This window comes from Chrysemys picta, chromosome 8 (genome assembly GCF_011386835.1).
Source record: "Chrysemys picta bellii isolate R12L10 chromosome 8, ASM1138683v2, whole genome shotgun sequence".
In the NCBI taxonomy this organism is placed as follows: domain Eukaryota; kingdom Metazoa; phylum Chordata; order Testudines; family Emydidae; genus Chrysemys; species Chrysemys picta.
This window is the reverse complement of record NC_088798.1, coordinates 104,887,753-105,005,664: the sequence shown is the minus strand read 5'-3', so window position 1 is coordinate 105,005,664 and position 117,912 is coordinate 104,887,753. Positions and strand designations below refer to the sequence as shown.

The following is a 117,912-nucleotide window of genomic DNA, read 5'->3' as shown; positions in this document are numbered from 1 at the left end:
AAAGGCTCTCAGCTGCTCAGATCCGTGCACATGTGGGCTCCTGTATGTCAGGCTTGGGATTAGCTGTGGGATTAGAGCTTTCATCCAGGTAGCTTGAGCTTGGTCCTGATGTGCTAGGCTGGGCTTTGAGGGAAAAAAGTGGCTGGATTTGTTGCAGGGAACTTACAGGGATCGGAGACGGGCTGACACCAGAACCAGAACCATTTTTTCACGGTGGAACCTGGATTCAAACCACACTCCGGTTTGGATTTGGCAAAATACTAATCTAACCGATGGGGACTTGCGTCTCCCTCTGGTTTTGGCTTATTTCCAATTTCTTGACATTCTCCTGACCTCATGGAAGAAAGCTGCCCATGCTTCCTCATGCCTCCATTCACCTTCCCTGCCATCCCCGGAGATGAGCAGCCATACTTACCATTGATAAGGGGCAAATTCGACTCTCTAAAATATCAGCCTTTCGGCATTCTTGGGAAATCATCCGTAACAAGAACCAGCACAGATGTCCTCAGCGGGGCGGAACTGAATGTAGGAGGGAGCGCTGTGTGATTGGGGGAGCACCAATAAATGACCTCATGACAGTACAGAAGCCAGAAAGCAGCATGTTTCCTTGTCCAAGCATGGAATTCACAGGGCTGCCAGGTACCATGACAGCTCCATATCCACTCCAGGGGACCACCCTGGTAGCTGTCCAGTTTAGGTATGTTTATGTCTCCCATTACCACAATATCTGAGCGCCTCATGATCTTTAATATACTTATCCTCACACATCCATGCCAAGCAGGGCAGTGCTATTATCCCCACGGTACAGACGGGGAAACCGAGGCACAGAGACACTACATGACTTGCCCACGGTAACACAGGACATCTGTAACAGAGCATAGGACTGAACCAGGTCTCCCAAATCCGATGCTGGTTCCCTAAACCCCTGACCAGCCTTCCTCAAATGCAATTCCTCTACAGGTCTGGCCCAGCAGCTCCCCCGCCTTTGCATTCTCGAGGTTTGATTTCTTGCTAGGTGGGTTCAGGAACTTTCTTTATTATTTTCATTTTTTTAAGTCCCTGCCACTGACATCCCCGTGCGTCTGCCAGGTTTGTGAAGCCGCTGCCTTCGCTACAAGGATGCAGCTCGAAAACATGGGCTTAGCACAAAAGCAACTGTTTTGCAGACCCCTGACCTGATTCAATACAGGCCTGAGACGCGAAGAAATCAAGGCTGGCATCGCTCTTTTCATACCTTGTATTCCTTTGCCAGCAGCTCGGGTGAGGTTCTCTGGCCTGTACCATGCAGAAGATCAGGCTGGATGAGCGCGACCATCCCTTCTGACCTTCGAAATCTACAAAGAAGCGTTGCTGCTTATTGCCCAGCCAACAGCACCACAAAGACGCAGGCTTGGCAGGTGCTAATTTCTCTTGTTAAATCTCCTAGTGGCTCCACTTCGGAGGGAGCCAGCCATGCAACCTCCAGCTCTTCGCATCAATACACACTCACGTCCCCCTTTTAAATCTTTGCCCTATAAAAAGCCAAACTCCATCCTGTGACCACACCAGGCTTTGCTGTCTCCTGGGCCTGGCCTACCAACCCCCCCGTTTCAGCACGGGATGATATTTAGGAACCGTCGAGGCAAGAGCTTGACGTGGCTTCTCAGCCTCCATCTCATTGCAGCCACGTCTTCCACAGGTGGGGTTAGTTTCTCAGCCATCTGCTTGCTGCTGCTTGGTCACCTGTCCTGCCCTGCCACGCCCCGAGCACACGTTAGCCAAAGGTTCCTGCTGGAGGGATGGCGTCAGAGCACGCTGGCAGGGTCCCATGCAGGCTAGAGAACATAGGTGTCTCCCGCATTTCCGCGTAGGCCCCTTTACTGCCAGGAGGAGCTTAGCCGGGGGGGGCTTTGTGGAGGCAATTCATTCCTCAAACTCGCTCCCAGATCTGTGATCAGGACTGGTGCCCTTGACAGCACCACAAAGCAGAACATTCTTGGCTGCGGCAGATAACGGTGGCTACGGGTACACTGGTTTTGGCTTGTTCTCATAGTTAGACAATGGGTCCATTCCCGCTCCTTCCTCCCATTTCCTTGTTTATCCTCCTGAACAGATTTCTTCCTCTATCCTCTGCTTCCTTGCCACCTTCTCTTCTTCATTCCACCCTTGCCCTTCCTTCTCCCTGTCCCTAGCTCTCCTGTCTAGACTCGGATCTGCTTTCTCCATCTTTATTCCTCCTCCCTTTGCTTTTTTACCCCCTTTTCCCCACACTCCAATTTTTTCCTCCATTCTGCTACCTCTTTCTGCTTCTCTTCTCTGCCCCCTTCACACAGCTTCCACCTCTGATCCCATTTCTCTCCCCTCCATCTTTGTTTCTTTGCAGCTGTGCAGAGGGTTAGACCTGCCTGTGTTTCTCCATCTGCAGAATGGGGTAATACCACCTACTTCAAAGGGGTGGGGCTTAATTCATTTCTAGTTATCAAGTGCTTTGACATCCTTGCACGTAAAGCACTTTATAAGTGGAAAGTAACATATTATTCTCTCTCCCTACCAGCCTTTCTTTAGCTGGGGGCCTAAGACAACCTGCATCTAGAGCTGTGTGGTATCATCTCTTTGTTCCTATACAGATTTGTTCACTCATTCTTGACACCCACATTAGCCACAAATTGCCAACTGCTTAAAGATTTTTCAGACTAGTGTAAAACCAAGACCAAGACCATCCAAACAGAGTTCTAATTATTACCCCAAAGACATTAAACATCCATCGAAAGCCTCAACAAACCAGAACGTGGGGTGTCTTTATGCACATATAGATAACTGCAAAAACCTACATTTATTCCCGCATGAGCATTATATGAAGCTAGCTTGACACATACCTATTATATATATGTACACACACACACACACACACACACACACACACACACACACACACACACACCCTTTCCTCCCCTCAAGGCTGCTCTAATGCTGCTTCCCATAATTCCCTGTGGGGTCTTGGGAAGAAGATAGTAGCCATATCTCAGTGCATTCTGGCCAGGCCCCTTATTTATCCCTTATACTGAGAACTGGGCCCTTACACCAAGTCTATATTGGCAACAGAGGCCCCTCTGTGCAGTGGATAATCTCAGGAGGCTATTTCCATTCACTTTAAGGCCCTTTGATGTTGCCACAGTGGTTTAAAGGGCCCTTAGCATAACTGAGATACAGGCCCCTAATGTCTAATTGCATTCCAAAATATATTCCACGTTCGTAGCTCCTCCTGTGCTGTGCTGGGATTTCTTTCCCAGTCAGGGGTGGCACCCAGCACCCAGTTCTCCCTAGGTTCAAGAAGCCATGAAGGTCAGTGTCTGAGTGATGCTTTGATTTAAAGCACACGGATCATTTGGAGAGAAACTTTTCAGGTTTTTATAGCTTCATAAGAAGTCTTCTTATTTGGTGCTACGGTTTATCCTGTACCTACATGTTGCTGTGTATAAGGCGCACGAGAAAAAAGTCTAACTCCTATTATATTTAGGCCTACCTGTCAGATGGCCTTTCTACAACAAAACTGCACTTGTTCCTAATCCCTTTATAATTTGTCCCATTGACATATAGCTTTGTTGTGGCCGAAGAAAATCCTTAGAACTGCTGACGGTCTGCAAAGTGATGCCTCATACTTTGCCTACTTTGGTCAAGGATACTGTACATTGTTAACATTGTGACTTTCTTTATTATTGTACACCATGGCACTGCTGGATGCGCATACAGGAGCTTCTAAAATAGATTCGATTACTTATTTCTCGAGTAATAAGATCAATATTAGCAATGTGTGTATAGGCCCGTTTAAGGACCAGTCATCACTTGACTCATACGGGAAGCCAGACGAAAATGCTATATTAAGTAGAAAATTCCAAACCCCAGGGGTGACTATTAAAGTTCTACATAAGAAGTTAAGGAAAGACAGGATACTGTAGGGCCTGGTACCCAGATCCAGCCGAGCTGTGCTCATTGCAGGATCCCAAAGTTGGGGAGTGAGGGGGGAAGTGGTTCTTAGACACATCTGAGTTCCCCCAAGCCTGGAGCCAGCAAGGGGACAAACTGGCCCTCAGCATATCATAGAGCAGCCTATGGGTGGCTCTAAATTATGCTGACAAGACTGATCCCCTAGGGACCATGTGACCAGCTGAAGATTGCACTAGTGCAGCATACCACACACATGCCCCCGCCTGCCTCATGTCCACCCCAAGGGCTCCCTATGTTGGAGTCCGGAGGAAGAGGGAGTAGGTGGTACAGAGGCAGCTACACCAGCTTTAGTCCACCCATTGCTGAATAAGAAGGCATATATATACCTCAATGTACAGGAATTGCCCTTTGCACCGTAGGCTCTGCCCTGGAATACCCAAAGGGCTAGCAAAATCCTTCCTCTTCAGAGTCAGAGGCCCCGGCTCCCTCCCCGGCTTCCTCCCCGGCCAGAGTTTTCCTGGCACATGCCTAGGAGCAAGCCCCAGGTGGAATGGGACCCCGGAATTGTTAAAACACAGAGAAGGGGAAACTGGGACCTCATGGTTGTACAGCATTCCTCAGACAAGTCTTTAGATGTCTGAGAAACAAGATGCTGCACTCTGGGTGGCAACAGCATGAGCGACCTCCTTTGGAGGAATTCCTAAGGAGGACTGTGTATATTAGCATCCAGGGACACGTCCCTAGGTCCCCCATGGTTCTTTTAACACCCCCTCCCTCAACTTGCACTGGTATGAAATTAAAAACAATCTTGCAAGTGATTCCTGTGTTCCTGATCCCCATTAGAGGGAGATGGGACAGGAGGGGAAAAGCCAGGTGCCAGCGACAGGCCCTGCCCACCCATGTCAGGTGGACCAGTCACTCGAGTCAGCCCTCACCTCACTCATGTTTCCTGCCCTTTCCCACTTCCCTGGACGAGTCCTGGTTTGTCCTGAGGTTTGCTCTGCCTGTCTCGTTTTTGCAAGTGTTAATTTTGTATGTGGTAAGGGCAGAACTGTAGTAACATGCCCGGGCTTCCCCCACCAGCAAGAAACATGAAGCCAGGCTGTGCAGCGGGGCAGCAGCAGCCACACTGAACGCTGGGACTTTCATTGCACTGAGCTTGTGTCTCCGGCATTTTAGGTCCGTTTAGTGAATCTGGAGCACGTGTGAAGAGGAGGGACGGAGAGCACTGACTCAGAGCAGACCACTGCTCTATTGGCTCCCCAAACTCAGCTCCAGTGATGCACCCCCACTCTAATGGGCAGCCCCTTGTTGGGGCTGTTACCCGAAATTGGGCCAGCTAGTAAGCTTAGGGAGGACTAATGACCCACCAGAGTTTGGCAGAAAGCAGCACGTTTATTATACTGATAGCTAAGCTCAAAAGAAGGCGGGGGAGTCACACTCGCATGCTCACGCTCCCAGGACAGGCATAGCACTGGAGATGTTAGGATCCTTCAAGGTAAGTGTCCCACAGCGCAGCGATGGATGGTGTGATGAAGGTAAGTCTTCCCGAGGCACGATGGAATGCAACGCAGCGAACCACTGGCCAGGTGGTCCAAGCGGGCGAAGGGCCTTCATGGGAGGTACAAGCTTGTGAGTGCACTGCCGAGCACATGGCCCCTTCCCCTTTTAAGGACCTGCTCCTCATGGCCTGCGACTAGAGATGACTTGGCCGGGTCTGGTTGGTAACACTCCATCGGGCAGTGTCCATGCACTGGGTGTGTGATCACTGCCTAATTAGAGTTCCAGACACCTTGTCTACCTGGGAGTTCTTCTGAACTTCCAGCTGCTCAACCAGCCCATTTATCCCACAAGCATTCCAGGAGGTGGGGGAAAGCCACTTCACAGGTATTCAGACAGGGAGAGGAGACAAAAAAAAAAGGGGGGGGGAAAGTATAACAGACCTTTTGAGCATACAGGTTATACAGAGCATACAGATCACTGCTGCTCCTACAACAGGGGCTACCTCCAACTTCGCTTTATACTGCAACATGGCATCTAAGGATGTCCCTGAAGACCGGCATGTTCACGTTGCTCATACCCGAGGCCACACAGTTTGAGCCCAGCGCTCCAGAAGCACAAGAGCATTGCATGAAACCACCCAATTTCTTCCTCTCACCCTCCAGCAAGACTTTTCTTTCCACAGCCTCATAATTAATGGGCAAGATCCCGCTCAAAATATAAGAAGCTATTAGATGTATTGTTTGTAAATCAACACTTTTCATGAAATTACCCTCTTAGATCTGTTGGTTTCTGTGCCACGGGGAGTTGAATTTCACATCAGCTGCATCTTTGTGGGGAATCCTGAATCTCTTGTGCCAAAAATACCCTCCCAAGATGAACTGCAAATCTCTGCCTTAACCCCAGAGGCAATGATCTTAGACCCAGTCCTGCATCACAACCTCTTGAGCTATCCCTTGAACACCAATGGGCCCAATTATCAACCAGCAGTGGGGGATAGCTCAGTGGTTTGAGCATTGGCCTGCTAACCCCAGGGTTGTGAGTTCAATCACTTAGGGATCTGAGGTAAAATCAATACTTGGTCCTGCTAGTGAAGGCAGGGGGCTGGACTCAATGACCTTTCAGGGTCCCTTCCAGCTCTATGAGATAGGTATATCTCCATCAAATGTAGATGACCACACAGCTTGGCCTCAGTGCTGATTTTGGTGTCCAGCTGGGAGACCTGGGGATAGTATTTAGGTGTTCACATTAGAGTCTCTGAGCCAATTTCAAACATGTTGTCAGTGGATGCAACTCAAAGTTTGGAACTGTCGGGTTTAGAGCAGTCACTACGGCAGACATTGTTGTAGCTGGGATGTAGATAAAAGCTTGTTACAAGGAGGAGGGAGAAGAATTGCTCTCCTTAACCCCTGAGGATAGGACAAGCAGCAATGGGCTTAAACTGCAGCAAGGGAGGTTCAGGTTGGACATTAGGAAAAACTTCCTGTCAGGGTGGTTAAGCACTGGAATAAATTGCCTAGGGAGGTTGTGGAGTCTCCGTCACTGGAGATTTTTAAGAGCAGGTTAGACAAACACCTGTCAGGGATGGTCTAGATCATACCTAGGCCTGCCATGAGTGCAGGGGACTGGACTAGATGACCTCTCGAGGTTCCTGCCAGTCCTATGATTCTATGCTAGTTTTTTGCGTTTCATAACGTCTGGATATGTGCACCTGGCCTCTCTCTGTTGATTGCTATTGCATTCCGACTTCCAGGGCTGCAATCCTACCCTGAGTCTCACCTGCACTGTTTACGTGAAGATCCCAATCCAAAATGAAAAGCAATACATGCAGTGCATATGGCAAGGAGTCACTGAGAACGCCTCACCTCCCATGACAGTGGGAAACAAAAGGTGCCAACAGCTTGTTCTTCACAGGAACTGCTAAGCCAAACTTTTATTAACACATTGCAGAAAAATGAAAAACTGCCAAATGTAGGTTCCATGTTGTTGTAGCCGTGTTGGTCCCAGGATATTAGAGAGACAAGGTGGGTGAGGTCATATCTTTTAGAAGTTGGTCCAATAAAAGATATTACCTCACCCACCTTGTCTCTCTAATGTAGGCTCCTGCAGCTGCCTTTCCCTGCCTCCAGCTCCAACCTAAATTATCCTCCAGATTTAATGGCACCCTATCAAGGTTGCTACACACACGCACTGGCCTCCTTGACATTTGCCCCGTAAGTAAGAATGCAGCAGCATTCTGTCTTACCTTAAAAGTTCCGACAGGGTCTTCTTCACTTTAGCAGAGATATACACGCCACCACATGATATTACGGAGGTTCAAAAAAAGAGGCACCTATCTCCATTTCAGGGCCTGTTTACAGCAAATTACAACCATCACATACTAGAGAACACAACTAATGAAAGCTGGCTTAGAATGGAACCTCCTACCCTGAGGATACATGCAAGGCCACCTCCCCATCTACTTTACGAGAAGCAGCCTGAGGAGGTAGATGAGACCAGGCTGCAAGGCCTGAGACCAACAAACTCCAGTTTTGCTGGACAGGCAAAGGAGATGAATTCTAAAGCTGAGCTCCTCCAAAAATGTCATGTCTCTAGCAGTGGAGTTCTGTGTTCCATACAGAGGTTGCTACCAGAAAAGGGGGCTGACGTGGCCAAGAGAGCTACAAGAGGTAGCCTCCTGGAGCTCTTTACTGCTTGTTTTAAATAAACCAGCAAATGCCTGGATGGCCGTGTATTCCATTGTAAAGTAAGCCAGTGCCTCAGCACCATGGGAAGGGCCTCTTCACCCACTCTCACACCCCCTGTCATTGTGGATGGGGCTTTCCACCCCAGCCTAGATTCTCATCCAGCGTCCAAATTCCTCTTCTTCTCACCGCCTGCACCCATCCCGCTTGCATCAGGCAGGAACAGTTGAGCCACTCCTGAGTGATTCATTCCCCACTGGGCAGAAATACTTCCTTGGATACATACAGTTGGGCATAGGAAAGCGTCGGAGGGCCTGTGATCTGGGATGACTCACTGAGCCCCAGGAGAGCTGCTGCGTGTAGGGACACCGCTCAGATAGAGGTCACAGCAAGGTTAACATTGCAACCAAAAGAGGTGTGCTTCATAACCATGAGATTTCACAGGCGGATTGGGAGCACTGCTCTTCGCAAAGACTGAGAACGGAACCGACCTGCAAGGACAGAAAGCAGAGACACAAGACAGGAAAGGAACAGAGATTGACTCAGTGTGAACAGGAAAGCAAACATCTCATGCCGATCAGCAAAGGCGTCTACATCACTCACGCCTACATTCTGAAACACTGCTGTTATTCCCCACCCTAGCCAATCAGTTCGGGCTCTTCTGATTCATTGCACTGGCTAGTGTGTATGTGCACTGCTGCCCACTACAGGATGGGATCAGTGCTGATTAGCTGTGTGTCAGATTTAACTGAGATTCTCCTTTAATTCAAACAGCAGACGCCTGTGTTTTGGGGAGCAGGAGAATTGTGGGCTCTATCCACATAGTGAAGTTCCAGGTGGCTGTGGAGTTGTTAACATATTTTGAGTACAATGAAAGGCTAGAGAGGGTGGTACAGGCTGTTTGCCAAACCCCCTTGCAGCCAGGGATAGATGAGGTGGCTCAGATGAAGGGCCAGATCCAGTGGCCAGTCTGTGTATGGAACTCCTGAGTGGAAGGATACCTCCGCTGGAGGGAGCCGCTCGGCCGGGGGGGCCGGACTGGGCCGCACCCCCCCCCTTGCCTGCTGCTTCAGGCTTCCCGCGAATCAAATGTTCGTGGCAAGTAGGGGAGGGGGAGGGATGGGGGGGCGAAGCGTCCAGGGGAGGGGGCGGAGTTGGGGCGGGGCTAGGAAGGGGCGGAGTTGGGACGGGGGCGGGCCCCGGGCCCGTGGAGTGTCCTCTTTTTGGACACTTAAAATATGATAACCCTACTATTGCCTTGTTGTTAAAGTACGATTCGGTTTTATCCCAGGTGGTGTCTGGACTCAGCTGGAGCTGGTAGAGGTGGCAATGGCACTTGGGTCCCTCTTTCTAGCCCGGTCTGGTCAGGACATCTCTCAGGATTAGGACAAAGAAGGTCCAGGATCCCAGGTGACGGTGGGGGTGAGGGTGGCAACCATGACCAAAGCTCACTCCAGTAACCAGTTTTTTTCCCCAAAGTCTCTTTGTTTAAGGACCCACAAAGGGAGTGATGGATAGAATAGCCCATCCCCTCATTATTTTGTCCACCAATTAAGCCTAATATCCAACACACTAATTTTGGTTCATGAATTCCGGGCCCCACATTCTCTTGTTTACCAAGCATGATCTCAACACAGTCTTTGACTTAAATCACTAGGCCTTTTTGTTCAAACTAATTCAGTCTGTCTCCCTCTCGTACCTTTTCCCATCAAGGTATTTGTTATCATAGGTTATTGTGGCATCATGAGAACCTTCACATACTTTTTACAGTGGAGCTCACAATTCAGGTAGATTTGTAGGCCCAATTATTATCCAATCTGTGAGCAGGGGCATCCCACGCCGGGAGACGTTCCTGCACTGCCTCCAGCGGGGTAGCATAGCACCATCCCATCCAAAAAGCTCTCTTGTACTGGGACACTTTAGCCCAATAACATTTTTCCCCAGATGAATAATGTGTAGAGAAAACCAAGATGATGGAGCCTACATCACAGGGCCAGATTCACGAGGGATCTATGGTAGATTATGCCAGTATCAATCTTGGCAAACTTCCCAGGTGTGAGATCATCTGCTGTGTGTGGGATCAGGCTGTGGCTGCACAAAGCAACTGCCTTCTTAGTTATCTGGAGAAGGCAAGCCCGAAGGGGCTGTTGCCGCACTATAAGTGGGCAGTGCTGGCCAGAAATGGGGTATGGTCGGCGTGGATGGAGAGCCCACTGGTTCTGCATCTCTGGCCATTCTCCTGCCAATGGAGCTTTTATGGATTATTATGGATTCTATGAATGATTATTTAGCGTTTCGACTATGGGATCCCCAGTCCTGGGTCTGGACCCCATTGTGCTGGCAGCTGTGCAAACACAGAACCAAAGTGGGCACCCATGAACTGAGTGGGAATAAAAAAAACCATGTTATTGCCATTTCGGATGCAAAGCAGCTCGCCCTAGAGAACGGCTGAGCAGAATTACTAAATAGATTAATGAGATGAACGGAGCCTGCAAGGTAGGAGGGCTCTCCACTCCCAGAGAAGCTAGTGGAGTCAGTGGGAATCGAGGCTGCTCAGGGCTTGCTAGGGAGCAGGAATGCTAAGGCTTAGAGTTTGTTTTTAATGTTAAATAAACCTTGGCAGGATCAGGCCCTTAAAGTGGAATTGCCGCATGCGGTGTGCCTCTCAGAGGGGCTGAGCACTCTACCTAGGCGCCCAAGACAATCTCCAGTCTCTCAATGCTGCTGGGAGGTGGGGGAGCGTTATTTTGTGACACACCAAGCCGCAGCCATGGAGAAGGCGGCAGCCAGAGAAGGGAAAAGCAGGACTGGAGGAATGATCTCTGGTTTGGAGATAGATGTGAATATGGGTGGGTGGGATTCGGGGGCAATTCCATCCCAGGGGCTGTGGCTCAAGGACTGAGGGCACAACCCCTGCATGGATAGAACAAGCAGCATCTGGAGGCCATGGTTGCTGTAAGCCTGGTGGGGTTGCTTTGATCTCCTCTTTGGCTCCATCCCACTGGCTTTAAAACCATCACCCCCCAGGGTCTGGCAGGAGCAGTTCTAAGTAAACTCCCCTCCCTGTTTTAATCACGGCAATCAGATGACTCTAGGAGACAGGCATCAAAGGAGCCAGCCCAGGCACTGCGAACAAAGAAAGAAAGAGCATTACAGACCCTTCCCCCTGCTGTCCTTTGGTTGGTTTGGGTGGGAAATTGCCGGTGCTCCTAATGAAAGCTAGATAGGCCCGCGGCTTACTGGGTGTGCGTATGAGCATGTGCGGAAGGATGACGGGAAGTGGGTGACTTTCTGCCGCCAACTATTTTTAATTTGTGAGCTAGTTTTTAAGAAGGGGACTCTTCCCAACACCTCTGATCTGTCTCCGGTGCATGCCCCGTTACAGTGGGTCTCCTTCAATCTGCCCATTCAGATATTGTCCAGAAAAAGGGGGTCAGGAGCGGAAAGGAATGTATCCCAGGAGGGAGGTCTCACCCTTAATTACCCCCCACCCCAAGCCATCCCCACCGTGCTTTGCTAATCTCTGGTCATTTCAGGCAGGGCCGGCTCCAAGCACCAGCAAACCAAGCAGGTGCTTGGGGCAGCACATTTTCAGGGGCGGCATTCCAGCCAGCCTCTTTTTTTTTTTTTTGCGTGCTTGGACAGCAAAAGCCAAAAGAGACGGCCTTGGCAGCAGCAGCACGTCCTGCACCGGGGGCGCCCTGGGGCCGCTGCGGTTCGCGTCGGGGAGCCGCGCCGCACCTTATGGCCAGGCGGGCTCCGAGCGCGGGAGACTCGGGCTGGGGGCCGCCCCTCGGGGCACATGGAGCTGCCTGCAGGTGCCGCAGGGCGGCCGCCCCCCAGCACCGCAGCCAGGGCAGGGCGAAGCGGCCAGAGCCGCCCAGGGACTGCGGGAGGGCGGCCAGGAGCAGCAGCAGGAGTGGGGCCATATAGGGCGGAGCGCTGCCATGCGGGGCCCGCGTCCCGCTCTCCAGGGCTCCGCTCCCTCTGGGGCTGCCCTGCCCCGGCTCCTTAGCCCCTTGCCGGGGTGGTCCTCCAACTCTGTCCTCCCTGGTCCCGGCCAGTCCTGGAGGCAGGAGCCCCGGCTTGAGGGACCCTGGGCTGAGGCGTGGCCCAGGAGCCCCGCTGCTTACCATGACCCTGCCAGAGTTAGGGTGGCAGGGGGTGCGGGTGGGGGGGAGAGCCCAGGGCTGGGGTGAGGGGCAGCCAACATTTTTTTTTGCTTGGGGCGGCAAAAAACCTAGAGCCGGCCCTGATTTCAGGGGATTGTGGAAAGTGCAGGGCAAAGATATAAAGCAGCCCTACCCCAAAAGCCGTTTTGTAGCATACCACCACACAGAATATTCTCCAGTGTAACCCTGGGACGCTGTTAGAGAGATCTCTGTTGTAATAGGAAATTCACAATTAGAGCACAAGTTATTACTGGAAAACAAAATGCTCTGGCATGCGGCAAACAAATCTGAATTCCTGAGGCTGGTGCACAAAACAAGAAAGTAACGAAACCCAGCATGTTCATTCCGAGACCCACCAGAAACAGAGGGAATAATTCAATATGAAGGTGGAGGGGGATAAGGGTGGTGAGATAAAGCAAGCCCAAGAGGGTATTTCAGACAATGACTTAAATTCAAGCAATGGAAGATTTTCTTGAAGGAAAAAAGCCATGAATTTTAGTGATGGACTGAGAATCCCTGAGACTGAAGCCTTGTACCGACCAGCCATAATATGAACAATGGTGTTGCAAACAGTTCCAGACTGCATCATCAGAGGACCCTTTCCATGCCCTAGGAGTGACAGGACTATTTGATCTCTACACCCATCCAGTCTACCTCCGCGCTGACACAGCCAGCTAGGGTAATCACTGTGATGGGTTTTGCTATGAGCTGGCAATGGGACTGAGCCAACTGGTTCATTTCACATACTGTCAACTGCTGGTTCTACGTTTTGGTCACTCTTTAAGCGGGCTAGATATGAACTAGCCATCTTAAAGGAAAAGGATCTATAATGAGCCATCAATCTGTGGTGCCCTCTACGTCACCCTCAGAGGACTCAGAGCTAAGAAGCCAAGTGTCATCCACTGCTCAGCGTGTATTAGACACCCCCCCCCCACACACACACACACACCCCGTGCCCAATCGACAGTGAATTTGAGTCGACTACAGAGCCTGGGGTTTTAGCTCAAGCTGTAGTGACTAATGATCTGAGCTTGGCACGTCAGTATTTCAGTCCCCCATGTCAGCCCAGGAGGATGGCCTTCACAAGAATGTGACCCACCCCTTTTTCTTCCTCTTACAGATACTGCTGGCTGTCTGTCAAAGTGAACATTTGTTGCACACCCAAGATTTCTTTTTAAAGAAAAGCAATGGCCTATCAGAGAAGAGGGTTTCACTCACGCGTCACTCACGTGGGGATTCTGAGCCTGACCTGTATCATTCCACAGCTAAGCCCTGATGGTGTCTCAATCTGGGACAATTTCCTCAGGGAGGAGAGAGACTTGACATAACTGGATTGCACAGAGCTGCTGCCAGGGGTCCTCAGTGAAAAGCGTCCTGACTATTCCTGCCAGGAATCCGAGTGGATTGTCTGAACAGAAACACCGCTTCAAGGATGATGTGCTATTTTCTGATTCTGGAACTTAACTGAGCCTTTCCCGGAGGTATCTGCTCCAACCCTCACTTCACAGTAAGTCAGAAAGAGGGACAGGAGAAAGGAGTTAACGAAATACAAAGGGGCCTAAGAAACCTGGGCTGGTTTTCAGAGATGCGGAGCACCTGTAGCTCCCACCTGACTTCAGCAGGAGTTGAGGATGCCCGGTACCTCTAAAAGTCAGTCATCAGATTCATGTGTGGATTCAAATGCTTACTATTCCACATCCAGGTTTGCGCATGTTGGCTGTAGGGCCCAGTCCTGCTATTGATGTCAGGGGAGTACTGTCATTGAGTTCAGTGGGAGGTACTGAACTCCTATTGGAAGCCCAGGGAAGGCCTGACTCCATCAGGGGTGTTTCATGTCCCCCGGAATACCATGAAAGGACTCTCTGCTTGTGAAACTAAACTGGCCCTTCATTAAGGGAACTTATTCACAGAGAAGCTGCAACTGCACATGGCTTTCAAGCCACCTGTGTACGAGTCCCTCACGCCTCCTCCAAACTCTTCCCTTCTGCAATCTGTGCTCCTCCTCGTCAGTTCCATGCAGGTTGCTACAAAGTACTTTGGGAAAATCCCTCCCTTAGCATTGCAGGGACCTGCTTACAACACATCCCCTCTGCCCCAGCGTGGTTTAGTCTTGTGGCAGACCTGCCCATGGGGAACAAACGATGTTGTAATTCTGACCCCACATTCTGCTACAGTCTTGCACTTTGCAGGACTGGAGTAGCTTGATTTGGGCACTTGGTCTATTCCTGACTGCAGTGCAAGTCCCAGCCATATTTTAACACTGTCGGAAGCCCATCGTTTTGTAAGTGGGTTCCACACCAAGGGCGGTTTTGCCTGGGAGGAAGAGTCAAGCCTTCACAAAGAGTTTCAGAGTGACCAGGGCCTATCAATACTTCTATAAACGTCAGGTGGCAAGATGCAATCAGGGCCATGTCCTTCATTGGAAAAGACCAAGTCAATTGTTTAATGGCGTAACAGAGCTATACAATTCAGCCCCCACCTCCAGCAGTCACATTAGCATATCTGCTGATCCCAGATAGAATCATAGAATATCAGGGTTGGAAGGGACCTCAGGAGGTCATCTAATCCAACCTCCTGCTCAAAACAGGACCAATCCCCAGACAGATTTTTGCCCCAGATCCCTAAATGGACCCCTCAAGGATTGAGCTTACAACTCTGGGTTTAGTAGGCCAATGCTCAAACCACTGAGCTATCCCTTCCCCAATACTTTCCTACTGTATGAATACAGCCTCCCTATCTGCCCATGTTCCCCAATTACTGTATTTATAAAAGGCATCCGCTTCAGGCCATTTATATACACACACACACTCACGCTCTCAGGCTCCAAGCTTGTATTTAAGCATAGAGGCTGGCTGACAGTTCTCAGGACAGATGGCTCCCTTGCCATGCAATTAGGTCCCCATTTCCTCTCATTTGGGGAAACGTTAGCACTTTAATCTATTACTGCAGGTAGCTGGCTTCTTCACTAAGATGGTCCCTGTAAGTAACTGCTAGCTCCTCCCCCCATTCCAAAGTTGCCTCTCCTATACCTGATTCATTAACACACAAAATACCTCCACCAAAAATATACAGGAACCCTCCTGCCTAAACCTTCATCCCTGGCTTGGTTCCATTCAAGGCGCCTTCCCTCAAGACTGAGCCATTCCAAACCCACCTCCTCACTCCATGGGAGAGGCAGTCTCACCTCCCTTATATCAGGTTGTTAATGACCCAGCTGCTCTAGTGATGACATCACTCTCCTTAACCTTTTCTTAGCCAGCTCTCATTCTCTGCTAACAGGGCAGGTATGGTAGGCAATATAGGTCCACACTGAAACTACTAATATGAAACTTACCCCCAAACTTTGGAAGTTCAGATGAAAATAGGATTGTGATCCAAACTATTCCCCCCCAAGGCTTGCTTTGACAAAATCCAAACCAATCAACTCAAAATCAACCAAGGCAGTTTTGCAGAATCAAAACCCCCCCTTTTATTTCATTTCTGTTATTTAAAACAATGTCCCCTGGTTTTGCAGAATATCTTAAACACGTGTCCATCTTTTAAAAAGGGAAGAAGGAGAATCTGGGGAACTACAGACCGGTCAGCCTCACCTCAGTCCCTGGAATAATCATGCAGCAGGTCCTCCAGGAATCCATTTTGAAGCACGTGGAGGAGAGGAAAGTGATCAGGAACAGTCAACATGGATACACTAAGGGCAAGTCATGCCTGACCAACCTGATTGCCTTCTATGATGAGATAACTGGCTCTGTGGATATGGGGAAAGCAGTGGATGTGATATACCTTGACTTTAGCAAAGCTTTTGATATGGTGTCCCACAGTATTCTTGCCAGCAAGTTAAAGAAGTATGGATTGGATGAATGGACTATAAGGTGGATACAAAGCTGGCTAAATTGTCAGGCTCAAAGGGTAGTAATCAATGGCTCCTTGGCTTGTTGGCAGCCGGTATCAAGCAGAGTGCCCCAGGGGTCGGTCCTGGGGCCGGTTTTGTTCAACATCTTCATTAATGATCTGGCTGATGGGATGGATTGCACCCTCAGCACTGGAATGGGTTACCTAGGGAGGTGGTGGAATCTCCATCCTTAGAGGTTTTTAAAGCCCGGCTTGACAAAGCCCTGGCTGGGATGATTTAGTTGGGGTTAGTCCTGCTTTGAGCAGGGGATTGGACTAGATGACCTCCTGAGGTCTCTTCCAACCCTAATCTTCTATGATTCTTTGACAATTAATCTGCTAGGAATATATGGCACCTCTTACGCATCAAAGAAAGACATGCATGGAAACCAAGGCAGGGGTTGCTGCAGGTTTGGACTAAGTGATCTTGGCAAAGCTGCATGTGGAGGGCTCAGCGCTAGGAGAGCAGCGGTGCCAGAGCTCAGAGTTGCATTTGCAAAGCAGCGCGAGCGATTCTGCATGGTACCAGCCTGTACCATACCTGTCTTTGGCCAGCGCTGTGAGTTGCCCAGTATCACAAGCACAGAATTCACACACTCCTATTGCATGACAGCATGCTCCAAAATACAGCGGGGCGGAAATCACGTCCATTTTCTGCCCCACGTCTTCATTGGGGGATTGGAGGAGGACTGTGTGGGCTGCTTGGTGCCAGAACCACCCACATTACTTAGTTTTTCCTTCAGCCTTAATGATAATCCTTTAATGAATTAAATGGAGCAATTAAGCAGGATTTTTTAGAAGTGAACTGGCATAAAAATGGAGGCTGATATTTTTGCTACTCAAGCACTTATTATGATCATTAACATGAAGCCCCTGAGCTTTAAGGATTCACCACACCTCTCCTATCCATCCCTTTATTTAGCTTCTTGGCTGTCTGTCCCTTATGCTTATTTTATGAGCACGGAGCCTTTGCTCTCTCATGAGAAATCGCAGTGTGCATCTAGATAGAGAAGAGATGTTTCAATGCTCCAGGATGACTCCCCACAGCCATCTAGCAGGGTGCCCCATACCACAGCCAACTAAGAGATCAGGAGGTTCTGGGGGGAACAGGACTAGACCCTGAATCCACAGGACAGCTGATGCTTCTGCACTACCACCCTGCAACCATGGTAGGGTTGTAACCATTACTACATAGACTCTTCAGAGATACATACCACAGGAAGTACTGCCTGCGAAGATTGGACTGACAGCTTCCCTCATGACTCCTGATTGGTCCAGGCCCCCTATTTAAGCCCCCGAGGAATGCCAGGAAATGTGGTGGAATGAAGTCGATGAGGAAAAATGTCCTGCCAGTGAAACATGCGGGATTGCAGGATAGTCCCCCAAGGGAGATGTCCGATGTGCCATTGCTCACAATTTTTAAAGCTAGACTGAAGAGAAGGCTACAAAGCGTTCTGTAGGAAACTCAACGTCTTGACTGCAATCATGGGATGGATGTGACTGTAGCTCGAGTAGACATACCCGGGCTAGCTTTAATCTCGGTAGCTTGGGTCCCAGACCCGGGAAGTACAGCAGCATGCACCAGGAGTAAATAACCAGATGGGCTTGCATAACTCATACTGAAGCCCATGCTACCACTGCTTCCCTGCTGCAGGGCCCAAGCTAGCTAGATTCAAGCTAACTTGAGCTGCAGTTCCATCCAGTGACTGCAGTCTAGACAGACCCGCAGTGCTCAGCGGGGAGGGGACTCCACACGAGTCAAGTCCTGCCTGGGAATCCCCTGAGCAGAGCAGGAGAGGGTGCACAGGAAGAGTGGCTGATCCCGTGCACCACTCATGCCTGATCCACCTCAGCTTGTGCATGCTTGCCCACAGAAGGGCATCCACGGAGCGCTGGGGAGGGGGAAATGATGCTGGGGAGGCAGCCCTCCTCCACAGCTTCCACCAAGGCTGGGGCAACCCCGGCCACACAGCGTTCCCGCTGAGCAGCGTCTGGGGCCAGCTACGGCACTGTCCTTCCGCTCTGGTGAACTCTGCTTTTTCCAGTAGAAGGAAGGAAGGAGGGCAGGAAATCCCTTCTCCTGAGCCACAGTGGCACATTAATAATCACCTTAGGAAAGGTGCTTAGTTCTGGCTCCACGGGAGAACTGTCTCTCTTGGGGGTGGCAGGGGAGGAGGGGAGGGAAGCTTTACCAGGGGGCAGTGGTGGCGGAAAGCAAGCTAGAATAACTCCTAACCCAGCTCGCAGAGGCTGTCAGACAGACCTATACGCTGATATGGGCAGATGATCGGTGGCAGGGGGCTACATCAGAGTTAGTGAAACAAATGTGCTGCTTTCTACCTCCTCTATTCCATCGCCTCCCTCTGAAGCGACATCTGATCTCATGCTTGTAAAAAGTGACTGGATCTGCCTCTCACCTGACTGAGCACAGAGCAGCAGGCTGGGCAGGAAGAGATTAGTAATGCGTAAGCACAGTTAGCATGTGCCAGATGAAGGAGGAGAGAAGGCCATTCCTATCTCCAAGGCATCAAGGTCTCCTTGAATCGCATCAAAAAGTGACATCTTTATACAGCCCCATGGCCAAGTCTGGGTCTGAGGCTGGTGAAGAACCAAGCCCTGACGAACATCAGATACATGGCCCTTGAAGACAAGTTTTCCACTACAGATCCATAGAGTCCCTCGTCAGATCCGTTTTGTGCTGCACGTAGAACTGGGTAAAAATTTTCATATCAATAGTTTTTTTGCTGAAAAAATACAGATTTGAGTCAATCAAAACTATTTGCAAATTCAGGTCCCATTCAGCAAATCGTTCTGGCAAAAAAAAAAAAAAATCAGAAATGTGTTAAACGTTTTGACTTTTTGTTTCGGAATCTACCGACATTTAATTTTTAAAAAACATTAACAATACTGTAAAACCTGAAAATGAAACAAAAAGCCAAAAAACCTCTTTCAGGTCGAGTGAAACGTTTTGTTTGATCTGAAACAGAAACAAAAACAAAAAGAGGATTTTCATTTCGTCAAGAAAAGCCCCAAAATTGTTTCAGTTTGATCCAAAACATTTTTATTTTTTTTGGTTCAACCACTTAGACAAAAACCTGGTTATTTGCCCATCCCTAATTGCAAGTCACTGTTCAAATGAGTGTAGCACTGCGCAGTAGGTCTGTTGCAGGCCTGTTGCAAGCTGGCAAACTTGATTGCCTATTCTTCTTCTGCTGCATGCTGGTGTCCTGTGCTAGACCAACTCAAGATGAAACCCTTATCCAGAGACAAAGTCTTCCAAACATGTGCGATCCAGAATCCCTGGGCCAGATCTTCCCAGGAGAGCAATCAAGGTTGAGTTTTATGCACATCTCTCCTGGGGTTTACATGTGCTTGCTCATAGGTTCTTCTTTCATTGCATGGGAATGTTCCCCTGCCAGGTGCAAGAGCTTTGTGTTGTGCCACAAACTAGTGATCAGACAACACAGTGGATCAGATGGATTCCCTTGTGCAAAGTCAGCTGATGGAGCTTTGTGGAGTAGACGGTTTTGCGAACCTCTCCAGCGCTTGCTACAGTTTGCTAAGCTAGTCTGAATGGCCAGGCTCTCTCCCTCTCCCCTTGTCAGTCAAATTCATTTTTTCCCATGGGCAATTCAGTCCCGCTCTTGGGAGGCTATAATCACACTAGTTCTCCGGCATAAATAGAGAAGTGAAGCGCTAATATTTCTAGTGTGAAAAACAAGCAGAAACCCCCACCTCCACCAGCCAGGTGGCTGGTATCTGTCCTAAAAAAGCAAAAAGAGGGATAAACACTCCCTTTGGTCCTCTTTCATGTAACTTGTGCCGAAGAGTGAACTATAGGAGCCTGGGGTGTTCCCAAATCAAATTCCTGCTGCGTGTCACATGCATTATCAACTTCCTTCCTGCGCCCTAGAGCGGGGACAGGCAAATCCCCACTTACTGAATTGCTTTGGCAATTTCTCCCTAACATGCATCTTCAGGCCTGGCCCTGAAAAAGGACTCAGTCCAGGTCATTAGGGTCACAGGACTGACAGGTTCTCCTGATCCTCAGAGATCTATTGGCTTTCCAAAGCGAGGGCTGCCGTCTGCCAACACCTAACAACCCAGGGCTTGGGGTTTCTTCATCAGCACAGGTGCAAACTCGCATTTCACACCATCCTTCAGCTCAGCTTGCCTCTGCCGTACGGGGAAATCGCCAATCGCCTCTCTAGTTTGGTTTGAACCTTTGCCTCTGCAATCCATTTTGTGTCCCTCTACACTTCTTAATATAAATGCCTCCCTCTTATTTGTATGAGATATTCATAATGGACCTGTTGTTTGAAGATGATGCAGCCTTGTGGCTCACGGTGTTGATGCCCTGCAATATCTTATTACCGAGCTTTCTGATTCATGCAAAATCTTTGGGCCAACAATAAGCTTGAAGAAGATAGTTACCCTGCACCAAGGCTCTTCAGAACCAGTTCCAGATATCACCGTAGATGGTATTCATCTCTATGTTGCCTTGGCTCCACTGTTACCAGCAATGTAGATCTGGATGCTGAGCTCACTAGCAGAATCGGCAAAGCAGCCAGGAACGTTGGTCTTTTGCAAGACAGAGCCTGGAACAATAACACATTGTCAACTAAAGTGAAAATCCATATGTATGAGACGTGTTTTATCCACTCTTCTCTATGGCTCAGAAACAGGGATGACTTACAGCAAACATACCAAACGACTAGACAATTTTCATATCAGATCATGCTTGGGTAAAATTCTTCGAATCAGATGGCAAGCCAGGGTGACAAATGTGGAAGTGTTAAATCGTGCTGGTATGTCATTCAGGGGAACGTTGATTAGTAAGAAAAGACTCAGGTGGCTAGGACATAGACTCATAGACTCCAAGGTCAGAAGGGACCATTATGATCATCTAGTCTGACCTCCCGCATGATGCGGGCCACAAAAGCTGACCCACCCACTCCTGGAAGAATTCTCTCCCTTGACTCAGCTATTGAAGTCCCCAAATCATGATTTAAAGACTTCAAATTGCTGAGAATCCTCCAGCAAGCGACCCCTGCCCCATGCTGCGAAGGAAGGCGAAAAACCTCCAGGGCCTCTGCCAATCTACCCTGGAGGAAAATTCCTTCCCGACCCCAAATATGGCCATCAGCTGAACCCCGAGCATGCGGACAAGATTCTCTAGCCAGACCCCCTGGAAAAAGTTCTCTGTAGTAACTTTTAATATCCCATCATTGACCATTGTTACTAATTACCAGCGATGGCACGTTATTGACCTATTGACTAAAATCACTTTTTCCCATCAAACCATCCCCTCCATAAATGTCAAGTGAATGCCGGATTACAGGATCCCGAAGAGTGTGCTGTGTGCTGAAGCTCGCAAAGGGTCTTCAGAATGCTTGCAAAGATGATTTAGTGTCCTTTGGCATCTCTGTGAATGCTTGGGAAAGGAGCGCAGAAAGCCGCTCTGGTTGGCGGACGATCAGCTTGTAGATGGAGTGAGCTGGACTGGACCAATCTTTGTGATGACGGCGTCAGAGGAGGAAAGAATCTGCTGCTCAGATTCAGAGCATTGCTAGTGCGTGGGCATGCCCGAGCTGTGGACGGGACTGTCATTTGCACATCGGACTCAGCAGCCATCAAAGAACTCATCGGCACATCCACCATGCTCAGTAAAGAGCGACAGTGTCAATTTATATATATATATATTTGTAAAGGTTTCCTCCCCCCTGCAGCCCTCACCCATTACATTTCTAATCCTTTCCTGTATTCAATTTATGTTTGTGGTTCAACCCTTTGCTTCCCCCTTTCCTAGTTTAATTAACCCTGACCTATTAACCCATCGTTTCTTCCAGCCTCCCCCCTCTACACTTTTCAATCGCAGTCCCCTTCCCACCGCTGTGCCCCAAACCTCTTTCTTCTGCATAATTGGCTCACTGAAGCCTGGTTCCTCTGACCTCAGTGGGATGCTACAAGACACCTGGGGTTATGAAGGTACAAAGATTTGTCTCTGCTGCTCCTGCCAGCTCCTCCCAGGGCAACCAGGCCACTCAACAGGCTGTCACCGTGTAGTTGGTGATGGGACTCCTGCCTTGTGGAGTGTCAGAGGGCAAGCAGTTTTGAGGTCTGCAGAGGGTGGCAGAGAGGATGGCTGGCTGGTCCTGCATGCGTCAGAACTCCAGTATATGGGTTTAGTCATGATACATGCATTAGAAGTAGCCTTTGTACAGTGCATGCCATAGATCATCTCACAAAAGTTTAAGCCCATTTAAGGTTGCTCTGTGAAGTGGCGGGTGTGAGCTAACGTCAAGTTTGGACTGACTACAATACCGGGTAAAGGACTTCAGGGCACTGACAACAAAAGGGAGTTAGGGATTCAAATGAGCACTGATGTGAACAGCACGGGCAGCGTGGGCACCAGCAGTACCCAGGGATGGGATCAGAAATCTAACGACAAGGATCCATGCTCACGAACTCACAGTTAAACTTATTGCAAAATTTGGAGTTAGCTGAGAAGCAGTTTCCCCCCGGATGAGCTGGAAGAGTCTCTGGAGTATTCAGGGGAGACCATCACTAGGACCAGGTGGGCATATTGCTCGTGACCATTTCCCTGAGACTCAGGGAGCTGGTGATCCCTTGTCCTTCCCACTCCTGTCTCCTGTGCACTGAGGGAGTGCCCGCCAGAAACCGCAGCAAGAGAACACTCTGTTTTCAGTGACAATGACTGGAGCCAAAGATGACATAAGCGTTCCGGCAATGGATGGAAACCGATTGGCTGAAAGTGAGGTAATAGTTTATAAAAGAAGACTGATGGTGGAGAAACACGCTGACTAGCCAACCCATCCCACAGTGATGTCCATGGTCAGGCTGTGTCCTACCTGGGAGAACGGTGCTCAGGGTCCATCATCCTGACACATCTCTGCTTTGAATGGAGGATGAAAATGAGACTGCAATGCGCCCAGATGCCCAGTGCCAGCAGGTCTGCTGTGTGTTTGATTGCATTCCCCACAGAGTCCCGCCTTCTCCTGGGCTCTATTGTGGCATCTCTCTTTCTCTCATCAGGGTCCCATCTGTTTGCAGGAGTGATGACATCCCCCTCAGCATGCTGACATCCCAACCTGCACTAAACCTTCTGTTTCTCCGAGTTCCTGAAGCCGTCATGGTGCCAGATGGCTTTGTCTGCAGATGACTTCATCTCCTTGAAAAGCACAGCATTCCCATCTGCAGTGCATTGTGGGCCCTATTAAGAATTTTGGGTTGGATTTAAACTCCTTGCTCATTACACCTTCTAAAAGTCTATGACCTGGCAAGGGAGAAGCTGAGCTAGGGAAACATGGTCTAGTGGTTAGGACATCGGACTAGGGTTAAGAAGAACTGGGGTTTATTCCCAGCTCTGCCAATGACCTGCCGTGTGATCTTAGACGGGTCCCTTCCCCTGCCTTGTCTATTTAGATTGTAAACTCTTTGGAGCAGGGTCTGTCTCTCGTTATGCATTTATAGCGCACCTAGCACAGTGGGTCCCGATCTCAGCTGGGCCCTCTTGATGCTTCTGCAATATAAATAATAAAAATAAGAGAAGGGAAGATCAACGCACTGCGTTTCGCTCCAGGGACCAAATTCATCTCAGTGGAACCAGGATTGGCCAGGGGGAAATTTGGGAGAGTTTGGTTTGCCTCCCATCTCTTTCCTCTTCCAAATCATTATTATTCACTTGTTTATACTTACCTTGCACCCAACACCTGAGCAGATGTCCCCCCAATTAACCAACTGCTTCCAGAAATCAATTAGCACTAATCAAACCCATCCCCAACCAGTAATGAGATAATTCCGGCTGGATCCCAGCCCACAGTTGGAATTAACAAAGGCGCCTAAATGATCAAAGGAGTCTTGCTCTGCATCCTAAGGCAGCCCCGAACCTGATGTGGGTTGAGGAGAAATTGAAGGGGATGAATCTCAGAGCATCCCCCCTCCCGCCCCGACTGGGCCCGATGAACAATTTAGAGGTCACCTTTATAGGGAAAAAATGTGTGCGTGCCCATTTGTGCTCTTCATAATGGATCAGGAGGCACCCCAAGTTATCATTTTCTGCTAGTCTTTTACATTAGGAATTTAAGTCTTATCTGCCCCACTTTTCCTGGAAGACCCTAGGGCGCACAGGGGGGCCGGTAGGTTTATGGTTTCAGAGACACCCATCCGAGTGAAACCGGATTGATTGAGAAAGGAACTAAGCGTCAGCGAGCCTCTGCTTTTTGTTTAGCTTCACACTCGGCACGTAGCCGGATCAGGCCCATGGACAGTTGAAACCTCTCTGCCTACAATATATGGGGAGAAGTTTCCATCAGAGCCTCCTCCCCAAAGCCCAGGGCCGGAGCTCCACAAGGAGTGATAGATCCAAAGTTCAGCCCAGGCCTACTCTAGCTGCACCTCAAGAGATAAGCAACCGTTTTAGCCTTGGGATGTGAGCAGGAAGTAGTGTTACCCTGACTTGAAGCTGTAGAAAAGGGAGGGTACATGAGCAACAGAAGCTCTGTTTTTTAAAAACATCCTCCCCCCCTTTCCCCTTCTTCTCCAGTCCCCCGCAAAGCTAATCTGTTCCTATTGTTTCACTCAGGCAATGCCTCCTGCCCTGCATGTTCCCGCAGGCTCACATACTGCCTTACGTACAGAGCTGTAAAGCACACCAGAGGCTGAGGCTGACAGGCCAATCCGGTAGAAATTATGTACAGCAACAAAGAAAACAAGTTGTCTGTCCCTGAGTGGTAAAGATCTCCCTGTCTGGTTGGTCTCTGTTCTCCCTAAATGCTTATCAGACAGCTGACTGCATCTCCACATGGTTGTACTACCACGTAAGACATATCTTGTGGGTTTCGGGCCTAGCTAACAGATCAGCCTTACTAAAGTAAGCCACCTTTGAAGAACAAAAGGACACAGTACCACTCCCAGGGCCGGCTCCAGGCACCAGCCTAGCAAGCAGGTGCCTGGGGCGGCCAATGAAGAGGGGGGCGGCACGTCCGGCCCTTTCGGCGGCAATTCGGCAGCGGGGCCGTCACTCCCTTTGGGAGCAAAGGACCTGCCGCCGAATTGCCACTGTAGAATGAAGCGGCAGTAGAGCTGCCGCCGCGCTCGCGGCTTTTTTTGTTTTTTTGCGCTGCTTGGGGCAGCAAAAATGCTAGAGCCGGCCCTGACCACTCCACAACTGATCCGTTACAGGCAGATCATGGGTTAAGAAACCAATTCTTACCTACAGAGACGGGCCAAGATTGTAAAAAAGTCTGGCTCCTAAGTTTTCATTTAAGCATCTAAATAAGTGGCCTGATTTTTAAACGTGCTGAGCCCCTCCATGAGGACATCAGAGTCTAGCTGTAGGCGTATCCAGTTTTGAAAAACTCAGCCACAGTGACTACAGTCATGAGATATTGGAGGTGCCCACAATTCGCTAGGTGCTTTCTGAACATCAATAAAAGTATCGTCTTGGCCATGACCTACAGATCCTTCCCAATCCTGGATTCTCATGGGTGTTCTACCAGGACTGAATGAGAAATGCACCCATCTGGAGGAGGATACGAATTGCAACCTGCAATGAAAGACGTATGGACAGCAGGGTCCCTATAGCAGTCAGTGCAGTGAGGGTACTGGTGATTTCCCAAACCCTGTTGGAACACTCTGTTTCTCTTTAAAAATGCTTTGCAGGAATCAAACTTGCAAGACTGTATCCTGGATGTATCAAATGGAAACCCTGGAGAGGAGCCAGGAAAGGAAATAGCTACCAGTAATTAAATCTTCTAATTGTCAGAGAAGTGACAAAACCTAGGACATTCTCCATGCGCTGGGAAAGGCTCCATTGGATCCAATGTTGGGTTTGTGTCATGGGATTTGGATGGGAGTGAGGGAAACGTCGGCACCAGCTAAAGATGCTCATTTTCGGTTTGTTTGTTTTATCAGCTTAAAAAAGTCAGAGGGGAAGTGTGGGTTGGACAGCCCCTGTCAGAACCAGACGGGATGGACGGGCTCTGTTCAGTCGTCCCACTCACAGCCTGGCTAATGCCCTTTGCTTGCAGTCACTGGTATCTTTGCAGCCTCTATGTTTCTGCAGAGACAGGACGAAAGAACTCTGGGTTAATTTATCTACCCAGAGCCAATGGGTCTCACTTTGATTCAGTACAGGTCTGTGCTTTGATATGAGGACGTACCCAGGGAGGGGAGAAGGCAGAGTCAGATAATTGCAATAGGAACCATACTCCCACCTGCCACAAAAGGTCAGCGTAATGACCAGACCTCACTAAAACCCTTGATTCTCTATGCAGAATTTCTCCTTCTCTCCTACAACTCCTGTCTCTGCCTTGAGGACTGGGATATCAACGCAGGGAGACACTAAGGCTTGGTCTACACTACCCCCCTAATTCGAACTAAGGTACGCAACTTCAGCTACATGAATAACGTAGCTGAAGTCGCAGTACCTTAGTTCGAACTTACCTTGGTCCACACTCGGCAGGCAGGCTCCCCCGTCGACTCCGCGGTACTCCTCTCGCCGAGCTGGAGTACCGCAGTCGACGGCGAGCACTTCCGGGTTCGACTTATCGCGTCCAGACTAGACGCGATAAGTCGAACCCAGAAGTTCGATTTCCAGCCGTCGAACTAGCGGGTAAGTGTAGCCAAGGCCTAAGGACTGGCGTTACCGCAAGGGAAGTCACCAGTCCAAACCATCCACATTTTTGAGTCTTGGTTGCCTTTTCATTAGGGATTTCCCTGAGCTGGTCCCCTCATCCTTGTCCAGTGGATACAAGTGTCCGATGGATATAAGTGCTACTGTCTCTGTCCCCTTTTCACTTGGAGAGAGGAGAGGAGTGGCTGACACTGGTGTTTGCACTGACATTCTTTGCCTGTGTTGGCTAAGTCAGACAAGGCCTCATCAGTTGCTGTGAAGCTTAGAGACTATCCTCTGATCCATAGCAGGGGAGATAAGGCATGCTGCTCTTTGAGACCTGAGACTAAAACCCACCAGCTGCCCAACTGGGACCACATGACACCAGCAACTTGCTCTGCGTGGGAGCCACTGTTTAAGAGTGAGTGGGGGATTTTTGCTCCCTGACCTAGTGGAAACTGGGAGAGTGTCTCAGTGATGTTTTTGCTTGCCGTCAAGGAAGTCTGTGTGTGTTTGTGTGAGTATGTGTTTGTATGTGAGAGCATGTGTTTGTGCAAGATGACTGGACATTAATATGCACTTGGGTTCGGCGCCAACCTGCGTTTGCCCATGGTGCAGCATGGGAACTTCATTCATGGGACTATTATGCCCAGCGCTTGCTGAAATGGTATTTTACCACAGAAATGTGGCAAAGAAAAAGGACTGAAATAGGGAGACTGACAATCTAGGGTAGCAAATATACTATGCAGGTGTTAGAGTTGAGGGAGGGGGTGTCTCACAGATGGCGCTGCATTGTCCAGAATGGTGTTTCCAGCCGTTCTGGCTGAGAGCATCTGATTCGCTATACCCGATCAGCTCTAGTATCCTGTCTCTGCAGTGGCCTATCTTGATGCTTCAAAGGCTGGTGAAATAAAACAATGCACCTGGCCAATTGTGCAAGGCTTTAAATGTGGGAAAATTACTTCCCAACTTTTGTGGCAATCAGCTGATGCCCCGAGGCCAGAGATTTGATCGCTCGTAACTTAGCACGTCGAAATACAATGTCAGTATTGTTCATCAAGTGAGCTAACCTCCTTGAAATCTAGGCATCAACCCCGGATTCTCTCACCTTATGTGGCTGTGAGGGTCACAGCTGTGTGAAGTAGCATGGCCTTCCATTTGTTTTCAATATACCTACCCTTATTGTTACTGAGAGAGCCCTTGTTTTCTTCTTATGAGACATCTCAAAAATGAGGGGCTGATTGTTATGTAAACCCTGTCATGTTTGTAACCCTTCTTGGGACTTATTCAGTCCAGGCCATTTCTTAAAGGGCACGATCAACTTGAAATCCAAGTCAGTTTCAAAAACTGAGCCAGGTATGTAAGTTGCAGGGCTCACACCATCCTCTGCCATTTTTTGTAGCTCTCCACTCACATTTTCCTGTTCCCATGTTGCTGTGAGAACTTCCCACACAAACAGCAAAGGTTAAGGTCCTGGTCTGGAACTCTTGAGTTCAATTCCCAGCTTTCATGCTCTCCTGTTGTGACCTTGGGCACATTACTTAATCTCGCCGTGCCTGAGGGTCCCATGGGGATAATAATACATCCTTCCCTGCCTTACCAGGGTGTTGTGAGGATAAATCCATAACTACTTGGGAGGTTCTCAGACATGGCAGTGCTGGGGGCTATATGAGCAGACAGAGAGAATTAAAGGTTGGGATCTCCATGGAGGGACCCTTATGGCTCTATGGAGTCTCATCAACTTCCTTGGGACTCTGTGTGCGGATAAGAGTCTCCGCTTCTAGGATAGGTCCTTATCCGGGGGAAACGGGGGAAACAGTGAAACTGGCTACACACAAATGTACCGCCAACCGCACGTGTTCAGAAATCGTGAGTCAAGCCCCCGAAATCATGAGACTGGCTTAAAAATCGTGGGATTAGAAAAAATAACATTGACGTTCTTTTTATTTGTCTCCTGGCATTGGCTCATTTTCAAGCTTTTCTCCACATCCATGAAGGCCAGAAGTTTCCTTTTTGTTTTAAATGAAAGCTCAGCTTCTGAGGTAATAACCAGATTCCAGCAGCTGGGGCTTTAAGAAAAACACCAAGTATCAGGGGATTCGGATGAAATCACAAGAGCTGGCAACAAGGATGGGGTTTTCAAAAGCCCTTCTTTAGCCCTGGCCAAGTTGTGCTCCCCTTGACGTCAGTGAGAGCTTTACGACAGACTTCAGGGAGAGCAGAAGACTCCAGTGCTGACTGAGGGCCTTGAAAGATCCCATCCAAAGTGCTGATAAAAGAGAGAACTATTTTTTCTCGAATCTCATTAGTTTGTAGTGTTGTTTGGGCAGGAAAAAAAAGGAAAAATATCTTCAGACTCCGCTGTTTGTGCTCAGCAATACACGTAGCTAAGCTGTGATCAGCATTGATTGAGCTGCATCTGCCTCCACTTTAGAGCTGGTCAGAAAGTGGTGATGATTTTTCACAAAATTTGGAAATTGTTAACATTCTGCAGACAAACCCATTCAGAATTTTTATCAACATTTGCTGGTTTTCATTTTGCAAATTTCAGGTTTTTTCCTACCGCTGGTCAGAAAATGGGTTTATTTTTCTGCCGAAAATTTAGATGTTTCATCCAAAAAAAAAAAAAAAGGTTTTGGCTTGATGAAAAGGAAATTTTCCGAGGAAAGCAGACACAGTGGGTGAAGATTTTGTTGAAAACTCAAGTTTCCACTGAAAAACAGCTACAACCAAAAATGTTCATTAAGCCCATGATTTTCCCCCTTTTCCACCCGTTTTTCCATTTTCCTAGTAAAAGTGATTGAAAAGGGGAAAGAAAGAGGGGGAGGAAGGGGGGGCAAATGGAATCCAAGCATCAACAAAAATTCAGTTGTGGTTTCGTAAAAATTATTGAAAATTTTGAAAAATAAATCCTTTTTTTTTACTGAAAAATCCCCATTTTTCAAACTGCCATTTTTCAACAACAAAAATTTCACTGAAAACTGCCAGCCAGCTCTCCCTGGCATGTCGCATAGTCAAAAGCGTGAGTCAGGCATGTGGCCCAAGGTGCAGCTACCCAAGGAAGACTGATAAGCGTTTTCCGGCACAGGTGCAGCTGCAATGGTGCGACCAATGGCAGAACCTGTAGCGTAGGCAGGGTGCAAGCAGTAAGATAATATAGTGGTAAAAACACCTATGTCCTGTCAACACTACAGCCTCCATGTCGATAGCACCGGAACAGCCACCCCAATGCTTACACATTTTCTTAGGCCGGCTGTGATTAAAAGGGGTATCTCCCCATTATGGCAGACCACGGCAGATTTCTCACCTACTGGCAATTTTAGGTTAACAAATTGGTTTAAAAAGAAAAAGGAATTGAAAAACTTGGGGCTAAGATCTGTCCTTAGCTGCACCTGTGCAACCCCGCTGAGATCTAGCGGCGTGTCTGGGGGGGAAACGAAAAGCCTTGGGAGCTAGAAAGATGTAACCAACTTTTTAGCCTCTGTACAGCTAAGACTCATCAGAAGTTCCCAAAGGCTGCCGTTTGTCTCACTGTTTCCTTGTGTAACCCACACACCTTCTGGGTGTGGCACTTGTAATGCCGACAGACCTTGGTTATCGGCGGGCGGGATCGAACCATGGACCTCTAGAGCTTTGTGCATGAACCTCTACTGCATGAGCTAAAAGCCAACTGCCTGTTAGCTAAGGTTGTACAGCAGACTCATTTATCTCTCTCTCTAAGCAGTCTCGGTGCCCCTAGATGGGACAGAACACCACACCCAGGAGGTGTGCGGGTTACATTTGTACTCCACTGTCCGCCTGTTGTACCCCCGTTGTCTCTTATCTTATGCTTAGATTGGAAGCTCCTTGGGACAGAGGCTGTCTTTTTGTTCTGTGTTTGTACAGCGCCTAGCACAATGGGGCTCTGGTTCATGCCTGGGCTCCTAGGGGCTACCACAACACAACCCTTCAATACCAGTAACGTCCCAGGTGCTTTTTCAGCCATCAGCTCCTCTGTGATCAGAACAGGATTCTCCCCCCTTTCCCCATCCCTCCCGCCAGCACCTACCTGGTTCCTAGTTAAAAACAACCACTGGTCTTTTAAGCTGCATTTCTGGGTTTCATGGCAATGCTGGCTAATCTAACAGTAAAAAGCTCTGCCATTATTTGGCTCTGAGACTTGGGAGTCTGCCCAGCTCTGACACACACACACACACACACACACACACACACACACACACACACACACACACACACACACACACACACACACACACACGTGCTCCTTTCTCCAGAGTGAGAGCAATGCCTCTCCTCCTCCCCTAGTCAGTCAGGGAGGGCTGGAACTTCAGGGAAAGAGTTACACCTACTGCAACATTCTCGCTAGCTGCTTTCAACCTGTGCTGCAGGGATTTCAGCCAGCAAAATCTCCTCTTGCCGGAACTTCTCTGAGCGTCTCCACTTCACAGCCACCATGGATCTCCTGCAGCTTGTGGGGTGCTGCACAGTGACCGAGGACTCGGCTGAGGGGGCAGCAAGACGATAAATTTCAGGAGAGGTCTTTCCTGCTGCAACAGGTAAGGGCACGCTGCTCGCTGCCTTTGCAAACTCAAAATGACTCAGGGAGCCCTGTGCAGCATGGTCTGGGGGGAAGCCCAGGGAGGATGGACAGATCTAGGATTGTCAGGGGCGACTTCATGAAACCGTGCTTGTATGTGAGTAAATAGATTTAACCACAAACAGCCCAAGCCTAAAGATATATACTTTTAGCAAAAAAAACCCAACCAACCAACAACTTTTTGTTATTCTTTCATTCTTTCCCTTGCTCTTGTCAGTCCTAGTATGAGGAATTGTGAACTGGGCTAGGGAAAGCTGGTGTACAATGTTGGCATGTGTTGCCCCAGGTTCGAGCAGGGCAGTAGCCTTTTCAGTTCATTCCTGTAAACTTTCCCAAGAGTTCGGGGCAGACCGTCACGTCCGGTGAATGGACTCCGTACAGCAGCTCAGATTGAATCCCCCAGGGAATGCAAGCGAAACGAACATGATTTATCGATGCATTGTGTGCAGGCTGTTTTTACACCAGGCTTTACCTTACTATTTCCTGTTACGCTACCACGAGGCCAGCTCAATTGTACAGAAGGAGCGCTTGTGTAGGCAAGGCACTCGGCATTTTTACTACCCGGACAGCTAACCGCACTCAGAGTGAATCTAGACAGCAAGGTGGTGAAGACGCCAGGGCCCCTCGCACCTTGCCTACCCTGGCGCTCCCACCTCTGTTGCTGATAGGGCTGCAAAGGTGGGAAATTAAGGGAAAAGCTCAGCGGAAGCAAGGCCTCGGTGTTTGCTTGGCATTCACGTGGGCGTGGGCACATATAATGTGTGTGTTTGTGTCAATGCATGTATGCTTCTTTGGGCATGTATGCAGCCCTGATAGCAATCGCCATCTACATCCCTTCGTAAACGCAGCTCAATGAACATGCAGCTGCTCTTTCCCCAGCACACATGTTGCACGGCAGAAAGGGGAAAGAAGAGAAAAAGGGGCACGCGGGCACTTGCAGCATGGAGATAATCTACGAAAGCCCTTAGCAGCAGCAATCAGGTAATTAACCTCCTGAGGGAATTAAAAGCAGACCAGGTGGAATGCAAGAATCCATAAGGACAAAGATCACCTCTGCAATGACATCTGTTGCTTGGGATAGTTAGAAAAAACCTGGAGCTTTCTTCTAAAAAAAAAAATGCTATCATGTTAACAAAAGTTTGAAAACTCTTTATTTTTCCGTGATTCTACCAATTCACAGGCTGATGGGCACTGGCACATACACCTGTGCAAGCCCCGGAGCTGCTGCCAGGACTGTAGGTTAGCTCATACTTATCTGGGCCGAAAATGGTTACAAGTGGCATTGGGTCTGAGGTGGGAAAGGGAAGGTGCCTGCACAGGTAGTACGGATGCTTCATGGTCCCAGCGGCATCATTTGCAGTTTGCCGTTTAGAAGCCTCACCTCTCCCAGCCACTCAGAGATCCAGGAACCTTCCATGCTGCAGAGGGGAAGATGTCCGGGTGACTGGGCTGTCCAGATTGCGAGCTAGCGAAGCAAGTCCCGCTGCGAGGTCGAGACTGAAAAGCAAACACTTTGTATCCCACCTTTGAGGAAAGTTGGGCAGTCTCAGCATTTAGTGATGCTGAAATCATTTGACTTCTTGTTGTGCTACCTTATCACCTCTTAATATCCAGCGCTATCTGGCTTATCTGAAGTAGTTCAGGGACATCAGACTTTGAGATAAATGAAGTTGGGGGTCATTGGGGGATTTATTGTGTAAGAGAACCAGTTTAGGATTTTATTCTGTAGTTACGTCTTGAGCTATATACTGCCCTTGTTTGCATCACCTACACACGCACACAACCGCCTCTTATAATCCGGAACATTTTTTTTAAAATGCACCCAAACTTCACTCTCTGCAGGGGCCATTCTTTTCTGAAGCACTTCCCACTTGCTAATATTTTTACTCTGAGTGAACTTTAAAGAGGAAGCTTTTGCAGAAGCTGCGGGTCTCCTGGCCCTTTAAAGAAATAAGCATCACTCTTATGGGGGGGAAAAGGGAGTAACTAACTCACACCTGGAATCAAACATCTATTAGAAACCAATTCATGTTGCATTATGCTCGTTGGACAACAGCTCTTGGCTCCAGTGCAAGTCACTCAGGATCATCGTGCCAGCCCGTTGCAACCAAAATGGTATTTTTGTTGTGAGCATGTGTTTATTTGTGTTCACCCCTGTGCATATGTGGTATGTGTGTGTGTCTGTGCATATATCAGTGGCTATTTGTAAGTCTCCACCAGTGCAAACGCATAATAGGATTAAGAAGCATCAGACCTTTTTGGAAAAGCCAGTGCCCCGTTGTCCTGTTAGAAGTCTGATTAGCTGAACAAGCAGTTTGTCCTCTCTGCTGCGGTTTTCCTTGGCAGGCGGGCAGGTTTGTTGCAAAGAAACTTTCCTTCCTGGTTCTTGGAAGAAAGAGCTGGGCGGTGTTTGAAGAGAGCAGAGCAGATTGTGGGGTATTTTTAGGAAGCAGAAAGGTTTGTAGCTAGGGACTGATCATGGTTTAGATAGAAACTGCAAATAAATTCTTTAGGTAGAGACACTGTCGATATAGTATGTATGTCATACTTACCAGGTAGGCAGAGCTATCGCTATATAAGATACTTATATCTATTATTAAGCAACAGGTCGATGTAGAGAGAATGTGAATAGATATCTACTACTCCATATCGATCTACTCTGGATAAATATTGTAGGTAGATGGCGACACTTTAAAAGCGTATCTTCAGTAGACGGTATATAGAGAGAAGTCCCGAGTTGATAAGATCTCATTGAGACAAAGTGTGACTGTGACAACAGCCCACTGTGACTACCTGCAAACATACCTGTCTCTACGGTTAGCTTGCTCTCCCCACCACATTTGTCACCGATCACACACTGTCACATACCCAGATGGTGAGCTCTCTGGGGCAGGGACTGTCTGGGTTATTTGCTTGTACAGCATCTAGAAATACACCTCTACCCCGATATAATGCGACCTGATAGAACATGAATTCGGATATAATGTGGTAAAGCGGTGCTCTGGTGGGGCGGGGCTGCGCACTCCGGCGGATCAAAGGTTTCACCTAAACGTGGTAAGATTTTTTGGCTCCCGAGGACAGCGTTCTATCGGGGTAGAGGTGTAACTCGTGAGAACGATAGTATTACAGCGCTGCTTAGGGAGACAATCTCCCTGCATTTACTAACGGCGTGCAGGACTGGTCTTTTTATAGGCTATCTGGGCAGCTCTTCCATTGGCTGAAACATCTGCCCTGTGGAATTTTACAGCGCACATTTCTGTAGAACAGCTCCCCAGAGATCTGCCCGTGAACCTTTTGCAGTGTGCAGCTGAATTTGTTGACTCATCCCCATCACCCTACTTTATACACACACTCTGAACGCAAGGAAGCGTCTGGAAGGACCAGTGCAGAGGACTCAACGCTGCTGTAGACCGAGCAGAAAATTGGCTTGATGGGGCACGTGTGCCCTGGGACCAGAACTAACAACCAGCAGGTGAATTGGGTTGCTGAGAAAGGAAGTCGGCAACGGAGATGGGTCATATAAATTATATCAATCAAATGATATCCCTGGGAGAGAATCGGAATTCTCCTGTGAGTCTGTTTGGGATAGAGAGGCTGGGAAGGGAGCGTAAGTGCTAGCAGGATGTCTACACGGCAATCGGGAGGTGCAAATACAGCACATACGACGCATACCTGAGCTAGCTGTGATCGGGCTAGCAGCGTAGCTGTGGCGGCATGGGCTAGCCCCCTTAGTGCATGCTGGGGGTCCTTGGAGGGACTGTACTCCAACCGCTCTCCATGCCACCCCCTACCCTTGCTGCCACGACTAACCTGCTACCCTGCTTGGTCAAAGCTAGCTCAGGTACACCTCTACCCCGATATAACACGAATTCGGATATAACGCGGTAAAGCAGTGCTCCGGGGGGGCGGAGCTGCACACGCCGGTGGATCAAACCAAGTTCGATATAATGCGATTTCACCTATAACCCGGTAAGATTTTTTGGTTCCCGAGGACAACGTTCTATCGAGGTAGAGGTGTATGTCCGCACACGCTGCTGTCACACCTCCCAACTGCAGCGCAGATAGACATACCCTGGGTTCCAGAGCCCTTTTCTGGGGCCAGTCCTGCAGGCAGACGGGAGCTCTGTGCATAGGCGGTTGGCAGGAGTGACTCCCAAAAGATTCTGGACAAGTGGCTTTTAAATAAAAATAAATATGAAATGACGTGTTAGCAGCCGGAGCAAAGAGAGACAATGACTGATCCAAAAGGAGTTCTCTCCCGGCATGAGACTTGCAGGGGCTCACCACCTCCTCCTACAGCTTTGTCTTGGCTTGGTTTGAATTTGTGGCTCTTTGTGGCTGAGGTGAAGGCAGTACATAGGAAATTGCCAGGGACAGGCAGGCGGAAGCCCGCCCACATCTAAAGGCCCCACCCCTTCCCCCAGCCCAAGGGAAGGAGCCACTGGACCCAGGCGTCAAAAGAGTTTGGGGACAACAAATGATAAAACAGGAATGGGAGTGAGCTCAGAGGGTCAAAAGCAAGGATCCCGAGTGGGACACCGAGCAGAGAACCCCGGACCGTGCTCACTGCTCCTCGAAGGCATCCAGGGAGCCAGTGGATGTGGCCCAAAGGAATCTGCCCAGAGACACGACCCAAGGGAAGATCGAAAGCAGGCCCCACAGTCGCAAAGCACCTCCCCATTCAGCTTCCTTCTCCTGGTGTGGTGGACAGCCGCCTTGGAGGAGGCAGATGAGAAGGTCTCGTGACTTTGTGGGACCACGGATGGAGTGTGCAAGGAGCAGGAGGTACAGGGAGAAGTGGCACCAAAACCTGAGGAGAAGGTTCTGTAGGAGCTGGAAAAGGGGCTGCAGCCTGGTGCACTTGAGATCGACGTGCGCCAGGGCCTCCCTCACGCCACAGAAGGGGCAAGTGTCGGGGAGGGGGTGAGAGGTACAGGCAGTATTAGTTGGAGCAGAGCGGATGTTGTGGGTGAGTTGGTGCTGCGCGTCAGAAATGGAGAATCCTGAAGATCAGACTTTCCAGCCCTTGCCAAAACTAGGAGTACTCTCAATGTCCCAGCGCAATGGGATTTCCATCCTGTCCTGTTACTGGCTGTTCCGCAGCCAAACCTCTCTCACTCCCCCAGAGTGTTCCCTAATATTCAGCCTGCACGTTGCCTTTCTGAATTTCTTCCTATGCCTCCTACTTATACCCATGTGCACTGTACTCAATCACTCCTCCCCACGCTTGGTATTTATATGCTGCATGTAGGAATAGATTCCCATGTCTAGGGGCGGTCATTATTTGTCCGCGCTATACCACAGTTAGTTCAGTGACTCCTTCCATATTCCAAAGCCGTTCACATTGCCCATCTCCAAAACCGCATTCCAGGGTCTCTATCTTTCGGGCAATGACGTGCCTGTGACTGACCCCAATACTCCAGGTGCGGTCCCACGGGAGCCATAAAGAGCCACCCTGCTCCCTGCCGGAATAAAATTATTACTCGCCTCCCTCTGCGAGCTTGCTTTCCAGGCAGGCTCTTTCTCAAGCTCCCGTGGTTGCTGTCCTCAGCATCACCCATTCGAGGTGGCACGTCGCAGGCACCCCCACTCCTCCCATGCTGCGCCGCGGTATCTAACTGCTGGGATAGGAAGGATCACTGCCTCTGGAACCCAGTAGAACACGGGATAGGTTGCAAAAGCTGCCGATTGCCGAATGGGATCAGTGAAGAAGAGGAGCTGGGAGATGAAGGAAATCTGGCCTCTAGGAGGGAGAGAGCGCAAGCAGGGAGGGGTTTAGACTAACACACCTGCCCACCGATGTATGTGGCACAGACTCGGGTGCCTTGTTGCGTTCACCTCCTACTCAAAACCAGGTGGAATCCCTGGGAGTAACACCACACAGCGCGGCTGCTGATGCTGGCCAGTGTTCAATAGCCCAACTGCTCCCGCCTTCCTTGCCCTGTGATCGATGTCAAGACTGGCCGGCTAGACCTAGGCTGGTTGCTCTGTGGGGTTTGAGTCACTCCCTCTTGCTGGCGGGGCTGGAAGAAGCTGGAAAGGCCGCAGAGGGGCCAGGTCACTTAATTGCTTGATGCCTCCATTTCCCTGTCTGTGAAATGGGGACAATGATGTTCACCCTCCTCCACGGGGGGTTGTGAGACATAGCGTTTATGAAGTGCTCTGAAGGCCTCATGAGAATGGAACCAGATCAGTGCCAAGCTGCATTACAAGTATTAACCTGGGCTGATGTTGCTGACGTTCACCGACCCTCCCAGCGATACTCCAAGCTCAAGCCGCCTGACCTTCTCCTGTGGTTAGCAGACCAGCTCACAGAGGGGTATAGAAACAGTGACATCTCTGCAGGCAATCATCTTCTATCTACTCTAGGCATGTATACAGCCCTCAAAGCCAGGGCCGGGGCAGTGCCCTGTTGCTGGTGATCTTCTCGGTCTCTTTCCTTAGCTGGTTTGATAGCTCAGTGGTTTAAGCATTGGCCTGTTAAACCCAGGGTAGTGAGTTCAATCCTTGAGGGGGCCATTTAGGGATCTGGGGCAAAAATCCATCTGGGGATTGGTCCTGCTTTGAGCAGCGGGTTGGACTAGATGATTTCCTAAGGTCCCTTCCAACCCTGATATTCTATGATTTAAAGGGATGCTGTCCAGTCAAGTCTGCCCCCAAACACACTTTCACATCACATACAGCATTACCAACCCCAAATGTTCAAAAATCATGAGTCAGCCCCCCCACAAAAAATCACAAGATTGGCTTAAAAATCATGAGATTTTAAAAATAATAAAACTGGGGCTCTTTTTATTTGTCTTCTGGCGGTGTAGTGCTTAGGGTTCGCCTTTTCAAGTTTTACTTCACAACTATGAGGGCTGGAAACATTCTTTTCTTTTAAAAATGAAAACAGAGATTCACATGAATCCAGGAGCTGGTGCTTTAAGAAAAGCCCCTAATATCAGGAGACGACATTCATGCTAAAATCATGTGAGTTGGCAACACTGACACTTAAGACTAATAGAAATGGTTCCATCACATTGTTTTTATTTTTTAAAGTCCAGTGGAACCCTGTATTAAACAGCAACAATCTGCCTCTTTAGCCCTGGTAATGCAAACATGGCAGGATTATGCTAATACATGAGCACACGGCAGTGAAACTGACTAGAAACTATCTAGCTACAAGATCAAATGGACCAGCCTTTTTAACATTGACCAAGCAGAGAAAATGGCAAATTGTAAACAAACGGCATGAATTGTGAAAAGCCAATAAGATTTTTTTTCAAGAGGGTTCAGTGTCAATCAAAAGTGTTATTAGTGACATGGATAAATGTCCTCTTTAAAAATATATACTTTTTAATCCTACATTTTCTATATTGAACAACAGTAATTATTTTCTGGTTGATTTCATTTTGCAATGTTTGGCCCTAACTGAATTTCTCATGCTGTGTTCCTCCTGGTCAGGTACATACTGAGCTAGGAGAAGGTGCATTCCTGGAGTCCTTCCCCCCTCGGGCTTGGCTCCCACCTTGCTAAATAATTTGCTCCCTTAGCTCTGTCCCGTCTTCCTTTGTGACCCTTGCACTTTAGAACCACAATAAAACTGACCCTGTCATTTGTAATTTGAGCAGCTACAGGGCTTTCCGCCCCCCCTTACAACCTTTGGCGAAGAGGTAGGCATGTGTCTACCTGTTTGTCCTGTGAGAAGTATTCTGGCTGGGCTTTGTGCAAAGTTTTAAACAGGTGAGTGGGAAATGAAGGGGAGGAGCAGGGCAGGGAATATATGACGCAGGGTGGGTAGATGTCCTGCAAGAAATAAAAAGGGGGGTGGTACCGAGAATGGGAATCCCAAATCCAGTCTTTCCTCCAGGTCTCATGGAAAAAGGGCATTTCTAGGAGCAGAGTTCAGGTTGTATGCAGAGTGCATTTCTAGGAGCAGAGTGCTTGTGTGTGATTTTACCCCCATAGACAACTTTTGCCACAGCCGGGTGTACAGCCCAGGTCACAGTATTCTTGTTTCAGAGTAGCAGCCGTGTTAGTCTGTATCCGCAAAAAGAAGAACAGGAGTACTTGTGGCACCTTAGAGACTAACAAATTTATTAGAGCATAAGCTTTCGTGGACTACAGCCCACTTCTTCTTGTGTCACTTCTTGAGTCACTGCTCCGAAAGACATGGAAGGGATTTGTTTTTCTTGCTTCCTATAGAAAATAACCTGCCGAAAAGCTTGTCCATTTTGAATATTAACATTTAATAGAGAATAATGTCACTCCTATAGAATCCTATAGGGTAATCGAATCACGGAAAGGATTTCATTCTCTATTAATCTATAGGCAAAACCCAGACCCTATACAGGATGCTACACCTAAATCATGATTCAGGAACCCTGAACTAGGCAGCAGAAACCTTAGAGTTATGTACTTCCCCTCACCTTAAAGCCTCTTCTCCCTTAATGCCCTACTCCCTCACCAGGCCAGTGTCATACACCCTGCACACGATTTCCTGTTTATTGTGATATTAAATTCAGTTTATTTTACACCCTTCACCTACACAGCCTAATCTGTAGGGTTTCAAAGTCATAGAAACCTACTAGAGTTCTGCAGAGCTTTACTGGTTCCATTGCTGTAAAATTCTATCGGCCTTTTCCTAAAGGGTTTTCCCCTCATCCCCTGAGTCCTAGGATAGGCCATAACGGACCAGTTTTGCTCCCATGGGCAATTCATTTTCCCCAGCTTTCTGCCTGAGCTTTGTCACTGCTTTCTTAAGTGTTCTGGTTCCATCTCTGACCCGTTTTTCTTGTGAGCTTAGTCCGTGTGAAAGGTATCAGGTAAACAGTTCCAGAGACAGAAGTCATGCCCGAGCAGCAGCAGTGTTGTGGAATCAATCCTTTTGCTGCCCCTCGCATGCGATCTGTAAAAACCTGACCTGTGGGAGTGAGAGGGTAATCCCAGCTGTGAGCACACTGACCTCTGCTGACATTAGGGTGCCAACAGCGGTGGTGGTTCTTCAAATGTGGACACTGACCTGTCCACTGGGACCTGGTGACTGGGGAGCCACCAGATTCATTGCACGTAAGAACCTACCAAACAGAGATCTGAGTGGAGGCATCTTGAAGATTTTAAAGCTAGATTCTGAGATAGTTAAGGTTTTTTTGCGTTCAGATTTGTTTAAAAATATCTGCTGCTTCCTATGCCTGAAGTTTAGCCCCAATGTACCAAACCCTAGAACACCCAGTCTCTTCACAACAGAACATTTCTTTTAAGAAGGAGGAAGTGAACTTTAACAGACGTGCAGCACATCATATCTTAAGGAGCACCAAACTCTATTCTATTCCATGCTCCTCTCTGCAGTAGCTGAGCACCATCCAGTGAACCAACATGACTACACATCTGTCACCTGTTGGCTTTCACATCCTCTTTTCCTATTCCCACCTACCAAAAAAAAAAAAAGATCTCCAGCTAGTGCCACTTCATACGCTCTGAGGATATCTTTACTGCCTGAATTATATGAAAGCTTTGTAAGAGAAACAGCGTCCTCCCAGGAGGTTTCTGGTTCCTTTCCCTTCCATCACATTACCTAAGTAAAGAATGACCTCACACTTGGAAGCTCCAGGTGCTGGCTTCCGGAAACCATCTGACTGAACCTACCAATGTGGCTAAAGTCTAAACCTAAAACCTACACAGCACTGAGGAACCCAAGGTACTGTGCCACACCTGAATGGAGAACAGAATAAATAGAAACTGCATTGAGTCATCTCCTTGCACTGGAAAGTAAGAGCTCTAGTGCAAGGGAAAGGATGGCCCCATATCACTTCACTGGAAGAGGCTGGGTTTTTTAATAACACTGACACCATCCACTCTTTAAACTCTATGTGTCTCCTTACTCCTGCCCACGGATAAACCAAAAGACAACCTGAGGGTGTGACTAGGTTAGGGAAATAAGAGCACAGCAGTGTTATTCACGCTATGATTTTCCTGCATGCTCAGCTTCAGAGCTTCCCCTTTTGGAGAAGTCTGATCAAATTTAATAAGGAAGACACCAATGGGTGCCATCGATATTTAGTAGGGGTTATAGAATCTGCAAACCTATTGAATTTGACACGGGATGTTCTCCTTTCTTTAGACTTTTAAAGTCACCCAGTAGAAGAGAGAGGATTCTCCATTCAATTCTATAGAATGGTTAAAAATAACCCCAGAAAGATTACTGTTTTCTATTAAATTCTATAGGGCTTTGTCCCAAATGAACCTTAGCTCAGTAGTTCTCCCAGTGTGGTCCTTGTAATCTGCAGACAGGAATTTTCAGGAGGAATAAGCAGTGGGAGCGTGGAGTGTTAGAAAGGCAGGTGGGTCCATGAGCAGCTCTCTTAGGAAGTGGTCAGCAGAACAAAAATGTTAGAGAACCTCTGACTTCAGTGACTGTGCTTCCCTTGGGCCCACACGTGGGAGAGTTTGAAAACAGGGATTATTGTCCACTCACAAAATGAAAAGGGGGAAAAATCTATAGGAATTTCATTGCTATTTCAGGAGAGCAGGAAGGGAAGGGAACATTCTAGTATTGGCTAAGTGCAAAATTCTGCTGTCCCATTTGCAAACACAGCTTCTATTGACTTGAGTGGGAATTGCACAAACACACGCTTGGGGTTAGAATTCGGCCATAGTTATGTATGTAAAAATAATATCAGTAGTTGCGCATGCTGAGATAAGGGTAATTAAACTGACTGCTTTAGGGCATAGGTTAATAACGGCGGGAGTCAGGAGGAATGTTTTAGCATATGCTAAAGCATTAAGCATTGGCCCTGCTAGAGAAAAGATACCAGACATGAAAGTTAATGGTCTGATGCCATTTGGAAAATCCTATCTTCTTAAGTGATGTCCGTCTCTTTCACATTTTTTTTTTTTAAATGCTGGCTCACTCTCCTCACGTGTATTGGAAGAGACAAAAAACTCTTCCTGCTTTGCAGTCCTATGGGACACACACACACTCAAACACACCCACATGTCTTCCTTCTAGGTTCCGCCATTAAAACGTTGTAGAGGAGCAGCTTCAGACAAGTCCCTACATGTTGCCAGACTCTTTTGCTCTCTTAAGTAGCAAGCAGATCTTTTAACACAGCTCTCAGACTTAGAAGAAACTGCACGTCTCTCTTGATAGATTCGCCTTGTCCTCCCGGGATTTTTTTAAGCACATGTGTGTTGCATCGTTTGCTCAGGACTCAGTGAGTGTCGAGTTTTTGGGAAACAAAATAATATAGTAGCAAAGATTTTGCCAGCTCTGTACCAAATCCACATGACATTGGCTTTTGCTTCTCATTCTGATATTTGCACTTCCCTGTGACCCATGCCACATATGCAATAGCTAAACTTCAGTTGTCTTGTTCCGGAAAGGAAGGAGTACCAGTCAATTAGACTGCTGGATGACAGACCTTTACTTATTCATGAAGGCTGGGTGTGAAGGATAGTGTCTAGTGTACAGCCCTTTATTGGCCATCTCAGCAAGAGACGCTGACATACATGCACACAAACTTGGGTTTGGATCATTTGTTCCTCATGTTTGGTTTAACTAGGAAATTGAACCAGTCCCGGCTTTTAAAGAGATGAATCTTGAAAAAGCACCTGGAAAAACAAGTCCTTCTTGTTTAAATTAGTAAGGTGCCAAACAACTGGCAGGTACTTGATATGCAATTTGAATATAAAAGAAGAAGGGACAGTCCCAGAGAGTGATCTCCTGGGATATCCAAGGGAAATAGAGGCACCTATAAATAGCTTGAATTATCAGTGAATATCCCCAGTTTCATCCCTTAATGCAAAGAGAAATGTATTCATCTAGCTTTATAAAAAATACCCTGGCCATTTAAAAACCATTGTCACCCTCGCTAATAACATTTCTCCATATTAATTACACATCTGCTGCCCTTCAGTGATGTCACAGTCATGTCTTTGTGACAGTCACATTCATGATGAGAACGTTGTTAATCCACAGACTGAGGTGTGATGCTAGTGAAGGAACCTGGCAGCAGGGGCAGTAGGATTGTACCTACCGCAGAAACACTCGTGTCTTGGTACTCAGCAAGAGGAAGGAACCTCAGAAAGCACACAACAGCTCAGCCAGGTTTCAGTAAAACATGGGACATCGCCTCAGCAGGATTCAAAGAAGGACTAAACATTTATAGGAATAAAATGGTCACCCTAAGTTGTAATAGCTATTGCTAAAAAAGGAGAGTTTTGGAAGGGACCGAAAACCTCATGCACCAGGGTTTAATGCCATCTCTAGCTAGTAGGGATTAGGATGAGATTAGGGCAGATTGTCCCACATCTCTCCACAATGGAGTTTCCCTGAGGCACTTTGTGCTGGCCACTGTCAGAGATAGGAGACTGGACTAGACAGACCATGGTTCTGATCAAGTCTGGTAATTCCTGTGTTCCTATTTTGTGACATTTGCTGGAGAGTGATACTGTTTCTTTAAATCAGGTCCTGCTGGATGTGAGCATAATGCGTAGTTCAATCACATCCTTACCTTGCGTTGCATCTTCTTTCATGCTGTAACATACGAGATTTAATATAACTACCCCCTATCCATGTTAGCTAACAGACTAATTGTCCGTTCTTTGCCTCCCTTCAGGGCCCAAGGAGACACCCTGCCTCACGCACCATGGAAGTTGCTACAAAGAAGAGTGTCCTGAGCTCTGCTTGTTTTCTGATGCATTGTCTGGTCTGCCTGGGGAGCTCTGAGAAAGGCAACTCCTCCCCCTTGCATTTTACCCACCCCTTTTATAACGCCACAATCTATGAGAATTCTGCCCCCAAGACCTACGTCGAGAGCTACGTCAAAATGGGCATTTACGTGAGGGACCCAGAGTGGGCCGTCAAATACAGAATAGCTTCCGGGGACAGCGACAGTCTCTTTAAAACCGAGGAGCACACGGTTGGGGATTTCTGCTTCTTGAGGATCAGAATGAGGAGCGGGAACACGGCGCTTTTAAACAGGGAGGTCAAAGACAATTACATGTTGATCATTCAAGCCACGGAGAAAGCCTTTGCCTATGAAGCGTGGGCCAAAGTGCTGATCCACGTTCTGGACAGGAATGACTTGAAGCCTCTCTTTTCACCCCCCTCGTACAAAGTTACCATCAGAGAAGACACACCTCCGAAAACTGCCATCAGTGTGCTCAGCGCCACAGATGCTGACCTGGGTCAGAATGCCGAGTTTTATTACGCCCTCCACACTCGCTCACACTTGTTCACGGTGCACCCCACCAGCGGAGTAGTGATGACGGCCGGGAGGCTGAATGGTACATACCGAGGGAAACATCAGCTGCAGGTCCTGGCTGTGGACCGAATGCGGAAAATCTCCGAGGGCAATGGATTCGGAAACCTAGCTAGTCTGGTGGTCCAAGTGGAGCCATCTGCCGGGAAGCCCCCAGCTATTACCTCAGTGATAGGGACACCAGCTGACTCTGCCGAGGACCTCCTCTATGCAACATTGCTTGTGGAAGCTAGTGGTTCAGAACCCGGGATCGAGTCCGTTGATATTGTGGCCGGAGATCCAGGAAGGCATTTCAAAGCCATGAAATCCTTTGTTGGGAGCAATGAGTTCATGATTGTGTCAACCAAAGAGATCAACTGGTTGGCTAACCCCTCTGGTTTCAATCTAAGTCTGCAGGCCAAGGACAAGAGCAAACCACCTCTGTGCTCGCAGATTAGAGTTATCCACATACCTCCTTCCAAGTACGTCTCTGCCAGATTTCAGCGGGAAGTGTACAGAGTCCAGCTCAGTGAATTTTCCCCACCTGGGAGCCAAGTTGCTATGGCTAAAATCACTCCAGTCTTTCCAAAACTGAAATATATTTTGAGACCCACCCCCGACAGCACAGGGTTTAAAATCAACCCTCAAACCGGGCTCATAACTACAGTCAGAACGATGGACTTCCAAGACCAGTCTCACTTTGAGCTTGAAGTTACAACAGCCAACAGTCAGGCCTACGCCACTGTTGCCATTGATATCATTGATTGCAACAACCATGCTCCAACTTTTACTCAGTCTTCCTACCATGGCACCTTTGATGAAAACGTCCCGCCTGGCACCAGTGTTTTAACAGTGCAGGCTACAGACCATGACCATGGGGAGAATGCCTTTGTCACCTACAGCATAGCCAACAAGAAAGCAGTTCCATTTGTCATTGACCGATACTCAGGCATCATCTCCACCTCCAAGCCAATGGACTATGAACTGATGCAGAGATGGTACCATCTGCGTGTGTGGGCATCAGACTGGGGATCCCCCTTCCGCCATGAGACCGAGGTTTACGTTTCCCTCATTCTGAACAACCTGAATGACAATGCCCCAGTGTTCGAGAAGGCAAACTGCAATGGAAGCATCCCACGGGACTTCTCTATTGGGCACCCCGTGGTCACAGTATCTGCCATTGATGTAGATGACCTGCAGCACGTAAGATACCAAATCACGTCTGGCAATGAGCTGCAGCATTTTGACCTGAATCCCATCTCTGGAGTCATTTCCCTTAGAACCTCTCTCAGAGATCTTCCTGCTGGGCAGTCACCCCTCTATTCTCTGAAAATAACTGCAACAGATGAAGAGAACTATGCTTCACCTACATTTGTTAACATCACTGTGGTCAGCGCAGGCTTCCCAGTCCGCATGCAGTGCGAGGAGACGGGGGTGCTGCAGCAGCTGACGGAGAATATAATCCACTCCATCGAGTCTCTGTCTCAGGACCAAGGCTTGGAGGAGGAAACATCTGTGAACCTGTATCATGTGAATCATCATGCACCTCAGTTTGATGACAACTTTCCAAGGTCTATCGATATCATGGAGACTGCCCCAGTCAACTCAACCATTGTTGACCTTGCAGCTGTTGACCCCGACACTGGCTTTAATGGCAAACTGGTCTATGTGATCACTGATGGAAATGAAGACAGTTGCTTTACAATTGACATAGAAATGGGTCTCCTCCAAGTTCTCTCCCCTTTAGACCATGAACGAACCAGCTTCTACATCCTTAACATTACTGTGTATGACCTTGGCACTCCTCAGAGGTCATCATGGAAACTCTTGGCTGTGAATGTGTTGGATGCCAACGACAATGCTCCTAAATTCCCACCAGGTGCGTATGGGGTGATGATACCAGAAGATGTAACAACAGGGACAACTGTAGCACAGGTGAAAGCAGAAGATGCTGATACAGATGACAATGGGAAGGTAAAATATTCCCTCCTAGCCCCCACTGATAAATTTGTCATTAACAGTATCACCGGGGAGGTGACAGTGACTGGCCCCTTGGACAGAGAATTGTGGCCTCGCTATGTGCTGAAAATAGAAGCCAGGGACCAGCCTAGAACGGGCCACCAGCTGTTTTCGGTCACTGATCTGGTTGTGACTTTGGAAGATGTAAATGACAACTCCCCACACTGCATCCCAGCCCTGAACCATGTGAAGGTCCCTGAGGACCTGCCCCTGGGGACCATTCTGCTCTTCCTGGAAGCCTTTGATCCTGATGCTGGCTCTGGGGGAGAGGTAAAATATAGTCTTATCAACAACGAGGAGAGGACGTTCCACATGGAGAGGTTGACGGGGGCTCTCCGGGTGGAGAAAGAGCTGGACTATGAGACGAGGAACTTTTACAATCTGACCATACAAGTCAGCGATGGCGGGAGGCCCATCTCTCGCTCTTCATTTTGCCACGTGGCAGTTGATGTCCTTGACGTCAACGAGAACCTACACCCTCCTCGCTTTGCCTCCTTTGTGTTCAGCGGCGGGGTGCAGGAGAACAGCCCCGAGGGCACGTCGGTGATGACGGTAACAGCTCAGGATGGCGATAAGGGGAAGGATGGAGAACTCCAATATTTCATCCGAGAGGGCACTGGCCTGGCCGTCTTCCGCATTGAAGAAGACACAGGTAATGACGGGCCAGTGTAAGGGTATGTCAGGGGGCTCTGTGAAGATTGGCTTAAATGACATCCCGTGGTTGGTCTGAATTTTGACCCAACAGAACCTTTCTGTATTCTGTTTGCAAAGTCCATGGGCTCAAATCACCCTTGCTTGTGCAGGGGAGTGGAATGTGCAACCCCATGAGCTAACAGGGGCAGCTGCTCCCAATGGGAATTCACCAATGTGTGGATCTCCTGCCTCCCTAAGGGGCTCTGCAAGGGGAAGATACCTTGCAAGACAGCCAAAGTCCCATAACAGCCCCACCACCTGAAGCTGCTCAGGGATACTTGGGACTGGTGTATGTCCCAGACATACTTTCCCTGTCCCCTTCCTGGTTTTCATTGCCCATCTCCAGGACTGCCTGGGCCAGCTGTAGGCCCCACGGCAGAGTGAGGTTTGCATGCACCTTGTTCAGCTGGACCGATAGGGTATTAAATCAAGAGTCACTTCAGGCATCAGGGTCTACTCCTGCAGCATTTCACACCTTTTTCTCCCCCTCCACCACCCAACAACCCCAAGGTGTGCAAGCTTCATCTCTGAGATAAGCCCTACCCCATGCACCAGATTCAACACTGAGACTCAGATCTCCTGGTAACACAGAACTGCTAATGGACCACACACAAATTCCAACCCAGAATTTTTAAGGGGATTGTCATGCATGTTTTTTGGAATTCTTGGAATCCATTGAAAGAGCTTTTGGTAACCCTCCTAGGTACAATTCAGACCATGGGACCACTGGACCGAGAATCTACATCTCACTATTGGCTGACAGTGTTAGCTGTTGACCGAGGTTCCGTTCCTCTGTCCTCTGTGACCGAAGTTTATATTGAAGTCACCGACCTCAATGACAACCCGCCCCAGATGTCGAGACCAGTCTTTTACGCCTCTGTCATGGAGAACTCCCCAGTGAATACCTCTGTCCTTCAGCTTGATTCCAGGGACCCAGACTGCAGCTCCGCAGGGAAGCTGACTTTCCACATCGTAAATGGAAACCCTCAAGGGTTCTTCACCATTGACCCTGTCACAGGTAAGGACTAACCAGACTCCGTGCCTCCATAGCATACTCAGTGCAAAAGAGAGCACAGCTGCTAAATCACAGCTGGCCTCTCATGAAGTGGGTCAGTTTAACGGTGACTCTTTCAAATATCCAAATCCCCATGTACAATGTCTGCTAAGAGCCCGATTGTCTGTCACTGGCACTCCCACAAGCGGTCACAGTCTTTATCTGCAGCTCTCAGAAGGAAACAAGATTGTTTTACCTCTGTGAGAGCCTCAAAGAAATTGTTTTACCTCTGTGAGAGCCTCAAATAAATTGTTTTTAATATTTACAATCAACTGCCCCACTGAGCAGTGGAAGCCAGCGGCAAGTGTATCAGCACCAGCAGGAGATGGCCTTTTGGAAGGCCCTCTTTGGTGGTGGAATAGAACGATCTCCATACGACAGGATCAATCAAAACAAATTCTGCTATCCCGGGGGACTCCTCTGGTTCGCCAGTGCTTTTAGTGCAGCATTGACTCAGCCTCTTTCTGCCATCGCTCCAGACGACATCTTTCAGAGCATTAATTGCCAGATCCGTTAGCGCCTTCCAAAGGCCACTGATGCTAGTGTAAACAGCTTCCCCAAACTAGGAGAGTCTGACACGGGGCCGGTCTGAAAATGAAAGTTCTGCCAGGCCTCTCACTATATCAGCTCTCGGGAACTGGGGAAAGGAGGGCAAAGACTCTGAGTATGGGATGGGGTTGAGTAAATGAATCTGGCATGTACAGCACCATGATAGTGCAACCGGTTAAAGTTTTGAACTATGCCTACTTCCTTGCTCTCAGTATGCAACAACAGTTGGACGTACTGAAGAGGCAAGTGAACTAACAGCTCTTGGCAATGGGTGTTGCTCATCAGTCTCTAGTAACCCCTCCCCTGGCTTGTTAAGAAGGGGGACAGGTGGGCTCCAGATGTTGAGATATTGTAGAGTTGACCATGTGGCGGGGAGGGCGGGTATAGTATAATATAGTAAATGGTGAGAACCTCTAGATTTCCATAGAGACTCTTTTTGTACTCCCTGTAAGATGGTACTGTATGTTGGCCACAGATGGCGACATGCTGGATAATATTACATGGTGGGCTCTGGAGTCCTCCCACCCGTCTGTCTTCTTCAGCAGCTGCGGCTCTACGTTCCTCTGCACCCCCGGTAACTATTCACTCTGCTAGAGAGTTGCAGCAGCCACGTAAAAACAATATTCTAATTTTATGGTAGAATAACCAGGCTAAAATCCAAACCAGCTGATTCACCTCTAAGGGAAATGTCTGTACACAAACAAAAAATGCGTCACTCACATATAAGCCATCTCCCATCCCTCTCTCTGTACTCTCCATCTCCGGGGTTGTGTGTATCTGATGAAAGGTGACCTTATCACTTGGTGGGAGGTCTCTTCTTTAAACTCAGAGCTTGGGAGCAGCGAGAGGACCTGCTTCCAAACTTGATCTAGCTTCCTTTCTCTTCCCCTTTGCTTGCATGTCATCCACGACCAAAACAATTGCCTGGAAACACTGGCATGCACCCCTAGGTTTACATGCAAGTATATACAGAAATGAAAAAGAAGGCATTGATTGCTGTTGCCAGATAAAGTCACAGCTTGTCCACATTTCTGGCCTGTCGGCAGTTTATTGTTAACATAATGCTGATTTCACAATGAGGAAGGGAACGTATTGATTGCCCCACTAAAATGGCTTCAACTACAATCTTCTTGTGTCTCATCCTGAGGCTACCGATGGCTGAAAAGTGGTGGAAGGCAGAATGCTGCTCTTTGTCATCAGTGATGATTGACAATGTGTTTGACATGGGGATCTATTTGACCATCTCAGGACAGTGAAAAACCATCATAGTTGTAGGCGGGGGGGGGAAACCATTCACAAATGGGTGACTTTACCTAAATTTAAAGAGAGGGGGGAAAGGGCTCAGAGAATTTCTGGCACCATGAAGCCTCTAGAGCTTTTAACACACTCTGAAGAGGTTTTTCCAATATTCTAGCTCTTTATTCTAAATGCTTTTTCAAAGCCAAAAAATGCCTCTCTCTCTTTCTTTACTAAATGGAGGAAAGACCGTGAAAGGTTCTAGAAGGGTTTAAATTCCAGAACCAGCAAAGCTCTAAAAGAGGGTATAAATGATCACTTCCAAATTCTACCACACTCACTCTGAGATCAACCCAACATTCAAAGACAGGAGAATATTCTGAGTGATTGAATTTGCTGAGGCAGAAGTGGCTGTGACTGGACATGACTGGGAGTCTTACTTTCTTTATGTTCTTCAGTTATGAGCTCTGAGTAATTTCAAGTGGAAACCACAGAGTCCATTGTTGTTAGTCATTCAATTTTAGCAAATACTGAAGAGATGAGAGTTGGCAGAAAGGTTTCAGAGTCATGAGCCAACAGCATACTCAAAAGGAAACTTCCTAAACTTGGAGAACACCACAGTCTAGGCCAGGGGTGGGCAAACTACAGTCTGCAGGCTGGATCCAACCCATCAGGGCTTTGGATCCAGCCCGCAGGATTACCAGCCCCGTTACGCAGCGGGGCTAAGGGGGGCTCCCAGCCTGCCCTGGCCCCGTGCCGCTCCCAAAAGCAGCCGGCACCACGTCCCTGCGGCTCCTGGAGGAGAGCGGGGGCAGAGGGCTCCACGCACTGCCCTCGCCTGCAGGCACTGCCCCCCGCAGCTCTCATTGGCCGGGAACAGGGAACCGTGGCCAATGGGAGTTGTGGGGGAGGTACCCGCTGGCGAGGGCAGTGCTCAGCAGAGCCGCCTGCCCCACCCCACCCCCAGGAGCCACTGCCGGACATGGTGGCCACTTCTGGGATTCGCCTGCAGGTCTCAATGTAGTTCCCTGTGGACAGAGGGCCCCCTCCCCCCAGTTGTCATTTTGCTGGTGGTCTCAGAGATGCCAAGAATTGCAGGGGCCACAGAGGTTACACTCCACCTCTCAGTCCTAGAGGGAGGTTCCTCCTGTTTGGAGTTGACACACACTGGCGAACGCAGCCCACACTGCAGCTGTTCTGCGAAGCGATAGGAATTCAGTCCCCTTTAAGTCAGTCTCTCAGAGCCACAAGGCTTTACAGGGAGCAGAAAGGGCCCCCCTGAGAATGACCCCTCAACAAAGGGCTTCCCCAGACAGCATAGAGCTCGCATAAAGGACTCAACCCTGTCCCCCCTCTCGGCTACCTGAGAGAGGGCGGAGAAGAGGGGTAATTAACCTTTTGTTTATAAGAAGAGGGAATAAACACAGTGAAGATGAGAGCTTCCTGCCACTGGCAATGGAATATCCCCAGCCCAGCCTAGCAGATGGTGCAGCTGAGTTTTTGCGAGACATAGTTTTAGCGGGAAATGTTTGCAGACATCTACATTGGCTTTGCCTAGTATTCGGAAGTCATTCTTTGATGTAAATTGCATTGCAGTGTACGGGGAGTTTGCAGGTGGTGAGGGGGTGCTGTGGAGGGACTTGAGGATGTCGATGTTACAGGGTGGTTTTGGTCACTTGTCCTGAAGACAAGGAAATATAGAATACACGGTATCCACTTTGTCTCAGAAAATTGGTACCTTTCACCAACGACTCTCTCAGCCAGTATCTCTCTCTCGGGAACACCCTCCAGCTCTAAGCGATCTGCTCCTACTGGGTTCCTGCATCCGGAGGGGCTACTGCTTCCAGAAACCGATTTCTTTCCCTGTGTGTTTCTTTCCATGGAGGGAACCGGAAAGCCTTGCAGACATGGCTCCCCTCCCTCTTTAAACCCGAGTTCCTCCTTTCAGGAGACCAGGGCTGGGAAACATGCCCGAATGCATTCGCCTTATCCGTCACCTATCAGCTGGGCTCCCAGCCCATTCCCAGTGTGCAGATCTAAGAGTGCTTTGAGACATATGGGCACCTTATTCTCAGGGAGGAAAAGGTCACTTTCTGCTTTACTGCTGTGAGCTCTAATGGGGTGTGGTCTTGTAAGTTAGTTACATTGGCTATAAAAATCCCACAGATGTCTGAACAGGAGGCAGTTGGGAGCCTAGTATCTGAGGATCAATGTGGTTTATGCTTGGAGGTATGCATAATTTTCTCCAGCTCTGCCTTTTCAGAGGCCATCCGATATCATGGCATTCTCTAGGACTTGCAGTAGCTGTGTGCCCTCAGATATGTCATTTCTTGTACAACACGTGTATATCTTTGTCTTGGAGTAGGCGAGGCTGAAAGTCTGGCCGTGAAGCCGCCTGTCTGTAATGACCCTGCCTGCCGATCATGCTAGCATGTCGTCTTCTGTGACACCCTCCTACAGACACAGTAATCAAAGTCATTTGGGGGTCTTCAGACTTTGATTTTAAGAAGGACACCTGAGCAACAACGTGCCAGTTGCACCTGGGCTGCTTTGGTGTATAACATCCCCAGTCTTTCCCCCTTGAAAAAGGTGGCTCTGTGGCGCAATGGATAGTGCATTGGACTTCTAGAGGATGAAGGGATTCAAAGGTTCTGGGTTCAAGTCCCAGCAGAGTCACATTTTGGGGTGGAGGGATAGCTCAGTGGTTTGAACATTGGCCTGCTAAACCCAGGGTGGTGAGTTCAATCCTTGAGGGGACCAATTAGGAATCTGGGGCAAAAAATCAGTACTTGGTCCTGCTAGTGAAGGCAGGGGGCTGGACTCAATGACCTTTCAAGGTCCCTTCCAGTTCTATGAGATAGGTATATCTCCATATATTATGTTGGGCATTGTTTTAACCCAGATCTAATACACCTGTTTTCTGCTCTGTCCCACTGAGCACACCGTGCCCATCTGACTGTAAAAGGTTTAGGAAACTGCAGACTGTTCTAACATCAACTGTGCAGTGTTGTTACATGATGCTGGCAATACTTGTGGGGTGGATTTTTTCTTTGTCACCTCTAAACAGAGGGCTGCATACAGTACTGACTTGCAGATGAGACTGGATTTAAAGTCCTTGTAAAAGCTGAAGCCAGAATAAGTCTTGGGTTTCTACCCTCATGCTCCTGCAACAAGCCTTTACATGCTTGGGTTTGTTCCAGCTGCAAATCCTCCGGCTTTTATTACCAGCTCTCACATTCCTGAATTTGACTCTTGGAATTAGGAATTGGAGACACAAGCCAAAGAGGTGCTTGTGAAACCAGGACCGGCTCCAGGCTCCAGCCCTCCAAGCATGTGCTTGGGGCGGCACCTGGAGGGGGGCGGCGCTCACCTGGGGAGAACGGGGCCGCGGCCGGGCTCTCCGCCCTCCTCCTGGCGCTCCAGCCGGTCGGGGAGAGCGGGGCCGCGGCCGGGCTCTCCGCCCTCCTCCCGGCGCTCCGGCCGGCCAGGAAGAGCGGGGCTGCCCTCCCCCGGTGCTCCGGCCACCAGGGAGAGCGGAGCCACGGCAGGCTCGCTGCCCTCCTCCTGGCGCTCTGGCCGGTCGGGGAGAGCGGGGCCCCGGCCAGGCTCGCCGGCGCTCCGGCCGGTCGGGGAGAGCGGGGCCCTGGCTGGGCTTGCCGCCCTCCTCCTGGCGCTCCAGCCGGCCGGGGAGAACGGGGCCGCGGCCGGGCTCGGCCCCCTCCCCTGCCGCGCTCCCCGCCAGGGGGCGGGGGAGGCTTTTTTGCCTGGGGCAGCAAAAAAGCCAGAGCCGGCCCTGTGTGAAACCACCCCTTGCTCAGATCACCTTTGCAGTGACCTCCATTGACCTGAACACAGAAGATACCTCTCTTCTAAAGAACCCTGGAAAGCATTTGCTTCTTTCCAAATGAATTACAGCAGTGAAGACTGTTCACTCCTAATCAGCAATATGCAGGGCAGATCTGATGGCGTCAGGGGTGACCCTGATACCAGGGAAACCATTCTCATCATGGAAAGCACTCACTGCTGACTTCACTCAAAATGCTGAAATTCAGTGCAATCATAATCTCACTTTGCATCCTTAAAGGAACAGGACTTGGAGCTTGTGGGACTCACTTTCACAAGACATCTCTGAGGCCAAGAGCTAAGCAGGATTCAAAAAGAGGGCTGGATATTTATATGGAGAATGAGGGCATCCACTATCACATTAGATGGAATCATTTTACATTGGATAAGGGATATACATTCTTAGGGAATAAACTAACCATTAATGGGTTAGAAAGAAGTGTCCCCTGTATAAGGGACTGGCCACTAGAACCCAGGTCTGCAGAGCCTGGAGCAGCTGCTATTCGCACAGTGCCACTAGGTAGCCATACAGAAGTATAGCCAGGGAACAGGGTGGAGGATAGGTGCCACAGGAAGTACCACCCAAGAGATCCAGAGTGACAGTATCATGAGGCTCTGTGATTGGCCAACTGCCCCTACTTAACCCCAGTAAGTTGTCTGGGCAACCACACAGACCTTGGCCTGCTGTAATGCCAGACTTCACCTGGTCTCTGTCTCCATCCTGACTTCGACCCCAATTCCTGCCTCTCGATTCTAGCCCGGTACTGCCTCTGATCTCCAGCCTGACTCTGACCCTGATTCCTGCAGACCTCAGCCCAGCTGTGACTGCTAGGCCAGACTGCCTGCACCCCTATCCCTCACACCTGCTGGCTAGCTTTGGCCAGAATTGTCCACTGAGGGGTGGTTCTTGAAGCTTCCTCTCATGCATGTGGTGCTGGCTACTGTCAGAGACAGGATGCTGGAATGTATGGACCCCTGGTTATTTCCAATGGCTCCATGTTACTACTGGGCTAATGTCATCCCAGATGTAACTTTTTAAGGACCAGTTGCACAGCCCTTACTCACCCTGGTGAAAATATGTGTTTCCCCCTTCTGGAATATCATACTATTTCCATATGAACTGTCTCAGGCAGCCTTCCCATTCACTGCCCAGGCTGTGCCACTTCCCCAGTGGGCAATAGGGGAACCTGGGCCTGCCCACTACTCCAGGTTCCAGCTCCTGGATCCTCTAATCACCAGCCAAAGTCTGCACCATCCCAAACATTGCTGCCGTTTCCCTGAGCCTTTTCCTACTCCATCCCTATCGGGCTTCTGCTCCACCACCCTTCTAGGTAAACTCTTCCTTCAGGGCCAGGATCCCAGGACTTTCTCTCTACCCCTGGGTCTCCTCCTTTCCCTCTCTAAGTCTAGAGAATGACTGCAGGCTTCCACACTGCAGCCCCTTTCTGCTGTAAACTTCCTTGCTTTATACTAGCCCCACCTGCTCCTACTCAGCTGGGCTCCATCCCTAATCAGGGCTTGCTCATCAAGGCTCATTCTCCCTCAGATGTGGCCTATTGGATTACTTAATCCCTCCTGGGCCACATTAACCCTTTGTGGGGTGAACATTCCATCACAGGGAGATGTAAGGAAAGAGGGGACCATTAGACCTCCTGTATGTCACAGGCCATTAACTTTCACCCAGTTGTCCCTTTAATGAGCCCAATAACTTGTGTGTGGCTAAAACATATCTTCCCGAAAGGCATCTAGTCTGGATCTGAAGACATCAAGAGATGGAGAATCTACCATTGCCCTTGATAGTTCGTTTCAATGGTTAATTGCCTTCACCATTAACAATTTGTGCCAAAAGAAAGAAAGAGGGAGAGGGGTCTAATGAGGAGGTAAAATGGGAGAACAGAAAAAAAGAAAAAGGGTGAGGTAGGTAAGAAAGCACAAGAGAGGGGGAGAAATGAAAGAAGGAAGGGGACAATATAAGATAGAAAGAGGATTTCAGGCAAACTACCTCCTCCTTTTTCAGGACCTTGTGGTAAAAAGCTCAGGTGCCCTTGACCTTGGAGCTCCCTGTTTTAACCCTTTGGGTTCTGCTCTTGCCCGAGCTGGGCATGAGGTCAGAACCCTATCCCCAGCTCTGCCAGCAGAAGCTGTTGTTTTCTGGTGGCTGATACCAATGCGCTGTTGGTTGCTGCTCCTGTTCCAACTTGCCTGGCTTTCTTTTTCCTTATTCTGACAATGTGCAGAAAGCATTCTGTTGCTACAGGCAGAAATGATCTGTTCTCATTGCTCAGCACGTGGGCTCGGACAGGCTGCAAGCACAGGGCTTGTGCATTCCTGGCCTTGCAAACTTTCCTTCCAGCTGGAAAAGAACTTTAAAGCCGATGCAGGTCCTGAGTTAGTTTGCAAGTGATCTTCAGGACCAGCCTGAAGATTATTAGGAGGAGGAGACGACCTAGGAGTAAACATGTTTGTGTTGGTTCTTGTCTGGGATTTTGTAAAAAGGCCACCTCGCTCAATGATTAACCCGGGCAGTAAAAGCTCGAGGGAGTTAACCGCTCCAATGGCATCTAACCTCCATGTTGTGTGTAGGGGCTGAGTTGGCCTCTGGAGCTCCAGCCTCCTGGCTAGTCATTGTGCCTTTCCAAACAGCGACAAGGTACCTTTACCATTACTGAGCACTGGGGCACAAACAAGGAAGTCAGCCAAAAAACCCAGAGTGGATTTCAAATCCCATTAGAGAGCCTGCTCGGTGTTGGCCAAATGAGAAAGGAAAACAGCAATGATCGGGGGAGGGTGCTTTTTTCCAGCTCCGAGGAGGAAGTGGTTCAAACAGCTGTGTGTAAACATCTCTTCAGGGCACAATAGCTAAGGGAAGTAATGGTTTTGCCTTCCACTCTAGCCCTCTGATTTCAGAGTGTGCGTAACAGGAGGGCAACAAAGAAAAACTAGGTATTAATTCCAGTTGGCTTCCCCTGAACTTCATGTCCGGTCTCAGCCTCTGGGGCCCCGAGTGCTCAGCTGCCGGAGTTGTGCGAACACACTTGGCATTTGTGTGCCTTGGCAGGCGTGCAGCACTACAGCTCCGTTTGGGACTTAGAGCAATTAACCATTAACCACACGCACTTGCTGGCTCAAGGCAGGCTGGTTAACAAACCATGGAGAGGCATCACTAGCTGCGATTGGGCATGGGTAGGGTTACCATACGTCCGGATTTTCCCGGACATGTCCGGCTTTTGGGGGCTCAAATCCCCGTCCGGGGGGAAATCCCCAAAAGCCGGGCATGTCCGGGAAAATCGGGAGGCTCGGCCGGGGCCTCTTTGTCTGGGGCCGGGGCCGGTGCGGGGCCGGAGTCGCGGGGCCGGGGGCATGGTGCCGGGCCGGGTGCGCGGTGCCGGGCCGGGGGCCAGGCCGGGCCATGGTCGCAGTGCCGGTCCGGGCTGGGCGCGGGGCCGGGGGCCGGGCCGGGAGCGCGGTGCCGGTCCAGGCCCGCGGGGCCGGGAGGCGGTCCAGGGTCGGGGAGCCGGTCCGGGCCCGCGGGGCCGGGAGCCGGTCCGGGGTCGGGGAGCCGGTCCGGGGTCGGGGAGCCGGGCCCAGCCCGCGGGGCTGGGAGCCGGGCCGGGCCCGCGGGGCTGGGAGCCGGGCCGGGGTCGGGGAGCCGGGCCGGGCCCGCGGGGCCGGGAGCCGGGCCGGGCCCGCGGGGCCGGGAGCCGGGCCGGGGTCGGGGAGCCGGGCCCGCGGGGCCGGGAGCCGGGAGCCGGGCCGGGGTCGGGGAGCCGGGAGCCGGGCCCGCGGGGTCGGGGGCCGGGAGCCGGGGTCGCAGGGCCGGGAGCCGAGGGGTGCGCCGGGCCGCCGGGGGTGGTCGGCTGGGGCCAGCACCCCAGGGCCCGAGCCGACCCAGGCAGGAGCCGCCGGGGGGCCAGCCTGGGCCCCGCCTCCTCCCCCCCACCCCCACCCCCTTACCTGCTTCAGGCTTCCCGCGAATTAAATGTTCGCGGGAAGCAGGGGAGGGGGCGGAGACTTTGGGAGGGGGCGGAGTTGGGGTGGGGCATGGGCGGGGCTGGGGGCGGGGCCGGGGCCCTGGGGAGTGTCCTCCATTTGGAGGCACAAAATATGGTAACCCTAGGCATGGGGTGGGGGGCACAGAAACAAGTCTGGCCTAGTGGAGCTTGCCCTGGGGTCAGAAAGAGAAGCCAATGGAAGAGAGACTCCCCCTCCCCCCCGTTGTACACAGGAGTTATGGACATAAAGCAAAATCACCAGTGCTGGTGAGCAGGGTCCTCCATTATCCACAGGGAAGGTTTAGCATGGACCATGATACGTCTATCATAGAATGATGATCAGTAGGACCGAGTCCACCCACCCTCTACTCCTTCATTTCCCAGCTGCTGTGATGCTCAGCCAGAACCCAGTTTGTTTTCAGTTCCACCACCAGCCCAGCCCTCAGTCTGGCCTCCTTTTTGTGACTAACTTTCTACCAGTGTGACAAGGTGGGTGAGATAATATCGTTTATTGGACCAACTCCTGTTGGCGAGAGAGCCACACAGAGCTCTTCTTCAGGTCTCGCAAGCTTGTCTCTCTCAGCAACAGATGTTGGTCCAATAAAAGATCTCACCTTAACCACCTTGTCTCTCTAATATCCTGGGACCGACATGACTACAACTACACTGCATACATTTCACCCATGTTCCCCCTTTCACATCCACTTACCCACCTGGCATCCACCCGCCTCTCCCAGCTATTCACACGTAAGCCGTTGCTACAGGATTCAGCAGTCTCACCAGGCACCACTGTTTATGACTCAGCATTTAGGCCCTGATTCAGCAAAGCACTTAAGCATGTGCCGAAGTGTTTTGCTAAACCAGAGCGTTACTTGTTCTCATAGATATATTTGTTCCGGCCTCAGCGGGAGGGCGGGGGGAGAGGCTTAGATGATTGTTTGAGGTCCCGTCTAGCGCTACATTTTTATGATTCTATGACAAGGGACAGATTCAAAGATTCCTTGATTGCTGTATTATTGCTTCCTGCTTTTCTACCTCTGCTCAGATGTAGAAATGATAATTGGGGGAAGAATCCATCGCATGTATCCAAACTCTTGTTATAAGATACATCAAGGAGACCAGGTTTACTGTTTTAAATGCATCAGATAAATATTTATAGTGGCAACTGCCACAGCTGCAGGGCGTTTCTCGCAGCCACATGTGATTTTCTGCTGCCTGTTGCACTTAGACACGTGTACACAAAAGTACCTCTGACAAAATTTAAAACAACAGTATCGGTCCAGTAAATGTATTAACCCTTGGATCAGAAACAGGATATTAAAACATTTGGGTTGTCATTTTTGACACCCCTGCAAAGGTTTAATGGCATTTGACGCCTTCCACTCTCTTTTTAAAGGCAAATCCAACCGACAGCAGGTGGTGAAGGAAAGCAGGGATGATGTAAGCACAGCGTTGCCAATGAGAATTACATATCCATTAGACAGACTGCTACAGGCACACACTACCATCCAGGCAACTAGTCAACAATTAGTGTTCAAAAGTCCTAGGTCAAGCCTCAAAAATCATGAGATGAACTTAAAAATCACGAGTTTTTTTTAACTATATATTTGGGGTTTACTTTAATTTGCCTTCTGGTTCCTGAGCCTTTGGGGTACACACAGTCGCATTTTCAAGCTTTTATCCCTAACTGTGAGGGCTAAAAACTTACTTTAAAACAAAAAGAAAGCTGAGATTCTCACATCATCATTCGACTCCAGGAGTTGGGGCTTAAAGCACCATGTGTCCCAAAATTCGTGATAAAATCACTGGAGTTAGCAATACTGCACCACACACATGTTCAGTAGTATATGAAAAATATAGAGAGTCTATTCCCACATGGGATCTGTAATATGCAAGGTAAAGTCTAATCTTTCCCCATTTATTTTCAAAGGTACTTTCTGCATGTGGAGATATTTCACCAGGAGCTGGCATTTGTGTAGCAGACAGTGGATGAGATTCAGGGAGGCCAGCCAGTGGACACAGCTGCTGTGTAGTATGGTTACTGAGGGCAAGCAACCCTGTGAAACAATCTGGTTTTAAAAAGGTGCCTTTAGAATCATAGAATATCAGGGTTGGAAGGGACCTCAGGAGGTCATCTAGTCCAAGCCCCTGCTCAAAGCAGGACCAATCCCTAAATGGCCCCATCAAAGATTGACCTCACAACCCTGGGTTTAGCAGGCTAATGCTCAAACCACTGAGCTATCCCTCCCCTCCAACGTGGTTGTTAAGCCAAACATACACCTTAGCAATGGCCTCGTCTGGAATCTCTCATACCCTGTGCTTTCCCCCCTCTGCAGAGCGGTCATGCCAATAAAGAGAGACAAGGAGGAGAGGACATTTTTGTCGTGCTCATTATAAATCATAAATAATAATAATGCCTAGCTTTGCAATGGCAGATCTCAAAGTGCTTTTCAAAAGACGGCAGTATCATTATCCCCATTTTACAGATGGGAAAACTGAGGCACACAGAGGGGAAGTGACACCCAATAGCAAAGGTGGGAATAGAACACAGGTCTCCTGAGCCCTAGTCCAGGCTAGTAGGCCACACTGCCTAGTAACAGGGTGTGTACTCTAAGGGTAAGTCTACACTTACTTCCTGGTTCGGCGGCAGGCAATCGATCTTCTGGGATCGATTTATCGTGTCTTGTCTAAACGCGATAAATCGATCCTGGAAGTGCTCGCCGTCGACGCCGGTACTCCAGCTCGGCGACAGGAGTACGCGGCATCGACGGGGGAGCCTGCCTGCCGCGTCTGGACCCGCGGTAAGTTCGGGCTAAGGTACTTCGAAGTCAGCTACGTTATTAACATAGCTGAATTTGCGTACCTTAGTCCGAAGTGGGGGGTTAGTGTGGACCAGGCCAAATGGTTAAAGCAGGGGACTGTCAAACAGGCTCCTGAATTCTATTCCCAGTTCTGCCACTGACTTACTCTGTGACCTTGTGCATGGTCCTCAACCTTCCCTGCTTCCATTTGTCCATCTGGAATAAGGACATAATAATATCTACATTGCAGAGATATTAAAGGTGCCAAAGCACCTTAATGAATGTCTGGAAAGCTGTTTGGGATTCTCAGATGGAAAGTCCAATAGATTGTAATTATGCTTACTATGATAGTGCATTATCATAAAATCATAGGACTGGAAGGGACCTTGAGAGGTCATCTAGTCCAGTCCCCTGCACTCATGGCAGGACTAAGTACTATCTAGACCATCCCTGACAGGTGTTTGTCTAACCTGCTCTTAAAAAATCTCCAATGATGGAGATTCCACAAACTCCCTAGGCATTATGATTGGTTATTATAAGTATTATTATTGGTCCAAATCGGAGGTCCTCACTCAGTGTTCACAGAAATTCCCATTGACTTCAGTCGGCGTTTGCGTGAGTATGGGCCCTCAGGATTTGACCCATAACGAATACATAATAAATCAAGCAGTGACTGCTGGCCGTGGCAGACACAGGGCTGACGCAGGCAGGAGGCTATTCATTGTCAGAAAGTCATGCATTATATATAACATTTCCATCAGCGGAAAAGCTGGTTTTGAAAACAGTGCAGAGCTGGCAGCCCGTCTGAACAGGATCATTGTTAAGCCAGGAGAGGAGTCACCATCAGGATCCCTCCTCGATTAGCTACTTGTGAAATTCATCGATTTAAAGGCTAGGAGGGACCATTATGATCACCTGGTTTGACCTCCTGCATAACGCAGGCCAGAGAATTTCACCCACTAATCCCTGCAACAAGCTCACGCTAGAGCATATTTTTCAGAAAGCCATCGACTCTAGAGCTAAAGACTTCAAATGATGGAGAATCCACCATATCCCTTGGAAAGCTGATCCAATGGCTAATTACTGTCACTGTTAAAAATGTATACCTCATAGCCCGGATTTATCTAGCGTCAGCTTCCAGCTGCTGGCTGGGAGAGAGATTCTTCCCCTCCATAAAAAGGAACTTCAAACTTTTGCCCAAAATACTGTAACATTTAGAGACCAGTGTTTAAAATGGAGAAACAGGAGGCAACATTTCCACATTGGAAAACCACTTCTACTCGCAAGAATGGGAAGTTTGCTAGTTTGAAGCCAGGAAATGTTCTCTTCCCACAGTTCTCTTGCTTTTTTCTATCCATTTACTTAAGGGGTAACGTCGGCATTGGAATCGGTGGCTCTGGCTGGCGAGTTAGAAGAGCGATTTGCACCATCCCCTCCTATGAGGCTTGGAACTCAAAGATTATTTCTCTCTTGGCAGGTCTGATTTCCACCACTTCTCGGCAGCTGGATCGAGAACACAAGGCTGAACATATCCTAGAGGTGGGTAATGACGAAGCTGTAATTAGCTTTATTTACCTACAAGTGTTTCAAGTCCTCAAAGAACATTGCCTTGCAAGTTGGCACACAGAGAAAGAGGCTCATACCATCAGCTCCCAAGCGCTGGGAAAGATAATTAAATGTTCTGCTTTTTTTTCCCCGTGTTGCCCCAAGTGCCAGCTGCACAATGTTTTTGAAAAGTGCCTCAAGATTTCCTAACGGAAGAGCAGAGAAACATGAGGCCTGTTGCCAAACCATGGGGAACGAAGGGTGGGAATTACAATTCTAACCTCTAACAACATAGACAACGATTCATTTGTAAGAGGCCAAGCCAGAGAAATTCACCCTTATTTGTCTTGGTGTATGACATTATCTGGGCCCAGTCCTCAGCAGCACTGACCTCACACTGGCTGCCGTTGGATTGGAGGGAAGGGAAGGGGGCCTCCCCAGTCCTGGAACACAGCTGCGGCCAAACTAACCCCTAGTACAAGTTAGAGAAGGCACAGCAACCCTATGGGCCATTCCACCAGCCCAGGATTGCCTATGCAGAAAGGAAAGCCAGGGTGGTATGGAGCAACCTATGCTGCCTTTACATCACTAGGAGATTCCCCTACAGTCGGGTGATTCCCATAAAGCTGAAGGAATCCCCAGTTGCCTTGAGGAACCAGCCCCCCCACTCCCTAACAATAATGTTTAGTAATTTTAGAACACTCTACACACACATACCTTTTCAGTGTCACAGCATCCCCAAGAGATCTGATTATACCCATTTTATAGCGGGATAAACTGAGGCACAGAGAGGTTAAGTGACTTGCCCCAAGACTCGGGGTGAGTCAGTATTAGAACTCAGAAGCTCTTGTCTCCAGTGCCAGTGCTCAGTTATGTCAGTATCTTCCTTGTTTCTAAATACTCTATAGTTCCAGACGAGGGGGAATTTTCCTGCCCCATTTCTATATTTCTGTGGATTCCATGATCATTTGGGAGATATTTCAGCACACTACTTATTCTGCAGTTTCAGGACCTTTGTGTTCCTTTTCTCCCACCCTCCAAGAGTTTCACAAACACATCAGTGAAAATGGCCAAATCCTAAACAAAGACAAATAACCTCCATCCCATTTGTTACAGTCCCTGTATACAAAACATTATCAATAACTTGTCACACAAAGATCACAGGTCTGCTCAGTCTAGGTTAAATCACCTTTTTAATGACTTTTGGCACAGAGCTCACATGTACCATGGGGAGGTCATGACTGCCTGTTCATGCATCCAGAACCCTGGGAGAATGTATATATTTGTGTAGCAAGATTAGGACCAGATTTAACCACATCCTTTTACTCTCTAACCCTTCAGCACAAGGTGTAGTTGTAGTAAATGCGTCTCCTCTTATGTGGACCAGCCCTAGACAATACCACGTTGTGTGACTTACACAACTTCTGCAAACTGCAGACCCCAGAGAACAACTTGGTCACATGCAGTTGGATAGGTTTGAAATTTCATCCAGGCAAGGGAAGTGACATTCAGATTGTGTTGGCAGACAAATACACATACACACAACAAACACCGTATATTTTCACAACTGCCCTTGATGATGAGGGTTGGCTGTTGTGCTCTGGGTCATGACAAGATGCTCCTTCACCGAGTCCCCTGGTTTGCTTGCAGGTTGCTGTTTCGGACAACGGAGATCCAACCCTGAAGTCCACCGCCAGAGTCGTGATCCAGGTCCTGGATGCCAATGACAATCCTCCCAGCTTCCCCCACAAACTCTTCATGGTTCAGCTCCAAGAGAGAGCTGCTTCCGAGGCTCCACTGCCGGTCTGCAGGCTGATTGCCTCAGACCGTGACGTGGGGCAGAATGGACAGGTCACCTATAGCATGGAGGAGTATGATGAGGGGATATTCACCATCAACCCTACAACAGGCATGGTGCTTTCCAGAAAGGCTTTCCCTGCCTCGGAATACAACATACTAACGGTGAGAGAGGCACAGAGAGAGAATGTACCTGAAGGGAGAAGGGGAGAGGGAAACAGAAGTAGGAGGGAGGGAGAAAATGAGAGGAGAGAAAGAAGATGGATAAGATGAGAGGGACACATGGAAGAGAGAGAGAGAGTGAGGAGGGGGAGATGGACACAGATGGAGGGACAAAGAGAACCAGCGAAAGTGAGATGGAGGTATGAAAAATGGAGGGAAAATCTGAGGTGGAATACACCACATTCTTCCAGGGAGAATATCATGTTCCACATGATCTCACCTGGGCTTGGATCTGAGTCTGAGCTTTCCCATAGTTTTAGAGGTGTTTAGATTTGGGGTTCCGGTTCAGATCCATTGCAGAGAGGAGCTGGACCCAACTCACAAAGTTTCAATTCAGGTTCAAACTTCTGCCAACTACAGGGGCCTTTGGATCCAGGCTCCTGGCCCAGGTCCCTCTCTGCTTTGACGCAAGCAAGGGTCTGATTTGGAGTGAGCCTGGGAAAGTATAAGGGTTTGCTTCGTGACCAACAGGAATTTGGTTTGCATGATGTCACTGTGAAAGCAGGTGAAACTTTGCCCATATGAGTGAGGTTTGCTTTGTGGTTTATGGGTGAGTTCAGGCTTAAAACTCAAAGAGAAACTGCAGGGAAGTATCATGTAGAGCCGGGCCCTGAGAACTGCAGCCCAACCTGATTAGTGTGCGAGATTGCTAAACCAGCACGTCTCTCTGAAACCCAGCCTGTGTATTCATTGGCAGGTCAAGGCGACAGACGGGGGCAACCCCCCACTTTCCTCCAGCGTGCGGCTTCACATCAGTTGGGTCTCTAGCCCAGGCCCTTCCTCAGAGCCGCTAGCTTTCGACGAGCCCCATTTTAACTTTGCTGTGATGGAAACGGACCCCGTGAACCACATGGTGGGCGTGATCAGCGTCGAGATCGGACCCAGCCAGCTCTGGTTTAACATCACAGGTGAGGCCCCAGTGGGAAACGAGTGCTCTGGTGTCTACGAGCTGGAAGAATTTTGCCCCAGTTCCCTTGGCATTCAACACATACATGCCCTGAGCTAACGAAGCTGTTTACTTAAGATTATAGGAGAAGCCTCCATCTATGCATTGACTGGCGTTCAGGCTGACTACACAGTAAACATAGCCGCCCCACTAAAAGAGTTGGTGTCCAAGAACAACTACCCATCCTATTTTACAGTGACATTTCTGGCACTTGCCCATCTCTAATGAAATCTCCTGCTCTGGAAGATGCCGAGGGTGAGACAGACTCACATGGCTCATGGGAAATATGTGGCAATTATGGCCCTGCAGCCTGGTAAATCACTTTTTGGGCGTTCTGATTGGCTGACCCGGTTACCATGCTTGCTTTGCTCAGGGCACTGTATGATTTCTCTGGAAAACAATTCCTTTTGGACTCCTCCGCTTCTTCCTCCTCTGAGTCTGCTCTTAAATAGCCTATGATTTCCATCAGATCAGGTTCGATATAGACAGGGTGTCTTTCCCTTACTTCTGATGGAGGTGCTTACCCATGACGGTTCTTCTTTTTAGGACTCCCGTCTGGGACAACTTTGTGGGAAGCAGACTGTGACGTTGGGGTGAATTTGTCCATGGATCGCACAGGGCAGAGATAGTGGTTCAGAACCATCTTGCTGTTCAGTGCTCAGTAAGCGCCTAGTACTATCTTGGGACTATGTCATGTTCCTATTATCCTAGTCCCCGTTGGGGTCCAGTCTGCAGGAATTGTCCTTCGCAGACAGAGCTTCAAGTGTGTGAGTAAATCCTTCTCCCTCCTCTAGTGCACTTGGGCAAGGATAACGAAGTACAAATACAATGAACAATGGGAGTCGACATCGTGTAGCGCTGACAATCCCAATGCAACGTTTCTCTTGCTTTATTACCACTTGCCTGGATTTTATAGCCCCAAGGATATTTACTCTGAATTTAATCACAGCGTTTATCTTCCCTTATAGTTCAGGCCTTTTCTGACCTCCTGCATGCTGACCACTAAATTCAGAAAAGGCAGTTGTTCATGCATCCTAAGTGCTGCCTCACCATGCATCCGAATCCGTAGTGTTTCATTTATTTTACGCGGCTGGTGAAGTTGTGATTTGCAGCAGAATGCGGCACTGCTGATGCTGCAGAAATCAGGCAGCCTTGGTGCACAGTGGTTTGAGCATTGGCCTGCTAAACACAGGGTTGTGAGTTCAATCCTTCAGGGGGCCACTTGGGGATCTGGGGCAAAATAAGTACTTGGTCCTGCTAGTGAAGGCAGGGGGCTGGACTCAATGACCTATCAAGGTCCCTTCCAGTTCTAGGAGATGGGATATCTCCATTTATTATTATAATTTGAGACTAGCCTTTCACCGATATCAGGGTTTTTCTCATGGGAAGCAGGGTTTGACAGTTGAGAGTGTGAGAGCCCAGACTGAGCCGCCTTCAACGGGGTAGCAGCTAAAGAGAGGGGAGGGATTTCACATTTTCATTGGGAGGCTGTGAGCATCTTCTTTCCTCTTCAATTTGGAGTCTTTACTTACCTGGTTTTCTCCTCTCCTCTGGCCCCATTTCCCCACGGAAGTGAGGTTAGAGGACTGCTCTCTTATGCTGGTGGAAGGGAATCCACGTGTCTATTTCTTTTCCTCAGCCCCGGCTACTTTCGTCTCTCTCGCACTGTATCAATCAGGATTTTCCTACGTGCTCTGATAGCTGCACCATTGTATGCTCATAGGAAAATAAGCCTGATTCAGAATGTCGGGGAATCTGGCTGCTGTCTGGCAGAGGTGTTGGGGCACACGATAAATAACCCAAACTGCCTCTAACAGTCTGTAGACCAGATTATTCCAATGGCATTTTGCTTGTCATATGTAAATAACAAGCAAATAGAGTGTGAGACACAATGAAGGAGCTGTCATCCTTGGGCTGCCTTGCAATAACATGAGGAATGACTCCTCCGCTGAGCTCCTCAAGTGCTACGCGGCCATCTGGGCTGAAGGAAACGGTCTTGGCTCACACTGGGAGCGCCGTCTGCTTCTGCAGCTGTTCAGCGTTGGGCTTCTCCGAGAGCTTGCAGGCTCCCTGCCATGATAGGGAAGGACACCACTAACTTACGTCAGTGCAACCCTTGAGCTTGAAATCCACTGCAGCTTTCCCTTGTGCAAAGTCACCCCCTTTCCCATAGGTGATAAGCCTGTAGCTCTAGAAATCTGGAGATCTGATGCAAATGAGGTAATGCCCTAATTTTCAAATTTGAATATCCATGGCATTATTTGCATAAAATCACTCTTCTTCCCCTCTGTCTCCCATCTGAGATTTCCCTTTTTTTCTGTTCAGCTCCCTATTTCACAGCTAGTGTTTCCCCTGGCCACCCCTCTGGCCTAGTTTCTCCCATCTCCATCTCGTTTCTGGTTCCCCTCTTTGTCCCTCAAATTTCCCACTGCTCACCCACAATGGGATGTCCTGACCATAGAAATCCTGCCTAGAGTGTAGCCCCCAAACCGCCCATGGCCACAGAAGTACAGCTAGAGCTGAATAGAATAATTCACCATTCAATTCACTACCAGTCCTCATCTAGCCATCTCGGTGACTGTGAATGAGCTGAGGGTTATGGTCCTCAAGGCCAGATCTTCATGGTTACCATTCTCAAGGGCTCGTAGGGGTCTGTATGGTTTAGATCCCTAATGCTTCCATCCAGGGCTCTTACCATAGAGATGCGGCCTATAGCTCCTTCCTCCAAACCACTCCCCTGCTCTCCCAATGAGGGCAAGAACTAAGAGATGGTGCCCAGTGACGGGTGCCCAGACTTGGGAGTCGCTAGCCAATCTGGGAGACTTAGCAGCTCTGCCTTCCCCACCCAGCTCTTGCAGTTATTACAGTGAGGGCTAGAGGCAATCCATGGAACTGATGGCTTCCCTCTGGGACTGGGACGGGGGTAAAGAGAGGAAAATTCCCGCCCGATATGAAGCCAGTTCATTCTGTCTCCCCTGACAATTCTAGCCCTGGGTCACCTTCCTAGTCCTTCTCTTCAGCTGGAGATGCCCCAGTGTTCCCTCTGCCTCCGATCAGGCCTTTTAGATTTTATACCAAACAACAAGAAAAGGGCTTTCACTGAGTCATCCTCCCCGTGGAACCTCCCTCCTGTCCTACCTACATACTTCCCTCCATGTCCTGGTGGTGGGACATTTAGAACACCTGCCAATGCCAAGCTTTAATTCACACACACCCCAGCTTCCTTGGAGCAAAATTCTTCTCTTATATTACAGTCTGATATTGCTTCCCCCCGCCCCACCTCCGTTTTATTTCTCTTCCCATCCCAGGTGGGGATGACGACATGGACTTTGATATTGAAAAGAGCACAGGCGGCCTGGTCATTGCGAGAGCCCTAGATGCAAAGAAGAAGCCAAGCTATAACCTTACAGTAGAAGTCACTGATGGGTCGAGTTGCATCAGGACCCAGGTAACTTCCTGAAGGCTGTTAAAGTCGCTAATCTGTCCATTGTCTTCAACAGGCTTTGGATCGGGCCCTAGCAATGCAAGTCTCATTGCATTGTGCCCATTTGGGCTGGGCTATAAATCCCTCTTACACTCCCCGGGCTCAGGGTTTATATATTGCCTAAGGACTGGACGCTCTAATTTAAACTCTTGCACTCAATCCCTTAGTCATTTATATCGTAAGAGTAGAAGCAGAAGAGTCCCACAGGAAATCAACCTCAGTGAAAGAAGGGAGCTGGGAGGGATGAGTAAGAAGGAGGCTGTTTAATCCTTTTATCCGGGTTCTTTGCTGAACTCTTCCGGTTGGAGGAGCGAGAGTGAGACGGCAGAGAGGACACGGAGCATTGGAGGATCAGTACGTGTATACGGCAGAGACACAAGGCCCTGAGAACCGAAGGGGCAGCAGTGACCGATTTAGGGGGGATGCACCCATTCGAATGTTATTCCCATTTCTTCCCCGTTTGGCACTGCAGCGACCTCTCTCGTTCTCAGCACAAAGGGGACTAGCCTCAGACTGGTGATGTGGAGAGAAGGCTGGGGAATAGAAAGGAGGAGGCCAGGGCTCTCTGCTCTACCCCTTCCTCAATTCTGTATCCAAAGGCACAGCCCCTCTCCACCTGTGTGGGTTGAGGATGCTCCACCCTGAGAGGGATTGCTCGCTCTTGGACCATTACCCGGCAGAGACAAGGAGAAGTCAAAAATCAACAAGCATTTTCCAATGGGGTTCTAACCTTGACTGACCCATCAGTGCTCCTTGTGGTAACGCGTGGTGGGAAATTCACTGGGGTGGTTTGTAAGGGGGAGGTTAGCAAGGATGTTAGATAGGCAGAGACTGCCATTCCACCGAAATTCACTGGTGACCACCTGCTATCTTCAATGTCACAAACTATCATTCCAAATAAAAAACAACCACCACCTTGGCTGATGCCCATTTCCGGCCTCCCACAATCTGACCATCGGTTTATTTGGCCCTGGTGGGCACTGCTGGATGTCAGCGAACTTGCTGTTGCAAAACACCGTGGCATGTTTGATTTTGTTAAAGGGAAGCAAATCATTACAGCGGGCTAGGTACGATGTGGTCAAAAGGTGCAGAGGTGGGGGTGTAATGGGGAGGGGAAAGGAGGGATCCAGGGGTATTGGACAACGGAGGGAACCAGCCAACCTCCCAGGCAGAAATAGGGTTTGCAGTTTGCAGGCTTTGCCATAAAATATGCAAGGGGGTTATTTTTTTTTAAATAAGTGTAAACGGCAACACTTGTTTGGGCAGCCATATTTTCACGCTGCTCCTGATACGTACAAGCGCCTCCCACCCACCATGCCCACCACTCCCTCAGTTTCCCAATGTGAAAATTAACAAGAAGCAGCATGACATTACCCAGCAAAGCCAAAACCAGTAGCTGCATTAATGTTTTCAGGGCCAACAGCCGACACTTTCAGTCTAAATGGCTTTTTAGCTTGAGAGATCGGCAACACTACAGTGAGCGAAGATACAGTCTCAATGAAAAGAGCACAGGGTGCTTCTTCTTGGACAGCCTGCCCTGAAATGAGCACAAAATGGCTGCTAATCTCTGCAGAGTCCTAAGGCATTTAAAGGTGCTGCATTCAGCAAACCAAGGCACAAGAGTTACATACCTAACTGTACTACACAATCTTTACTGCTCAGGCTGTGTCTTTCATTTTTCCTGCAACCCTTTGATTAGTAAATAGGATTGGCGCCCAAAACAGGATTCCCCTGCATAACGTACTACTTCCTCTGCAGGCCTACATCCATGTGATTGACATTAACCAGCACCGCCCCCAGTTCCGGGAGAGCCATTATGAGCTGACGATTCCGGAGGACACGCCCCCTGGGACAGAAATCCTTCGGGTCAGTGCAACAGATGAGGACAAAGGGAAGGGTTTGATCTACACCCTCCATGGCAGCGTGGATCCCGGAAGCGCGCGGCTTTTCCAGTTGGATCCGAGCAGCGGCGCCATCGTGACTGCAGAGGGGCTCAGTTCTCAATCCGTGCTGCAGCACATCTTAACAGTGATGGTATGTTAGAGCAAAAGCATCAGACCGCTGGGCTGGAACATGGTTTGTCCATCAGAAATATGGCTGGGTGACTTGAGAAGTTTAAACTGGGGCCAACGTTTTTAGAGGGGAGGGAAAGGCAGGCCTTTCGCTTTCTCCATGTAACACACCAGATAAACGTGCTAATGGCTGATCCACGTCGAGGTTAAGAGCCTATTGCTGCTGCCAGCTAACAAAGTTACTCCTTCAACTCAGTTGGTAGAGGGCTGTGCTTTGGCTCTTAAGGGCATCGTTTCAGTCCCTGCTGAGGACTACCCATAATACAGGGTTATTACCATCAAAACATCTCAATCTTGAGGAGCATTTGGAAGAATAACTGAGAAGCATTGCCCAGTAATGGCCCTCCCCTCACTGAGCATAATGTTAACCTGGTCTTCCTCTCTGCCATTCAGGTGAGGGACCAGGAAGTCCCCATCAAACGGAACTTTGCCAGGGTAGTCATCCACGTGGAGAACTGCAACATTCACCCTCCCCAGTTCGCCAGCATCCACTACGAAGCAGAGGCACAGGACTCAGCGGCAGTAGGCACAGAGGTTGTACAAGTCAGAGCCCTGGATCAGGACCAAGGAGCTAATGCTGAAATCCGCTACTCTCTTCAGGCAGGTGAGGGACATGAGGCAGGGCAGTGTTAGTAAAGAACATGCGTGCAACATTGGTCCAGACATTGGAGCAATCTTGTCCAATTAGTGGGATCCACCATTCGGTGGCTGGTCCCGTTTCTATGTACCCTCAATATTGCCACTGCTGAGCTCTTGTGATCTGCAGAGCTGAAACAGAGCTATCTCCCTGGCTGAGGCCGCAGAAGCCAGGCTCAGCTTCTTTAATTGGGAAGTTGCTTTTGCATCCCCCCCTTGTAGAAACAGACCTGTTGACCTCTCCTGATGTGCACAGACTCAGCCTCACCCGATGTCGAAAGTATCATTCGGAACCCTATTCAGTTGTGGTTGGTTGGTCATCCAATCTCATTCCTCTCTGGGTTCTGGTAGAAGGAGACAGGCAGCGCCTAAAAAAATGGAGAAAGTGCCTGGAAAATCAGCACTGTGGGTGAACTGCAGGAGAAGGCTTGCTAGGAATAATACCTCCTGGCATTTCTTCCTTATGCCCAGTCCCCCGGCTCTGACTTCAGTTCAGCACAAACTCACATTGTTCCCTATCGCCTCATATCTTCAAGCCACCAGAGCCTAGCTGCTGCATGAACATTCTTCCAGGGCACATTTAACATCTCCAATTGACGTACAGCGTCAGCAGAGTTGAACGAGCTCCAGACACACACTGGACCATCACAGCACATTATGCCCTTTCTAACAACTATATCTATCCCCAACCTGTGTTGGAAATGGGAGCCGTACATGGATGCACATTTAGAAATGGTTCATTCCTCTGTCATGTTACAGAATATTAACAAACTTTCTTAGAGAAGATAATTTCAACCCTCGGTGAAAGTCTAACCTAAGACGTTAGTGATTGGAACACTGGGACCAGCTGCAGCAGCCTCCAGACTACTGTTTGATGGCTTATGTGAAATAAGTGGATGGTCTCTGTCCAGCCGCTAATGATCCCCAGACTTATCACCACCTTTCTTGTTGGCTGTCTCTGTAGAGGCGCCAAGGAATTAATTGCTATAGAAACTGAAGTACCTCTTTTCAACTCCTAGTGATGGTCCCTCCAGTTCAAAGGTGCCCACAGACTGCAATGGTCATGTATTTTATCACTCTAACAGTACAACCCAAACACGGAAGGATGTGCCACACTGGCTGCTTAGATTGTCAGCATTTTGGGTAGGGCCTGCCTTTTCATTCTGTGTTTGTACAGCGCCTAGCACATTAGGATCCTGGGCCATGACTGGAGCTCATAGGTTCTACTGAAAAACACATATTATAATAATAATAGTAATGGCAGGGTAGGGTTGGGGGGATATGGCACCGCCCACGCTGTACCTGTTCAATACAAAAATAGAAAACTTCAAGTGCACATTTCACCAGCATTAAATTCACCGGAGTTAAAGAATAATTTTTTTAATAATCCTTAATTTACAAGTTTGCTTATAGTTTACAGCAGGATCATTATGTTTAGAGGAAGACCAGCCTATAGGTGCTGGAACTAGAGGTGCAGGGGGTGCTACTGCACCCTCTGGCTTGAAGTGGTTTCCATTATATATGGGCTTTATATATGACTCTCAGACCTCCACTATACAAATTGTTCCAGCACCCCTGGACCAGCCTATACATTAATATAGATTGTTATTTCCCAATGAAAGAAACAGACAGTGGTTAGCACAAGTCATTTGATATGACACCAGGAATGTCCCTGGAAACAACCCAAGAGAACACAGCCAAAGAGTGGAGTCATCTCTTGATTTTGCCATTTCTTTTATTTCAGGTAACAGCGAAGGGTTCTTCAGCATTGACTCACTGTCTGGAATTATTACAGTTGCCCAGAAACTTGATCAGTCCAAGCAAGAGCGGTTAACGCTCATTGTAAAGGCAGAAGATCAAGGGTTTCCCCAACTTAAGGACTCCACTGCTGTCCACATTCACATTAAACCCTCCGACAGCACCCCTCCTAGATTTCCAGAGGTGGAATACATCGCAGAGATCAGCGAATCTATTGCTGCTGGCTCTTCTCTTATCCTGGTTTCAGCCACAAGTGTGTCACCTGTCAGCTATGAAATAAAAGAAGGAAATGGGGATGGTGTATTCTCTATGAATTATCAATCCGGCCTTATTTCCACTCAGAAGAACTTAGATTTTGAGCAGGTCTCATCTTACCAGCTGAAAGTCCGAGGCACCAACATGGGAGGAGCATTTACGGACGTAACAGTGCTTATCTACGTCATGGATGAGAACGACAATGCACCTGCCTTTGTTAAGCCTTCCTTCGTCGGTTGGATCAGCGAGAATGCTCCATCGCAAAGCATGGTTATGGATGGAAACAATGCCCCACTGGTAGCACATGCAACAGATGCTGACCAAGATTCGAATGCCTTGCTGGTCTATGAAATTTTAGAACAGGAGGCACTGAAATATTTTAATATAGATCCGAGCATGGGAACACTTACCACTCGTGCCGACATCGATTATGAGCTCATCCCAGTTTTCTACTTCAGCATACATGTCCGTGACAGGGGCAATCCCTGTTTATTTGCCTCCACGCCTGCCAAGGTCATAGTCCACGTCAAAGATGTGAATGACTCTCCTCCAGTATTTTTAAATGACACTTATGAACTTTCTGTCTTGCTGCCTGCCCACCCAGGCATGGAGCTTTTGGCAGTGCAAGCAGAAGACGCAGATTCGGAGGTGACTTATAGCATAGCGGAAGGCAACCTTGATAACGCTTTCTCCATTCACCCACTCACAGGTCTCATCTCCGTGCTTAATGCTACCCTCCTGGGAAGTTATCGTGAGCTCACAGTCAGAGCTGGTGATGGCTTGTATAAGAGTACAGCTCTGGTCAGGATAAATTTAATGAAAGCCCAAGTTACTGCCTTAAAATTTGATCAGGACTGGTACACAGCAACAGTGCTGGAGAATTCTACAGATCAAGAGACTCTCATTGTTCTTGGAGTCAGGGGGAATCAACTAAATGAGCCACTCTTTTATTCCCTCTTAAATGGCACGGAGAGGTTCAAAATGATCCACGCGTCAGGAGTGCTGCAGACCAAGCATGTGGAGTTTGACCGTGAAACACAGGACACGTATGAGGTTGCGGTGGAAGTAAAAGACAGTAGAAACCCACCCAGGGTGTCTCAGGCTACAGTCAAGGTTTACGTGGAAGATGTCAATGACAATCCACCACAGTTTGAGAACGTGCCATATTACACATCAGTTCAGGATGGTACGGAACCAGGCGATGTCCTTTTTCAGGTATCTGCCACTGACAGAGACATAGGAAACAATGGAGCCATTACTTATTCATTAGCAGAGTTCTATGAGTACTTCTGGATTGACCCCGACTTGGGGGACATCTCGCTCAAGAAACCCCTCGATTATCATGCTTTAAATAAATACACCCTTAAAGTTATCGCTAGAGATGGTGGCGAGCCTCCCTTGCAGGCCGAAGAAGAGATTTTAATCACTGTGAGGAACAAATCCAATCCTTTATTCCAAAGCCTTTATTATACTGTGAAAGTGCCGGAAAATATCCCCCTGTACACACCTATTCTCCACACACAGGCTCGTAGTCCCGAAGGCCTGCGACTCATCTACAACATCATGGAAGAAGAGTCCCTTAAACTGTTCAACACGGACTTCAAGACCGGTGTCCTTACTGTCACTGGGCAGCTGGACTATGAATCAGAGACAAAACATACATTTACGGTGAGAGCCACGGACACAGCGTTGGGGTCCTTTTCGGAAGCCACGGTGGAAGTGGAGGTGGAGGATATTAACGATAACCCACCTGTATTTTCTCAGATGCTTTACACAGCATCTGTCTCAGAAGGCTTGCCAGCTCAGACCCTCGTTGTCCAGCTCTTTGCTTCTGATAAGGATTCAGGACGAAACAAAGTAATTTCCTATCAGATTTTGGACGACAGTTCAGATGCTACCAAGTCCTTTGATATTGACCCTAACACAGGAGAAATCACAACAGCCCACGTGCTGGATCATGAAACAAACCACCAGTTTCTCATGAAAGTAAGAGCTACAGATCACGGAATGCCCCCACTTAGCAGCGAAGCCCTGGTAATCATTGACGTGGCAGACATAAATGACAACCCCCCTGAGTTCAGCCAACCTCAGTATGAAGCCAAGGTGAGTGAAATGGCCACCTGTGGCCACACTGTGATAAAGGTCCAGGCCCTGGACCCTGACAGTGGAGACATCACCAGACTGGAGTATGTAATACTCTCAGGCAATGACAAAAGACATTTTGCCATCAACAGCACTTCTGGAATAATTTCCATGCTCAACCGCTGTAGAAAGGACCTTGAGTCATCTTACAACCTCAAGGTCTCTGCTTCCGATGGGGTTTTCAAGACCACTGTGCCCGTGTACATCAATACCACCAATGCAAATAAATACAACCCCTCTTTTTGGCAAAATGTGTATGAAGCAGAGCTGGCTGAAAATGCCGAGGTAGGAACCAAGGTGATTGAGCTTCTGGCTATTGACCCAGATGATGGCCCATATGGCACTATAGATTATACTATCATAAACAAACTTGCCCATGAGAAGTTCTCCATCGACAATAAAGGCCACATTGCCACGCTGCAGAAGCTGGACCGGGAAAATTCCACGGAGCGAGTCATTGCTATTAAAGTCATGGCAAAGGATGGGGGCGGGAAGGTGGCTTTCTGCACAGTCAAGATAATCCTTACAGACGAGAATGACAACCCGCCTCAGTTCAAAGCCTCCGAATACACCTTGTCCATTCAGTCCAATGTAAGCAAAGGCTCCCCAGTCATTCAGATCCTAGCTTATGATGCCGATGAAGGTGGGAATGCAGACGTCACCTACTCCGTTGATTCAGTGGAAGGCATTGCGGAGGATCTTGTTGAGATCAGTGCTGCCACTGGGGTTGTTAAAGTCAAAGAGAGCCTCATTGGGTTAGAAAATAGAGCATTTAACTTTAAAGTCAAAGCTGAAGACAGCCGACCCCCTCACTGGAACTCTCTTGTCCCCGTGAATCTTCAGATTGTCCCCAGAGAAGTGTCCTTGCCAAGGTTTTCTGAGCCACTGTATACGTTCTCAGCATCTGAGGATCTTCCAGAAGGTTCCGAAATAGGGTCAGTGAAAGCTGTGGCAGAGGAGCCCATCATATACAGCCTGGTGAAGGGAACCACCGCTGAAAGCAATAAGGATGAGGTATTCACGCTGGACAAGCAAACGGGGGCTTTGAAAGTCAAGAAGGCCGTGGATCACGAGAAGACCAAATGGTACCAGATTGATGTCATGGCTCATTGCTCACACCAGGGGACCGAGCTGGTCTCGTTGGTCTCCGTAAGTATCCAAGTGAAAGATGTCAATGATAATAAACCATTTTTTGAGGCGGATCCCTATCAGGCTTTTGTCACGGAGAACATGCCATCAGGAACCACAGTAATTCAAGTTACCGCTAATGACCAGGACACAGGGAGCGACGGGCAGGTGACCTACAGCCTGGAAGCAGAACCTGGCAACATCAGAGGACTCTTCACCATTGATGGTGAGAGTGGGTGGATCACGACACTGAAAGAGCTGGATTGTGAAGCTCAGGAGACCTACCGTTTTTATGTCGTAGCCACAGACCATGGCCGGAAAGTCCAGCTGTCTTCCCAAACTTTGGTGGAGGTCACCATCTCCGACGAAAACGATAATGCTCCACAGTTCACCTCAGAGGTCTACAAAGGTTCGGTGACTGAGAACGCTGATCCTGGGCAGATCATTGCCACGCTCAGAACCACAGATGCTGATATCTCAGAGCAGAACAGACGCGTCACATGTTACATAACTGGTGAGCTGCTATTAATTTTAACTCTTGAGATGGCAAGAATAATTAGCGTATAATCTTAGGGCCAGATTCTGCTACCTTTAGTCACACTGAATAGTATCTTATTCTTAGGGTGACCATATTTCCACAATCAAAAAAGAGGACACTGGGGCGGGGGGAGCCCCACCCTAGCCCCACCCCCGCCCCATCCACTCCCTCCCACTTCCCACCCCCTGACTGCCCCCTCAGAACCCCAACCCCCCCGCTTCTTGTCCCCTGACTGCCCCCTGCTGAGAACCCCCCACCCTAACTGCCCCCCCTAGGACCCTACCTGTCCCCTGACTGCCCCGACCCTTATCCACTCACATGGGTGGCAGGGTTGTAGAAATTTTGGTGGTGCCCAGAACCCCCCCCACCACCACCACCTGCCTAAGGCTCTGGGAGGGGGGTTGGGTGGGGGGAGGAGGTCTAGGGTGCAGGTCCTGGGCTGGGGATTAGGGTGCAGGAGGGGTGCAGGGTGCAGGTTCTAGGATAGAGTTTGGGTGCTGGGTGCAGGCTCCGGGCTGGGGCAGGGGGTGGGTGTGCAGGAGGGGGTGAGGGGTGCAGGCTCTGGGATGGAGTTTGGGGGTGGGAGGTGGTGCAAAGGGAGGGGGTGCAGGCTTTGGGAGGGAGTTTGAGGGCAGGAGGGGGTGTGTAGGAAGGGGGAGGGGGTTTGGGAGGGAGTTTGGGGATAGGAGGGGATGCAGGGGTGAGGGCTGTGGGTCTGAGGATGGGGGTTCATGATGCAGGAGGGGGCTCAGGGATGGAGTAGAGGATTAGGGTGCGGGGGAATAAGGGCTGGGGCTGAGGGGCTTGGGGCGTTGGAGAGGCTCAGGGCTAGGGTGGAAGGGCAGGGTAAGGGCAGCCTGTCTTCCCATTAGTGGATGGGGGACACTAGGACCCGGGGGCAGCAGACAGCAGTTGCTGCTGGCTCTGGCAGTACAAGCAGGCAAGGGAGAAGCAGGCAGAGAGGGGAGGTCCACGGGGGAGGGGGGAATGTGCAGGGGGGGGTGGCAGGTGGAGGCCGGGGACCCATCCAACACTCCCCCGCTCCCTGACTGCCCCCCTCCGGACTCCCCTTACCATTCTGGCTCCACGTGTTTGCAAAACACGCTGCCCAGTGGGTCGGTTTGTGTGTTACACAGGGCTGCAGACAGAGGGAGGGGGGAACAGGGGAGGGCTCTGGCTGCTGGAGGCCAATGGGAGCGGGTCAATCGGCCCAGCCACCCAATCAGCAGCTGCACTCTGCATGGAAGGGAGGAAGGGAGGCAAGGGAGAAAAACCCCCCAGACATTTTAACCTTGTTACCAATTCCTCCCGGACGGCTATTTAGAGATGCAAAAGCCGGACATGTCCGGGAAAATACGAACGGATGGTAACCCTACTTATTCTGCAAAAATACTTATTGCATGCATCTTATTAAGTGCTTTCCAACAGGGGTGTTACAGCGATCTCAGAGTGAGTCATAATATTTCGTTTCTCATGGAGGCTCTGACACACACACACACACACACACACACACACACACACACACACACACACACACACACAATATGTGCCTGATTTTCTGGTATTGAACATGTTCAGGATGCAGTCAATGGGCACTCCGCACTTCTGAGAATCAGTCCTTATATGTCTGTAATTGCATACGCTTACCCAGTGATGTAGTTAGCCCATTGTCTGTCCAATATTGTAGTTTCAAACATACTAAAGTTTTCCACTATTAAGAAACAATAAGGAGGTTATTGCACACCCAGAATGGAAGCCTGGCCAATCAAAATTAACCACAGCCTATACAAAAAATAATAATAAAAAAAAAGTCAAAAGATGATTAAAAACTAAAATGTCCATACTTTATTTCAACAAGTAATTGCATGATTTTGTAGTATGTCTTGACTACAAAGGGTCTTTCTCACCAGTGAAACAAATGCTTAAAATTAAAATGTTTGTTCCAGCTCAGATAAAAGACCCTTCAGGGTCAAAGCATTTAGCCAGATCATGCTGGAGCCTGTGATCTGTTACAATCTTTTAAAACAGAAGAAGTGTGTCTGGTTTTTCAATCTCTTTTGAGCCTGTTTGTTGAATGCCTGGTTATTTTTAACTCATCGGGCTGAGTTTGTTAGGCTGCTTTTGTCAGAACATTTCTGGCTTCTTTAAGATCTGGTTTCAGATTACTTTCCGCCCCGGAAAATGCACTTTGATGTTGTTTGGGTTTTATTTATGTTTTCACTATTTTGGGTTGGGCAACTCCATATGTAGTTAAAATTCTAAACAATAAATGTATTGCCCCGGGGCCTACAAACTGTAGCAAAATAACACAGAATGCAATCAAGAAGCAGTTCTCCTTTAGGGTACATAGAAGAAAAACCATTCAGATCATTATTTTAGGGGGGATCCTCTCGTGCATTCTTTCCCCCTTTAACTGAACTGCCTGTTTTTTTAGCTAACGGGGAATGTGCATCAGAAAGAAAAGTGGGGTTAATAGGAGGCAGGGTTTAAGCTGATGCCCATCAAGCGCTGATGAACTGGATCATGGGACACAGCACATGCTATTTTGAAGTAAACTTATAGAAGGGGTTCATCGTAAATATGGTAACAAATCCGGGGCATCCTAGGTCTTGGTGGGTGTCTCTCTTCTGTATGCCAAGGCCACTTGGAACTTCTTGGAGTCAGTGGTGCTAGAACTCTGAGCCCACAACACAAGGATCTGTGCTGCCCAAGGCAATGGTGAGTTTCACATTGTGAGACCTGCGGTTTTGTAGCAGGAGGATCTGGGCGCTATTCCCACTGCTGCCATGAAGGTCTCAGTGGCCTAGTGAATAGCATAATGACAGCTGAGGAGGCCTAGGTGGCCACTGACTGGTCACTAGATATTTTAAAACAGTGGTTCTCAAAGCCGGTTCGCCACTTGTTCAGGGAAAGCCCCTGGCGGGCCGGGCGGATTTGTTTACCTTCTGCGTCCGCAGGTTCGGCCGATCGCGGCTCCCACTGGCCGCGGTTCGCCGCTCCAGGCCAATGGGGGCTGCAGGAAGCGGCGCAGGCCAAGGGACGTGTTGGCTGCCCCTCCTGCAGCCCCCATTGGCCTGAAGCTGCGAACCGCGGCCAGTGGGAGCCGCGATCGGCCGAACCTGCGGACGCGGAAGGTAAACAAACCGGCCTGGCCCGCCAGGGGCTTTCCCTGAACAAGCGGCAGCCCTAGTTTGAGAACCACTGGTTTAAAACACAGAGCAAGTTCAAAATAAAAATGCTTGGGCTGGTGTAGCAGAGACACACACACACACACACACAAACACACACTGCTTCCCCTCACCCAATACACCCTCTGCCTCTGCTTCCACTGGCACAGTTCCAGTGCAGGCCATCGGTTCTTTGCCACCGGAGATTCCCACAATATGGGTGAATTCTCCAGTAGTCATAGGTGCTGGAATTAAGGGTGTTGTCGCACCCCCTGACTTGAAGTGGTTTCTATCAGCTGCAGGGTTTGCAGTTTGGATCAATGGCTCTCAGCCCCCCCACTATACAAACTGTTCCAGTGCCCCTGGGGGTAGTTTCTGGCCACTTTAAAGTTCACTTTCTGTCACGTTAGCAGCATAAAGCGAACTTGGCAGACTGGAGAATCCGGCCCACTAGCGTTTATGCAACCGCCTCAAGATTCACTTATTATATCATTAAAAGTAGCTCCAGGAGATCAGTTGCACTAGTACATTTAAAAAAAAAATCTTTTCTTGCACTGCAATAATAAATAATCAATGTTTGCATTTCAGTGTATGTGTAGCTTACAGATCTCATATAATTCTATTGTGGTTGGAGAGAGAGAAAGAGATGGACAGACTTTTGGAAATGGGATACATTATGTGCTTTTGTGCTGGCTCATAGGTATATCGCTGGGACATTTCAAAGCTGTTGAAAACAACCTTTTGAAAACACCTTGTTCTCCTCTCAAGTAGCTCATGTAATATTTAAGCAACCAATGACTGAAGCATAAATGGAGCCAATAGGACGTTCCTGCCCATTTCTCCCTACAGCTGCTTCTAACACATGCAAGTTCTGCAGCAGGTTGCATGGAGTGGGTGAGGTGGTACAGGAGAGAAGCAGCATATCCGTCCCCAGGCCCGTCCTTTCACACTTTCTGTACACTGTATTTCCTCACTCTGTCTTCTATATCTTTCCAGAAGGAGACATGTTAGGACAGTTCAGTGTTAAACAGGTTAAGGAAGACTGGAAAATCATTTCCAAGAAGCCTCTTGACAGGGAAGATATAGAGAAATATCTCCTCAAGGTCACAGCATCCGATGGGAAATTTCAGGCCGTCACGGAAGTGGAGATTTTTGTCCTCGATATCAATGACAACGACCCTGAATGCAAGCAGGTAAGGCGAGGGGAAAAGGCAACGGAAGTGGAACTGATGACAGAGCTGGCCCTAGTGAACGTGGCTTGGTCTTGTTGTAATTCTTGTACAGAGCTAGCTGCTTATTACTTTGACCGTACTCAACATCTTTTAATTAAGCAACATGGTAACTAGAGAGTCAGACCCAGACTCCAGATGAGTAAGGGAGCTGTGTGATGGATAACATATAGAGGCAAAGGGTCGGGGGAGCTTTCTGGGTAGGGGCATGAAAATCGACAAGCCATGTCTCCCGTTAGACTAAAGGATTTCCATCACAGGGGAATAAGGGGTTTGGCAATAGTCACCTCCACGTCACTGGTATGAATCAAGCTCACGTTGGGAATGACCAGAAGTTGTTATTCTCCAAGCGATGTTCAATGGCCTCTGTGAAATGAGTTTGCTGACCTCAGCCCAGTTTCCAATGGGCAGGTTTCCTCATCACAAAAGACACAGATGCTAATGAACAACCTTGAGGCACTCTCAGCAAAGAGACCAAGGAGCAGACATTGAATTATCCTCTCCCACCAGAGGTGGTCCCCCTGGCACAGAACACTGACAAGCCGCATGGAGGCACATTGAGCTGTGTATAGTGGATTGAGTCCCCGGGCCTATCATTCTACCACTGGTTAGGAGCACTGTAATACACACCCGACCCACACATATATCATAAAATAGATTTCCCTTTGTAACAAATGGAAGTCGCAGTGAGACCTGAAGGGGACTGCTGCAGCTGAAGCTGCAGGACCCAATTCACTGGCAAACCTGATAGCCTCGTGTTTCAGAAAACTCTGCTAAAGGTTCACAAAGACAATAATAACCCACTCAAATTGCCATAGACGTGGCCTCCCCATTTCCATCCGCTTGGAGAAGAGGTGGGAGAAAAGCAGGAGAAGCCTGGACAATGTCACCCTTCTTCTTACCAGCTCCCCGCTCCTTTATTCGAAATCACAACATCTAGCAGTAAAGTTTTGTTATGTTGGCTTGAGTATGCACGTCCTGCACACAGAATGAAGCCAAGCAAATCTGAGGGCAGTAACTTCTCTCCTTTCCAGATTCTCTACACAGGGAAAGTCTCCGAAGATGCACTCCCTGGGTTTTTCATTTTGAAAATATCAGCCACTGACTCTGATGTTGGCAGCAATGCGCAGATAACATATAGTCTGCATGGTCTTGGTGCAGAGGAGTTCAGACTGGACCCACAGACAGGTAAGAGCTGCACCTCCCATATGGCAGTTTGCAGAGAACGGCGGGTTTATGTTCTCTTCCCCACCCACTCAGTTCGGAGATCAGTTGCAGTTGCAGAGGACGCTCCCTGGAGCTGCCTACCCCTTATCTCTTGTTGAATAAACAGAAAAGCCTTTAATTTCAGCTCTGTCAAGGTAGCAGGGAAGGGCAAACAGGAAGCCTCCTTCATTTATTGCAATATCTTTAGAATACTGGTTCTTTTCTGGAGTTAACTGAGTGCTCCTGCCACTGACTTCCTTTAAAAATGTTTGGAGTTACCCGGGTGGGTTTTTAGTGCTTGGGGAAGGGGAAGGACTAATATTACAGTCTACAGCCGGGCATAAGAGGAGAAGGTGGATTTTAGGGGGCAGGAAAGAGCCAAGAGCTTTGGGAATGAGCCAAGATGACTTCCTGAGGTCCCTTCCAACCATGATAGTCTATGATTCTATGAAGAGACCTGGGTTCCATTCGAAGCTCTAGCAAGGTCTTTCTGCATGACCTTAGGCAAGATTTCATCTCCCTGGGTCTCTCTAAAAGAGAGATAATACTTATCTACCTGGGGGTGATTAACTCAAAGTTTGCAAAGACTGAGATGCTGCTATCGAAGTGCAATTTATGACAGCTCAGACACATCCTGTGCAAACTTCCCTTGAATAGCGTTCTGCCTGTTCTGGGCCACTCCTGTGCAAAGGCGGACAGTGATATCGGAATAGCTTATAGCACTGAGACATGGGCTTTTTCTCGCTGCTAACTGGGCTGGAGCTAGGGTTTGAACCCAAGTTTGCTGTCTCCCAAGGCTAGTGCAGCATTGACAGAGTGTGTCATATAGCCCTCTTTACCAAAATTCTCTTAGATCTCAGCCGTTGCCATCTCTTCTTATTTCACTAGGGGAGCTGACCACTTCTGCACCTCTAGACCGGGAGCAGAAACCTACGTACCATCTTGTCGCCAAGGCAACAGATGGTGGAGGCCGTTCCTGCCAGGCAGATATAACCCTAGTCATAGAGGATGCGAACGACAACGCTCCAAGGTTCTTTCCCAGTCATTTTGCCGTAGCTGTCTTTGATAACACCACAATGAAGACACCCATTGCAGTGGTCTCTGCCAGGGATCTCGACGAAGGTGAGTCTGAACGAGATTTCTAGCCGGAGTTCTTTTACCTCATGGATAGAATTTCTCAAAATACCGGGAAGGAATGCAGCAAAGGGCATAGACGGCTGTGACTTGGTGCAAAGGTGTCTGGATCTTTGAGCCAATCTCCTCATTGCTTACACATTCTGGAAGACCTTGAAGACCCTGTAGGAAATTCGATACATGTGTAAACTTCAGAAGATACCAGCTGAGGGCATCTTCGTAGCTTAGAAGTAGCATTATGCACAACCAGGTAGAAGACTGAAGTTCCAATCTCGACTGGCCTCTTTCTCATTGGGCCAGTATTTGTGGGAGCACCACAGAGCTGCTGGATGCAAATATCACCACTGATGGAGAATGGGAGCCAATGGCAGTAGTGAGGAAGGCTTATAAATGGGGCGGGAGGAAGAGAAGGCGAGGGAAGAGAAATGAAAATGATCTTTGGGAAGTTGCTTGGATTTGTCTTGTGACCCTGGGTTTCCTGAGCCCTGGATAAGGCTCCTGGAAGAGCTCCTCTGTGAAGGTTTTTTTGTTACAGTTGTGATTGTATATGTGAGACTGCGATCCACTTTGGGATGAGGGTGAAAATAAAAATAATTAATTCAAAAAATAGGGAGCAACAGCAGATCAGAGAAATATCTGCTGGATGGCTGCAGGGATGGATAAAAGGTTGGCTCTGTATTGGATGGATGCACACATGAACTGGGACTTAAATGCAACCAAAAGACTCAGTGTCTCTCTTGGGTTTAAATTCATTTGGGTATGCATAGTTCTACTGATTATAAACTATGAACCCAGGTCAGTGCTGCCCTGTGATTAATCCAGTCTGCCCCGTTATCCTTCCAGGCTGCAATGCAGAAGTGATCTATTCTCTCACTGACTCAGCGGATGAATACTTTTCAATCGAGGAGACTACTGGGGTAATCCGGCTAGAGAAGCCCTTAAAGGACACTCAGATTTCAGCGTTTGAGCTGACAGTTTGTGCAACAGACCGGGGCTCCCCGCGCCCCCTCTCCGCTCTCACCACCATCACTGTCTCTGTGGTGGATCTGACTGAATACCTGCCTGTTTTCCTGAGCACCGAATATGTGGCCACGGTCACCGAAGACGTGGCCGTGGGCACTGAAGTCCTCAGCCTGTCCATGCTGACGAGGGATGGCGCTGAGAACATGGAGATCAAGTACGAAATCGTGAATGGGAATGATCACGGGAAATTCCAAATCAACTCAAACACAGGTAAAAGGTCTTGTTCCACGGCACGTCCTGCTGGACTGGCAGTGACACCGTTCTAGTCAGTGCCCGTTTTCCTGGTTTTTCTCTGTCTGCCTCATGCTGCTTCTCCCTTTCTCCTCCGTATTGTAATTCATGTAGTTTGTTTGTATTCCATATGCTCTTTACCTGTCTTCCCTCTTTTATTCTAGCCCCTTCTCATGATCCTTAAAACTTTCTTCTCCCCTCCTCATCCTCCCTTCCACCACCACCACCCCTTATCTTTCTCTGGAGGTCTTTTCTTATCTTCTTTCATTCCCATCTCTCTCTCCCCTTCCCTCTCCTTTGATCTTTCTCTCGCTCCCCTCTTATCTTCCCTGGCTTTGTTTAATGTTTTTCCTCCCTCTCTCCCCAAGTCCTTTTTTTAAAATCATGTTTCATATTTTAAAATAGCTTCTCTTGTCTTTCCATGTTCAACAGCTCCTCACCCCTATTCCCCATCCCCTACACTCAGTCCTGTGCTCTTTCTTGCCCAGATACAGAGTATGATTTGTGAAGAGGGAGGGATATGTAATTCTCCGCTACCCTAAATACAGATGCCAGATTCTCTGAGGGAACAATCCAAAGTCCATTGAAGTCAACAGAAAGACTCCTATTGACTTCAGTGGGCTTTGAATCAGGCTTCTGGGGGATGATGGATAAACATAGAACAGAGTGTGGAGATTTTTCCACTGTGAATGCTCAGGATGGTTTTGTTCTCTTGTTGTTTGGTACTGGAGGAAAAACACTCCACCCCGATCCCACAAGGAATCTGACAGGGCAGAAAGTGCTACAATAGGTGGTTTTATTAGGTAGCTATTCAACGAGCATGGATAAAAATGGAATTATTACTCATGCAGCAGGTGCTGAGTCAGCCCTGACGAGCTAGCATAATGTGCCATATTGTATAGCCAAAGAGATGATAAAGGTTGCCTATTGCAAGAACAATGTCAGATTCCGTAAGATAGCCACTTCGACGTGACAATGGAGGCCTTCAACCCTTCACTAGATCATCCCAATCCAAGATGCCATCCTTATCTCTATCATCCCAGCCCCAACACTCTCGCTAACTTTTCCACAAAGATCACTTCTTCAGAACGTCCATCCTAATAGACTTGGAGCAGAGTAATTCCTAGTGAAAGGTTAATTTGGGATTTTGGTAATAATCTCATGATGACTTGATTCAAGTACATGGCAACATTCTATCTCCCTCTTTGCTTTCACGTAGACCTCGGTTTCTCGCCAATACACTGAGCTATACCCTACCCTTCTGCTTATATACCCACAGACAAACCCAGACACTCATGCCACCACTTTCAAAGGGGACAGCTAGCGATCTCCAGCTGATACTTATCTGCGATTGTGTCTCATACGTCCACATAGGCTTTGACAAGCATCTTTTCTTTCCTGCACATGGCACTTTTGATTGAATACCTATCTTGTTCTGGTTTCACCATAATCTAACTTATCACCTTATGTATCTTTCTACTTTACCGCAAGATGCTATTGGTTTATATTGTCCCAGATCTGATCTTTTCCACATATGAATCCAGAAGCTGTTATGCAGTGAAAGGATATTTTACTTCTTCACGCATTTGACAGCAGAGTTGGGCTAGTTATGAAAAGAGTCTGTCTGATTGGAGCTCATTTTATGTGACGTCACAATTTTTAGTGGCCTGGTTTGATGGACTAGAGCAGTAGCCACCATGGCTTTATCTGCCGGTGGTTTGCCAGTCGTCTCCTTGATTGATCTGGGGGTCTCTGTAAGACATTACATGTCCTGCGTTCAAAGCATCTCCTGTCTTTGCTGTCTGCACACATATACAGGTATCTTGTACGTTAGCGGGAGCCTGGATTTTGAAGTGAGCCACGAGTATTACTTATCGGTTGAGGGCACAAGGAAGGGCTCTGCTTCTCTCAGTGACGTCACCATGGTGGTGATTAATATCACCGACATCAATGATAACATGCCAAAGTTCACCCAGGATCCTTACATCACTGAAATCCGCGAGGATGCAGCTGTTGGGGAAACTATCCTTACGGTAAGACAGAACGGAACGACTCTTGTTTAGCAGCCTAAAGCCAGGTGTCCACCCACATTCTCATTCACATTGTGGTAGAGCCTAGAGGCCTCAGTCAGGGATATTGTCGCTGTACACACACATTGATTAAAAGATCCCTGCCCCACAGAGCTTACAGGCTAAATGTATTACCAGAGACAACAGGTGGATCCAGAAAGTGGGGGGCTGGGGGTGGGAAGCATAAGGCAACAGTGAAACTGTTACAACTGTGTGAAAAGCAGTGGTCCCGGCACACCAGCCGCCAGGCCATTGTTGAGTGTTTTGTAGGCACCATGGCAGAGGTGAGTTTTAAGAAGGGACTTATGAGGAGAGGCTGAGAGAACTGGGCTTGTTTAGTCTGCAGAAGAGAAGAGTGAGGGGGGATTTGATAGCAGTCTTCAACTACTTGAAGGGGGGTTCCATTGAGGATGGAGCTAAGCTGTTCTCAATGGTACCAGATGACAGAACAAGGAGTAATGGTCTCAAGTTGCAGTGGGGGAGGTTTAGGTTGGATATTAGGAAACACTATTTCACTAGGAGGGTGGTGAAGCAGTGGAATGGGTTACCTAGGGAGGTGGTGGAATCGCCATCCTTAGAGGTTTTATAAGGTCAGGCTTGACAAAGCCCTGGCTGGGATGATTTAGTTGGGGATTGGTCCTGCTTTGAGCAGGGGGTTGGACTAGATGACCTCCTAATGTCTCTTCCAACCCTAATCTTCTATGATTCTATGATTTGAAGGAAGACAGCGGAGTGGCCTTGCAGAGTTTTCTCTGTTCCTACCCTGGGCTTCTGCAAGGTACTCTTAAGCCTTGTACCAAAAGCAAACAGTCCGTCTTCCCCTCTCATGCCTTAGTCAGAACCTCCCACCCTCAAACAACCGGCAAGACATTGCCTCTGAGACAGGAGACATTTGTTCAGGAGCCCCCCTCTTATCACTCCCCCAATAGGTGTCAGCTGATGACCTGGATGGGGCGATGAACAATCAGATCACATACTCCATTGTGGGAGGGAACCTCCTGGAACACTTCACCCTCCATCCCAAGAGCGGACAGATCTGTATTGCCAAGCACCTGGACCGGGAGGAGGTGAGTTACAGTCCACACTAAGGCTTGATGCTGCAGATGGGCGAGTTAGAAAACAAGGTTATGTCACCCCACCAGGAGGAGGCTGGAAAAGACTGGGGAAGCGCACAGTGCTCATCTGTCTGCCAGGTTTTGAACGATCCATTGAAACCATTGCACTCGGCAGGCCAGTGTAATCAGTTGCCATGCACATGAATCCTTTGGACCCACAGATATTGCTGAAGGGTCAGGAACACATGCCTTGGGGGCTGGCATGTGATAGAGCAGAGATAATATGGTGTAATGGTTAGAGCACTGGACTAGGAGTCAGGAGACCTGGGTCTCTGCTTGGCTAGGCCCCTAGACTCCTGTGTGATCTTCAGCCAGTCAGTTCCCATCTCTGTGACTCAGTTTGCCCACTCGCGAACAGGGGACAATGATATTTACTTTCTTGGTGAAGCACTTTGAGACATATGGATGGAAAGCTCCAGAGAAGGGCCAAGTGTGATTATCATTAAACTGCCCATTACCTTGTGCTCTTTAATAAGCCTGCACGTGGGAAGAATAAAACATCCGAACACGAATCCCCATAATCAATGCATGCCGTACACCTTCTAGGTTCCCAGCTATGCCCTGACGGTCCGAGCCACAGACAGCGGCCAGCCTGCACTGTTCAGCGACGTTGCCGTTCGTGTCCGGGTGACGGACGTCAACGACAACCCGCCCAGGTTCTTCCAGCTCAATTACAGCGTGGTGGTGCAGGTAAGGCAGATCCTCTCCTCAGCGGAGACACTGTGTTGCCTCCCTTTCATTTCAGGACACCTAAGGGACCCTCAATGAATTACACCAAGGTTGGGGGTGGGCGGTTAGCTGTGAAGGGAGATTCTGCTTTGTGTTGGTGACAAGCGATGAACTAATAGACCTGGGGTCCTGCCCTGCAGCACCCTCCTCCCTGCCCTCTTTGGTCTACACAGCGTCCCCAGGGACGTAGGAAGAGGCCAGTCCCTGCACTTCTTCCTGGTCCTTCTCACGCTGTGCCCTCCCGCGCCACTACACACACAATCTGGTCACATGTAATAGTGAAGGCATCTTCTTGCCCTAGGTAATCTGGATTCCCTGGTTAAAAATTGTCCAGGGCCTTGGGTAATTTGGGGTGTTTGGTGATGGGTATAATAGGAACAGTTTAAGAGCTACAAGTATGATTTGTGGTCTGGCAAACCGGCCTAGTCTATTTAGTTATCAAAGAGAAAGTTAAGAGGCAATTTAATAATGGCTTGTAAATACCTACTCAGGCAGAAGACATCTGATAGTAGAGGGCTCTTTAATCTTTCTGATAAAGGCACAGCAAAAGCCAATGGCTGGAAGTTGTATCTATAGATTATTAATTAATTATTTTGATTACTTAAGAATTCCCAGTTATCATTCTGAGGTTTGACAGGTTCTTGTTCCAAGATCAGGCCCATTATTATTATTTTAGATAGATAGATAGATAGATATAATTATATATAATTTACTGCAGTCACAAATACTCCAACTCAGTAAAGTAGATAGAGCTACTACAAAGTTGAAGTCAGGAAAGTTCAAACAGGAAATACGATGCACATTTTTAACAGGGAGGGTAATTAACCATTGGACCCTTACCTCGAGATGCTGTAAATGCTCCATTACTTGGAGTCTTTAAATCAAGAAGGCAGTTTTAGCCGTTGGTAGTTGGGCTAGATGCAGGAATGCCTGGGGTGAAATCTATGGCCTGGTTTATGCAGGAGGACAGAGTAGAGGAGCACAATGGTCCCTGAAGGTAGCCACTGGGAGTTGCGGACAGTCAGTGTAAACAAACTCTCTTGCGGCCCGCAAGCAGATTACCCTAATGGGCCGTGTGCGGTCCATGGGCCACAGGTTGCCCACCACTGCTCTACAGCCTATTGAACCTACCCAACTGACTCCAGTGAAAACCTTGAGAGCTGCCAAGCCCTGGGCTATCAGAAAGATTAAGAGAGCCAACGCTAAACGACAAGATTCACACAAAGGGCCAAACCAGTGAAAGCCCAGGGGGAGTTTTAATTCCTCAGGAGGCAGAGGAGGTTTCTACCTCCTCCCAAAGTTACAAGGAACAACAGCAAGTCAGAGAGTTAAATGGATTTTCAGCGGTTAGCTGCAGCCTTGTGTCCAGCCCTGCTCACTGTTCTTCCCATAGCACAAGTAGAGTTTTACATATTTGGAATGTAAAAACTGGGGTAACAAAACCATGCCCGAGCTGCTGGCTGTTTCCCCTTATGTTTCCATAGGCGTCTGCTCACGTCACCACAACCACCCTGTGCCTTTTCGGTGCCACGATCAAACAGCAACCCTAGAGGCAGAGAAATTCCACCCTTATCTTGGCCAGGTGCCTTCCCTCACTTTGCTCAACCCCTTTTCTCCCATATTTCAGGAGATAGCCCCAGTTGGCACAAGTGTCCTGCAGCTGATCATGAGTGACAGAGACTCCCCTGAGAACGGGCCGCCATATTCATTCCAGATCACCGAGGGAAACGACGGGAAAGCCTTTGATGTCACCCAGGATGGTCTGCTGGTGACCTCATCTGTTCTGGATAGAAGAACAAAAGAGCAGTATCTCCTACAGGTTCAGGTAGATCCTGCCTTCCCCCTTTAGGATATGAATTCACCAAGGCCAGTGCAGTAACAATGAAGGCAATGGAAATTACACCCAAAAGCCCAGATAGAAGCAACTCCAATCTTTGGGAAGTTTGGCTCCAGATCCAAATTTTGAAGCCTGGATCCATCTGTAGAGCTCACGTCCCAAGAGCTGTGTCTGCATAAAACTGGGGCCAGCTTTTCCAGCAATAAAACCTGCTGGTGTAGTCATGGGAACCTCTGCAGTGCAATTGACCCTGTATGATGCTTTCCCCGATATAATTCTAGAGACCTTCCACTTCGGGAGAGACTTGCGTCTGTTCCTGAAAGCTTCACCTACGTACTCCAGAAAGGAGCTGTTCCCTTTTATTCATGCTCGCATCAAGTAAACAAATTACAGGAAAATAGCTTGTTTTCAGCCTGAACTGGTTTTCCTGGGGGAACAGATCAACAGGGGCGGGAAATTATTTTTTTATTTGCAAGTTAAAATGCCTGAGCAGGCCTCACCCCCACAGCCCTGCCAGTGCACCTCAGCCTTGTGCTGCAATGCTCAATGCTATTCTACCTCTGAGCTCCACACCCAGATCCCCCAGTGCCTCCTGCCAATCTACTTCTGGAGCCCTGCTGAGCCCAAACGGACAATTTCCCCAAACTACATGGAGGTGTGTGATGCGCACAAAGTTAGGGATTCAGAGGAGATCCATCAAAATCATATTGCCTGGTAAATAATGAAGAATATATAAGCCACAGTCTCCAGAGATGCACTAATCCACTGTTCCACCCATAGAATGAGAAGAGGTAAAAAGATTAGAGAGCGTGACCAGGCTCCTACTGAAATCAATAGCAAAGGTCTCATTGGCTCAGTGCTGCAGAACCAGAGCCTAGGACTATATATAGCTTGAAGAAAGGAGGATTTAGAGGTGACATGAGAAAGAAATATGAAGTATCGTAGCCGTGTTCTTCCCAGGATATTGGAGACACAGTCCTGGACTGTAGATGAGCTCTGTGTAGCGCAAAAGCTTGTCTCTTTCCCCAGTAGAGGTTGGGCCAATATAAGACATTACCTCACCCACCTTTTCTCTCTGAAGAAATATGGCAGAATGGATGCTTCAGAGGCAGTAACTCAGAACCTCCTATTTACTAGGTGTAGGGATCACCGAAAGAAAGTAAAAGAAACTAAATGTAACAGGGATCAAAGAAAATGCTATGGTTCGATGAATAATTAACCGCTAGGACTCACCACCTTCAGATATCACTGAGGCAAAACAAAGACAAGATTCAGAAAAGAATTAGACATTGACGTGACTAAGAGTCATCCACAAGTATCGTCAATGGGGTAAAAACATAGAAGGGATCTAAATCTTCCATAATAATGGATACCTAAAGAAATAAATATTATTATTAATTATTCATAACATAAGCCCCAAGCACTAACTGCCCGAGGTTAGAAAGAAACATGTCCTGTGCTCTGATTGTTCCATATTTATCCATTATGAGGTTGCTGGCCTCCTGGACTGTCTGCCCACTATCAGAGACAGGATGCTGGGCTAGATGGACCACGGCTCTGAGTTGGCATGGCAGCTTCCCTGCTGCAGGTGTGGAGTGTCAGAATTGTGCTTGTGTGTGCAATTGCATCATATAGTTGTGCACTTAATATGGATGTACAATGGCTGTAGTTGCACAGACAATCGCAGTCATTTTGCCCAGAACTTAGGCACCCAAATGCGCATGTGTCTCTGCACGCACAGTTCTAAAAATCTGGACCAGCATTTTGATTCGTTGGAAGATTGGCAGCCGTCCTTGCGTTATTCACTGCGGTTATGGTGCCCTCAGAACCTGGCCAATGACTTCACAGGAAGGAGGCTACCGGAGTGGGTACAGGATCTCTTTTGTGAAAACCGAGCAGCTGCAAGTCTGCTTCTGGGGCTGCTGCATTCCCACACATTCCAGAAGCATTATTTTGGAGACCCTATTAGGCGGTGACTTGTAGTCAATGTTCCTGCAGGGAATTTTTTTCCTGGCCAGGCTCCTGCACCATCCCCTTCTCCAAAGAACCATCACTGAAGAGCCAATTAAACCCCAAGAAATCAGAATCACCCAGGCGTGTTCTCTGCCGACGAGCTCCACTCTGAATGCGAATGAATGCACCATGTTAACTCTGTTAGTGTTACACCTCCCTCAGCAGCCTGCAGGCTCCTGGTTTTTTCACGGGGAGGCCTGGTCTGAGTCTCTCTCTTGGAGGGCACCATTTCAGTCCTACCCGCCCACCTCCTGGAGAGCTGCAATCACAAAGGCCATCTCCTGGCACTGCCTTGCCATTGCTGCCCCACTGCTCTTCCTCCTCCTTCATCCCATAGCCCCAGCTCCTGCTCTCCCAGCTCCTGCACACAGGAAGTGAGAGGTGCTCTACCCCAATGTGTCCTTCTGCGCCCATCTGACAGGGAGCGGGGATGAGACGCTCTTCCCACACATACACTCCTAGTCTCTCGGGACTTTTGCTTCAGCCGTAGAGAGTAGGAGCGGGTGGGCCGTGGGGGGAATAGGAAACTGGATAGATCAGGATTGAGGTTCGTCAGCAGAGCAGCGTGGAAAGCTGGCCTAGCACCTCAAACACAAGCAGTGCCACCTCCTCTTGATCCCCAGCCTGGGAGCAGTGCCAATGTAACTCAGTGCAGGCCTGTAACCGGTCCTTTTGTTTTCCTTGACAGGTCTCGGACAGCGGCATCCCTCCTCTTTCGTCCTCTGCCTTTGTAAACATCCAGGTGAGTGAGCCGAGCCAATATGCGCCCTCGGCGTTGCCCCTGGAGGTGTTCATCACTACTAATGAGAGCGCCTTCCGAGGCGGTGTTCTCGGCAAGATCCATGCCACGGATCGAGACCCCCATGACACCCTGGTGTACACCTTGGCAGCAGAAGTACCCCAAGAGGGGCACTTCTCAGTGGGGGCAACGGATGGCAAAATCATCGCTGGCGAGAAGCTTCCCCATGGCCACTACGCCCTGAACGTGACTGTCAGCGATGGCACGTTCAAAACCACCACCACCATCAACGTCCATGTGTGGTGCTTCAGCCAGGAGGCGCTGGACAAGGCCGTGGTGTTACACTTCCAGCACCTCTCCCCTGAGGAGTTTGTGGGTGACCATTGGCGCAACTTGCAAAGGTTTCTGGGAAACACCCTGGTCACAAGACGTCAGAACATCCACATGGCCAGCCTACAGCCCACGGCAGCCTCTAATGGCGTGGAGCTCCTCTTGGCTGTCGGAGAGTCCCCCGGTGCCTTCTATGAGCCCCGCGTCCTAGCAAACAAGATTTCTCTGTTGGCTGGGGAGATGGACCAGCAGGTGGGGCTCCAGCTAAAGAAGGCCATTCACGTGCCATGTCATGGGCCAGCTTGTGCCCGGCGTGTCTGCAAGGAGACAATTCAGCTGGACCCGGGCATGGTGTCCACCTACAGCACTGCCCGACTCAGCGTTCTCACGCCCCGGCACAGCTTGGAGCAAATTTGTTCTTGCAATGGTGAGAAATCCTCCTTATTGCTCTTGAATTCTCCCCCTTGGGAAAGCAATGCCAGTCTCTAGTGTGTGGGATTATCCCTTCAGCACATCACGAAACTCGGAGTTGTCATGGAATTACACTGTTCCATTAACTGGCCATTCTGCCTTCGCTTTCAGGGCCAGACCTAGCGTCCTTGAGCTTCAAATTCCATCTGGCCTGTAGGAAGAATTCCACTGGATAATGCTAAGCTCTTATCATGTGTCATTAAATAATAACAGGATCTCTGTTGCCCCGATGAGAGTAAAGTCACTCATATGTGGAGCAAAATGGTCTGGGCTCTACGGGTAGAAGTTCTATCCTTGGGTTCCCATGCTTTGGTCCTGTGCCCAGCAAAGCACAGACTAGTTAAAAGTGGTGAATTCAAATCATAGAATCATAGAATATCGGGGTTGGAAGGGACCTCAGGAGGTCATCTAGTCTAACCCCCTGCTCAAAGCAGGACCAATCCCCCACTAAATCATCCCAGCCAAGGCTTTGTCAAGCCTGACCTTAAAAACCTTTAAGGAAGGAGATTCCACCACCTCCCTAGGTAACTTATTCCAGTGCTTCAAATCAAGCCAAAGATTTTGAATTCATATTTTAGGTACAGTAGCTTCCACTTAGCAGCAACCCGCCTGTAGTAGGAAGAGGGCCTGAAACATAAGGCCTTGTATTAGAGGCCTGTTATGAGGCCTGAGACTAAAGTAATGATCAAAACATCTCTATTCATCATGCTGTCATCCTGACCTTAGCTTTAGGATGGGTCAGCGTGTTCCTGTTATGTTTGGGGAATGTGCTGGTATCGAGGTGTTCTGGTACCACCTTTCTGGAATGTGTTTGCGTGTGTATTCTTGTGACTAACACTACTTAGGAATGGGTGGTTCAGCAATATCGGCCCTGTTCTTGTCAGATTCTGTGAGCAGGGCCTGCCTTTTGCTCATAACTTAACTTTGCTTTATATTAGCAAGTTTTGACCATTACTTTAGCCCAGGCCTCAGGCCTCCTACCAGGCCTCTAATACAAGGCCTTATGTTTCAGGCCCTCTTCCTACTATACCAGCTATTGACAACTTCCTGTTAACAGCAACATTTTGCCAGGCACCAATCCCATCCCATTGACTTTAACGTTAATGGGATTCGGGTCCTGGCAACGGTTTGCCGCTGATTACCAACGTTTTTCAGCTGCGGTCCAGGTTTGGGAGGGAAGCTGCAGCCAGGGAAGGAAGTGCTGGGACCTGCCTTCTCTGGCGGCAACCCTGCAAACCTGCCTGCGGCCGGTGCTCAGCCTGTCCTGTCACTTCCTTCTGGGACTGCAGCCCGGCAAACCTGCTTGCACAGGAACGCCCATGACGTAAGGGGGGAGGCTGTTGGCAGGGCAGATGCCTCTCCAGGCTGTGCCCTGTTGGGGAACTACACACAGGGAAAGAAGTGCTGGGGCATGCTGCGCCCCAAAGAGCGCAGGGAGAAGCATTGTGCAGCCTCAGGGGTCCCCAGCACTTCTGTTTCCCATAGAAAGTCCCAGCATCCGGGCTGAAACCAGGGAAGGCATGTCCCAGTCCTTCTGTTCTGGCTGCAGCCCTGCAAACCTGCCTCCTGCTTATTAGTAACTGCTGGGTAATAGCAACTTTTGGCTGGTGACCGGAGGGTTACTAATAAGTGGAATCTACTGTATTTCCACATTGGCCACGGAATAGCAGGGGTTGATAGGTTGGGAAGGAGCTGTCCTGGCAAAGCTGTTTGCAGCCCCCGAACAGGAATGTCCGGGGATGCTGCAGGACAGGACTGGGCTGCAGGTCATTATGGTGGAAGAGCTGTTGGGGAGGCTCGAAATGTGAATAGCCAGGGGGCATTGCAGGTCCTCATGAGCTTCACTGGCAGAGCTATGTAGAGACTGGGGGCAGCAAGGCCTCCTGCAGGTCAGGCTGGAGTTATGGTGGCTGAAATGGGGGAAAGCACAGGCTGGGGAAAGCACTGGATGCCGTAGGTTGACCACAATCCAGAATCTCAGAGTGTTTTCAGATGACCCGCCTTGCCTGGTTATATTTCTAGGCACGGCTGTGAGATTCAGTGGACACAGCTACATCTGGTACCATCACCAGGAGAGAGGGGACTGGCAGATGCAGTTCCGCCTGAAAACCCACCAGCTGCACGGTGTTCTGCTCTTCGTCAATGGGACCAACACTGCTGTTCTGGAGGTAGGGTTTGCAGTACCTAAGGATTTATTACAATTCCATTGCATGTGCACTGGGAACTATCACCAAAGGAAGGAACAGACTGAACAAAGTAATACCCACCTATGTGTAGGTGTAAAATACCATGTGGTGAAGACCCGTTAGTAACCTGGGTACTGTGCAACTTGGTATGTTCACCTAGGCGGGTGACACGTGATTACAGCATGACACGTTGTGATTACAGCATGACTGCTAGAGATGGGCTTTTTGAACCGATGGATTGTGCACACAGCCAGTCTGTACTAAAGCAGCCTGATGCTACTACCTCTCTTCCTTTACCCCTCCTTGTTTGTTTCATCCTTCTGTGACATCATGTCCATTTCACTGTTGGCTCCTTGGAGAAAGGACTGTTATGTACCGGTTGGGGTTTTCAGTAACGCTTTGCTCCTAAATTTATGGAGATATCCTATCTCCTAGAACTGGAAGGGACCTTGAAAGGTCATCGAGTCCAGCCCCCTGCCTTCACTAGCAGGACCAAGTACTGATTTTGCCCCAGATCCCCAAGTGGCCCCCTCAAGGATTGAACTCACAACCCTGGGTTTAGCAGGCCAATGCTCAAACCACTGAGCTACCCCTCCCCCCGCCCTGTACTGTTTAGCCAATGGGAAAATTCCCACTGACTTGAACAAAAGCAGAAGTTAAGCTGATGCTGAGCATCTTTGGAAATGTCACCTTAGGTGTTCGTACAGCGCCAGGTACAATGCGGTCCCAACCCCGAGGGTACCGCACTAACTAATAATAGTACGAGCAGCACCGGAGACAATTCAGGGATGCCAGAAGATAGAGTTCCCACATACACACAGGAGTCACTCTGGGACCACGAGGAGCCAGATTCTCAGTGCAAATTGGTACAAATTGACCGTGCTCCGCTGACTTCAGGGGAGCTGAATGGACTCACACCCATGGAGGATCTGGCCCATGGTACCTACAGACTCACAAACAGATCATTCAAGGGCCTGTGAGCATGGTGTTTCCACCAACCCACAAGCTTGTAAGTGAGCAACCCAACCCCATTTATTCACCAGGGAATTAGTCAGAAACCCCTAAACATGGTGTTACCCATTAACTTACCACAGGAAACAACAGCTGCTTCTAGTTTCCTCAGTGGCTGAGCTGGGCTGAGCACGGATCCAGTGGCCACCCAAAAAGATACAGAGAAGTTGTCCAGATGGACACCAATGGATTAAAGGCTCTTTGTTTTAATGGAAGGCAGGGAGAAGGTGAGGACAGAAGTCTTATAAAATGGCTTCTCACATCACTTACTATTTCATGAACGATCCAGGCAACTTTAGCCAGTGAGATGGGGGAGAACCAATTCAAGCTTAAACTTGCAGGCCTCTTAGTTTATGTTTCTTGCAGTGGGTTTCGTCATTCCGGACAGCTGCCAGAACCAGGAACATCTTAATCTGATCTCTCCCCTTTCTTTGGCTGCACTTGCTGAATCTATAAAGAATTCAAAGGAGCATGTGTCTGCTCCCTTCAACCTTGGCAGCAGAAGGAAACCAAGAGCCCTTCAGAAAAGGGTTTTATTGTCTGTGTCTCATTAATTATAATGGGCCTAATTTAAGTTTCATATCTTATAACTCACTTATTGACTTACTGGGTTTTTTCCCCTGAACCCATCTCTGTGTAATCTAGACGTACGACATAAATTAAATACAGCATCATGCTCATTTAAAGGGACACAATCCATTTTTTAAACTGAGTTTAACAATACTTTCAAGTGCGTCTCCGGCCCCTGAATCCCCTGCCTATTTCTGTGGTGTTTTCCAATTTTAAAATGTTTTACTCTCCGCTGTTTTGGTATAAAAGACCCCCACAAACAACAAGGGAAATGGTCTAGCAGGGGAATCAGTGACGCTGGCAATACACCAAGTGCTGTTAAATGAACAAACTGAAAAAATACAGGGAAATATGTTTTTTCTTCTCTAATTTCTTGCAGCTACAGCAATCCTAGGGGACGGCTGGAACAGTGGTGGGGGAATAATATTGAGACAGGAGGATGGGTTTTAAGATGACAGTGTCCGTTTCAAACTGCTCAGAAGAGGCAGCTCACACAGTCCCCACCCCTGAGCCCCATGGTGGCGTTAAGCCATTGGCTGCAGAGCATGGGGGGAGATGGGGAAAGGGTCTGCTTACCAGCAGGAGTCCCTGGAAGAATTTTCTCAGCCAGAATTCCTTCTTGGCCCTGAGGAGGAGCTCGCTGGAGCAGCAGCTAGAGGGCGTGACCTTGCCCAGCCGCTCAGATCTGCTGGCCCCTCTGGCTGGGAAGCAAGACAGCGAATGCAGGGACTGCGATTGTAGCTGCCCATTGCACAGGGTCACGAAAGCTGCGGAAGGCTCTCGTACCCTCTTCTGCACCTGGCACAGCCCCGGAGCGCCCTCTCTACTGCCCCAACCAGCCCCAATAAGCCATTCAGGGAGGGGCCATTGTCAAGCCCCCATCTGATCTAAAAGGGGTGCCTCAGACTTCGCCCTGAAGGCCGGCAGAGTTAGGTTTCAGCAGGCGCTTGGAGCAAGAAAGTCACATAACCAGAGATGCCGCTGCGCCACTGGAAGCACCTTGCCTCCAAGTCTTAGAGCAGCTCAGAGACTGGTCAATAAAATCACCTCCACTGATCTTAGCCCTCAGGGAGGTGCACAGGGAAAGAGGAGGAGGCGTGCATAGTAGCCAAGGAGACAATTTATTAGCCAGTCCCACACATAGGACCTGGTGACAAAAGGCTAGTTAATGACCGAGTCCAAAGCCCCAGTCTTTTTGGCTATAAATACACAGCTGTGCCTGTCCAGTGGGTAATATTTAATAGATACTCTGCCCTGCAGCTGGAGGGGCTGCAGTGCCTTTGACTCATTTCTTTGTCACGCTGTTTGTGGAGTGCATCAGAGGGACCAAAACATTGCCAGGACATGTCTGATAAACTCTGGGGGCCCTCGAGCTTTTAGTTTTGCAAAAATAGGCAAATAAGCGCAAGTCAGTAGCATCTGTTATTTATTTGCTTATTGTCTCAGGTTTGTAGTTCCAGTGTTTTGAATAAATTCCTCCCAGGGTGAACCTGCCTTATCCTCATGATCTCCAAGCACTGCACCCGAGCTGAACGGCATTGTGCACCAGAAGGAGGAAAAGGACAGGCTAGCTGGAGGAGACTCATAAAGGAGTCTCTTTTTGCTTCAGGGGCATTGAATCCTAACTTGTCCCCAGAATCTGAACAAGCCAGTTACTGATGCTCAGCTTGTGTTTAAAACAGAAGGGAAACGGCAAAACCTTCTCTGATATTCTCACCCCACTGTGCAGAGATTCACAGCACAGCTCCTCCAAGGGTCACCCAGTGGAGATCATCCACCACCTTCTACGACTCCTTCCCCTTGTCATATACACCTCTACCCCGATATAACACGAATTTGGATATAACGCGGTAAAGCAGTGCTCCAGGGGGGCAGGGCTGTGCACTCCGACGGATAAAAGCAAGTTCAATGTAACGCGGTTTCATCTATAACGCGAAAGATTTTTTGGCTCCCGAGGACAGCGTTATATCGAGGTAGAGGTGTGTGTATATATATATATATATAGACAGACAAACGAATGTTTAAAATTCTACCTGTGCATTCTCCCTATTCATGGCCCCCTGGGTTCTATAGAAGACAGTCCCTGATGAATCAATGGGGTAGGGGAAAAGAGAGGTTTTCACCTGAATTCACCCCGAAACCACACTTACATGCTTCTCTCTCTTTTCACTGTCCCACCAAAGCTTTTAAGAGGAGTCACAGGCAATGGGCACCATTTTTCCTGCACTGCCCCTCCATTACAATGCAGAGGACATTTGTGTAGTTAGTATAATTAGACGCTCAATGATCTGATTGTGTCATTCCCGGGTGCTGGAGAGGGAGTATTGGATTGCAGAGGATATTAGCAGCTTTGGCCCTGGTTTCCAATGTGCTGATAAAAAGCTGGGTACCACAGCAGGTCTCTTTCTTTCTTCTTCGCCCCCTTCACCTGCTCCTACAATGCAGCCCTGCCAGCTGCTCTTGCTTGCCTAGATTCTTTCAGCACCTCTCGTTAATGCCAACAGAGACGCTCCGGCCTGGGCAGCTTCCACACCGGTAACAAGATACCAAGTAATCACTTGGAAATGGAGTTCATCCTGAACGCCAGCACCACGGTGACCCAAATTAAACCCCGAGGCAGCAGGTGGGGGCTGCAAACAGCTGGGGAGTAAAGTCATGCAGCATCTGCATGCTGCCACGTGGCGGTGTGGTCTGGGGCACGGAGCGTGGACCTGGGGATCAAAAGATTGTTAGCTCCTTAGGGTGGCAGTTGTCTCACTGTGCCTATGTACGGCACCCAGCGGGGCCCTGATCTCTATTGTGGCTTGTGGGTGCTACCATAATCCAATTATAGCATGATGACTCACATCACAGAGCGGATTCCTTCCCACCTCCCAGCTCTTTACAAAGGGAGGCAGGAGGGGCTAAATTCCGCCTGTCCTAGCGTGCACTCTGAACCCACGGGGTGATGCAAGGAGTAAGTTAGAGCAGAATTTGGCCTTACCTATTACAGGAGTCCCGGGAGGCAGCTAAACAACGTACCTTTGGCCGATTGAAAAAGTGACAGGAGCTGAGTTTTGGTTCAGAGCCATTTCTAGAGAGAATGGAAAACAAAGGAAATAATGAAATGCCGTTTGGTTTGTTCACATTAAGAATGGTTTTCTCCTGCCCTGCCCTCTTCCTCCCCATTGTAATTGAGGATTGGAATGGTCCAGCAGTTAGAAGGAGGTGATCCTGGACCAGTCCATAGTGCAGTCCTCTAGAGACCTCACACTTTCCGGGTCACCCAGGTGGCCCAGAGCCACTCCTGGCTTTACAGGCCATCTCAGGAGCAGCCCTCTCCACCTACCAGTCAAGGGCTGCAGGAGAGGCCAGGGATCGAGCTGTGTGAGCAAGGTGAGACGGACTAGTTGTTTTCCAAAATAGCAACGTAAACCTTGTTTTAAAGTAGGGTGCGAAGTTTAGCGCTGGCGAAAGGCGGCTGCCTTCTCCAGGCCAGCACCTACCTACTCCAGCTTCCCCCAAGCCTGCCCTGCCAATTGGCAAGAGGAGACTTTTGGTTGCAAGGCTCGTGCAATTCTTCAGCTTCCTGAGTAGAGTTAATGGTGAAGGTGGTAGTTCAGTCCACCAGGAACTGTGGTGAGACGCGTTGTAATTTAAAAGATATACACAGTCGTCCCCCGCCATGGACAGTCCCATGGGCATTTCATTTCTAACGCAAGGCAAAGCCTCAGGAGGTTTGGCTGGTGGAACGGTCCTATTGGCTGAACGTTCTTGGGTCCTGGAAATCTCAGGCGTTTGCCTCTTGCCTTGCACAGAAGGGGAAGGAGGGAAGCAGGGAGCGTTGAAAGCCCAGCGGCACAACGGTGTTTGCATCGCTCCTAATTCTGGCTGTTTGGGCGTGTTTTGCAGCTCGTTAACGGGGTGCCTCATCTCGGACACCGATGCCGTGGCAATATCAACGGGAACCTCTCCTCCCTGGGTTTTGTGAGCGACGGAGAGTGGCACTCGGTCCTTCTGGAAGTGAAAAGCACATCCCTCCGCTTGCTCGTCGACAGCTTGGGAAATACGTCTCTCCGGCTGCCCGGGGCCTGCAGCATCTCCCCTTCCAGGAGAGATCTGCTCTTCGGGGGGATCGTCCAGTCCCGACAGCCCCAGCGGGTCACTCGGGGGTTTAGAGGTTGCCTGGATGCGGTCAGAATTGACAGCGAAGACGTGATGCTCCTGCCTGGGGACAGCCAGGTGAAGGGGATTGTGGAGGAGGTGGGGATAAAGCAGTGCTGCCTGCACACCGGCGCCTGCAGCAGCAACCCCTGCCTCAATGAGGGGATGTGCGCCGAGACTCACGGAGGAGGTACGTGTATGTCCCGCCATGACTTTCTGGGCAATAAGAAATCAATAGTCTGGAGGCGAGCGTGGAAAACAGCTGAGCCGAATGGACAAATTTAAGGGGGCTGCCCCAGAGGAGGGGAAATTCTGGCTTTTCACAGCGCTGCGTCTCCCAGCAGACTGTCAGGGGGCAATGTCCTCAATCAGTGAAACAACACATTGGAAGCATTACGAGGCAGTCCTTGGCAGATCAGACTGGGTGCACCGCTGTTTCTGCACAGGGCCTTGGATTCGGTTGTATTTTCATTCAGGCTTTTACAAAGCCTCAAGGAGCTGGAATAACATGAGGTCTGGTCATCCCATGACGTTTCAGCTCCTGGAAGGTGGAAACACTGTGGGAAGACGAGATGTGGATTTGTTCCCATCCTATAAGTGACTCCCGGGGGCCGGGGAGGGAACCTATGAAAGTCATTAGCACAAGCTCATGCCTGCAATTCTCGGGTTCATCTGAACCTGGTTGCCCAGCAGTTATTTGTAGCAGGATTTCATCCATGTCACAAACACGGGTGTATCTATCTGTGCACCTCATCAATCTCCCAACTCCCCTGTGAGGCAGGGCAGTGCTATCATCCCCATTTCACAGGTGGGGCACTGAGACACAGAGAGACTAAGTGACTTGACCAAGGCCTCACGGGAAACCTGTAGCAGAGTTGGGGATTAAAGTCGGGTCTCTCAATCCCAGGCTAGCGCCCTAACCACTGCACCACCCTTCCTCTCCAGAACATCTTGCTCTGATTTCTGTGGGTGAACAGTGTGTGAGAGGGACTCATGTGCACAGCGTAACATTGCAGCACTGAGCTCCTTGAGACAGCCACTGCCCATGCTCGGGCTTTCCTGCTCTGACTTCCATTCCCCTGTCTTGGGGGCATCTGGAGGCGGCTCTGACACAGCTACATGGTGATGGGAGACATGCACAGGGGAATCCTTTGAACCTCTCTGTGCTTATTGATGCTATTGTTTTTCTGCCTGAGGTCTGCTGCAGAGTCCCACGCCCTAATGGGTTAGCAGCAATCAAAGGGCTGAGAGCACACCTCCCTCCTTCCCTCCCCGCCTGCCCCCTTGGGCAACAGGATTTAGATTCCTGTCAGCTAGGCAGCTGTTTAGCTCAGGTGAACTTGTTCGAGGTAAAGTGCACAGACACAGGGTGTGTGAGTGTGCAACCCTGCAAAAGGGGTCGTGTGTGTACAGGGGAACGTGTGCACATATGTGCAAATGTGCTTGTGCATGTGTGTGTGTGTGTGCTGGAGTGCAAGGGCATGTGTGTTTGTGCGAGAAAGTGTTTGTGTAAATATGCCTGGATCTCATGCAAATGTCACAATAAGGCCAGTCAGTGACAGGATCACGCTCAGGGATAGTGTGTGTGAGCACATGGATAAGATTGAACGTACACGTCTCTGTGTTTGCATGGCTGGCTGGTTGTGCCTGCCATGTGCACACGTGTGTGCACACAGCTCTACTAGTGACGTGGAAGTGAGCCGGAACTTGCCTGAGTTACTCTATGCACAGAGGATGGAGACGTTTATTTTATGGGTCATAACCAGGCACTTTTCTAGGATGCTCCAAGGTGGAGGGGCTGCACTTCCCCAGCGCAGCGTGCTAGTGCCTGGTGCGAAAGAGCTCAGCTGAGCAGTTGAAATTCCCAGGATCAGAATTTGATTTGGCAGATACCAGAAAAATAGAAGCCCAGCCACCCAACCCATTGGGTTTTCACTCCTGCTGTTGACATGACAACTCCCACGGGGAAGTGGAACAAAGCGTGTCCGGACAGGAGCTGCCTAGACATGGCCGTTTGCCGGGCGCTCGGTGGGCTGAAGGCTATCATCGTTAGACATCATGTCTAAAAGAGTCATAAAAATCTATCGCCGGTGGATCAGCTTTGCCCACCCGGGAGGGAGGGGGCCACCGGCTCCATTTAGGACCTCACCTGAGCTGTACCCGGGGTTACAGGACAACACCTTTGTGCTCTTCAGATGGCGCATTCAGGAGAGTCTCAGCGCTGGGCGGTTGCGGCCTCAACCCCAAGTTCACTCCCGCTGCTAATTCCCAAAGTGTCAGATTGTTCGTGCACCCTGGGCCAGAAACCACCTCCGCCGCCTAGCTGGTGCAGCCATCTCACAGCTCTCTATCGCCCTCTCTAGGTTACACTTGCATCTGCCCCGTGCTGTTTTCTGGTGACCGCTGTGAGCTGGGGGACAGCCCGTGTGAATCCAAGCCCTGCTTCCATGGGGGCACCTGCCTCCTCTCCGAAACAGGCTACACCTGCCGCTGCCCCGATTGGTACCTGGGGGACAGGTAAGACCAAGGAATGGCTTTTTGACTGAGTGTTCCCCTGTGCGGAGCTCTCAGCTTACAAGACATGTGTTTAACTTTGAGCACCGTTTCTCATGGCTGGGGTGAACATCCGGAACTGCATGTTCTTGCAGTTTACCTGGTCACAAATCTTAATACCCCAGACAGCCACTCCAAGATTGATTGACACATTCCATGCACTTTTTGGATTGCATTCTCAGACTCTAGAAGGCAGAAGGAACCAAACGACGAATTAATCCCCCTGCGATTGCATTGTCACTAGTTGAGTCATGTACTCACGGTTCTTAGAGCCTGAGAAAATAATCTCCTTTAGTCAGCGTTTCACTGGGTGCCTGTGAATGTTTTGTTTGGTGCCGATTCAAAGTGTCTTCTTGTGACAGGGCTGTTCCTAGAACTGCTCTTTTAACAAGTACACACTTCGCTCGGCTGTGTTACAAATTACCCCTGACATGTCAGGGCTCCTTCGCAGAATGGAGAGGACGAGCACAGAGGATGCATTGTTCTGGGGGAGATTGATGACGGCTCTGTAGCTGATACCTGTCAAGTTTTACAAGTTGGTTAATATCAGCCAAGAGTCAGATCCTTACCGTTACCAAGTCACTGATGGAGGGGATATTCCAGGGACCACATCTGTCAGACACCAGATCTGCAGTGCTAAGGAACATAGGAATGTCCACATTGGATCAGACCCAAGGTCCATCCAGCCCAGTATCCTGTCTCTGATAGTTGCCAACACTAGATGCTTCAGGGAAAGTTGTAAGAACCCTACAGCAGGCAGATATAGGATAATCTGCCCCTATAGTGGGTCTCATCCTGGTCTCTAATAATTAGAGACTGGCTTAAGCCCTGAAGCACAAGGTTTAAGGCACCTTCCCAAATTATTGTTGTCATTCATTTTGATAATTCTGGATATTCTTCATATCCACATTAGCGCATGTTCAGAATACACATTCAGCACTGAAAGAGTTAACATGGCTCCAGAAGTAGATTTCACTACCCATGTCACCTTGGGTCATCAGCAAAGAAGCAGTTACACCTGCGGTAACCACATGTCCCTCTCTGGGCTCCTCGCTCCTGCCTGCCCCACAACATGGCCGAAAATAGCCCAGCTCAAGTTGAATGTGAAGTGAATCTAGCACATCTCTACTGCCTTTCAATTAAAGCTGCCCGGCATGTAGACGGGCCTCTTGGGTGAATATGAAGGTTGAAATTATCCATCCTATTTTGGGGAGAATGTGCAACTGATCACCAGATGGCACTGCTGCACCTGAAACAGGCCTCACCCTCTAGTCAGACAAGGTGTGTGAGGCAATATCTTTTATTGGACCAACTTCTGTTGGTGAGAGAGAGAGAAGCTTTTGAGCTACACGGAGCACTTCTGCAGGTCTGGGAAAGATACTCTGAACGTCACAACTAAATGCAAGATGGAACAGATTGTTTAGCACAAGGAGGTAGCCTTAAAGGGTGTGGGAATGTTTCCCTTAAATAAATCGTTATGCACGAGAAGGCATGGAGAGGAAGCTGAAAAAGAAAAGGAATGTGATAAAAAAGGCACCCGTTCAGGGTGGGAGGACTGATGCTTCTGGATGGGAGGATCCCAAATCCAACTTTCCGAGCCCTGAAGGAGTTCAGAGTTCTAGAATCATTTCGAAGTTGATGGGATTCCTGTTCTATTCAGGAATGGGAGAGTGTCGGGTTTTTAAATGGGGGAGGGAATTTAGATCAGTATTTTGGTCTTGATTCCTCGGACTTTTCATAAAATCTCTAAGTGCCTAAGGGCTGGTCTTTACTAGAGCTTCTAGAAATTCATGCATTTGTCAAAGCTACTCTGGACACTCCCCAGATGTTTGCTCCAGGCGGCAAACATCTGTAGCTTCCCTTGGGGAGACAGCCTAGGGTAAACTACAGCTGAGGAGGTTTCTTAAAGATCAATGCAGTTCAGAGTGTCCCTGGATTCCCTAGCCTGATTTATCAGAGACTTCAAGAGTGGGGAGGTTCCAAGCACCCAGTTCTCCCCAGCAAAGGAGAGGAGAAGAATCTTCCTCTGAACTTTGGAAAGAGGAGTTTTGTCCCTTGGCCTTTGGTATTGCAATGATCTGTTTTATGTCGCTGTGGTGTGGCAAAATGTACTGGGTAATGGCTGAGGGAGGAGGAGGCATTTTCAGGGTTGCTTGGATGGCATCACCCTACAGAAAACCAAGGAGAAGGAACTTTATGGTAGCCAGTGCTACCATGAAAGGACTAAAAATGGGGATAAAGCAGCTGCTCCGGACCAAACGAACTGCAAATATGGGTATAAAATAAACGAATGTGGCTGGGGTCCAAGTTTGCCTTTAGGAGCTGGCCATTCCTCTGCCCCACCCCACAATCCTCCTGCGAGTTGGCAGAATTGGAGAAAAGGCAACTTTGCTCCTGTTCCCTGAAAACTGTCATTTAACTTATTGCCAGGGACATGTCCCTGTGGGCCCCACCTCACCTTCACCACTAGAGGGAGCAACACACCACATTCCAGAGAAAGGCCCACTCAGAAATCAACCTCACAGGTTCCCCAGCCTGGCCCCACCTCCATCTAAGCTGGAGAACTTGTGGGAAAAGTCCCACAAAATCGCCTGGTGGCAATACACCATCTCCTGGTTCTTGGCTGGCAAGCAACGGAGGCCGGGCATAATTTCGGGCTAGCGGGTGCTGGGGCTCTGAGAACAGTTGTGTGGAGCAGCCTCACTGCTTCAGCTGGTTAGAGCTTCTAGCAGGTGTCCCCAGCTCTGATGGCCGGTGTCTCCCTTCCCCTTCCCCGCTGCAGGTGTGAGAAGATGGCTGAGGAATGTCAGGACAACCCCTGCCGGAACGCGGGGCGCTGTGTGAACGCCGGCGGCTCTGTCCGCTGCATCTGCACGGGGGAGTACCAGGGGGCATTCTGCACGCAGAGGCTCGTTACCCCTGACATTGCGCCCGCCAAGTGGGGGATGGGTCCTGAGGAGATCGGCGAGATTGTTGCTGGGGTGCTGGGCGTCGCCATCCTGGCGGTGGCCTTCGCCTTCATCCGCAGGCGCTACTGCCGCCCCGCCAAGGCTCACAAGCCGGTGGCCAGCGAGGACCCAGACCTGCTCTCCAAAAGCGAGTTCTCCAAGAGCGTGGGGGTGGCCACGCACGCCCCGCCACCCATCGAGCTTAACATCCTCAGCAACGGCCCGCACAACAACCTGGACAGGGGCACGCCGGAGCAGCGCAAGCCCATCCCCACGCCGGAGTTTGTCACCTTCAGCTCGGGCAATGCCCAGAAACCCCGGGGCACCATCGTGTGCAGCGTGGCCCCCAACCTCCCGTCGGCCGCGCCCTCCTCCAACTCCGACAACGAGTCCTTCATCAAGAGCTCCTGGGCCAGGGAGCAGATGGGTCAGTGCCCCCCCTCCACACGCCCCTTCCTCCTGCTAGAGGTGGCTCCCCAATGCATTGGGGCTTCAGGCTTGTGAAGGGCCAACGGCACTGGCAAGAGCCGGCATAGTGTGGGCAGATGCTGTCCAAGCCTGTGCCACAGCCCTCCCCATGCAGTCTAGTCTCTACTGCTACACCCGGCCATTCCCCCCCCCCCCCCCCCCGCAACCCCACAGCCCCGCCAACACCCATCACTGCTGACCTGCTACATCCCTCACACCTGACCAGCTACACCCGGCTATTCACACACACAGCCCTGCCATCACCCCTCAATCCTGACCTGCTATATCCCTCACACCTAGGGTGACCAGACAGCAAGTGTGAAAAATCGGGACGGGGGTGGGGGGTAATAGGAACCTGTATAAGAAAAAGATCCAAAAATCGGGACTGTCCCTATAAAATCGGGACATCTGGTCACCCTACTCACACCTGACCAGCTATTCACACACACAGCCCTGCCAACACCCCTCAATCTTGACCTACTACACCCAGCTATCCCCCCCCTACAGCCCTGCCAACACCCCTCACACCTGACCAGCTACACCTGGCTATTCGCACATACACACATACACCCCTGCCAACACCCCTCACTCCTAACCTGCTACACCCCTCACACCCTGACCAGCTACACCCAGCTATCCCCCCCCCCCAGCCCTGCCAACACCCCTCACTCCTAACCTGCTACATCCCTCACACCCTGACCAGCTACACCCGGCTATTCCCCCCCGCAACCCTACAGCCCTGCCAACACCCATCACTCCTGACCTGTTACACCCGGCTATTCACACACACAGCCCTGCCATCACCCCTCACTCCTGACCTGCTACACCCCTCAATCCTGACCAGCTACACCCAACTATTCACACACATACACACACAGCCCTAGCAACACCCCTCACTTCTGACCGGCTACACCCCTCAGAACTGACCAGCTATTCACACACACACACACCCCTGCCAACACCTGTCACTCCTGACCTGCTACATCCCTCACACCTGACCCACTGCATCCAGCTATCCCGCCCCACAGCTTTGCCAACGCCCCTCACATGTGACCCGCTACACCCACCTATTCCCCCCCCAGCCTTGCCAACACCCCTCAATCCTGACCTGCTACACCCCTCACACCTGAGCCACTACACCCCTCTTTTCTACTTGTTCTCTCTTCCTTTCTCTCTAATATACCCAGATTTGGATGGATGGAGAGAGAGAGAGAGAAAGCTGGCTAGAGAGGAAGAAGAGATAAAGAGCTATTGGATGACTAGATGTATACTTACATATACTTAATTCTGTCTCAGCACGGGGGATAGACTAGATGGCCTCTTGAGACCCCTTCCAGCCCTACCTTGCTCTGATTCCAAGTAGGAATGGCTATGGATAGCTGCTAACCTGGTTCTGATTTATTTCCAGTATATCCAGCAGAAACCACCTACTGGCCTCCCAGGTACCACCCATTGGATGTCCAGGACCATCCCCACTACGACGTTATTCAAGGCCCTCTTCTGCCATCTTCCCATCCTCCTCCTCCCCCAATAGACTCTGAACCAGCTGGTCTTTACGGTGGCTTTCCCTTCCCACTAGACCAAAGCAATAAGCGGGCCCCCATCCCTCCACGCTACAGCAACCAGAACCTGGAGGACTTCCTGCCACCTGACCCTATGGAACTGCCCGCCTCCCAGTGCCAGAACGAGTACACCGCCATCAGCTACTATCCTTCCCAGCTGCTGCAGAGCGAGGGGACCCCCTATCCTCCGGACGCTGGCTACAAAAGGGTGAGCATGCGCCTTAGCGTGGCCCAGCCGTCCTACGCAGACTGCGAGGTGGGGCACCAGCCCGGCATCAGGGCCCAGCCAATGCCACCCCCAAACTACGAGGGCTCTGACATGGTGGAAAGTGACTATGGGAGTTGCGAGGAGGTGATGTTTTAATGGGGCCATGTGCTCAAAACGAGAAGGAAGCAGCGTGAGCGGCGACTGGAACGTGTATGGAGGGAGAAGTAACCTTGTTTTAGTCCCCTCTCTCCTGGGACATACAACGCTCCCTGTCCCCCATTAACAGCTTCCCCGTGCTCAGTCGGGCTGTAATATAGCATGGACTCTTGTCCCTGGCGTTCTATAAATCGCTCCTGCTGCTGCTCCGGAATGGATCTCAGCCGGGCAGAAAACACAAAGGCCAGTGCCAGGGAACACAAAGGGAATTCCTCAGATGCCAACAGGCGCTGATGGCAAGTCAGTCTTCATGCCAACAGCTTCCTTAGACATGGAGGCACCACCTCTCCCTGCCCTGGGCATGGAGCCTGGCAGCGGGAGAGAGGACCACGGAACTTTGGGACAGTCCGTTGCCAGGGTAGCAGAAGGTGGGACTGGATTGGTTCCTCACTGTAGTCCAGGGAGATCTGAGCTACATCTCTGAGGGGTCTCTTGTGCCTGGCTCCAAGGGCTTCAGGTGGGCTAATAATTCTCCAAGCAGAACTGTGGAGTTTTGACGACAGCCTGCCCCCGATTCCGTCCATCCTCCGGGCTGGCGCCCCTCATGGCCTTGAGGGGGGAGAGAGAAGGTGGGATTTAGCCGTTACATTAGTTCATTCCTGGGCTTGTCTCCCTACAACTGTAAAGAGCCCAGAAAAATGTCCATTTCTACAGGAGAAACTGAGCAAAGAATCCCGCCTCCCTAACCCACATCATGAGGTATCACAGGTTGCTGGCAGGAGAAGGCACAAGATATACAGGCAGGCCTGAATTCAAAGTAGGTAGGTGTTTGACTGGACAATTATTTCAGCACCTTCCCATCTGGAAATCTGCCAGGCTACATCTGTACCGCAAGTGTTACCGGTCATCTATCCACATCTACAGCATCCCTTGTGCTGGGGACATGGCTCCGTTGTCGTCATATAAAGGGGGATTCTTCATAAAGGCTGCTGGGTACAGAGGGGAACCTGAGGTTCTCGCTGGCTCTCTCATGCCCAGACTCAACACAGCCTATGCTGCCGAGCATCTCCACCCAGGGGCTGCCCAAGTCCTGGCCTGGGGATCAGGGACCCAGAAAGAACTGCTACAGCAGCTCACTATGTGCAATGACCCACAGACATGTGAATGCGCGTCCTGTGCGAGTGTGTGTGTGCGCGTGTCAATGTGTGTATGTGCAGCCGTGAATATCCGCACGGGGGAGGAGACTGTGCGCTCGTTCCTCCCAGGTCCCCTCCCGGCGAGAGAGGATTATTTAAGATGGGATTCGCCTGGATCTCCTTGTGCTTGGGAATGGATAGTTTCTCTGAGAGAGTTTATCTTTTTTTGTTTGGTCGGTTTTTGAAAGCAATTAAAAAAGAGGCGGTTTTGTATTATTATTTTACTTGAAAACTAACTGGGGCTCCTTTGTAAGCGTCAGGCAGCTGCCTAGCTCAGAGGAAAGACAGGCGTGGGGTGCAAAATTTGGATCTGGATGCCCTACATTTCAGGTGCAATCAGATTCTGGCTGTTGATTGAACCCGTTCTAAAGACAGAGGCCACCTGCACATTTTGCCTCTGGATCCGTCTCAGATTTCAAACACCCTCAAAGTCTGGAGGCCTTTGGATCCATGGATTTGGGCCCCTGCTCTAGAGCCAAGACAATGAGGGTGGGGAAAGTGTGAGCAGTTTGTGCTGGGGTCACAAACTCCAGCTTCGCTACATGTTTTCCTAGCAATGGGCCCGAGAGCCCCCAGTGGTACCCGGGGAGTGGTCAGGACTCACATCCTTGGTAAACATCTCCGCGTCAGTCAGAGGAGAGCGATTTTTCCAGGAAATGGGATGTTTCCCACGAGGCTCCCTTTTCATTTCATTTATCAGTCAGCTTGAAGCCTTGGCAGGTCGGGCATGGGGGCATGATGCAAGCAGCATGACCCTCAGGAGCAACCCCAAGTTGCAAACCCAAAGTTTCACGCCACTAGACAGTAGATCACAAACCTGAGACGCACCAAGGCCAAAGAGATCTGCAAAGCAAGACACATACAGCCCCCCCCACACAAAGGAACATTCATTCTCTCCCACTCAGAAACCAGATAACTGGGCAAGGGGAGAGGAAGGTTGTCCAGGGTGCTCGCTGGCTGGCATTACTAGACCCTATCAAGTCCTGAATCGATACATAAATGATTTTGTGTTAGGAAGGCAAGTGACGATGACCCTACCCGTTCTCAGACTCACATAGGGTCAGTACTGCCCTTATAGGAACCAGTTGTCCCCATGGGGGCAGAAAAGTTTGTTTGGACAAGAGTTGCACTCAAAGAAGCAATGCAAACAGCACTCTGTTGTCCCCTGACAACACTGGAGACCTGAGTGCATCCAGGGTTAATGATGTCCTGGGAGTGCATCATGCCCACACAAGGGCACAGGGAGCTAGAATTATAGCTGCATACGTAGCTCAGGGCAGCAGCCATCCCTGGACAGAGAAGGACATGGCAGGATCAAGGAGCGGTGCAATAGGTAGGCTGGTCTAAAGGAAGCGTCTGACCCACAGGTATTAGGGCAGTGGATGGAGCAGGCCTGGCAGAGCATGCCAGGATCAGGAGAAAGACCGCTCTGGAAATGCAGCAGAGACACCCCCAAGGACACAATGATGCACCAGGCTTTGCTTGCAATACCAGGGCACAATGCAAAAAAAAACAGCACCCAAAGTCAGGATTACCCCATAAACCACTGAGCACTGGATTGCAGGCAGCGGTACTGGGGTCTCAGCCCACAAGCCACTAGATCCTGTTCAAGTGGAACAGGAAATACAGGACACGTATCAACGTTATCCCGTGCCCCATTTCCAGTTGACAGGGTTATGCCACAGGGGTTATTTGGGGCATGTTTGCCAGCAGGTCCAGTGTTAACTGAGGGAGGATATGCAAGATTTCAAGACGGCAATCCAAGCGCTTTCCTCTGCCACAAGTCTCCACCTGCGCAGCAGTCATGAGTATCCGGATGACTTGTGCTTTCCATGTGTAAAACACCCCGACGTGTAGAGAGTCAGGGGAGCGAAGGCCCAGAGCTGGCCATACTGATCAGAGCAGATTGGCTTTTTTATTGGAACCAGTATTGGTGGATACGTGTTTGCACTATTCAGCCAGCTCCTCCCAGTGCCCGTCCAGGTGAACAGAGAAATCCCCCTCCTCCACCCATGCCAGCCTGTTGGGCTGCAGAGACCGACATCGTAATGACTGGGTATTAACCCCTTCCATGCTGCATGAAACAAGGCTCTCCAACACAGATGGCTGCGCCGGGTGCTCTGTGGGTGCGAATGAGCATCCTGGGGATACAATGGTGGGGATGTGAAGCCCTGAGCAACAGCCGGGCATCGGAAGGTTTCACACAGAGATGGGGGCAAAAAGCAGAACCATCTATCCAAACCCCTCCCCCTGCTACTCTCCTACATAGAATCATAAAATATCAGGGTTGGAAGGGACCTCAGGAGGTCATCTAGTCCAACCCCCTGCTCAAAGCAGGTCCAATCCACAACTAAATCATCCCAGCCAGGGCTTTGTCAAGCCTGACCTCAAAAACCTCTAGGGATGGAGATTCCACCACCTCCCAAGGGAACCCCTTCCAGTGCTTCACCACCCTCCACATCAGAACTCCGGGGCCTGATTCTGCTCTCTCCACAGACCCTATAGTAAGTAACCGCATAGGAGTCCAGGGAAACCTCACAGTGTAAGTGAGTGGACAGGCAGGCTCTTGGAGTTCCAACAGCATTCACCGCAGCATCTGAGCACCGGCCCGCGGCACATTAAGCAACGTGACTAACGTGTGTCCCATGCGGTTGGTTCTCTCTCCGTCTGCTCTGTGTTCACAGTAAGCCTCCCCATCAAATAAAAACACAGGGCATTCTAACAGGGACAACTTGTCGCAAGCAACATGAGTTACTAAATCTTTATTGCAACAGCAAACGTTCGGACTAGAACCAGCAGTGGTGAGGCGCTCACCACGCGGCAATGGCATTGGGATGGCCTCTCGAACAAGCCAGGCAAGCATTAAGTGTAACCCTTTAATGGTGCACATGCACCGTAACCCTTCCAGACTGCACATCTGTGCAAGCAAAGATGGGAACATGATCTCACATGCTAGTCTCAGTTTGGGTCCCCTGAAGAGTTAGAGGGTGCCAGGACCTCCCTTGGGTATACATGAACGGTTTGAGACTATTTGGGCCCACATCATGGTATAAGAACATAAGAATGGCCATACTGGGTCAGACCAAAGGTCCATCCAGCCCAGCATCCTGTCTTCCGACAGTGGCCAATGCCAGGTGCCCCAGAGGGAGTGAACCTAACAGGTAATGATCAAGGGGAACAGTGGGGGCGAAAGACCTCTCTGGCTTTAAGATTAAGCTTGATAAGTTTATGGAGGGGATGGTTTGATGGGATAAAGTGATTTTAGTCAATAGGTCAATAACGTGCCATCGCTGGTAATTAGTAACAATGGTCAATGATGGGATATTAAAAGTTACTACAGAGAACTTTTTCCAGAGGGTCTGGCTAGAGAATCTTGTCCGCATGCTCGGGGTTCAGCTGATGGCCATATTTGGGGTCAGGAAGGAATTTTCCTCCAGGGTAGATTGGCAGAGGCCCTGGAGGTTTTTCGCCTTCCTCCACAGCATGGGGCCGGAGTCGCTTGCTGGAGGATTCTCAGCGATTTGAAGTCTTTAAATCATGATTTGGGGACTTCAACAGCTGAGTCAAGGGAGAGAATTATTCCAGGAGTGGGTGGGTCAGCTTTTGTGGCCCGCATCATGCGGGAGGTCAGAATAGATGATCATAATGGTCCCTTCTGACCTTAGAGTCTATGAGTCTATGAGTCTATAAGTGATCTCTCTCCTGCCATCCATCTCCACCCTCTGACAAACAGAGGCTAGGGACACCATTCCTTACCCATCCTGGCTAATAGCCATTAATGAACTTAACCTCCATGAATTTATCTAGTTCTCTTTTAAACCCTGTTCTAGTCCTAGCCTTCACAACCTCCTCAATAAAATGGCAATAGTTAGATCTTTAGTGCCATGCAAATAAAACAAAGCCCACCTAGAGCCTTTCCTCTACACTTCCCTAGGCAACACAAGAGGCTCTGGGAGGCGTGAGCTGGTCCGATGAGAACACCCCATGGGGAGGATACAGCCTAAACAGCAGCTTTGAGACCTACGAGCTGCTCCGCTCAGCTCAGTCGGTGTGCCCATCCCCCCTCCTGAGGGCTTTAGAGCCTGTGATATGTATGAAGCATGCCTGTTCTCAGCTCTCCATCCAAAGGGGCAGGCCTTCCCAGAACCTGGCCCACATGGGGGCTAGGGAGGGGGCCTCAGACCCTCCCAGAAAGGACAAGTGCCCCCAGAACCCAGTTCACATGAGTGGGAGGTAGGAAGGGGGACCCAGGCACCTCAGATCCGAGAACACACATGGGGGCAGCAAGAGGGACTCAGACAGCCCCAGAAGGGTGAGGGGCCCCATATCCCAGCCCCTAGGAGAGGGACAGGGAAGTGAGCTCAAAATACCCAAGCGGGGCAAGAGCCCCCCAGATCTGGGCACGCACATGGGAGGGGAGAACATGGGGCTGAGAGGTGCCCCCGCCCCTGCTCTCCCCCAGTTACTCTGCCACTCACCCTTTCCCTGTGTCCCATCTCTCCACTCCCTCACCTGAGCCCCCAAAACACCTCTCCCCTCCCCTGTACTACTCATTCCCATTTGTCCCCCTTCTCATAACCCTGTCCCCTCACTGCAGCCCCAAGCCCCCCGCCTCCTACTGCCCCTCTCCTCTGCCCCCTGATACCTCTCCTCTCCCAGGAAGCAGTCATGTGTCTAATTTCCACCCAAATACTTGGATTACTTTCCCCCCATGCATGACTCACATAGCGTAGCACTCACCAGCCACTCACTCCCAAACTCCTTTTGTCTCAGGTGGGGGCCTGTGATTAATTTATCCTTAGTTATGTCAATTGAAGGGTGAATTCACAGCTATCACTCTCAATGAGGTCTGACTCATCCAATCATTACTATCTAATCAAACTATCGATATTTAGAATGCTCTCAAGCTGTTGAGTTTTACCAAAGGGATGCGTGTGCATAATTGGTTGGAAAATCGTTCCCAGAGAGTAGTTATCAGTGGGTCACAGTCATGCTGGAAGGGCATAACCAGTGGGGTCCCGCAGGGATCAGTTCTGGGTCCGGTTGTGTTCAATATCTTAAATCAGTGATTTAGATAATGGCATAGAGAGTACACTTATAAAGTTTGTGGGCGATACCAAGCTGGGGGAGGGGGGGTTGCAAGTGCTTTGGAGGATAGAATTAAAATTCAAAGTGATCTGGACAAACTGGAGTAATGGTCTGAAGTAAATACAATGAAATTAAATATGGACAAAAGCCAAATACTCCACTTAGGAAGGAACAATCAGTTGCACACATACAAAATGGGAAATGACTGCCTAGGGAGGAGTACTGTGGAAAGGGATCTGGGGGTCATAGTGGATCACAAGCTAAATGAATCAACAGTGTAACAATGTTACAAAATAAAGCAAACCTCATTCTGGGCTGTATTAGCAGGAGTTTTGTAAGCAAGACACGAGAAGTAATTCTTCCGCTCTACTCTGCACTGATTAGGCCTCAACTGGAGTATTGTGTCCAGTTCTGGGTGCCGTATTTCGGGAAGATGTGGACAAATTGGAGAAAGTGCAGAAAAGAGCAACAAAAATGATTAAAAGTCTAAAAAACATGACCTATGAGGGAAGATTGAAAAACCAGGTTTGTTTAGTTGGAGAAGAGAAGACTGAGAGGGGACATGAGAACAGTTTTCAAATACATAAAAGGTTGTTACAAGGAAGAGGGAGAAAAAATGTTCTTAACCTCTGAGGATAGGACAAGAAACAATGGGCTTAAATTGCAGCAAGGGAGGTTTAGGTCGGACATTAGGAAAAACTTCCCGTCAGGGTGGTTAAGCACTGAAATAAATTGCCTAGAGGTTGTGGAATCTCCATCATTGGGGATTTTTAAGAGCAGGTTGGACAAACACCTGTCAGGGATGGTCTAGATAATACTTAGTCCTGCCATGAGTGCAGGGGACTGGACTAGATGACCCCTCGAAGTCCCTTCCAGTCCTTTGGTTAGTGCCTCTCAGTTTAACAGCTGGGAGAGGAGCTGTAACTTGGGAACCCCTCAGTCAAATGATCCCCAATTTGGAGCACTGATCCTAGCCCACATCCCCATGAGGCACACCATATTTCAAAGCAATCTGAGTAGCTATTCGGATTTTAGAGCCCTTACAAGAGTCAAGTTGCAAAGCATAGAGAACAATGGGAATGGACATTCTCTAGCCGTTTTTTTCTACGTACACGTCTGTGTAGAAAGGTACATTTTCTGAAACCTGCTCTCAGTTTGGGTCCCCCAAAGATTTAGGGGATCCACACACACCCCTT

General features: G+C 49.4%; 1 protein-coding gene and 1 non-coding gene across 2 annotated transcripts; both read left to right on the top strand.

Moving 5' to 3' along the window:
• The first annotated feature begins 31,108 nt into the window (after nucleotides 1-31,108).
• Nucleotides 31,109-111,860, top strand: FAT2 (FAT atypical cadherin 2). The gene is made up of 24 exons (XM_005295894.4): nucleotides 31,109-31,360; nucleotides 44,001-47,295; nucleotides 48,040-48,354; nucleotides 62,289-62,350; nucleotides 64,007-64,318; nucleotides 65,073-65,283; nucleotides 68,630-68,769; nucleotides 70,564-70,839; nucleotides 71,271-71,481; nucleotides 73,258-77,310; nucleotides 81,498-81,694; nucleotides 82,765-82,918; nucleotides 83,825-84,058; nucleotides 84,914-85,303; nucleotides 87,143-87,357; nucleotides 88,323-88,460; nucleotides 89,055-89,198; nucleotides 90,865-91,062; nucleotides 93,776-94,583; nucleotides 96,650-96,795; nucleotides 102,286-102,727; nucleotides 104,901-105,054; nucleotides 107,873-108,465; nucleotides 109,915-111,860. Exons 2-24 carry the CDS (start codon nucleotides 44,031-44,033, stop codon nucleotides 110,430-110,432), a joined length of 13,176 nt encoding a protein of 4,391 aa, XP_005295951.2. The 5' UTR covers nucleotides 31,109-31,360; nucleotides 44,001-44,030; the 3' UTR covers nucleotides 110,433-111,860.
• Nucleotides 52,767-52,851, top strand: TRNAR-UCU (transfer RNA arginine (anticodon UCU)). The gene is given in 2 exon segments: nucleotides 52,767-52,803; nucleotides 52,816-52,851. It is a non-coding gene; the product is annotated as a tRNA-Arg (tRNA).
• Nucleotides 111,861-117,912: the final 6,052 nt, after the last annotated feature.

Excerpts from the sequence above, each read along its gene's own strand:
- FAT2 (XM_005295894.4), top strand. The coding sequence starts at position 44,031 with ATGGAAGTTGCTACAAAGAAGAGTGTCCTGAGCTCTGCTTGTTTTCTG. Across the intron at positions 62,351-64,006 it reads AGGCTGAACATATCCTAGAG|GTTGCTGTTTCGGACAACGG; the intron begins GTGGGTAATGAC and ends GTTTGCTTGCAG. Across the intron at positions 70,840-71,270 it reads AGCACATCTTAACAGTGATG|GTGAGGGACCAGGAAGTCCC; the intron begins GTATGTTAGAGC and ends TCTGCCATTCAG.